The 103,384-nt window shown below is 52.1% G+C and overlaps 7 protein-coding genes, 1 long non-coding RNA gene and 1 pseudogene across 16 annotated transcripts; 6 read left to right on the forward strand and 3 right to left on the reverse strand.

Annotated features, from left to right (window-relative positions):
• The first annotated feature begins 724 nt into the window (after nt 1-724).
• TIMM50 (translocase of inner mitochondrial membrane 50) lies at nt 725-7,214 on the forward strand. The gene is made up of 11 exons (XM_045785479.2): nt 725-881; nt 1,745-1,901; nt 2,435-2,466; nt 2,671-2,692; nt 4,190-4,248; nt 4,341-4,460; nt 4,866-4,970; nt 5,069-5,167; nt 5,533-5,689; nt 6,024-6,130; nt 7,004-7,214. The coding sequence occupies exons 1-11, from the start codon at nt 774-776 to the stop codon at nt 7,103-7,105; spliced, it is 1,068 nt and encodes a 355-aa protein (XP_045641435.1). The 5' UTR covers nt 725-773; the 3' UTR covers nt 7,106-7,214.
• A 4,442-nt stretch (nt 7,215-11,656) lies between these two features.
• On the forward strand, nt 11,657-20,195 carry DLL3 (delta like canonical Notch ligand 3). The gene is made up of 9 exons (XM_045786521.2): nt 11,657-11,725; nt 11,854-12,135; nt 12,973-13,027; nt 14,109-14,351; nt 15,409-15,623; nt 16,310-16,532; nt 18,715-19,306; nt 19,547-19,631; nt 19,981-20,195. Exons 1-9 carry the CDS (start codon nt 11,657-11,659, stop codon nt 19,984-19,986), a joined length of 1,770 nt encoding a protein of 589 aa, XP_045642477.2. The 3' UTR covers nt 19,987-20,195.
• Nucleotides 20,196-23,371: 3,176 nt separating this feature from the next.
• Nucleotides 23,372-31,788, forward strand: SELENOV (selenoprotein V). Of its 3 annotated transcripts, none has more exons than XM_087853358.1 (6): nt 23,372-25,278; nt 27,397-27,421; nt 27,560-27,613; nt 27,703-27,777; nt 27,878-27,986; nt 31,715-31,788. In XM_087853358.1, the coding sequence occupies exons 1-5, from the start codon at nt 23,954-23,956 to the stop codon at nt 27,953-27,955; spliced, it is 1,557 nt and encodes a 518-aa protein (XP_087709484.1). In that variant the 5' UTR covers nt 23,372-23,953; the 3' UTR covers nt 27,956-27,986; nt 31,715-31,788. The 3 variants fall into 3 exon arrangements, with proteins under 3 accessions (XP_087709484.1, XP_045662850.2, XP_087709485.1); XM_045806894.2 differs by having other exon boundaries at nt 27,878-27,972; XM_087853359.1 differs by lacking the exons at nt 27,397-27,421; nt 27,560-27,613; nt 27,703-27,777; nt 31,715-31,788 and having other exon boundaries at nt 27,878-27,957.
• A 6,961-nt stretch (nt 31,789-38,749) lies between these two features.
• LOC123784973 (EP300-interacting inhibitor of differentiation 2-like) lies at nt 38,750-40,029 on the reverse strand. Its single transcript, XM_045786512.2, has one exon. The coding sequence runs from the start codon at nt 39,880-39,882 to the stop codon at nt 39,301-39,303; it is 582 nt and encodes a 193-aa protein (XP_045642468.1). The 5' UTR covers nt 39,883-40,029; the 3' UTR covers nt 38,750-39,300.
• Nucleotides 40,025-41,164, forward strand: LOC123798382 (ferritin light chain pseudogene; annotated as a pseudogene).
• Nucleotides 41,165-50,188: 9,024 nt separating this feature from the next.
• Nucleotides 50,189-54,667, forward strand: LEUTX (leucine twenty homeobox). Its single transcript, XM_045806698.1, has 3 exons — nt 50,189-50,195; nt 53,375-53,513; nt 54,487-54,667. Exons 1-3 carry the CDS (start codon nt 50,189-50,191, stop codon nt 54,665-54,667), a joined length of 327 nt encoding a protein of 108 aa, XP_045662654.1.
• A 3,193-nt stretch (nt 54,668-57,860) lies between these two features.
• LOC148108265 (uncharacterized) lies at nt 57,861-64,751 on the forward strand. Its single transcript, XR_015728109.1, has 3 exons — nt 57,861-58,070; nt 58,367-59,566; nt 64,628-64,751. It is a non-coding gene; the product is annotated as an uncharacterized LOC148108265 (long non-coding RNA).
• Nucleotides 64,752-80,197: 15,446 nt separating this feature from the next.
• On the reverse strand, nt 80,198-88,453 carry DYRK1B (dual specificity tyrosine phosphorylation regulated kinase 1B). 7 transcript variants are annotated; one of them, XM_087870786.1, is made up of 12 exons: nt 87,507-87,748; nt 87,211-87,259; nt 86,084-86,247; nt 84,962-85,081; nt 84,671-84,859; nt 84,377-84,524; nt 83,283-83,569; nt 82,403-82,549; nt 82,177-82,317; nt 81,564-81,879; nt 81,028-81,134; nt 80,198-80,932 (listed from the first exon to the last, which is right to left on the reverse strand). In XM_087870786.1, the coding sequence occupies exons 1-12, from the start codon at nt 87,594-87,596 to the stop codon at nt 80,561-80,563; spliced, it is 2,130 nt and encodes a 709-aa protein (XP_087726912.1). In that variant the 5' UTR covers nt 87,597-87,748; the 3' UTR covers nt 80,198-80,560. The 7 variants fall into 7 exon arrangements, with proteins under 7 accessions (XP_087726912.1, XP_087726909.1, XP_045641407.1 ...); XM_087870783.1 differs by lacking the exon at nt 87,211-87,259 and having other exon boundaries at nt 81,564-81,759; nt 81,844-81,879; nt 87,518-87,746; XM_045785451.2 differs by lacking the exons at nt 87,211-87,259; nt 87,507-87,748 and adding an exon at nt 88,295-88,453.
• A 361-nt stretch (nt 88,454-88,814) lies between these two features.
• Nucleotides 88,815-99,139, reverse strand: FBL (fibrillarin rRNA 2'-O-methyltransferase). Its single transcript, XM_045785463.2, has 9 exons — nt 98,987-99,139; nt 94,140-94,289; nt 93,933-94,034; nt 93,755-93,849; nt 92,565-92,735; nt 91,351-91,483; nt 90,198-90,310; nt 89,055-89,200; nt 88,815-88,945 (listed from the first exon to the last, which is right to left on the reverse strand). Exons 1-9 carry the CDS (start codon nt 98,994-98,996, stop codon nt 88,921-88,923), a joined length of 945 nt encoding a protein of 314 aa, XP_045641419.1. The 5' UTR covers nt 98,997-99,139; the 3' UTR covers nt 88,815-88,920.
• Nucleotides 99,140-103,384: the final 4,245 nt, after the last annotated feature.

The raw sequence follows: 103,384 nt of genomic DNA on the forward strand, positions 1-103,384 counted from the left end.
GACAGGACTCACTTTAAGCAGCAGCCCCAGTCCATTCCCCTCCAGAGGTGACCAGAAGACTAACCTTGGTATTTATCTCTAAATGTCACATGGTTGTTTTCCATGTTTTGAAAGTTTACATGAGCAGTATCAGGCTTTCTTTCCTCTTAAAGTAAGGAGGGAGATTGTTCGTGGCTACCTGTAGCCCCTTATTTATTGGTTTCCGTCTCGATAACGCCCGATCTCAGAGAGCCAGCCGCCGCTCCTTTGACTGAGCCCTCGACTGAAATGGCTGGCTTTCCAGACCCTTCCTTAGAAGCTCATGGGAGGAGGAGCAAGAGGGCTCTGAGGACAGGAGAGAAGGCTGATTCGGCCTCCAGGCTCCACGTGGGGGAAGAGTTTGGGAGGGCTGGCTTTCCAGTCCGCTTCCTGGACGGACCCCTTTGGGCGAGACCAACTAGCTCGCGGTATTTCTCTTTCAGGACACCATCCGCAGCCACAGGGTGCCCACGCGGCGGCCTCAGCCCTACCCCCGGGAACTGGGTGTGCCGCCCCGTGGGGCTGCAGGGGCGGGGGGGAGCCCCACAGCCCCAGCGAGGCGTGAGGCCGGCGCACTTTAACCAGCTAGGCGCACCGCCCGGGGCTAGCACGCCTGCCGTGCTCCGCCCGCAGCCCTTTGTCTCTCTCGGGCTCCCGTCCGCCCACCCCACCCCCGCGCCCCCATTGGCCAGGGCTCGGGCCCGGGCCCCGAGAGGAGGGAGCGAGTGGGCGGGGCCGCGTGGCGTCAGCGCAAGATGGCGGCCTCGGCGGCGCTGTTCCTCCGCTTGCGGAGCGAGCTCCGGCTAGGCGCGCGGGGGCTGTGCGCGAGACTGGCGACGCCGCCCCCCCGGACCCCGGACCAGGTGAGCCGGACGGGGGTGGCCCTGAGTGCGGGGGCCCCTTCCTGGAGTTCCGGGAGGGCCGCCGCCGCGCGGGGGTTCTGGGACGCAGCACCTCGGGGTGCTGAATGGAACGACGCCCGCGTTTCGGGGTGCTTCCCTGCCTCCCGGGGTGGGCAACGCTTGCGCCCCCGAGCTAGATGCTGGGGGCTGAAGTGCGTCCTCTGAACGCCACTTCCTCTGGACCCCACGTGGGTGCCGGGGCAAGGGAGGTCACCTGTGTCCCGTCTCAGTGACCTCTCAGGTAATACTTGAGGGGGAGGGCCCGGGATGCTGGGGTCCCATTCTGGCCTTGGGGGTACTTTCCCCGCGGTGGTGGCGGTGATGATGAGGTAGATGTCCGGGCTTTTGATTCAACCTGCCTCCACGTTGACAGCCATTCTGACCTCACTTCGTGCCCTTACTTCCCCAGACAAGCGATTGCTCTATCCAGGCTCCCATCCCTTCCCCTCTATACCCCACTACCGTGAGCCCCGGGCATCCGGATGCCTTACCTACCCGTCCAGTCCCTTTTTGTGCTCTCCATTGCCTTGCTCCCGGCATCCCAGTGTCCAGCCAGGTTCCCTGATTTCATTTCCCTGCCCTACAGGATCCTGGGTACCCGGCCTATCTACTCTTGAACCCCTGGGATCCTGTGTCCGGATAGTCTACTTCTTGACTATTCTGAGAGACCCAGTCTTCTGGTTGCCCCTCCAGAGACACAACACCCTAAGGCTATGTGGGTGTCTGCTTCCTGGCTCCCGACCTTGATTCTTCTGCCAGCATACCGGAATCATCCTGACCTTTCTTACTTCTCTTTCGGCTAACCTACCTCCTCTCAATTGCAGGCTACTGAAATTGGAAGCCGCACAGGCACCAAGGCCCAGGCTCAGGGGCCACAGCAGCAGCGGGGCACAGAGGGTCCCAGCTACGCCAAAAAAGTCGCACTCTGGCTTGCTGGGCTGCTCGGGGCTGGTGGGACTGTGAGCGTCGTCTATATCTTCGGTGAGAGACATATGCCTTTTTCCCAATTTTGTTCCCTTGGCCCTCTCTTCTGCAGAACCTGCCCCCTGTTCCCCCTAAGGGTTTGGCCCATCTTCATTGCTGGCTCCTCCCTCAGTAAGGCAGCCAACTAGAACATCTACCTTGGAACTGGGAGACCTTTCTTTTTCCTCTACCCACTTTGCTCAAGGTTCCACTCTTAGTTGGTTGTGCACTAGGATCCAGAGAGTCATTTGGAAGAGGGAAAGAATGGGACGGAGAGGCCTGGACCAGCCTCCTAAGTTGCCTCTTCCTGCAGCACCCAAAACTCCAACCCTCCCCCTCGTCCCTTCCTCCTTCAGAGACTGAGGAGACCCTGCCCCAGTCCCTCTTCTCTTGGAAACCCAGGATCCTGACTACCAGCTCCCTCCTCTCTTGATCTTAGGAGACCATCCCTTTTCCTGCTTCCCTCATCCCCAGGAATCCAGGCCCCCTGCCTTCTTCCTTCCTCAAGACCAGGCCCCAATTTCTCTCATTCTTCCCTGTCTCCCTTACAGGAAACAACTCTGTGGATGAAACTGGTGCCAAGGTGAGGGGGAGAGAGACCCAGAGGCTTTGCCAGGGGTCCCATCCTGTGGGTCCTTTCCCCTTTGGTCTGCTGAGGCTCATTTCTGGTCTTGGGTGAGCCTTTCCTTCCCAGGGACCTTTGCGCTCCTCGAAGATTCCTTTTTTGGGTTTAATGGGGTTCTGCCTCTGCCATCCCAAACCCTATATTTTTGTCTCCACCTTCCAGATTCCCGATGAATTCGACAATGGTGAGTAAAAACAAGCACAGATTCTGAGGTTCCCCAAACCTCCCTATTCTGCTATTTATAGGGATGTTGACCTTCCCATCTGGTACCCCTCCCCCTTTCCATTGGTGGGTAGGGGAGTCAGCACCTGGATGGCTTTGGGGGGAGGGGCGTTACAAAGCCCCAGTCCTCTTCAGCCCTCTTCTATGGCCCAGGAGCAGATGGTCAGGGACAGATGGGGGAGGGGAGTCCACAGTAGGAGTGCTTGGAGAGAGGGGGCTGTCTGTCACCGGACACATGGCTTCCTGTCCCTTAGATCTGAGCGGCTACAGCCCTTAATCCCCTCCTCTTTATGACAGCCTCTTGTTCCCCCCCAAGTCCCTCACCCCATCAGGCTCCTCATTTCCAAAACAATGGAATTTCCAAATTTCCGAACAATCTCTTTCCTCCCTCCCCCTTTTAGTTAATCAGCTTTTGGTGGAGAGTTTCTGACAAATTGGATAGTAGAGAGTAGTTGTCAGTCCTGTCACACTTGGCCCTTCCCAGGAGAAAAATAAAATTGTTAGGTCCAGAAAGCCACCTGTTCATGCCGGGAAAGTTTGCAAATGCACATGTTAATACATTGGTTACTTAAGTTGGGCAGGTGGGTAAGTATAATCTTTTAACCGGGTAATCTTTCTGGTTCAGATAAATCAACATACTGATTTTAAATGGGGCAGGTAAACACGCAGGTTTCAAAAGTGTGTGTTTGCTAGCATAACTCGTTTCAGTGTTTCGGTTGTGAAGAGGCAGGCCCATCATAGATCGTGGCTTAACTAGACTAAGAGTACTGTAGTGAACTAGGCAGTCAGGTAAACTTCCTGCTTTCAGCTGGCTTCAGTAGAATCATTTAAAGCAGGACTTTTCAGCCTTGGCCCCCTCAGTACTTTGGAGCAGGCGGTGCGTTGCTGTGGGGGACGCCCTGTGCCTTGAAGGGCATTGAGCAGCATCGTGGGCCTCGGTCCCCGGGATGCCAGTATCTTGACAACCGCATGTGTCTTCACCGCCCAAGTTTCTCGAGAGATGGCAGACCAGATTGCTCTGAGTTGAGAACCGCTAGTTTATAAAGTATTTAAGTGTATGTATATAGTTAGTGTGGTTTAAACAGACTCGGCACGTTAGCTTGACACAGACAGACCCGGCAGCCTGGTGGTTCAGAATGGACGGAACACGCTGGCGTCATGTCAGCAGACTTCCGTGTATGTTGGTTTTGAGTGGGCAGACATATCAATGCCCCGTTTTATATCGGGGGGTGGGTGGGTGTAAGTATTCACATTAAAATGGGGCGAGTGAATAAACGTATTTACTCCTGCCCGGCGGTCATGTCCTTGCCTTCTGCCTTTGGACTTAGAAATGAGCTCGTTCAAACCAGGTGGGTCTGTAGACTTGTTTGTGTCTGGTAGGTAAATAAAGCCCTGGTTCGTCCGGGAGGTTGAGCAGTGGCTCATCTCAGAATCCCTCTGTGCCCTGGTGTCCTCCTAGATCCAATTCTGGTACAGCAGTTGCGCCGGACATACAAATATTTCAAAGACTATAGACAGGTGAGCAGGAGCCCCGAGCCCCATCCCCATCCCTCCGGCCCCAGCCTGTGCCTCCTCGTCTGAGCGCTCCCCGCTCCATCCCTCTCCCACAGATGATCATCGAGCCCACCAGTCCCTGCCTCCTCCCAGACCCTCTGCGGGAGCCGTACTACCAGCCGCCCTACACGCTGGTCTTGGAGCTCACCGGCGTCCTCTTGCACCCTGAGTGGTCGGTGTGTCCTGGGGAAGGCAGCGGGTTGGGGACACTAGATAGACATGGGTGGCCGGGTCGAGGTGATAGGGTTAGGACCAGAGACTCAGGAGCCAGCTCCGCTGTGATGTTGGGGAGGAGGCGTCGCTCTCGTTGCTTTTCCCACCCGGGAGACCGGCCACCCCGTAGCTGTCTGGGAGCGTGCCTGGGCGCGCGGTCCGTGCTACCGAGGAGTCAGCTGTTAGTCTGGGACCCAGACCCCCCAGACTCTGAGACCCTCAGTCACGGCCGTGTACTCCTGAGCCCCTTCCGCCCCGGAGCTACAAAGATGGGGGAGAGCACTCTCGTTCCGGGGATCCTCCAGGCTGGGGCTTTGTTCTGGGGGTTTCTGGGTCTTGGTGTTTCACTGTCCTCCTTGCCTCCCCAGCTGGCCACTGGCTGGAGGTTTAAGAAGCGTCCAGGCATCGAAACCTTATTCCAGCAGCTTGCCCCTTTGTATGAAATTGTCATCTTTACGTCTGAGACTGGCATGGTAAGGCCCCAGGACAGTGGAGGGATGGTCAGTGTGGCCCAAGAGCGGGAGGGTCAGGGCTCAGCCTGACCCTGTTCTCCCTCCCATCCTACCCCCAGACTGCATTCCCGCTCATCGACAGCGTGGACCCCCATGGCTTCATCTCCTACCGCCTGTTCCGGGATGCCACAAGATACATGGATGGGCACCATGTTAAGGTGCCATGTAGGGGGCCATGGGTGGTCCTCTGGGACTTGGGGGGCTGGCACTTCCTGAGGGAAAGAGGCCCCAGCTCTGACCCCAGCCTCAACCCTGCTTCTGCCCCAGGTCTGATTCTGGCAGGACTTCAGCCTGCCCCCTGCATGGGCTGGGCTTCTAGGTTCTTCTTCCTTCCCTGGTATCTGGGGATGGGAGCCAGGGTGGGGGTTCGGGGGATGGAGTCTCTCGAAAGAAGACAGTTGGGGGTAACGGAAGGATATGAGGTTTGGAAACTGTCTGCTGTCTGTCTGGAACCCAGTGTCTCTCTGGGACTGTGTAATTGTGGTAGCTTGTATGAGACTCTCGGCCTTGTTTGCACTCCCAGGACATTTCGTGTCTGAATCGGGACCCTGCCCGCGTAGTTGTTGTGGACTGCAAGAAGGAAGCTTTCCGCCTACAGCCCTACAATGGCGTCGCCCTGCGGCCCTGGGACGGCAACTCCGATGACAGGGTCTTGTTGGACCTGTCTGCCTTCCTTAAGAGTGAGGCTGACCCCTGACCTGGCCTCTGACCTTGGAGCCCTTGACTCTCAAGGAATGATAGATGCTTAAATCAGACCCCCCCGCCATGTAAAATTGGGTCCTTGAGGTGTGGGAGGTTCACGAGCATCTTGCCATCTTTAGAAGCTTCTGAGAATGTTTGGGGTGCTTTGGAATATTTAGGGAATACTTGGGGGATGTCCAGGGGAGCCCTTTTAGAGCGTTAAGAAATGTTTCAGGTAGCTCTGACCAGCCCCAGTGGCTGACCATCACCCTTGTGGGCCCTGCTCTCCTGTGGCCTTCCTGCCCGGCTGACCCCTGGCTCCTGTGCCCACAGCCATTGCACTGAACCGTGTGGAGGATGTCAGGACTGTGCTGGAGCATTATGCCCTGGAGGATGACCCACTGGAGGCCTTCAAACAGCGGCAGAGCCGGCTAGAGCAGGTGGGCCCCCCAGTCTGCAGGGGGATGGGGGGCATCACATCAGTGTCCGAGGCTCCCGGGAGAGGGGCCCTAGAGCAGCCTGTGTCTGCTGTGGCTGCAAGACCTCGAGCGAGGCCCTTGTCTTCCATGCAGTCTGTCCTGTAGGGTTCTTGTCAAGGGGAGGGGGTGGTCAATTCCGCAGCCTGCCCTGAGAATAGGAGGCAGGGAATGCCAAGCATGGGGCTTGGATGGTTTCGAGCAGATCTGGGGGCCCCGGTTTTGTGTGGACAGGAGGTTTGGGTCAGGTCTGGGGAGAGGGATTCCTGAACACTTGGACCCATGGGACTGGACAAGGAGTTCGGGTGGTCTCGGTGTGATCCTGGTAATTTAGAAGTGGAGCTAAGAACATGGATAAGTCTGGGAATGAGATCCTCAGGGGTCAGTCTAGACTGAAGTTGACCAGATTCTGGGTTGGGTGCCTGGAAGGAGGGCTGGAGCTCCTGAGTGCCGAAAGGATGAGTCCTGGAGATTGGGGCCTGGGATCCCCCAGCATCCAGATGGGGGTCATACGGCTGAGGGTTGGGCACTAGGGCCCAGGGAGTGCAATAGTGCAGTCTGATGAAGGGCCACAGGTCTCACCAGCATCCAGATTAGGGTAAATAGGGTCTGGGATAGGTTCCCAGGGTTCAGGGGAGGCGCCTCCTGGGATCTGGGGAAGGGGGTCATGACAGTACTGGGACTTAAGTCTGGGCTCCTGTGTCTGGGCTGGTGTTCCAGGGTCTTGGGGAAGGGGTCTGAGCCAGGCAGAGGTTTAAGGAAGGTGGCCCCTTGGATGAGGGAGCCTAGGAGGAGAATACCCAGCCCCAGCTGACCTTCCTCTGCCTCTCACCCCAGGAAGAACAGCAGCGCCTGGCTGAGCTCTCCAAATCCAGCAAGCAGAACCTCTTCTTTGGCTCTCTCACCAACCGCTTATGGCCTCGCTCCAAACAGCCCTGACCTCTGAGCCTCTTCAGACTCACTGCCTGGGTCCTGGGCCCCAGGCCCCAGTGCTCCCAGACCGTGGCTTGGACAGCCATATCCAATAAAGTCCATCCCAGATGCCACACTCCTGTGTCCGGAGAGTCTCCAGCTGGGGGCATTGGGGTGAGGTCTGGGACTCTTGGGTCATCGTCCCACGGCAGCCGATCGGCTATCGGGCACGGAGTAGGTTCTTTGGTGGACCAGGATTGGGTTTGAACCCTGGCCTGGGAATCGCAAACCCAGGTCCCTCTGGCTGCATCTTCTCGTGTGCCATGTGATCTCAGAAAGTGTGTCTCACTTTTTAGCCCCAGATTCCTCATCTCTGGAAAAGGGAAGAGAGGGCGGCGATGGGGGTCTGAGGGCCAGGTCCCTGCCGGGCTGCTGTGTACACACACCACACGTGGCCTCAGGGGCCTCTGATGGACCAGAGCTCCTCCCGGCTCGAGAGGGCGGCGGCTGCTCCCTCTGCCGGCTGTGGCCCTGTGGGAAGGTGCACCTGGAGTTGCTTATCAGCTTTTTCCATAGAAGCCTGAACTTGGGATTTTCATATTAAGTCTCCCGATTGGGAGATGTTGGCTTCTAACTGGGACAGGCAGACGGCGTGGCAGCACTGCGTGCTGGAACTTTCTGTGATGTTTATGCCATGTCCCGTGTCTGCACTGTCCGGTCCAGCCACCATGGTCTGACGGAGCCATGGAGTACGTGCAGTGTCAGGAGGGTAACAGGACTGGAGCTTCTGTTCGTATCATTTTAAGTAACTAGTTTAAGCAGCCACTCGTGGCTTGTCGCTCCTGCAGGGGCTGCCGCAGTTGCGTGCCATTCCAGTCTGGGTCCTGGACTGGCCACGTTCAAATCCCAGCTTTGCCACTTCCCACCTCATGTGGTCTCAGGCAGGTTACTTCGCCTCTCATGCCTCAGTTTCCCCATCTGTGAAGGTAACCGTACCTAGCTTGGAGGCTAGGCTGGAGGGCTGAGGGAGGTGCTCCACAGAGGCCCTCAGATGGTGGCTGTGGACCTTGGGCCAGGCATCTCTCTGCCTCTGCTTCCTCAGCTCACAAAGGGGTAATGGTAGGACCTGTCTTCCAGCAGCTGTGAGTAACAGGACAGCCCGTGCTCGGCGGTATGTAGATTCCCTTGGGCCCTCTTACCTGGTTCCCATACTGGCTCTTCACAGACTGAAGTATCCTGGACCCCCACCCCTGGCTGTCCCAGCCTCTCCTCCAGCTAGCACTTAGTGCTAGTACCAGTTAAATATTTTAAAAAGACATTCCCTGGTGTTTGTTACAATAATTAAAATGTAACTGTGTGGGCCAGATTGAATTTCTGGACTCTATCAGTTTTTTTTAAAGGCTCACCCGCATGTCTATAAAGAAGTGTTAAAATTTGCATACCCGCCCAGCCCCAAGGTGTACTATCTATAACCTGGGCTAGGTCTCAAGGGTCATGGTTTACTCATTCATAAGAGATTCGTAATAGTACTTCCCTCGTTCATTGACTGACTCATCAATATTTCCTAAGTGCTGACTGCCCAGCCTTGTTCTAAGCACTAGGGTGCATCAGTGAGCAAATTAGATAAAAAGCTCTCCCTGTTAAATAAAAAGCTCTCCCCTCATGGAGGAGGCAATGGTCAGATCTTTCTCGAGGTAATAAATGCATAAAGAAAAACATGGTATGGTAAGTAGACAGTGGTTTGGGGACTTGAGGTACTGATTTGGATTGGATGGAACAGTCAAGAAAGGTTTCTTGGAAGGGTATATCTGATAGATCACAAGGAAATGAGGAAAGCCATGGATATCTCTGTGTCAGGCATGCTTACCTCAGGGCCTCTGCACTTGCTGTTCCCCCTCTGTCAGGAATATTTTCCCAGGGTACATACCACTTCCCCTTCTTCCTCTCACCCTAGGTCTTTACTCAGATGTCACATCAGCATGGCCTGTGGGCCTAAGATCGGCTTGTAAGGAAAAGTCCTAAATAGCCAAAGAGACTCATGAAAATCTTTTAAAGTATACCTCTCACCTGTCACACAGACGTGACAGAATTCACCTGAAACATTATCATGTCTGGCACAAACCTTTAATAAAGCCTGGCTGTTTTTACGATCTTTAAAATGTTTGAGATATTTCAGACCTGGAATTTGTTACCTTCCCAAGTTAGTATTTAGGGCAGGATTTTGCCTTCTCCCACAGCCTGTTCTAAAGACTGTCCAAATTCCATTGGAATGTCTCCTGTGATGGGAAGCTCACTCCACCTACCCCAGTACAGGGCCAAACTTGCCTCCCAGTAGTTGGTCCACGAGGTTTGGCCCTTTGCTTTGGGCTACAGGGCCAGTTTGAGTAGCGGGATATGGAGGGGGGCCTCAAATGTCAGCCTTAGAGTCTTGGGGTGTATTTTCTTTCTTTTTTTTTTTTCAAGTAGGCTCCACTCTGGGTTTGAACTCACGACCTGAGATCAAGGCCTGAGCTGAAATCAGGAGTCACTTAACCGCCTGAGCCACTGAGGAGCCCCTCGTAGTATATTTTGAAGGCACTGGGGAGCCATGCTCAAGTCTGCTGGAGAAGGACACAGTCAGATTTGTGCTTAGACCCCGTAGGCCAAGGTGGTTCTGGCTGGGAGAGAGGAATCAGGGCTGTGGGACTCAGAGGAGGTGCATGGCCACCTTGGTGAATGTTAGGGAAGTACAGGCAGGAGGCGCACCCTGCTGAGAACGGAATTCAATAGAGGAGGGAGTGGAGAGGACAGAGTAGAGGGGAGACCTGTGCGAAGGAGCCTGGGGTGTCCGCACAGTGGCCCTGGCCCTCCCGTGCTCAAAAGCCTTCCATGACTCCAGTCCTCAGGATTAAGTGGAAACTTTTTTTTTTTTAAGGTTTTATTTTTGGGGCGTCTGGGTGCGCAGTCGGTTGACCGATGACAGACCCTTGACTTCGGCTCAAGTCATGATCCCCGGGTCGTGGGGTGGAGCGCCACATCCGGCTCCAAGCTCAGTGGGGAGTCTGCTTCTCTCCCTCTCCCTCTGCTCCTCCCCGCTCTCGCGTTCTCTAAAATAAATAAACCTTGAAAAAAAAATCTTATTAAGTAACCTCTACACCCAATGTGGGGCTTGAACCCACAACGCCGAGATCAAGAGTCGCTCGCCCCACCGACGGAGCCAGCCGGCGCCCGTAAGAGGAAATCCTTTAACTGAACTCTCTCCATTAAAAATTGCTGCGCGCTGGTGTGTGCCCGGGTCTGCCGGGCTATGCTTTACGGATCATCCTATCTTCTCTAAATACAGCCAAGCTGTATTCCCCCTGTACTAATTAGCCTCTAAGTATGACAACGTTTGGGGGGGGGGCGCGGGGGGTTTACGTCACCTGCGTGAGGGCTTCACTCAGCACCTGGCCCCGAGCGACTGTGACCAGAGGCCGGAGCATCTGCTCCTCACCCGGCTTTCCTTGCTGTGGTCCGGGAATACTTAGGGGCTTCTGGACGGCCCGGGGGTGTCCCCTCCCCCCACCGTGAGGGAGCGGGGGGCCCCTGATCTGTGAAGACGGAATTTCCTGCCCATTTGCTCCTCACACCTTCCGGAGGCCAAACGGGCAGCCCAGCTGCGGCCCGAAGGGGGAGGGGTGCGGCCGTCCGGCAGATGGCGGCATTTACATACAGCTGGGGCCCTCGCAGGCGGGGGCGCCTCGGCCCGGCGGCTGTGCCTCCGCGACGCGGGGTCTGCAAGGGTGGCTTTGTCTTCGGGAGGAGAGCACACACGCTGCGCATGTACACACATACACACAGGTCCACAAAGAACCCCGGATCTTCATCGTACCCACACATGGCTGCACCCGTGGACTTCCCACACCTCATGTCTTTCACGCGCGGACGCTCGGTTATTCACAGCTGACACAGACCCTGCCACACACACGCACGGCCACCTAGAGCTACCTGCACGGACCACAAAGTGAGAGGTTCCTGTGACTCCACACCGTGGGCCAGGATCTCATATTTACTGCACGGAGAAGCATCCACAACGGCCGCGCACTCCCCCAAAGTCACACAGTCCTGAAGTCAAGTACACCTCTGTTCTTCTGTGCAGGTGCACACCCGTACACACACAACCACAGAATCTCAGAATTACTTACAACCTCACAAACAGTCTTAACCATACACAATTCGAGGCACACGTGGAGCCACACCGTCTCAGGCACACACTCACCAAGTCCCGCACAGCCTCCAGTCAGTAGCTCTTGCTCACACCACACGCACGCACAGAATCTTAAAATCATATGCAACCTCACACACTGGCTTAACCCCCTAACCCCACCCTGTCCTCGGTCACACACCAAGTCGTGCCCAAACCACACCCAGGACCGCACACCCACTACATTGCCGGTGCCCACACCCCAATTCACGGTTACTCCGGCAAGCTCCCCTTCCCCTGCGACCTCCCCCCAGGGTCTCCCGGAGCCGGGCGGCTGCCTGAAGGGGCGGAGCCGTCCCCTCGGATATAAGGCTCGGGAGCCCGCAGCTGCGGCTCCCAGCGCCCCCCGAAAGACCATGGTCAGCCCGCAGATGCCCCAGCTCCTGCCCCGGACGGTGATCCTGGCGCTCATTTTCCTTCCCCAGGTCAGAGCAGGAGTGGAAAGGGAGGAATGAGAAGGCGTACGACCCAGGGGGCTTGGGGAGGGGGCGCGGGGCGGACGGGACGCCTGGGCCCCCACGCCTCCTCACCCTGCGCCCCTTTCTGGCCCCAGGCACGGCCGGCAGGCGTCTTCGAGCTGCAGATCCACTCTTTCGGGCCAGGACCAGGCCCGGGGGCCCCGCGGTCCCCCTGCGGTGCGCAGGGCCCGTGCCGCCTCTTCTTTAGGGTCTGCCTGAGGCCAGGGGTCTCCGAGGAGGCCGCCGAGTCTCCGTGCGCCCTGGGCGCGGCGCTGAGCGCGCGCGGACCTGTCTACACCCAGCAGCCCGAAGCGCCAGCGCCTAACCTGCCGCTGCCGGAGGGCTTCATGCGCGTGCCCTTCCGGGAAGCCTGGCCGGTGAGAACCCCGTGCTGGGAGGCATTACCCAAACCTCTACGGCCTTCTGCCCTCCAACTTCCAAGACCCCAACCTTGCCCTCTGGGGACCCCAAATTCCCAGACCAGTAACTATCATCCAGAATCCCACATTCTTAGACGCTGTGGGCTACCCACAGGGTACTCCAAATTTCTGAATCCCACTTCTTCTTTAGGCATCCCAAATGTTCTGGCGCCCACCCTGCATGCTTGGGACCCCAAATTCCCGGAACCTCAAACTCACCCTCTGTAAATTCTAAATTCACAGAACCCTACCTCTGTTCCTTGGGGATCCCTAAACACTGGAATCTTTATCTTCAGATCTCCCTGCATTTAGGGACCTTCCCACACCCTGTCTTTGGAACCCCAGTCTCCTCTCACCTTATCCCTTCTCAGATCTTCCAGTTGGGGCCTGTATTCATGACTTTTACCTCCAAAATCCTATCTCCTATCCCATAACCCCAAAAGCAGACAGGCGAACAGACCTGTACTTGAATTCTAGACCCCTGTCCTTTTGTGCAAGGTGGCTTTTCCTGTTGCAGCCTCTGTTTCCCCATCTGTAAAATGGGGTCATCATGGTACCTCACAAGGGTCCCTCTTGAGGGATTCGACCAGGTATCTCCAGTCTAGTGTTCACCCACAGGAAGTGCTCAATAAAGAAGGCCCAAACTGTCATTCCTTCCCTGGTCCAGCCCCTCTGGGAATTGTCCCTTGTCTGCCTGGTCCCTGGAATGACACCACCCCTAAAGCCTGGCCTTCACCAAGTACCCACCCTGACCACTGTCTTCCATTCTTTCCTCTCCTTCCTCCACCGAACCAGGGCACCTTCTCTCTCATCATCGAAACCTGGAGAGAGGAGTTAGAACAGATTGGAGGTGAGTGTCTTCAATCAACAGACTAAAGTGCAAAGTGTGGGGGCCCCAGGGAGGTGGGGCCCCATGTAAGGTCCAGGAGAGTGACATGGGGCTGTCTGTAGGGTGGAGCGTTCACGGGGTCGCCTGCCCGTGATGTCCTCACAGCTCCTGGAGTGCAGTTCTGGGTGTTGTAGTCCCAGGGCTCTTGGCAGGTCGGTGTAGACTTGTCCTCATGCTGGGTGTAGGAGTCTATGGCCTGATACCAGCTGCAGTACGATCTTACTATCTTGGAATTGAAGCCACCAGAGCAGGAGGATATAGCCTCTCACAGTTCTGCACTACCACCATCGGAGTTTGAGAAGCTGGGGTTGTAGGAGTTACTTCCGGTTCTTCTAGTCAAAGCTCTGTCATGGCGTCCACATAGAGGTCCCAGGAGCCCTATGGGATGTCCCAGGTTCATCAGAGAGAATATTGAGCAAATTGAGGGAGATGGTGTGATTTATTCTTAATTGGAGGCGATTTTGGAGCCATGTAAGGCCCACAGTGTTAGGGGGTGGGGGTGGTTCTGTCACCACTTAGATATAGAAAGTTCCTGTGTCTCATTGTGGGGGTGTGACAGCTTTGCTGGGCAGAAAATGTCACTCTCTCTCTCTGTATCCTGAGGCTTCAGGCAATGAGGATAATTTATGGTCTAGTAATTGGGGTCTCTGTCACCATTTTTATATAGGAAGATCCTGAGGCACAGTTTCGGGGTGTTTTGACCTCATTTCGAAAGACCTGTGTTGCCCCTTGGCCGTATAGACATATCAAATGGCACAGGGTGTTAGAGGGTTCATTACTGCTCTAATATACAAAGATTCTGGGTCAAGATATGGGGGTATTTCGGCTTCTGTGGGCAGACTGTTATCATCGCGATGGTCATAGGATACAAATGGAACGGCGACATCATTATAGGAGTTTACAGCCTTGCTAAGGGGGTAACCGCTATTCTCAGGGCTCGAAAAGGGGTGTTTGGGCCTCGCTAAGAGCGGCAGGGAGAGCGCAAGCTCCATCTGTATCGCAGAGTGAGTCGCACCCCAGCACCGCTGCTTTCTCCCCGCAGGGCCCGCCTGGAGCCTGCTGGCGCGCGTGGCCGGCCGGCGCCGCCTGGCGGCCGGGGGCCCGTGGGCCCGGGATGTGCAGCGCGCAGGCGCCTGGGAACTGCGCTTCTCTTACCGCGCGCGCTGCGAGCCGCCCGCCGTCGGGGCCGCGTGCGCGCGCCTCTGCCGCTCGCGCAGCGCACCCTCGCGGTGCGGTTCGGGACTGCGTCCCTGCGCGCCGGCGGAGGACGAGTGCGAGGCAGCACGTGAGTCCTGCATTCCACCCCATCCCATCTCCGGCCCTTCCCCAGCTGCACTCACGCCCCCCAGGCCCCTTTCACAACCCGATTACCCTCTTCAGGGAACTGGGGACTCGAGAGCTCTTCCCGGGGGCCGCAGACACCCCTCTCCAGGAAACGAGGGAAGGCTGCTGACCGCTGGCCAAGTACCCCAGGCTCCGCTCCAGACTCCCTGAGGAGGTCCTCAGCCCCCTTCCATGATCCAGCTACCACCCGTGGGGAAACTGAGGACCCTGGACTTCTCTCCAGTTCTGTCTGGGGCACTCCAGCCCTCTTCCTTCTTCCTAGCACTTTTCTCTTCCCTAATAGGCACCCCATACCCTTTTCCCATGCTGGTATCACCCCCGCCTTCCTCCTCTAAAGCATGCGCACACCCCTTTCCAGAGGCTAGGACCCTCCAAACTCTTATAATGCTGGGGCTCTTCCTATCCCCGCCCAGGAGCTTTGAAAACTCCTCGCAGTTTCCCACAACCCCCCTCACCAAGCGATACTTTATCCTCCCTCCCTGCAACTGCAGGCCAGGTATCATTGCTTTCTAAATCTCGGATCCTGGACCTCCATTATGGGGACCCCCAGACTCCTCCCCAGACTTCTGAATCCCACTGAAGCCCCTAGGACTCCCAGGCTTATCCAGATTCTCCCAGACTCGCGCTAATCCAAGACCCTCCCTTTCCCCCCTGAAAGACCCGGGGCCCCTCCCCAAGCCCAGGCCCTTCTCTCATTCTGCTCTCTCCAAGCTCAGACGCTGGAGGCCCCACTCCATTCTCCTTCTAAGAGCACAGAGTCTGGAGCTCAATGGCCTGGGTTCACAACCTCGATCTGCCACTTCTTATGTGCCTCTGTGGGCCTCAGCTTCCCTATCCGGAAACTGAGGGTCACAATACCATCTGGCTCAGAGGGTTGTCCGTCACAAGGATCAAACAAGGTGGTGCATAGAAAGCGCTCAGAAATTTCTCTGCTTCCTCTCCTCCTGAGCCTGCCCTCATCAACATTATTCTTCCCTCTGCCTCGCCTTCCCCCATAGCGGCGTGTCTAGCGGGCTGCAGTCCTGACCACGGCTTCTGTGAGCAGCCCAATGAGTGTCGATGCCTAGAGGGCTGGACTGGGCCCCTCTGCACCATCCCTGTGTCCAGCAGCTGCCTCACCCCCAGGGGCCCATCCTCCGCCACCACTGGATGCCTTGTACCCAGGCCTGGGCCCTGCGACGGGAACCCGTGCGCCAACGGCGGCAGCTGCAGCGTCAGTATAGCTCCTCCTACCTCGTCCTGACGGAGTTCCCCGCGCCCCCTGTCGGCGGCTCCTTGAGATCACAACCTGGGGAGGGTGGGGAGGAGGGATTGGGTAGCCGTCAGGGGAGGGCTTCCCCGAGGTGCCCAGCCTTCATCTGGGGCTTTGAAGGAGGATTGGGGAAAGCGATTGGGAAGAGCCCATAGACCAGGTGAGCGGCCTGGGGTCAGCAAAGGAGTGGCGGTGGGAATGAGCCTGGTGTGTACCGGGATAAAGTGGAGCCCAGCGTGGGCCACCTGGACACTGCCACCAAGGGACATGAGAAACAGGGGTCAGGTGAGGGGGCGGGCCTCAGAAGGGGAGATCCAGAGGAGGCTTCATGGAGGAGGTGGGCTTAGGGCTAGGACCCAGAGGCAGGATTCGGCTACGTGGACAGAAGCGGGGAGGGCAGACCAGGCTGGCAGCCTGTGTAGGCAAAGGTGGAGAGGTGGGAATGGGGTCCCCCTGAGCCTCCAGAGCTTCCCCTGCAGAAACATGGAGTGCAGCGATGGGTTGTTTCAGGGGACGCCGCAGGTGCGGCCCCCGAAGACTGGGAGGTAGGCCCGGGCAAGCAGCAGCCCTCCAGGGTCAAGACAGGAGGGGAAAGGGGATTTTGCTCCCAGGAGACCCCATTCTGAAGTCCTCTTGCGGCCGCCCAGGAGACCCCGGGATCCTTCGAATGCGCCTGCCCCCGCGGGTTCTACGGATTGCGGTGTGAGGTGAGCGGGGTGACCTGTGCGGATGGACCCTGCTTCAATGGCGGCTTGTGTGTGGGAGGCGCAGACCCTGACTCTGCCTACGTCTGCCACTGCCCGCCCGGGTTTCAAGGCTCCAACTGTGAGAAGAGAGTGGACCGGTGCAGCCTGAAGCCGTGCCGGAACGGTGAGGGATGGGGGTGGGGTGCGGGGGTGCCTGCGTGGTCTGTGGGCAAAAGCGGGGCTTGCCTCAGACAGTCTGGGTGGGAATCCTGGCTGTCTCTACCCTCTGGCCTGGGAAAGTGACCCTCCCCCTCTGCCCAACGTGGTTTTTGTTTTTTTTATTTTTTTGGTTTTTTTAAAGATTTATTTATTTGAGAGAGGAAGGGAATAAAAGCAGGGAAGGGGGGAGAGGCAGAAAGAGAGGGAGAAGCAGACTCCCTGCTGAGCGGGGAGCCAGAGGTATGGCTGGATTCCCAGGACCCCGGGCTCATGACCTGAGCCAAAGGCCGACACCCAACTGACTGAGCCACCCAGGCACTCCTGCCCAGCCTGTTCTGGGCGAGGTGGTATTTCTATCTCAAAAATATTTGAGTAAGGGGTACCTGGCTGGCTTGGTTGCTAGAGCTTGGAACTCTTGATCTCGAGGGTGTAAGTTCGAGCCCCATGTTGGGTGTAGAGATTACTTTAAAAATCTATATTTGTGTATCTACAGTGTTCCAGGTCCTGTTCTAGGCACTAGGGATACAGCAGGGAATGAAATAGACAAAAAACCCTGCCCTCATAGAGCTGGCGGAGCAGATGGACAATAAACAAGATAAATAAGTAAATTATATGGAAAGTTAGATGGTGATAAAAACTAAGAAGAAAAGGCACCTAGGTGGCTCAATTGGTTGAGCGGAGGAGTCTTGGCTTCGGCTCAGATCGTGTCATGAGATCGAGGCCCGCGTGGAGCCCGCATCGAGGCCACATTGGGCTCCGTGCTGAGCGTGGGGTCTGCTTGTCCCTCTCCCTCTGGTCCTCACCCTGCTCACACTCCCTCTCTCAAATAAATAAACAAAATCTCAAAACAAAACAAAACAAAAACTAAAGAAAAATAAACCCAAAGGGGGATGGGGAGTGTGTACGGGGTAGAGGGTTGACATTTTAACCAAAGTGGTTAGGGAAAACCTGGCTGAAGTGTAGTGAAGGAGGGAGCCATATGGGGATATAGGGGGGAAAGTTATGTTCCAGGGAGCAGGACTAGCAGGTGCAAAGACCCTGAGGTCAGAATGTGCCTGCCCTGCTGAGGATCACAGGGAAACAGGTATGGATGGAGCAGAGTGAGTGCAGGGAGAGTGGTGAGAGATGAGGTCAGGGAGGTGACCGAGACAGATTGCATGGGCCTTCACGGGCTATGAGGAAGATTGTGGTTTTACCACAAGGGAGATGGAGCCACAGGAATGTTCTGAGTAGCAGAGAGATCTGACCTGACATAGTTGTTACAAGGTTAAATAAGACCATGAATGTAAAGGGCTCAGCACATTTTCCCCCAATATTTTATTTATTTGAGAGAGAGAGACTACTAGAGAGAGAGAGAGAGCAAGCATGAGTGAGGGTCAGAGGGAGAAGCAGGCTCCCCACTGAGCAGAGAGCCCAATGTAGGGCTAGATCCCAGGACCCTGGGATCATGCATGACCTGAGCTGAAGGCACACACTTAACCTACTGAGCCACCCAGATGCCCATGCGCATTCTTATAATAATACTAATTCTCTCCAAAACACTGAGTGTTCACTCTGGGCTGAGTGGTATTAGGGACACAGCAGTGACTAAGACAGCTCTGGGCCCCACCACCAGGGAGGGTACCAGCCGAGGGGGGAAGACACACTTGTCCTCGGAGCCCAGAGTTGTTAGGGTTGTGATGGGGGAGCGCAGGGTTGGGATGGAGAGAGTCAGGGAAGACTTCCTGGAGGAGGGAACATCTGAGCAGAGACCCGAAGGCTGAACTTGGGGAGCGACAAAGTGAAAAGAATGGGAGGAAAGGAGGAAGGGAAAAGGGAAGGGGCATCCCAGGCAGAAGGCACGGGCAAAGGCCAGCTGGTTCAAACATGTTATGGTACTACTAACTGAATGTGGTTGAAGCCGAGAGAAAAAAGGAGATACAGAGCGCCAAGGAGGTGAGGCTGACTCAAACCAAGACTTCAATGGGGAGGAAAAGAAGCGGGCCTGCTTTCCAGGCGAACTTCCCAGAGGCTGGCCCTAGGGTTAGATGGAGACAGCGGGGACCCAGAGGGAAGGGCGGGCAGGATTACAGAGCGGAGGAGCGGGCGCGCGGACAGGCTCGGGGACCCGCGGCCCGGGCCACGCCCCTGACGCCCCTTCCCCACAGGCGGGCTCTGCCTGGACCTGGGCCACGCCCTGCGCTGCCGCTGCCGCGCCGGCTTCGCGGGGCCGCGCTGCGAGCACGACCTGGATGACTGCACCGGCCGCGCCTGCGCCAACGGCGGCACTTGCCTGGAGGGCGGCGGCGCGCGCCGCTGCTCCTGCGCGCTGGGCTTCGGCGGCCGCGACTGCCGCGAGCGCGCCGACCCGTGCGCCGCGCGCCCCTGCGCCCACGGCGGCCGCTGCTACGCCCACTTCTCCGGCCTCGTCTGCGCCTGCGCGCCCGGCTACATGGGCGCGCGCTGCGAGTTTCCGGTGCACCCCGACGGCGCGGACCACGGCGCAGGTGCATTGCCTGCGGCGCTGCCGGGCCTGAGGCAGGGGGATCCTCAGCGCTTCCTTTTGCCTCCGGCTTTGGGACTGCTGGTGGCCGCGGGCTTGGCCGGCGCTGCGCTCTTGCTGGTCCACGTGCGGCGCCGTGGCCCTGGCCAGGATACCGGGTCTCGCCTGCTGGCGGGGACCCCGGAGCCTACGGTGCACGCGCTCCCAGATGCACTCAACAACAGGAGAGCGCAGGAGGGTTCGGAGGATGGGCCGAGGTGAGGAGCCGCAGACGTTTGCCCTGTCTCTCCTGGCTGCTTTCGTCCATCTCCATAGTGCGGTTGGCCTGATTCCCCGGTAGACATTCCTGATTGGTCCCTTTCTCTTATCTGCTCCCGGCCTTTTCTGATTGGGTCGTACCACAGCTCCCCTAGTTGGCTTTTGGTTCTCTCCATGGTGGGTGGGGAAAAAAATCTGATAATTGGAAGGGTCTGGATCTTCTTCTTTTCCTCCCGCAGCCAGCCAGTGGATTGGAATCACCCTGAAGATGGAGACTCTCGTGCGATTTACGTCATATCTGCTCCTTCCATCTATGCCCGAGAGGTAGCTACACCCCCTCCCTGCTCCGCACACATCGGGCACGCTGGGTGGAGGCAACCCCTGCATTTCCTGTAGCCTTCCTTTACTCTATCTGTAAAATGAGGAGGGTAGGGACTCCGGTCGGTCCTTAAGCCACCTTTCGATTATGGCTTCATTTAGTTCTGTCTTGCAGCCCTCTTTGCTGTCGTTTGGAGCTATTTGCCATCTTGTTTTTGGAAGGCCTAATGGCCTTCATGAGGTCACGTGGGGAGCCCGCCCCAGCCGGAGCTTCACTGTTTTCCACTCCCTGGGGAGAGGGAGAGGAGGCAGAGGGGCAGCCCTTTCTAATGCCTCCTACTCATTTCATTTCTAGGCTTGACCTACCCCTTCTCCATCAGCGCCTGGAGACAGAACCTGGATATTTTTATATTTGCTTGGTGGTCCCCAATCTCTGCCTCAGACACTTTGGAGCTGGAGGGGGTGGCTGCGAGAATTTTACCTTTGGGGGTTGTACATAATGGTTATTTAAATCCTATTTTTTTCTCTCCATCTCTCCAGAGACCTCTATAAAGACTCTTATTTGGATCAGCTTTGACTCATTGGGCTAAGTGCTTTGTACTTAGTGTTGGGACTGGGGGGAGAGTTGTTGTCTCCTGAGAAAAATAATAGGACTCTGCTGGAGGGATCAGAAACCACTCAAAGTGGCTTAAATAAGAAGGAGAATTTATTAGTTCATAAAAGTGAACACATCTTGTGGTGGGTGTAGCTTCAGCAGGGCTGATTCAGGGACCGGGTGCCTTCAATATCTTTTCACCCAGTTGTGTCTGGGAATGACTTCATTTGTAAGCGGGGCTTTCACTGGCTCCGACTTGTCACATGGTCTTGCCTGGCCCAGCCACCAGGAGGACTGGCTTATTCTGTCAGCCTGTCCAAATCAAGGGGAGCATGTGGGTAAAGCAGTGTTTCTGTCTACCCCAAATCTGGGTTTGTTCCTACACATGAATATTGTATCGGGCTGGCAAGCCAACCGTTACAGAACAGAAACTCAAGAAATTTGAAGAGTTAATTGGCTTTATTAAGCGATTCATGAATTGGGTAGCGTCCTGTCTGGTGAGTAGAGGGGAGCTCCTCAGAGTTCTACAAAACTGGAAGGTTTTTATAGGAAGGAGGGTGGGGCAAGAAAGTTAGCAAATGAAAAGAAAGCATTGTTCCAGGCAAGGGCACCTCCTAGTAGGGGAAGGGTAGGGAGTCTTATTGGGGAATTAGCCCATCTTCCTTTTGGGGGTGGGCAGGGTCCATGTTACAGATTACCTTACTGGTGCTGAGCAGAGAATTCCTGACTGGCCTGTTAAGACGTACATTTTCGGTCGAAGTTGAAACTGCAATTAAATTAGGTATTAAACCCCAGTTTGGTGACTTAGCCTAAGTGACGCCATTTTGAGCCTGTACTTTTTTTTTTTTGTTTGTTTTACCTATTTATTTGTGAGAGCGCGCATGCACAAGCAGGGGGAGAGGGAGAAGCAGACTCCCCCCTGAGCTGGGAACCTGACGTGGGGCTTGATCCCGGGACCTGGAGATCATGACCTGAGCCGAAGGCACTCAACCATCTGAGCCACCCAGGCGCCCCTAAAGATTTATTATTTTTTTTTTAAGATTTTATTTTTAAGTAATCTCTACACCCAACATGAGGCTGGAACTCACAGCCCGCAGAGCAAGAGTCTCACGCTCCACCGACTGAGCCGGCCAGGCAGCCTAAGCTGTGCTTTCTTTTTAACACAATAGAACCAGTCAGTGAGAGTGGAAAGGATCCATTGCACAGAAGAGAAAGTTGAGGCTCAGAGTGTTTGAAGTAACTGCTGCAAAGACAGCAAGTGAGTGTGGGGTTTGGGGTGCAGTCGTCCTGCACGATGCCTTCATGCTAAAGAGCTTGTAGGATTTTTGTGGACCTGTATTGTGCTTCCTTGTGTCTAAAAACCAAAATGCAGCTGTGCTGGCTGCCTGCAACACTCTGATGTTTTAAGGTATCACACAAAATAAAACATCAAGAGTCATTTAATAGAACTCCGAACGTGAAAAAATTCACATTCCCTTAAATCAGATGGTTTCGCGTCTAGGACTTTACCCTACACGTAAACTTTTCAGTCGTGCGCGAGGGTGTCTGTAGTTCAGTGGTTGTTGGTAACAGCCAAAGGCTGTGAACAATCTAAATGTCTGATGAGAGGCAACTGGTTACATTAATTAGGGGCCATTTAGAAATAAGATATTACACAGTTGTTAAAATGATGAGATATAGATGTGCTCATATGAAATTATCTCTGATATATTTTGTCCAAGGGGGAAAAATATAAGGTACAGAAAAACGGATAGGGTGTTACCATTTGTGTTTTAAAAATGGACTGTATGGCGTTCCGCTTCTGGCATGGCCAGATGCGGAGCTCAGTGCACCTGCCTGCCTGAAAACTGGTGCAAATCATAAAAACAAAACAACAGGGGCGCCTGGGTGGCTCAGTTGGTGAAGCATCTGCCTTCAGCTCAGGTCATGGTCCCAGGGTCCTGGAATCGAGCCCCGCATCGGGCTTCCTGCTCAGTGGGGAGCCTACTTCTCCCTCTGCCTCTGCCTGCTGCTCCCCCTGCTTGTGTTTGCTCGCTCTCTGTCAAATAAATAAAATTTTAAAACAAAACAAAATGACAGACCAACCATCTGAAGCTTCTGGGGATGATCCGGAGAGCACATAGCAAACAAGTAAAAAAATAAAATCCAAAAGTTTGATGAGAACAGGGAGAATCAACGATGGGTGAGCCAAGACCCTGCCCCCCACCCCCCTCCATTCCTGACTGGGCTCCCTCCCCGCCCCCAGCTCCCAGTTGGAGGCCTTTCCTCCCGGGGAGGGGCAGAGTGTCAGCCTTTCTCATCCTGCTCCCAGCTACCTGTTGCTGAGGCCAAGTTCTGCACAGCTGAAAGGGGGGGGCTCCCTTCCTTGGCCCAGCCCATACTTGGGGAGCTCTGTTAGATGTGGTGTGGCTGAGAAGACTGGGGCCCTGGCTGCCCCTTTCTGGCTTCTGGGGCAGGAGTTTCACATCAAGAGGGCAAGCTAGAAGATGGGCGGCTGCCGCCTCACCCCACTGAGGACTCCGCTCCCAAAGCGGGATCGCTCTGAGCGAAGCCGACCATTGTCCCCACCCTGGTATCAGAGCTATGGCTCAGAGATTTTGTCTGCAGGAGAAGCAGGCTGCAGAGCAGAGAGCTCCAGATCTTTCCTCGAAGGAACGGACTCTCTTCGGGACAGTGTGTGAAGTTCAGGGCTAACAGTGCCTCCGAAACAGCAGAGGTCGTCGTGTGAGGCAGATGGGAGGAGAGTGATAGATTCCGGCTGGTTTGCCAGAGAGCCAGGGAAAGAGACAGCTAGCAAGAGCCCTCCTTGGGTCCGAACTAAACTCAAACCGACTTGCGGGACTTGGGGAGTAACACTTCCAAGGATCCCTAATTTGACTGGATCAGTCTCTGAAAGAGTTTATGCCCCCAAAGTGTTGAAAACAATGCGAACAGTAGAGCAAGCAGCCGATGACTGGCGGAGCCCACCTGCCCAGCGGTCAGGGCAACACCGGGAGAGCCTGCCCAAACCCACCAGGATGACTGCGCGTGTCTAAGGCTCTGCTCCCTTCCCTGGCTCCACCCTAGCTGTGGCCGTGTGCGTAGCACCTCCCACTTAGTATAATTGTAAACTCGGTTGTTTTTGCTATTATGTTTCTCTTTCTCCAGATCACCCAGTTACCCCGTTCAGAGAGCCCTCTCTGCCCCAGGCTGGTTCTAGCATCTTTGGGGATCCTGCAGATTCCTGGGCCTCCTTCACCATATCTCTGAGCCCTCTGCCTGTGCCTCCCCACACTGGGCTGTGATTGTTTGGTGATGGGTATGTTTCCCCCATTGGACAGGGAACCTGATCCCTGGACCAGGACTTTCCTGATCAGGGCTCTGACCTCGGAATCCCTCAGGCCAGGAATGTGCACACAGCAGGCACTCGAGAAATACCTACTGAACGCAGGAATGTTAGCGACAGTGAGGAGAACACTGGAGCAATCTCTTGTGTTCCTCACCTTGGAGGTGGGGTTTAGGGATGGGAACTTTTAGGTGAGATCTGGAGGTCCCCTCCCGCCGGGTTCCGGCCGGGAGCAATAGAACCTGCGCACCGGGTGGAACACGGTGTCACAGTGCCCCCTTGTGGTCGTCTCCCATTTGAGAACGCTGGTGTGGGTGAGGCTCTCCCCGCCCAACGAAGGAGGACCGAGCGGGATCCCACCTGCCTCTCCGCCCCGCCCCCGTTACCCCGGGGCCCACTGCCCCCACCATGAACAACCAGGCGAGGGCCCCAACCCCCTCCCCGGCCCGGATCTTGACCTCGGTCCGGGCTTCAACCCCGGTCAGAACCTCTATTCCGGTCCGGACCCCAGCTCCTGCCTGGGCCTCGACTCCGGCCCGGACCCTGAATCCCGTCCAGATCCCTAACCCCTCCTGGACCCCGACTCCCGTCCGGACCCCGGCCTCGGCCTGGACCCCGACTCCCACCCAGACCCCGACCCGGGCCTGGACCCCGACTCCCGCCCAGACCCCGGCCTCGGCCTGGACCCCCACTCCCGTCCAGACGCCGGCCAGAACACCGATTCCCGTCCGGACCCTGACTCCTGCCCAAACCCCGGCCTCGGCCTGGACCCCCACTCCCGTCCAGATCCAGGCCTCGGCCTGGACCCCAAATCCTGTCCCGACCGTGGCCCGGACCCTGAATCCAGTCCAGATGCCGACCCCGGCCCGAAACCCAACTCCCGTCCCGACCCTGGCCCGGACCCTAAATCCGGTCCAGATGCCGACCCCGGCCCGAACCCCGACTCCCGTCCAGACCCGGACCCCGACTCCCGTCCAGACCCCGGCCTCGGCCTGGACCCCGAATCCTGTCCCGACCTCCGCCCGGCCCCCGAATCCAGTCCAGATGCCTACCCCGGTCCGAACCCCGACTCCCATTCCGACCCCGACCTCCGCCCGGACCCGGACTACCATTCCGACCCCGACCCCGACCCCCGCCCGGACCCCGACTCCCGTCCAGACCCCGACCCCGGTCTGGACCCGGACTCCGACCCGGATCCGGACCCCGACTCCCGTGCGGATGCCGACCCGGGTCCGGACCCCTATTCCGGCCGAGACGCCTACTCCAATCTGGACCCCGCCTCCGGCCCCGGCTCCAACCCCAATTTCATCCCGGGTCGGGGTCGAGATCACGCCCGCCGTCCCTGCCTCGGAATCCTTCCCGGACTCGGTCCTACCTTTGGATCCGCCCCCAGAACCCGCTTCGGAGCCGGCTTTACCGCTCGCCAAGGATGTTTCGTCCACGCCTAGTGTGAAGCACCTCCCATCCGTCGCCAGTGGACTTGGGTCCAAGCGAGAGTCCATTCTTATCCACACTCCATCGGCCACTGATTTCCTGGGGCTTACCCTTGTCTCCACCTCGAAAACAGACTCCTCCGCCACGAAGTTGACAGATTCCACTCCCGGGTCTGTTCCGGTGCCCATCCTGGGGCCCGGCCCGTTCGCCCCCACCATACCCGTGTCCACCAACACTTTCACCCCCACCGGCGAGAACTTCCCGATGGACAGCAAGATCGTGATTCGAGTGATTTACTGGTGAGTGGCGTCCCCGCCCACACCTGCCTTCCTCTCGGCGGGGAAAGGCTGGAGGGGGTGGGGCGCTGGGGCGCCGGGGCTTTGCTAGGAGGGGGAGGGGAGGGAGTCTGGATTCCGAGGTTGGAAACTTGGTTCCGCCTGTCACTTTCTCTGGGGCTAGAGATCTGTGGCTTCACATCCCTGCTCTGAGCTTCACCCGTTCACCCTCATTCATTTATTCATTTTGGAGTGTGCTTCCCCTCATTGGCCGGGCCTATGCCGGGAATGCAGCGCTGACCGGAGCCCCCTGCTTTTCTCCCCGGGCCGGGCCGGGCATTGCAGACGCAAAGCCGGGCCCGGGGAGGACTCAGGGTGGCGGAATTTCAGACCGGACGGTCGGGGATGGCCTTTCCCGCGTGATGAGAAGGTGTCCTCCAAGTGAAGAGCAGGGGTGTCGGGAGGGCATCTCGGTAGCAAGGGGAGGAGCAGCCCGGGTGCAAAGGCCAGAGCAAGTTGGTTTCCGTTCTCATTGGTGGTCCCGGGGCTGAGTCTCTGTGTCAGCGGCCCCAGTAACAGCAGTGAGGGCTTGGTCTTTCGCTCCAAACCCCACGCCTCTCTCCTGCTTTAGAACATTCTCTCTGCCTTGTTTCTCCCAGTCTCACTCTTCCCCCTCCCCCCCACCCGTTTCTATCCGCCCAGGTGGTCTCTCCCCCCAACTCAGTGTCTTTTCTTTTCCCCATGTTGTATGTCTTTCCTCCCCATGGTTCCTCATCTCCCCCCTCTCTCTTTCTCTGCCCTTCTCCCCCCCTTTTAAAAAAGATTTTATTTATTTATTTATTTATTTATTTATTTATTTATTTATTTATTTGACAGCGAGCACAAGCGGGGGGAGCGACAGGCAGAGGGAGAGGGAGAAACAGGCTCCCCACTGAGCAAGGAGCCCGCAGAGCTTTATCCCAGGACCCTGGAATCATGACCTGAGCTGAAGGCAGACACTTAAGCTACTGAGCCACCCAGGCACCCCTGCCCTTCTCCTTTCTAGCTCTTTCTCTGACTCCATGGATTCACTAAGTCATTCATTTAGCACCTACCTTGGGCCAGGCCCTGTCCTTGGCACTAGGGACACAGCAGTGAATGAGAGAGATCTTTGGGGCTCTTGGGTGGCTCAGTTGGTTAAGCATCTGCCTTCCGCTCAGGTCATGATCCCAGGGTCCTGGGATCAAGCCTCACATCGGCATGGGGCTCCCTGCTTGTCTGGGAGTCTGTTCCCTCTCCCTCTGCCCCTCCCCATGCTCCTGCTCTCTCTCTTGCTTGCTCTCTCTCTCAAATAAACACAATCTTTTTTTTTTTTTTTTTAAAGATTTCATTTATTTATTTGACAGAGAGACAGCCAGCGAGAGAGGGAACACAATCAGGGGGAGTGGGAGAGGAAGAAGCAGGCTCATAGCGGAGGAGCCTGACGTGGGGCTCGATCCCATAACGCCGGGATCACGCCCTGAGCAGAAGGCAGACGCTTAACGACTGAGCCACCCAGGTGCCCCATCAAATAAACAAAATCTTAAAAAAAGAAAAAGAAAAAAGACAGAGATCTTTGTCCTCGTGGCACTAACATCCTGGTGTGGAGGGGGCAGGACGAACATTAAATATGACACACTATCTAGCATCTTAGAAGGTGATCGGTGTTAATGGCAGAAGGCAAGGAGGGGGGTCATAATTTTAGCTGGGGTGGTCAGGAAGGCCTTCCTGAGAAGGTGATGTATGAGCAAAGACCTAAAGGAGGGGAGAGAAGGAGCCATTTAGATACCAGGGAAAGAGCATTCTGCAGAGGGAACAGACAGTGCGTAGGCCCTGAGGCAGGCATGCCTGGAGTATTGGAGGAGGACCTCCAAGGTCCCTGTGGCTGGAGCAAAGTGGGCCAGGGGGAGAGTGGAGATGAGGCAGAGAAGTGATGGGGCAGATCCAGTGGGGGCTTGTGGACCATGCAGAGGGCTGGATTTTGGCCCTGGGTGAGCTGGCATTATGGGAGGGTTCCCAGAAGGGGAGGGATGGGATCGGATTCAGGTGTTCCCGGGCTCCCTCTGGGCTTGAGGAGATGCTGATACAGTGTCTTCCCTCCATCTCTCTCTGCCCTCCCTCCAGCGGCCTCTGAAGCTATGGCCTTCGGGTAAGTCGTTTTCACTTTGGAGGTGGGGGGAGTGTAGGACGTGAAGTCTGGAAGGAGGTCCTGTTCCCCTCCCCCCAAGACCTGTGACCCCATGATCCTGTGATCCCGCGACCCCATGATCCCATCTCCTCTCTGCAGTTCATTCTACTGAGAAAGAGTCTGGAGCAGCAATTTCCAAACCGTCTCCTCTTTGTGAGTGGCCTGGGGGAGAGGTGTGGTCGGGGCTCCGATCTCGGAGCAGAGGTCTCACCTTCCCCCAACCCCCAACATCCCCTCTCCAGCAGGAGGAAAGAGCTGCCCAGGCTACAGGGGAGTTTGAAGTGTTTGTGGATGGAAAACTAGTCCATTCAAAGAAGGTGATTCTGAGCAAAGGTCCCAGGCAGGGAGGGACGGCAGTGCTGGGACCCCCCGGGGTGGGAGACTTACGTGTCCCCGCTCTTTCTCCTCTGTGCCCAGAAAGGTGATGGCTTTGTGGATGACGCCAGGCTGCAGAAAATTATGAGCATTATTGAGGAGGAGATCAGCAAAAGGTAGCAGGCAACTGGCTGGAGGTGAGGTGAAGGAGGTGAGGTCGGTGGTGGAGGGGGGGCTGAGGGTGGCTGGCTGGGCGGGGGGCGGGGCACTGTCTTGATGACGATGGCACTCTAGTCCCAGTCCTAACTCAGCCCGTCCTCCCTGTTCAGATCAGGACAGGTCAGCTACACCCTTTTCTGAACCTCAGTTTCGTCGTCTGTAAAATGGATTTGTTGAGATGCTTCCAGGGGTCGCCTCACATAACGTAATAAATTTACATGGCTCAGAGAAGGCTCCATGGATGTCAGCTACATTTTTAAAAAATTATTTTTATTTTTATTTTTTTATTTTTTTTTAAAAGATTTTATTTATTTATTTGACAGAGATAGAGACAGCCAGCAAGAGAGGGAACACAAGCAGGGGGAGTGGGAGAGGAAGACGCAGGCTCCCAGCGGAGGAGCCTGATGTGGGGCTCGATCCCACAACGCTGGGATCATGCCCTGAGCTGAAGGCAGACGCCCAACCGCTGTGCCACCCAGGCGCCCCTATTTTTATTTTTTAAAAATATTTTATTTATTTATTCGACAGAGATAGAGACAGCCAGCGAGAGAGGGAGCACAAGCAGGGGGAGTGGGAGAGGAAGAAGCAGGCTCACAGCAGAGGAGCCTAATGTGGGGCTCGATCCCATAATGCCGGGATCACGCCCTGAGCCGAAGGCAGAGGCTTAACCGCTGTGCCACCCAGGCGCCCCCATTTTTTTTTTTTTAAAGAGCTTTAGATTTTTTTTCTTAGCTTTTAGTTGTAAAGCTACACTATCCAATAACAGCCCACGCGGCTTTGCAGTTTGCAACTAATTAAAATGAAATACAATAAAAACTCCGTTATTAGTCACACTGGCCACATTTCAAGTGCTCTACAGCCACATGTGGCTACTGGACTGGACAGTGCAGATGCCGGACATGGAATCCGTCGTTGCAGAAAGTTCCATTGCCAACGTTGTTTGAAGGTATTAAAGCATATACACAATAATTTATTTGCCACCAATACTGGATTTTATTTATTTGCCACTGACACTGGATTTTTATTTTTTATTCATTTAAAAAATTAATTTACATAATCTCTACACCCAACATAGGGCTCGAACTCACAACCCCGAGATCAAGAGTCACATGGTCTTCTGACTGAGCCAGCCAGGTGCCCCATTTTCTAGACTTTTACATAAATGGAGGTTATAACGTTTTCAAACATTTTTGGTGAAAATTTTTAGACATATATACTAGTTGAAAGACTAGCATAATGAGCCCCATGTTCTCATCAACCAGGTCTACTATGACCAATTCCATCTATTTTCCTTCCTGCCATTTTTTTTTTTTTTTGGCACAGCAGTATTTGAAGGAATATTTTAGATCTCATGTTATTCCACCTGTGAGTACTTCAGTATGCATCTCTAATAAATAAGTTTTTAAAACAGAAGTACAAGTCTAGGGGCGCCTGGGTAGTACAGTCATTAAGCATCTGCCTTCGGCTCAGGGCATGATCCTGGCGTTCCGGGATCGAGTCCCACATCGGGCTCCTCTGCTGGGAGCCTGCTTCTTCCTCTCCCTCTCCCCTGCTGCGTTCCCTCTCTCGCTGGCTGTCTCTCTGTCACATAAATAAATAAAATCTTAAAAAAAAAAAAAAAAGAAGTACAAGTCTATTCTCACACCCAACAAAAATTTTATTTATTTATTTATTTTTAAGATTTTATTTATTTATTCGACAGAGATAGAGACAGCCAGCGAGAGAGGGAACACAAGCAGGGGGAGTGGGAGAGGAAGAAGCAGGCTCCCTGCAGAGGAGCCTGATGTGGGGCTCAATCCCAGAACGCCAGGATCACGCCCTGAGCCGAAGGCAGACGCTTAACGACTGAGCCACCCAGGCGCCCCTATTTTATTTATTTTGAAGTAGGCTCCACGCCCAACGTGGGGCTTGAACTCACAACTCTGAGATCAGGAGTCGCACGCTCTATCAACTGAATCAGCCAGCACCCTGCCCCCCCAACAAAAATTTTAAAATGTCTTCATGGCATCTAATACCCCTCAAGTGTCTCAAAAATATCTTTTTAGAGGTGGTTTGGGAATCAGGATCCAGACAATGTTCACATGGTATATTAGCTGTTTTTTAAAAAATTACAAACAGGATTTTTGGAATCCTTGCTATGTGCCAGGCTCTTAGTAGGTCTGTTTTCAAGCAGCCATGCAGGGGGTGGAGGCAGGGGTTAGAGGAGAGGTCTGTTTCTCACACCTCCCAATAAGCATAGTGGTTATGCATGCAGCTTCCAGGGTCACAGAGACTTAGGTTCAAACCCTGGACCCACCAGCCACACAAGGCTGAAGTGGATGATGGTAGGTGTTGTGAGTTAAAGGCCCGTGAAAACCCTTTTTCAGTAAGTGACAGCTGCTGTTTATCGGAGGAAGTCATGACTGTTCTTACTGCAACAGAGAACCCGGTTCAAATTGGCTTAAGAAAAAAATTGGCTCATGAGAGTAAAAGTCTAGAGGCTAATTAGCCTTGGTCATGGTTTGATCCAGGCACCAAAACGTTGTCATGGGGAATCTGACTCTCCCTTACTTGCTGTTCTGGTTTTTTCCTGGGCTAACTTTATTCTCGGACAGGCTCCCCCTCCTGGTGGCATAAATCCTGAAGAAAGTTCCCATTGGCCTGGATTAGGTCACGTGGTCACCCCTGAACCAATCACCGAGGCCCGAGGGAACACAGTGCTCTCACTGGCCAGTCTTGAGTCATGTGGCCATTCCCGCAGCTGGGGATGCAGTTGGTCCCCCTAAAGCACGTGGGGAGGGTGGATAACCCAGGAGAGCGTCGAGTGGACCAGAGTGACAGGCAACGGGGGATGGACAACGGTTAAGTCAGTGTTGTCTGGCTTCGAATCCCAGCTCTATTTACTGGCTGTGTGACTTAAGGCAAATACCTTCATCGCTCTCTGCCTCCGTTGCCTCCACTGTAAAGCAGAAACGATGAGCCTTTACCTCCGTGGATTTCATTTTACTCAACAGATATTTCTGAGTACCTCCTATGTGTTGGATATTGTTCTAGGTCCTGGAGATGATACGACAGTGAGCAGAACAGATAGGAACCCCTCCCCTGGCGAGGCTGATAGTCCAGTGTTGGGGACAGTGAGCAAGACACAAGGCAAACAGAAAATGAAAATAAGTGGTGAGAAGAGAATAAAGCAGGGAAGGAGTGGGGGAGTGCTGGGAGTTTTTTGCAACCCTGAACTGGGTGGTCGGAAAGACCTTATTGGGAAGATGGTATTTAAACACTTGAGGGGCGCCTGGGTGGTTGAGGGTCTGCCTTTGGCTCAGGTGGTGATAATGGGGTCCTGGGATCGAGCCCCATGTGGGCTCCCTGCTCAGCGGGGAGCCTGCTTCTCCCTCTCCCTCTGCCCCTACACCCCCCCGCCTCGGGATCTATCTTTCTCTTTATCAAAAAAAAAAAAAAAAATCTTCTAAAAATCTTAAACACTTGAAAGAAGTAAGGGATTGAACTATGTGGATATCTGGGGGAAAGTATTCTAGGCAGAGGGTGCTGCAAGTACAAATGGCCTGTGGTAGGTGTTTGGCGTGTTTGAGAAATGGCAAGGAGACTCCAGTGGGGAGAATTAGGATGGTGCCTGACACATAATAAACCCTAATATAAATGCTATTTTTTAAATGGAGTTATTATTTTAAATAACAGCTATTTATTGTATTTTAGGAAATGTTCTCTCTTTCTCTATTTCAGGAGCCTCAGCAGGATGCCGGGAAGGACTGAAATATTGCCAAGTCAGGTCCTTTTCTGATGGTGGCTGGGGCTGGGGTGGGTCAGGGAGGGGAACAGGGAAATACATACAGTCTGCCTCCCTGTGTTCTGGTCTGACGGCGTCTAATGTTGGCCCACCGTCTCCCGAGGTCTGTGGCAGTCACCTGCTCCTGGGCTCCCAGCATCGCCAAAGGTCTGGACTGGGAGATGGGGCTGTGGGGGAAGAGAGGGCAGCTTTAAGAGAAGCCTCGGCCCATTGCTCCCCAGATTTGCTCCTGGTCATCTAGCCTCCTGTCCTAGAATTCCAGTGTTGGGAGGGGTCTCAGGAACCTGGGGCATCTGTGGATTCATGGGACATCGACGGGCCCCCTGCTCTGCACCTGGGCATGAGCCAAGAGGTCACTGCAAGATGTGGGAGTCAGACCTTTACTACGTTGTTGCTGTGACCTCCAATAAGGGACACTCTGTCTGGGAGCCTCAATTTCTTCCTCTGTAAAATGGGTGTCATTAACACTGTTTAACCATGGAGTTCTCAAGGCCTGGCACGGAATAAGGAGGTTTCAGCTGGGGTGCTCTTCTCTAACAGCAAACCAGACCCCCAGTGGCTCACACAACAGGACAAGTAAATTGTTTTTCCTGTGAACTGGGAGGAGGGGGCTGGAGTTGGCTGGCTGCCCAATGGTGCCATCAGGGACCTAGAGTTCGTCTCTGTTTCTTTTCTGCCACAAAAAGAAGTGTTGGCTTTGGGGCTCCACGTCTGGGGCTTTGGGGCTCACACACGTTGTTTCATTGATGCGCCTCTACACGTTATGTCTGGATTCCTGACAGAAAAGGGTTGAGTAAGGAAGGACATGCCTGCTGGCTCACTCTTTTTTTATCAGGGAGGCAAACGTTTCCTGGGAGCCCCACCCAGTCTTCTGCTGCTGCCCCTCAGCCCTGCCTCTGCGCCCCCCCCCTCTCCCCCCTCCTCCAGCTTGCCGGTGGTCTGCTACCTTCCCCTGATCTCCTCATTGATAATGCTCGCAATTTTGTGCAGCCTGGCCTCATCCCCCAAACGTTTCTGGGCACAGAGGTGAAAGAGCGCGGACGTGTAGGGGTCCCCCCCATCCCAGCACCGCCCTCTCGCGATGTCAGAATCCCCTTCTTCGAATGGACCGGCTGTCCCTTCACAAACACTTCGCACTCCCCTGTAGGCTGGGCGGGGCCTGCGGAGGGCACGTTGGCGGCGGGGGAGGCTGAGAGCCCCGTGCGTCTCGAGCGAGCACCAGAGCGAGCGCCAGAGCGATGCGTGCAGCGCAGGCGCCTAACGGCAGCTGCCGCGGCACACAGGTGGCTACGCGCTGGCGGCTGGAGACACGGATCAGACAGGCCGCCGGGCCTTCCAGTGCCGCTCCGCACCTTCCCCGGGGGCTGGACTCTTCCTATCCCGACAGTGATTAGCAGGGGCAGGCCGTGGGGCCGACTGGAAGACCCCGAGCCTACTGGTTAAGAGCCCAGACCCGGGAGCCCAATCCCTGCCTGGATTCGAACCCCGGTTTTGCCACTTCCTAGCTCTGTCAAGTAACTTCACCTCCCTGTGCCTCAGTCGCTCCGACTGGAAAATGGGGAACGTCCTAGCACGGACGTCCTAGGGATGGTGAAAAGAGTCAGCAAGTTAAATACGTGAAAATCTCGGAAGAGCGCTTTCCCAGCACAGGAGCTCTGTGAATGTTAAATCTCTCCGGGTGTATCTGCTTGCAGCACAGAGTCCTGCCCCTGTACCCAGAGAATCCGGGGCAGTCTGTCTGCAGAGCCCCGCATTGCTCACAATACTGTGTGGCCCAGGCACGAGCCTGAGAGGAAGGCGAAGTTCAAGACTGGTGCTTCAGTAAATTCAGAAAATTCTCATGCCGTCCACAACCCCGCACCCAGACACGAGGTGGCAACCATGAGAGACACCCTCCCAGCCCTTGTCCATCAAACTTGTACATCTCCCCACCTTCACTTATCCCCACCTGCCTCTTCCTGCACCAGCGATGAGATATGAGCTCTTCCGAGGTGGTAAAAGCCCCTGGTCTTGGGTTACCGTACAAAGAGGTTCCCCTCCTCTCCCCCTTTGATTTATCCAGCACTTTCTGGTGACATCAGCACTCTGAGCTTGGTGTCTCCAGGCGCATAATGAAAACGAAGACTTGACCATCCCAGCTGTGGCAGAGACCGCTAGACGTCCCTCATTATCTATCCTCCCCGACTTCCTGATAGTCGCCAGCCGAAGACTACATTTCCCAGCCTCCTTTGCCACTAAGTGTGGCCATATGACTAAGTTTGGACAGTAGGATATGAGAAAAAGTGATGTGTGCAGTTTTGGTACTGTGCCCTTAAGGGAAGGGGTGCCATTCAACCTGCTGCCCGGAATGTGGAGTCAGATGGTGCGCCATCTTGATATGAGACAGGGAATGAGCCCAGGGGGCTTGGGTAGGGAGGATGGAGCAACAACAGGGAAGGGACCTGGCTCCTTTGTAGACCTGCCTGAAATGGGCAGTTACGGAGGGAAAAGTAAGCTTCCTTGTTTAGGATGCTGTTATTTTGGGTCTCTGTCACATGCCGTCAAACCTGAATCATAACAAATACCCCAGGACTGGGAGGATGTGAGGAGTGAGTGAGAGCCATGAGTGAGCCAGAGGGTTTAACTGTAGGGTTTGTTTTTTTTTTCCTGTGTCATAAGATAAATATGATAGGAAATCGTATTAAGGTACTAAATACTTTACTATTTATCTTTTATGGTAGGCAGAATTCTAAGGTGACCCCCAATGACTCACACCTTCATATAATCCCCCTTCCCTTGAGTGTGGGCGAGACATGTGAATATGACGGGCTAGCTCTCCCGTGGCTATGCCACATTAAATGACAAAAAGGATTCTGGCCTGACTGTGAATTAGTCAAACCGGAGAGTACCCCAAGCAGGCCTGACATCAGACATGTGGGTTTTATCTACACCAGTAACCAACTCTCTGGACACCACCTGGGTGTCCTACAATTCAGTTCAGCGTTGACACTATCTCCTGGAGTTAGTGTCAGATCCCACAAGTGAAGGGCTTGGTCCCACAAGACTGCTCCCACCTCAGATGCCACTGAGAAGTCCCAGGTTGTCGCTGGCACTTCTGGCCAACTGGCTATAAATTCAGGGGTTCTCACAGCCCTTCCTCAAGTTTGACAATTCACCAGAATGACTCATAGAACTCAGGAGCAACCAACTGGAGGAGACACAGGGCACAGTATGCTGGAAGGGGCACAGAGCTCCCATGCCCTCTCTGGGTGCCCCCTGCTCCCAGCATCTCAGTGTATTCACCCACTTGGAATCTCTCCAAACTCTGGTTTAGGGGTTTTTATGACGATTTCCTTATGTAGACATGACTGATCAAATCACTGGCCTTGGGTGATTAACTCAACCTCAGCCCCTCTCTCTTCCCCAGAGGCTGGGGGTGGGGCTGAAAGCTCTAAGCTTCTCATCAAGGCTTGGTCTTCTGGCAACAAGTTCTCATCCCAGAGCTATCTGTGGGGCCACCAAGAGTCACCTCATTAGAACAAAAATGCTCTGATCGCCCTTACCATTCAGGGAATCCCAGGTTTTGGGAGCTCTGTGCCAGGAACCGGGGACAAAGACCACATATCTTGTTATACCATAAGGGCTATTTCTACTTTGAGGTGGAAATGATTCTCACCTGGGTGCTTGCTCCTGTTGCTGCCCCGTGGCGGCCCTGGAGACATCTCTGGAGACATTTCCTTGCAGAAAACAATAGGCATGCGTAAGTCCTGGTGGCAGGAGGAAATAGAAACCACTTAGTCGTTTATACTAGCTGGCTGAGAATGACCTACTTTCCTTTTTCTGGGTCTTCTTCTCAGTCCCTGAAGAAAACAGAGCCTTACCCACGATCCTCGTTTCATCCAGTTTGGAGCTGGAAGTACCCGTGCCATTTTTATTGGACACCCTACCCATGATCAGACGATCTGCAGGGGAGAATTTCTCCAAACCAGCCGAGTCTGGGACTCTGCTTGGAGATCACATATGCAGATTTTCATAAAAGAAAACTTTTTTTTTTAAAGACTTTTTATTTATTTATTTGAGAGCATGAGCAGGGGGAGGGGCAGAGAGAGAGGGAGAGGGACAAGCAGACCAGACTCCTTGATGAGTGGGGAGCCCGATGCGGGGCTTGACCCCAGGACCCCGAGATCCTGACCTGAGCAGAGGTCAGATGCTTAACCAACTGAGCCACGGAGGAGCCCCTAAAAGAAAACAATTTGGTCACACGACAATATGTATTTACATATTCTAAGGATGTGTGTTGGTCTAGGAACTCTAGATTGCGTTCCCCTCCTCAGAAATTCCAAAAGCATATGCACTTAACCTCTATAAGATTTCATCACTCAAGGGGCGCCTGGGTGGCACAGCGGTTAAGCGTCTGCCTTTGGCTCAGGGCGTGATCCCGGCGTTGTGGGATCGAGCCCCACATCAGGCTTCTCCGCTATGAGCCTGCTTCTTCCTCTCCCACTCCCCCTGCTTGTGTTCCCTCTGTCACTGGCTGTCTCTATCTCTGTCGAATAAATAAATAAAATCTTAAAAAAAAAAGATTTCACCACTCATAAAGATTGTAGAAGGAATGGAGTGTGGGGTGCCTGGGTGGCTCAGTCGTTAAGCGTCTGCCTTTGGCTCAGGTCATGATCCCGGGGTCCTGGGATCGAGCCCTGCTTCGGGCTCCCTGCTCAGCGGGATGCCTGCTTCTCCCTCTCCCACTCCTCCTCTCTCGCTGTGTCTCTGTCTGTCCAATAAATAAATAAAATCTTAAAAAAAAAAAAAGAAGGAATGGAGTGGGACAAACTTAAAAGAGAAACAGAACATTGGGGGTCTCACAGATAAATGTCAAAATCAGAACGTGAACCCAAGTAGTCTGACACCCCAAGTGATGCTGTTAATATCCACCTTCCCCATTCCCCCCCCCACCCCCGGCCGCCCCGGTCCTGCTCCCTTGCCCTGCAGACAGGCTATCCCCACTTTTAGGTCAGTGCCCTTCAGTGGGAAGAACGCATGATCTCAGATGGACCTGGAGCCTTCTACGCCTCAGTGTTCTTTTCTGGGCAAATTAAGGGGGCCGAATGTGTGACTGAGTGGTTTAGAAGGCTACTGGTTGTCCTAACACCAGTTACTAACTAGTTCGTCTTTTCCCCGCCAACTTTAAGGAGGCCTCTTCATCATATACTAAACTGTGTTTTCGATTTTCTGACTACATAGTTCTAAATCTGGTAGTGCTTAGCCATCTGAAAAAGAAATTTCAATCCTTACCTCCTACTGTACATCAGGGTAAATTCCAAGTGGTTCAAAGACTCAAATCCATGCACACACCAAGAAAAATTTGAGATTCAAAATCTTACCAGTTGAAAAGAAAACAGCAAAACAAAACAACCAAAAAAAAAAAAAAAAAAAAGCAAAAAATCTCCATGCCAAGAGGCTTTCAGGAAAACCAAATGCAAATGGCCAACTGGGAAAAAATACCTATAACTCACATTACAAGCTATTATCATATCTCATATCACTATTACATAAACAGCCATTAGAATCAATACAGAAAGGACAAAATTCTTCAGGAGAGAAATGGATAAAAGATATGAACAGAGGGGCGCCTGGGTGGCACAGCGGTTGGGCGTCTGCCTTCGGCTCAGGGCGTGATCCCGGCGTTATGGGATCGAGCCCCACATCGGGCTCCTTCGCTATGAGCCTGCTTCTTCCTCTCCCACTCCCCCTGCTTGTGTTCCCTCTCTCGCTGGCTGTCTCTATCTCTGTCGAATAAATAAATAAAATCTTTAAAAAAAAAAAAAAGATATGAACAGAGAGTTCATGGAAAAGGGAATATATAGGACTCTCAGAAGAGATTTTTCACTCATAAGAGAAAAGCAAATTAAAACTGATACTGTCGGGGCGCCTGGGTGGCTCAGTCGGTGAAGCCTCGGACTCCTGGTTTCAGCTCAAGTCATGATCTCAGGGTCCTGGGATTGAGCCCCTGGGAGTCCGCTTGAGTCTCTCTCCCTCTCCCTTCACCTGCTAGGGTGCACGCTCGCTCTCTCAAAACAGAATGATATACTGTCTTTCAAGTCTATACGCTGGCAAAATCCAGACATCTGATGGCTTATGTGTTGGTGAGGCTGTAAGGAGTGTCCTTCAGGTACTGGCAGAGATGGCATGTGGTACCATGTATGGAGGGCGACTGTGCAGGATCTGTAACATTTCAAATGAGTACCTTTGGCCTAGAATTCTCAATTCTGTAAATTCACACTATGGATATTATATATCCATAGTGCTGATTATAAGACGCTGCTGATTATAAGATGCCTCATTGTTTTATAAAACTTAAGGAAAAATGCTGTATTATATCGTCAAGGGGCACCTGGGTGGCTCAGCCGGTTAAGAATCTGATTTCAGCTCAGGTCGTGATCTCAGGGTCCTCCCACCAAGTCCCCAGCAGGGATCTGCTTCTCCCTCTGCCCCTCCCCACCCTGCCTGTGCTCTCTCAAATAAATAAAATCTTAAAAAAAAAAAAAAAAAAAAAAACAAACCCTAGAGAAAAAGATGGGGAACGACCCAAATGCCCATCAGTACGTTCCTGGATAAGTAAATTACAACATCACCAATCACAGAATGAAACAAAATGCAGCTCCAAAAACGAATGAGGAAACGTAGTGCTTTCGAAGGATCTTCAAGATACGTTCTCACTGAAAAAGCAACTTATAAATCAGTAAATATACCAACTTTTGTGAAGAAATAAAAAAAAAACCCCACCCAAATTCGCATTTGCTTGTGTACATAAGGAACTGCAAGGACAGGAGAGGAACCTACAGATGTGGGTTGTGGTATGCACTGGATGGAGGGGACAGGGATGGAAGGCTTTTCAGCGTATACCTTACATTTTGGGGGTGTGTGAATACATTTACAAAAAAAAAAAAAGTAAAAAGTAAAAATGGAAGAAAAAAATCCAGAAACTTCAGAAATTCTTGAACACATAATTTATCACGTAATATATACAACAGTTACATTGTTTGCCACTTGAAATGCCTCAGAAAACACAAAATCGATTTAGACTAAAGCTGTGGAACCTGACGCGAGGAGAGCGCATTATTTTGACAATTTCAAGTTCTCTCCGTGGGCTTCCAAGTCTCTCGACAGGGTAACTAAGCTGTGACTCCTTATTCCTACCCTCAGATTCTGACAATTTCTCTCATCATCGCGGGCTCTAGTATGGGCAGTATCTCTTCATCACGTCTCAATGTCAGAAAACCTCTCCTTCCCGTTTTGGGGCAGCAATTTTTGCCAGACATTTCCACCACGCAGGGCAAAGAATCTATCAACCGCACACTCAACGTCAGAGGAGTCACGAGGCTTTGAATCTTTTCTCTCTTTCCTGACGCTTTTTCAGGATAAACTTCCTCCCCCCCGCCCCCCAGCTAGGCATGGCCTTATCTCAGATACAATGACTTTGTAAAATGCAGTGTGACGGGATCGGCGTGAGTCTCGCTCTCCTCGAAGCAGTTCCATCACCAGACTATTCCCGACTGATAAACTTGTCACAACCAAGTTCTTCTATCAGAGGATTGATAACCTCGGAGGCGGTGAGAGCTATAGTGAATGTCAAAATGTCAAAATCCATCCTCTGGGGATTCCGCTGATACTCGGCATCGAACGCGGCTTCCCGGGCTCTGCAGGCTTCCACAAACCTCCTGCGGCGTTCTTCCAGCTCCTGGATTCTGCCCGGAGCGATCGGGTAGTGTTCCAGATAGTGGCGGAGGAACTGCTGGTAATTAATTCCTAAAACACTAAGCGGATGACGGAGGCGGAGGTACGGCAACGCAGCCAGGCCCGGGCCGTTCGCGGGCCGGGACCGGGGTCTGGCCTGCGCGCCCTCTTCCTCCGCGGGCCCCGCCAGCTCGCGGGCGACCGCTGCCTCGGGGGCCTCCCTGGCCGCCGCCGCCGCCGGCGCCACCACCACCGGACCTTCTCCGGGCTCCGCAGGCCGCGCCGGGGCCGGCTCCTGCCTCCCGCCGCCTACCTCCGCCTGCCGGACGTCGCGGTGGCCATTCGCCGCGTCCGTCTGCCGGACGCTGCTGTCGGCGGGCAGCTCGGACATCTCGGACCGCGGGGTCAGCTCGGCCGCTCCCAGAAAAATTGCAATACCGGGACAGCTCGGTGATGGGCGTGCAGCTGAGTGCGCGTGCGCGAGCGCTGTGCGCGCCGGTAAACGCAGCTTGCGAGCCCGTGTGCGCGATCGTATGTCCTACGGATCTACCTAGGAGCACCGCGCACGCGTCATTCCCGGGGCCCGCGCGCTCCCCCAGGCGCCACCTAGCGGCCGGACGTGCCATCACAGCTGAAACTGCCCCTAGGTAACCGAACGTCTAAGGGCGGAGCCATATTTTCCATTTGGACCAGTTTAACGTTTACAAGGAGAGTCTTACAAGACTGCTTCTTGTTGGCTTTCCCAAGATCCCACCCACGATGCTTCACTCTAAGCTGCTTCTCCCATGATTATAATGCCCCATCAGCAGTGCGCCCGGCGGGCCCCTGGATCTGCCCCGTGTTTCAACAGAACTTGTACTGAACAGACCCAGGGACACCCCTTATTCCAGCCTCCGACCGCCCTCCAGCCGCTTGTACGGCCTCAACCCTCTGTACAGCCTCAACCCTCGGAACCATCTTCTCGGCTACCCTCTGCCTCCGGGGCGAACCAACACCGGTTTTTGGCGCCCTGTTGCCAATCAAGCACGAGCTGTCAGGTTCGTCAGAATTACTCCACCGAGGTGGAGGCCTCCGTCAACTGCCTGGTCAACATGCACCTGCGGGCCTCCAACACCTACCTCTCCCTGGGCTTCTATTTCGACTGCAGCGATGTGGCTCTGGAGGGCTTGGGCCACTTCTTCCACGAGTTAGCCCAGAAGAAGCTCGAGGGTGCCCAGGAGCTCTTGATGTTGCAAAAGCAGCGCAGCGGCAGCTCCCTCTTCCAGGACGTGCAGAAGCCGTCCCACGACAAGTGGGGTAAAGCCCTGGACGCCATGGAAACCGCTGTGGTCTTGGAGAAGAACTTGAACGAGGCCCTTTTGGATCTGCACGCCCTGGGTTCTACCCGTGCGGACGCCCATCTCTGTGACTTCCTGGAGAGCCACTTCCTGGGTGAGCAAGTGAAAGTCATCAAGAAGATGGGCGACCACCTGACTAACCTCCGCAGGCTGTCCTGCCCCCAGGCTGGGCTGGGCGAGTATCTCTTTGAAAGGCTCACCCTCAAGTATTGACTGGCAGCATCTGGAGCCCGGAGGCCTTTGTGTCGGGGCTCCTGTCTGGGTTTGTCCGAGCAGCCGAGCAGCCGCCAGGAAGCTTTTTAACAAACGCTGGAGCCCACTCCCAAGCTGTGCACCAAATGGAAACAATAAAGCATTTTGCAAGGGGGGAAAAATGCTGCCTGTAGTATATACCAAAATAGTCTAGATTCGTCGTTTTTTGTTGGGCGGGGGAGGGTGTTCCTTATTATTTTCCATTTGTTCATTTGTCTATCTTCCTCACAACAATCCTCTTAACTACTAAAGCTTTATATCACACTCCCTTCTTGTTATCTTTAAAATTTCTTTGGCCCCTCTTGGACCTTTTTTCCTAAATCTTATTTGTGCAGTATGACTTATGCAGAAAAGTATAGGAAATATACAGCTGAATGATTTATCAGAAAGCCAACATCCATGTAACTACCAATGGAAACTGATTTCCGGTATTCCCGAAGCTTCCCACTGCTCCACTGTCCTCTCCTTCCTGCCCGGAGGTAACCACTATCCTGGTATTTACGGTAACGGTTTCCTCTCTCTGCTTTTTGTTTTACTACTCGGGGTGCATTCCTGTATTTTAGTTTTGCTTACTGTTTTCAACTTTATATATTCTTGCATCTGGTTTCTTTCACACAACATTATTTTTATGAGATTCACCCATGTTTTTAATTGTTTCATTGGTTATAGATAGTTCATTTTCTGAAAAATTAAAAAAATTATTTTTAAGTAAACTCAGCCCAGTATGAGGCTCTAACTCAGGGACTAGGAGATCAAGAGTCACGTGCTTCACCCGCCCCGCCAGCCAGGCATCCTGCCGGTTCATTTTCTTGATAGTTACATAGTCATTACTATTCTTTTTTTTTTTTTAATATTTATTTTAGAGAGAGAACGTGCAAACGAGCTGGAGGGGGAGGGGCAGGGGGAGACAGAAAGAGAGAGAGAGAGAGAGAATCCTGGAGCAGACTCCATGCTCACCATGGAGCCAGTCCAGGGCTCCATCCAAGGACCCAGAGATCATGACCCCAGCCGAAACCAAGAGCTGGCGACGCAACCGCTGGAGCCACCCAGGGGCCCCTCCGCAAGCGATTTCTAATAAACTTCACCTGTTTTCTTTCTCTCGCGTTCACTGTTCATTTCCATGACACTGAGACTCAAGAACCTGGTCTGGGGGGTCTCGTAACACTCTCGTCAAAAAGTAGGGTTCTTTTTCTCCACCCCTGGAATCTGAGCTGACCTTACCATTTGCTCTGACCAATGCGATGGGGCAGAAAGGATGGTGTGTCGGTTTTGAGACCAGAACTCGCGAGGCATTTCATGCTTCTCCTGTCTCAGACTCGTGCTAGCACTGTGAGAACAACTCTGGACTGCTTGTTGGGGGGCAGAAGACAATATGGAGCTGGGGCAAGTGGCCTCAGACAAGGCACTCAAGATCAGTCCGTCTCCACGTGACTACCCGCCGACCCTTAGGCTCAGAGGCTAAATAAATGTTGTGTTCTGCCACAGTGTTTGCTGAAGCTTGTCATGCAACATTATTGCGGCCATAGGTAACTGCTCCAGAAATTGGTACCAGGAATACCAAAGAGTGACCTATGTGGAAAAAAGTAGTGAAGAAATTGTTATCAGAGCAGGAAAAATGGTGACTCGTGTTATGATATATTGAAGTGACTGGTTGCCTGTGGTTACTAGCAGATGGGAAATATTTATTTATTAAGATTGATTTATTTTAGAGAGAGAGCACACAAGCAAGGGGAGGGGCAAGAGAGGGAGAGAATCTCAAGCCGGCTCTGACTCCCTGCTAAGCGCACGGGACCTGATGTGGGGCTTGATCTCACAACCCCGAGATCATGACCTGAGCCTAAATCAAGAGTCGGACACTTAACTGACTGAGCCACCCAGGTGCCCCTATTACTTTTTTTCTAAATGCATGAAAAAATGGGATGGATTGAATAAAGAAAAAAGATAAAGTGTGTTACTTAGAAGTATCATATAGTTGGGTCTTGCCTTTTTTTTTTTTTTTTACCCAATATAACCTCTGCCTTTCAATTAGAGTTTATTTACTTATTTTTTTATTAAAGATTTTTTTAAAAAAGATTTTATTTATTTATCTGACAGAGAGAGACAGCGAGAGAGGGAACACAAGCAGGGGGAGTGGGAGAGGAGGAAGCAGACTCCCAGCGGAGGAGCCTGATGTGGGGCTCGATCCCATAACACCGGGATCACGCCCTGAGCTGAAGGCAGACGCTTAACGACTGAGCCACCCAGGCGCCCCCTTTATTAAAGATTTTATTTATTTATTTGACAGAGAGAGAGCACAGCAGGGGGAGCAGCAGGCAGAGGGAGAGGGAGAAGCAGGCTCTCTGCTGAGCCAAAGGCACATGCTTAACCGACTGAGTCACTCAGCCGTCCCTCAATTAGAGTTTAGACAATTTGTATTTAATGTGATTATTGAGATGGTTAAGTTAAGTCTATCATATGGCTATTTGTTGTTTATTTGTCCCATTTGTTCTTTATTCTCTTCTTTTTCTTCTTTTAGATTAATCAAGTACTTTTATGATTTCATTTTATCTTTGTTGGCTGATGAGATAAAAATCATTTGGGGGGATGCCTGGCTGGCTCAGTTGGTAGAGCATGCGATTCTTGATCTTGGGGTTGTAAGTTTGAGCCCCATGTTGGGTGTAGAGATTACTTAAAAATAGAATATTTAAAAAAAATCTTCATTTTGTTATTTTAGTGGTTGCTTTGGGGTTTTTAGTGTACATACTTAAGTTATTGCAGTCTACCTTCAGGTGATATACACTCCAGAAACAGCATAAAACTAAAAATTTTAGGGGTGCCTGGGTGGCTCAGTCGTTAAGTATCTGCCTTAGGCTCAGGGCGTGATCCCGGCGTTCTGGGATTGAGCCCCACGTCAGGCTCCTCCACTGGGAGCCTGCTTCTTCCTCTCCCACTCCCCCTGCTTGTGTTCCCTCTCTCGCTGTCTGTCTCTTTCTCTGTCAAATAAATAAATAAAATCTTAAAAAAAAAAGAAAAGAAAAAAGAAAAATACACTTTAGGGGCACCTGGCTGGCTCAGTTGGTAGAGCATGTGACTCTTGATCTTGGGATCGGGAGTTCAAGCCCCACGTTGGGGGCGTAGCCAATTTAAAAATAGAAAAAGGAACAGCACAGTGATAACCACCCCAGGCAAGATGCACTGATGGATGCCAAAATCAGGGGGAGGAACTTTGAGGAGAGACAGGACATTTGCACAGCCTTGAAGTACCTTCCCATATTCATTAGTTACTGTGGTGGTTTCATGTGTGAAGACAAAGACTTTGATGTTTTTCCCTCCAGGAATGGAAGATAGACAAGTATGCTGGGGACTCATGCAAAGCCAAATGCTATGGCCAAGGGTTTGATCTTTACCTGAGAGCAGTGGGAAACCACTGATGTGTGACAAGGGAGTGTGACATGCTTCGATATGCATCTGGAAGGCTACATCTTGCTACATCCTGGAGAATGGGGTGTGAGGGGCAGGGCACTGAGTCTTGGCGACCACAGCTGTGCGACTGGGAGATGTTGATGAGTGGGCCTAGGGTTTGACAGAAATGGGAAAGTGGCCATGCCCAAGGGATGTTTAGAAAGAAAACCTAACTTGGATGGATGGAAGGGGATTGGTTTTCTGACTTGTTTGCCCTGGATGGATAATGTCGCCAGTCACTAAGATGGGAAACACTGGAGGGTGTAAGTTTGGAAACAAGACATCAGGATTTTGATTTGGGAGATACGGTGATCCCTTGAGATAGTCAAGATGAGATCAGAAGTCAAGATAGACGAGCCTCCAGCTCAGGGGAGAGGCTGATAACAATTAATAATGTTGCGATTAAGACAGGAAATTTTGGACTGGAATTGGCTGGATTCAAAGCCTGATTCTAACACTTGATTAGCCCAGGGGTAGAAACCAGTTACTCAAAACGTCTGTCCTGCATCACAGGGTTTCCGTGAAGATTAAAGGAGATACTATACGAAAGCACCTTAGCACCGTGCTAAGCACAAAGTCAATGCCCAAGAATGTTAACTCTTGCCACAGAACTGCAGGCAAATCTAAAGCTTGAAACGGTGTTATCTTTGGAGTGGATTAACTTCTCCTGCAATGAGAATGGTGGGGGACACATTCCTTTAATTCAAACAGTGTCTGAGCTGATCTGATTCAGTCTCTGATTGCTTCGAGAGCTGAGTGGTGCACTTCTTCCCCTAGGGTGTATCCCTCTCGGGGATCCAACTTTAGCCGGAGGTGTTAACCGGATCCCCTCCCATTGGCAGGAGCTAAGCTCCCATCGCGGTACCTTCCACAGGACCCATAGCCGTTCTGCTCTGTCCCTGCTGAAGAATAAGTGACCAATATACAGCCCACATTTAAATCTCCCCAGTTGTCCAAAAACAGGTCTTCATAGCAGTTTTTTAAAAAATTTTATTTATTTATTTATTTATTTATTTATTTATTTATTTATTTATTTATCAGAGAGAGCGAGACACCAAGACAGCGAGAGAGCGAGGGTGGGGGTAGGGAGAGGGCAAGCACAAGCCAGGGAAGCAGCAGACAGAGGGAGAGGGAGAAGCAGTCTCCCCCGCTGAGCAAGGAGCCCGATGCGCGGCTCAGTCCCCGGACCCTGGGATCATGACCTGAGCCAAGGGCAGACGCTTAGCCTACTGAGCCACCCAGGCGCCCCAGTATGTCCTAAATTTAAAAGGCTCTTTAAAAGAAAACTACCATTAAAACTTAATGTTGGTAACATTTATAATAGATAGGGAGTTAGCCTAAAGCTTCACAGTTCATCCAAGAAGTCACCAAGAGGTCTCAGTCTCTATGAAAAGGTGACCCTGGGATTGCTAGGACAGTGGTTCTCAAAGTGCAGTCCCCAGACCAACAGCATCAGTACACTTGGGAACTTCCGAAAATGCTTATTTGTGAACCCCAGCCCATACCCACGGAATTAAACTCTGGAGGTGGGACCCAGCTGTGTTTTTACAAGCCCTCCCAGTGGTTCTCATGCACACTCAAGTTAAAGAACCGCTGGCTGTAAAAGATTTCTTCAGGGCACCTGGGTGGCTCTTTAGTTAAACATCTGCCTTCAGCTCAGGTCGTGGTCCTGGACTCCTGGGATCGAGCCCCACATCGGGCTCCCTGCTCATTGGGAGTCTGCTTCTCCCTCTGCCTCTGCCGCTCCCCCTGCTCGTGCTCTCTCTGTCTCTGTCAAATAAATAAATAAATAAAATCTTAAACAAAAGATCTTTCATTATCTGGGTTAAAAAAAAAAAAAAGAGGGGCGCCTGGGTGGTACAGCGGTTAAGCGTCTGCCTTCGGCTCAGGGCGTGGTCCTGGCGTTCTGGGATCGAGCCCCACATCAGGCTCTTCCGCTATGAGCCTGCTTCTTCCTCTCCCACTCCCCTGCTTGTGTTCCCTCTCTCGCTGGCTGTCTCTATCTCTGTCGAATAAATAAATAAAATCTTAAAAAAATAAAAAGAAACCTACAAAGTCTCAAGAGATGAGAAGACCAGCCACAGACTGGGAGAAAATGTTTGTAGCACACATATTTAATTTTGTTTTCTGAGGTTTTATTTATTTACTGGAGGGACAGTGAGAGGGAGAGAGCACAGAAGGAAAGGGAGAAGCAGACTTCCCGCTGAGCAGGGAGCCCGATGCGGGACTTAGTCCCAGGACCCTGAGATCATGACCTGAGCTGAAGGCAGATGTTCAACCGACTGAGCCACCCAGGCGCCCCCACAATTCACCAACTTAGAAACAAGCTCATAATACTGCAATAAGCACTAAAAAGAGTGGACCTTTGCACAACACAGGGGTTAGGGGTGTCGACCCCTGGCATGGTAAAAAATCTACATAGAGCTTTTGACTCTCAAAAAACGTAACTACTAATGGCCTACTGTTGACCAAAAGCCTTCTAGATAACCTAAAAAGTTGATTAACATGTTTTGTATGTTTTTTGTACTATATACCATATTTTTACAATAAAATAAGCTAGGGGCGCCTGGCTGGCTCAGTCCGTGGAGCGTGCAACTCTTGATCTCGGGGTTGTAGGTTTGAGTCCCACGTTGGGTGTGGAGATTAAAAATAAAATCTTAAAAAAAAATTTAAAAAAGTAAGCTAGTGAAAAGAGAGGGTGTTGAAGAAAGTCAAAAGGAAAATACTGTGCTATTAAAAAGAAGTGGACCCGTACAGTTCAAACCCGTGTAATTCAAGGGTCAGCTTTATTTTATTTTTTTTTAAAGATTTTATTTATTTATTCGACAGAGATAGAGACAGCCAGTGAGAGAGGGAACACAAGCAGGGGGAGTGGGAGAGGAAGAAGCAGGCTCATAGCAGAAGAGCCCGATGTGGGGCTCAATCCCAGAACGCCAGGATCACGCCCCGAGCTGAAGGCAGACGCCCAACCGCTGTGCCACCCAGGCGCCCCTCAAGGGTTAGCTTTAATCGAAAGTTCTAGTTATGTTCGAACTCTTGCAGTAGTAGCAGTCAACCACAGCCACACTTTTCTGCAGAAGGAGTCCAGAATTTTTCTCATGCTTCCTAAACCCTCAGAATGAGCAACTGCCATGGACCGGGTCCATGGAGGATCACTGGTGAGAGAAGGAGCCCTCCTTCTCAGGGAGAAGCATGATCAGAACCCATACAAATAAACCCAGGAAGGCAACAATAAAGGACAGGAATGCCGGCAGCATAAAGCAGAGGTCCTGACCAGGTTCGGGGGGTCAGAGAAGGGTTTTATGACAAGGTGGTGAACGGGGCCAGGAGACCCGATGCTCAAAGCAGGTAGAACAGAAAGAGGACATCCCGAGAGAGGGAAATAAACTCCGAACTCTCTCCAGTTCCAGCTGACCCTGGAGGTGAACGCCTGGCACCCCATGTAGCCCTCTCAAGTTGAAGTTACCTTGTCTCTCATTTCTCAACTACCGCATGGGAAAAGAGTGGAGTGGGTGTCTTCTTATCTCCGGAGGCCCCTTAAATGGTGTTCTATTTCACTCAGCATAAAGTCCAAGCTCCTTCATTGTGATCTGGCCTTGGTCTGTCTCTTCCTCGTCATCTCCTCCCACTGTCCCCCCCTTCCAGGCTACAGCGCCCTTCTGTCCGCCCCTCAGACGTCAAAACGTTTTTTTGTGTCTCTGAGCCTTTGAGTTTGCTTAGAACACTGTTCCTTATCTTTAGTAAAAAAGACACCTCAGAGCTGTCTTGCTTGGGTCACGAATCTCACGAGCTTCCTCTAACCAGTGCCGCCGTTGATGGCATTCATCATATCAGTACATATCATAATGAGAAACTATTTGGGGCGCCTGGGTGGCTCAGTCGTTAAGCGTCTGCCTTCGGCTCAGGGCGTGATCCCGGCGTTATGGGATCGAGCCCCACATCGGGCTCCTCCGCTGGGAGCCTGCTTCTTCCTCTCCCACTCCCCCTGCTTGTGTTCCCTCTCTCGCTGGCTGTCTCTATCTCTGTCAAATGAATAAATAAAATCTTAAAAAAAAATAATGAGAAACTATTTATTGGCTTGTTTGTTTATTTATTTTCTGCTTCCCTGCCTAGGGTGCCAGCACTTTCAAAAGGTGAGATGAGTTCTATTTTTCTAAATCTTGATTTCCCATTCACCAGAACGAGATGTTGGCAGAGTGATCACCCAAATTACCGTTAACTGAAAAAGTGAAGAGGGATTTTTTTTTAAAACATGAATACCTTCAAAATCCTCTGATATTTTGACATTCATACTTTTTTTTAAAAAAGATTTTATTTACTTGACAGAGAGAGAGACATACAGCGAGAGAGGGAACACAAGCAGGGGGAGCGGGAGAGGGAGAAGCAGGCTTCCCACTGAGCAGGGAGCCTGATGCGGGGCTCGATCCCAGGACCCTGGGATCATAACCTGAGCCGAAGACTCAGCCCAACAGACTGAGCCACCCAGGAGCCCCTTGATTCTAAAGTTTACATGGAAAATTCGAGGCCTGCTTTTACCCCTTTGAACAGATTTTTGGAGAGGTGTTTCTATTATCGATCACTTCAAAAGTTTCCCTGAATTTTCTTCTTGTATGAGACACAGAGAGGCACTTCAGTCGTTTTGGCCTTGGGCTACCAACAATGTTTCCAGAGCCAGTGTTCTTTGGGTCTTTTAAGACCTCTCCAAGGCAGGCGGATGAGCGTGCTGGGATGGGGGATGAGGGTGGAGTGGGAGGCAGGTAAGACGGGCCAAGGCCAGAGTCTCAGCTCCACTGCAGAGAAGCTGGGGCCACACTGGGTGTGGGACGTCCAAGGAGGATGACCCGGAACTAGAGCCAACTCGTCCACCCAGTGAGACCCCTCTTAGGAACAAGACTTGTCTCGGAGAAGATCACCATGGGGAGGAATAAATAAATGAGCAGATATGTCACCTGAGAGGTGGAGAAAATGCAGAACAGAGGGACAGGGAATGGGAAGCTGAGAGGCAAGAAGGAGGCATGATTAAAAAAAAAAGGCAATTTATATGTTGAGTTCCTTTGCTCAGAACTCTCCTTGGGTTTTCAACTGTCCCAAATGCAAACTCCTTAACAGAATTTACGAGGATGTCTATGATTTAGGCTCTGCCAAGACCATCCCTCTTGCTTGCTCCTGCCCCATTTGGGAACAGCCTGTTAGGGGGATGGGGAGGGGCTTTCCCATGCTCCCCGTCCCCTCTCCCCCTGCTCTGCAGGTCTCACCAGGAGCCCGTCCTTCGCCTTCTGGATTCACTCGTCTTACCAACTTACTCTTTCTCCCAGCACCCTGTTGTGTTTACTCTTTTGTCTTGAGTGAAAGTGTTGGACATTTTATCCATTTTCTGTTTGCTTGACTTCTGTTTGTTTTCCTCCACCATTTGAGGTCAGAGATGAAGCCTGGGTTCACCGCTTTATCCCAGGACCCAGCCAGTCCATGCAAAGGATAGGTTCTTAATGTGCACGTATTGAATGGATTATTAGAGGGTGTGACGTTAGGGAGGGATTGGGCAGGGACCTGATTGCATCAAAATTTTGCTTAAATGAGAGGCCCCTAAATCCAGCAGATACATAAACGAAATTCAGGAGCTCGGAAAACACAACAGCAGAAGGAGTCATTGCACTTCAAGAGGATAATATGGCAGGTAAGCCAGGGCAAAGGCAATGCATGCTTGTATGCTAGAGGGTGGCGAACAAGCAGAGGTAAGCGGGTGAAGCTTTGTTGGTACGCTCTTGCCAACACCAAGGGGCCAGTTGGGAAACCACTGGGTTATACCAACAGGGAGCACTGGAAAACACTTTGTAACTGGACTCCACCATTACTGTGAGATTTTGTTTTTCCAAGTCCTTTTTAACACTGGGTCCTGTCAGACTTTCAAATGTCAGCCATTTGGTGGTGTTAAATAAGGAAATTCAACTGAGTAAATTGTTAAGATCTTACTGGCTGTATTTGACGATTCGTGAATCGGGCAGCATCCAATCTAGCCCGTAGAAAGGACCTCTGGGGAACTGTACTAAAGGAAAGATTTTTCTGGGCAGAAGGGAGTGAGGAAAAAGGAAATTATACCAGACAAACAAGTGGATTGGTTATAGCAAGGCTGGTTTCCTGTGGGGGATGGCAGGGTCTATCAGGCAGTTCCCTAACTACTGGCGATCAAGCAATTCCTGATTGGTTTAATTTTCCACTCTTGGGAGAGCAGAAACCGTTAAGTCTCAGTATGGTGATGTGGGGATTAGCACGAGCCACTCCATTTTGGGCCCATTGTCTTGTCTCTAACGGTGAGTATAAAATAGTACTTGATGTTTGATCTATTTTCCATTTTTTAAAATTAGTTAGTGAAATTGAGACTCCTTGCACTATTTTTCTTTTCTTTTTTTTTTTTTTTGAGAGAGAGAGAGAGAGAGAGAGAGAGAGAATGCACTGGGAGGGGCAGAGGGAGGAGAGAGAGAATCCTAAGCAGGCTTCAGACTCAGCAGGAGCATAACTTGGGGCTTAATTCTACGACCAAGCCCGCAATCATGACCAAGCCAAATCAAGAATCAGATGCTCAACCGACTGAGCCACCCAGGCGCCCCTCCTTGCTCTACTTCAAAGTCCATTCTGCTTTTCTCTTGTGTGAATTCTCCACGCATCCTTTTCTATTTTCTAGTAATTTTTTCTTTAGGCTCAGGAGAACATTTTTGTTGTATTTTAGACACTAATAATTTCTCTTATTTGTTGCAAATATGTTCTCTCATCTGTGGTCTGTATTTTTCAATTTACTTATGACTTTTATTGTCAAAATAGTTTAAATATTGATGTTTGATATTTATCAATATTTTCCTTTTATTATTTATTTTGAAAGGCTAGTTTAGAAGTGTCTTTCTTTCTTTCTTCTTTCTTTTTTTTTTTTTTTTGATTTTCCTTATTTATTTGAGAGAGAGAGAGAGCGTGAGCGAGAGAGCACCCATGTGAACGAGGAGGGGCAGAGGGAGAGGGAGAAAGAATCCCAAGCAGACTCCACATTGAGCACGGAGTCTGACACAGGCTTCGATCTCACGACCCTGAGATCATGACCTGAGCCAAAACCAAGAGTTGGGTGCTCAACTGACTGGGCCACCCAGGTACCTCTTTAAGACTTTATTTTAATTTTATTTTTTTAAAAAATATTTTATTTACTTATTTGACAGAGACAGAGAGTACAAGCAGGGGGCACAGCAGAGGCAGAGGGAGAAGCAGACTCTCTGCCGAGCAGGGAGCCCAATGTGGGGCTCAATCTCAGGACCCTGGGATCATGACCTGAGCCAAAAGCAGAACCTTTTTTTTTTTTAAAGATTTTTTTATTTATTTCTTCGACAGAGATAGAGACAGCCAGCGAGAGAGGGAACACAAGCAGGGAGAGTGGGAGAGGAAGAAGCAGGCTTATAGCAGAGGAGCCCGATGTGGGGCTCGATCCCATAACGCCGGGATCACGCCCCGAGCCGAAGGCAGATGCTCAACCACTGTGCCACCCAGGCGCCCCCAAAAGCAGAACCTTAACCAACTGAGCCACCCAGGTGCCCTGACTTCTATTCCTTTTCTTAAGAAAAATGTTTCTGTTCGTTAATTTGCATCTCCTCCTCCTCCTCCGTCTTTTCTCTTGCTTTGTCTGTCTCTGTGACTCCCTTGTGTTTGAAGACTTCCTCCAAGGTCTTATAATTTCCCTCCCCTCTTTGTGTTCAAATAGAGGATGAAAAGCTGCGAGAAATCTCTGACTGACCTCTTGTCTTCACAGTGGGGTGGTTAGCAGCATGCCAGCTTTTTTGTGTGTCTGCCTTTGTATGAAGAATAAGGGCCTCCTCCATAAATAGAATGTCCCATAGAAAATGGATCAAATATTGCTAGATGACGTGGTTTTACATTTATATTTTAAACAATAGTAAAAAACTCCCACTCTGTACCTATTATGCACCAAGCCTGTAATTAACAGACTTGCTTTCTGGATACTCATATCTTCCCCAAAGCGAGTGAATTATATGGGACCATTTTACTGATAGAAAAAAGAGGGAAAGGGGCGCCTGGGTGGCTTGGTGGTTAAGCGTCTGCCTTCGGCTCAGGGCGTGATCCCAGAGTCCTGGGATCGAGCCCCGCATCGGGCTTCCTGCTCAGCAGGAAGCCTGTTTCTTCCTCTCCCACTCCCCCTGCTTGTGTTCCCTCTCTCGCTGGCTGTCTCTCTGTCAAATAAATAAATAAAACCTTAAAAAATAAAGAAAAGAAAAAAGAGGCAAAGAATATAAGTGTCACGGTATTCCCAGAGCGACAAAGCTAATAAACGGGATAATCAACATCCTTTCTCAGGTCACTAAGCTTCACGCCTGCTTCCCTAACTGGCCTCATTACTAAGTGGCCAAATCAATAGCGTCAGGATCTCACACACCGACCAGCGTAGAGAGCAGTGCGCCCGAGCCTATGGCTGATTACAGGGTCTCAAACACTCAAACACTCTCTGAATCGTATGCCTTCAAATGAATCCAATGTCGCTGTCATGTCACTATGTTATCCCAGTGAGGACAGATACCTTCTCTCCCACTAGTCTGGTTCATTTTTCTAGGCTATGAGTTTCCAGTATATACCTCTAGAACAAATGGACGGTTACTTGCCCTTCAACCAGGCTTAAACCATTTTCTAGTGGCGGAAACTGCATTTCAGGGCTGCAAAGCAACGCCGGCAGGATGGTGATGAGTGGGTTCCGTAAGTCATCTTTTTAGACCAAGCTCTTAGCTCCCAGGTCAGGCTCAGGTCAGAAGTTTACCTTGGAGTGTGTGTGTGTGTTTTACGAAAGCCTTTCGTCTCTTCCTTTTGCAGAAAATCCAAGGTATGCTCGCCGGGGCCGCACACACTTCAGTGAGGAACAGCTCCAGGCTCTGAAACGTGTGTTGGAAGAGACCATGTACCCAGATTGGGCGACCATGGAGGACCTTATCTCAATTACTCATCTGGATGAGTCAGTAATAAAGGTACATCCCAGGAGATGTCTCTAGACAGCACACCTAACCAGAGCGTCACGCACACTGGCAATTCACACAGCAGGCAATTCCCATTTATTGAGCGACTGCTGTGTGTCTGGATGGATGTTCTGTATTTTTATTCTTATGACCATCCATTTTACTGAGGAACGCTAAGGTTCGCAGAGACTCCTCCAAGGATCGTGAACATAAGAGCTAGAATTTGAACCCAGACCTTGCTGACTCCAGAACCACAATGCTACAGGGGACCTTTTGGGGATGGATCTCAGATAATCCCCTTGGGGTCTGTTCCCATGTATTTCTAGGTTCTCCTTAATCAGGACATTCACAGTCATTCAGATGCCTCGCAACTAAGTTCCCACAGAGCATTTGGGGGCATGAGGACCCCTGGAGGAATCCTGAATGCACCCAAGCTAGATTCCTACTCCATATGCTCAATCTTCAGAATTCTCTCTGAAAATGCCTAGCATCCATCAAGACAGAAGCAGCAAGACAGAAGCCTTACCGGCTTCTGATCTGGCATTTGAATGCTCTGTCCTATTCCACCCAATGCAAGCACGACCTTACCCTCCCTTTGCCTTCTAGAACTCAGGACAGCAGAGGACAGAAGGAACCTCCCTTGTTCAGATAACTGAAGGGATGCGAGACTAGCCTTCTCGTGCCCAAAGAGCCTAATTCCTGGGGAACATGAGGATTCTCCTTTAGACCCACCCCCCTTTATTAACCTTCTCACCTCCTCTCTCCCCAGACTTGGTTTAAGAACCAGCGCGTCAAAAGGAAGAAAGAGCAGCAATCAAAGCGATCAAATTCATCACAAGAATCACCAAACCCGACCATTCCCTCCTTGTGTGTAACTTCGACAAACACCCATTGCGCGAGTCCCAGCATTTCGGATGCCTCTGATCATGAACTCCCTCGGTCTTCCAAGAATGACCAACCTGGTCCCTCCAGATGGGGTTCACCTTGGGATTCTCAGCCTCCTGTTCTCCAAGAGATATGTCTGGGGGACTTTGACCCTCCTTGGGCCTCCAGTCCCTATGACATGGGTCAGTTGATACAACTATATGCCTTACCTGGGGATGATGACCCCAGCAGTCTAGATCAATACCTCTCCCCCACGTGCCGCAGCTGAAGTGGTATGGCTGACACGCCCACTTATTTATTGATTGAACAACTGGTATGTGCCAGGACAGATGTTCTGTGATCCAAATCTTGACCAACTTAAGAGGTCTTTCCAAACGCGTTTAATGGGTCAACTTGAGTCTAAATGGATTAAAGCCCAGCAATTCATCTAATTCTGTGAGAAGAAAGAAATCTCTCTACCCGGGGCACCTGGGTGGCTCAAGTTGGTTAAGCAGCTGCCTTCAGCTCGGGTCATGATCTCAGGGTCCTGGGATCGAGTCCTGCATCGGACTCCCTGCTCAGTGGGGAGTCTGCTTTTCCCTCTCTCTCTCCCCCGCTCATGCTCTGTCTCAAATAAATAAAATCTTAGAAAAAAAAGATAAATAAAATCTTAAAAAAAAAAAGAAGTCTCTTTACCTTTCACCATTGTCTGTAATTTCTATCCTCTGAGTAGTACCCTCTCAACCAAATTTCAGTGTCAAGGACAGTCACAGGGGCCTTTAGAATGGTAGCAGAGGGGCGCCTGGGTGGCTCAGTCATTAAGCATTTGCCTTCGGCTCAGGGTGTGATCCCAGGGTCCTGGGATCGAGCCCTGCATCGGGGTCCCTGCTCCACTGGGAGCGCTGGGAGCCTGCTTCTTCCTCTCCCACTCCCCCTGCTTGTGTTCCCTCTCTCGCTGGCTGTCTCTCTCTGTCAAATAAATCTTAAAAAAAAAAAAAAAAAGGAATGATAGCAGAAACCAGCTAGTTTTCCTTGGGTGCCAGCTTGTCCCAGTTGAGCTAGCTCCCTGAAAGCACCCCGACTACAGTCAGTACCACGTGGACCAAGCTCCCCTGCATCTCTACCCCATGGACCATTTTCCACTCTTAAAAAAAGTTAGAGTGACATCAGCAAGATGGTGGACTAAGAGGTCCCAGCACTTGTATCTCCACAAAAACAATGATTTAACAACTACTTACTGGTGAAAACAGCTCAGAGAAGAGTTCTGGAGTACAAGAAGCCGCAGCAACCCAGGGGAGCATGAAACCCAAGGCCTCGTAGAAAAGCATAGGAGGCATTTTACCTGTGTCACCTCATCCCCCAGTGCTACAGAGTTTGCTGCCAAGAGGGATCCGCTGGGCTGTGATGCACCCCTCCCCACCCCCACTTGAGGAGAAAAGGAGACTCCAGCAGCTTTCACCATGAGGACCCAAGTGGGATACCTACAATTTTTGCCACTGAGGACTCACCCAGCGCTTGCCTACGCTAATCCCAGCCGATGGAGCAGCCTGGAGTCCATGCCACTGAGCCGAGCTCCTGCTGGAGGAGGTCACAGAAAGGATGTGACGGCTGGTCAACCCATGAGCGGGACCGCAATCAGAGGCTCCTCAGCTCCTCCCTTGTCCCTGGAACGTGCATTCCACTTGCCTTTCCCCAATCCTAATGTGAATTCGCTCGTTTATTAAACCTTTCACTTACCAAGCTGGAGTAGTCTGCCTCTTTCGTCTCTCCTTGCCCTTTCTGTGCGGTGGCCAGTTTTAAATTATACCTGGCAAACTCCCGAGGAGCTTGCAAGCCAACAACCCCTGGAAGAGGAGCTGACACTTCCACGCCATCCCCACCGGCCCTGGTCCATGACATGAACACCCGCACCCTTGCAGGCTAGGTGGTTATTAAGAAATGGGATGAGGGGCGCCTGGATGGCTCAGTCGGTTAAGCGTCTGACTTTGGCTCAGGTCGTGATCCCAGGGTCCTGGGATTGAGCCCCACATGGGGTTCCTTGCTCAGTGGGGAGTCTGCTTCTTCCTCTCCCTCTGCTGCTCCCCCTGCTTGTGCTCTGTCTCTCAAATAAATAAAATCTTAAAAAAAGAAAAAAGAAAGGGGATGAATAAAAGGAACATTGATGGGCCTCAAAGGTTTTTAATAGAGTACTACCAAAGTTTGGGCAGGCCAAAAGAACCCCCCTACCGGCCTCCCGACATTAAAGAGCCCAAACAAGTGTGTTCTATTTACCTTCATTTGGAGAACTTTTAAAAGCCTAGAGCCAAAAATTATAATGAGAAACCTGCCTTGCAATTGCCGCAGACAATGATTAGGCAGACAGATCAAGACGAAACCTGACAAAAGGTCTCTTGGCTCAACCCCTCCCTGGAAACCCGAAGTCTTTTTACAAAGAGCAGGTAAAATCGTTAGGGGGTGTGGCAGAGGTGTCCTTGGACGAACTGGAAGCTGCGTCTTACACCGCGGCCAAGCAGGGGTCCTGATGGTGGGACCCTGACTGGGTGGTGTTACCCTGAAGGGCACCAAACAATGTCCTGAGAGTTTGGGACCATGGGTGTACCCAAGACCTAGGCGCCTCCCGGGCGGTCGCCTCATTGCCTAACTCCAGGGGCACCACCCAGATTTGAGCTCTAGGGGGCACCATTCGCACATCACACGCAAGATGGTGCTCCGTGATGGTGCGGTCCTCTACTCCTTCTCCTGCGGGTGGGCAGCACTTCTCCCCCGGGGCACAGGGACCGCTGCTTCCCGAGTCCACGAACTGGTCGGTCAACACTAGTGGACGTGAGTGGAGCCACCGCAACCCGCTTTGCCTGAGGACGTTCCATCAGAGTTTCCTGCGGCGTTTCCAGCAGTGTCACTCAGGGCCTAAGACCCACCCCCTACCCTTGATGTCCAATCAGGATCGAGGGCTGGACCTTCGGGGCATCAACCGAGCAGAAGGTATTTTATACAAAAAAAAAAAAAAAAAAAAAAAGTAAACAAACACAAATAAATAAAATGAAAATGGGGTTTCTCCGTGGAAGTATTCATGACGATAACTGGCCTATGAAAAAGTGGAAAATCTGGATACACCAATAATCAAAGAAGTAACAACGCAAGTAAAAGGTCTACACTCTAAAAATGACATTTAGATGATTTATAGCCAATTCGGCCACATAGTCAAACAAAGAACTCCCAGGCTGTGGGAAGTGGTCCAGAAAATAGGAAAAGAAAGGACAGTCCCAACATCTTTTGAATGGTTGGCACAATTCCCGTAACAAACCTGGAAAAATAGGATTAAAACAAAAAACAAAACGCTGGGCAAATGGCACTCATAAAACAGAAGGTGATTTTCCAAATAAAATAATAACCTACTGAACTCAGCAATGTTTTAAGACAATGATTCACAACAAATGACAGGGATGATTTCAGAAGTACAGAAATACCTCCACGTCACAGAACGTGCCAGCGCCTTCCGGCTCATTCACAGGTGAAAGATGAAATCCTATGGGATCGTCTCAGGAGGCCGAGAAATGTTGCAAATTAGCGAGAGGCCCACCGCTCGGGCGCCTCCTGCGTCTGCCTTTCCCGCGGCTGGAGGGGCAGGAAGCTGGGGGCCAAACCGGCCACCCTTGCGGCTCCCACGAGCAAGAGCGGGCACGGCCAGCTGGGTCAGAACTCGGAACCCCCTTGCGGGCAGCCGGCAAAACAGGCAGAGAGGGGGGACGAGGGAGAGACACAAAGAAGGAGGTGGAGAAGCGGGGCGGGGGGACCCTGGGAAGGTGACTGAGGCACAGAGGGAAACGTAGAGACAGCGGGGGAGACGGAGGGGCAGAGATCCTGAGAGACACTTCCTCATCTGAAAACCATCACAGTGACATTCACCAACCACACGGTCAGGGCTCAATCACAGGTGTCTACACGCGTTTATGAATTCTGAGCTACTCTGTTTTCTCGACTTTTCCAGAGCTCTAGGAATCCGACGGAATCCCGTCACGGAGGACATCTCACAGTCCGCGGCTCTCCACTGGACGGCAGCCCCGATGCGGTCATCCTGGCTCGGTGATCGCTGCTGGTGACGCGCGATCCTCTGGCGTTTCGGCACGCATCGCTTAAAAATCCTTGGAGGACGGAATGAGTTCTGGTTGTTGTCCGGAAACCCTGCCCTTGACACAGCGGGAAGAAAGCGGAGCGGGGAAGCAAATCCAGAGACAACAGTCGAGCACTTTCCTAAGAAATGCTCCATGGAGAATGCTCTTGATGGCACAAGGACGATGTTTATGGGAAGCACAAACGTGAAGAACTCTAAGAACATGAGAAAATGAGTCAAAATGTCTGCACTGATGGATGGATAGACAGATAGCTGGGTAGAAAGCAGGTGTAAAAAAATATATATGTATATTAATGGGAAACCAGGTGGATAGATTTATGTTCCCTCTAAAATTCTTTCAAGTTCAACAATTTTCACAATAAAATTTTTTTGGAGAAATGATGCAGAAAGCAGATTCTGAGCATGAGGAAGTTGTAGAAGTATCTTAACCAATTCATTATGCGTGTCCTTTCCATTGTAGATATCAGAGTGATCTGTTACAGAAATCTTGTTTCCAGGGTGCCTGGCTGGCTCGGTTGGTGGAGTGTGGGACTCTTGATCTTAGGGTTGTGAGTTCGAGCCCCATATTGGGTGTAGAGATTACTTAAAAAAATTGTAAAAAAATATTTTTCTACATAAATCTAAAAGTGCTCTTTTAGTAAATATATGCTAAATATTATAAGTTATAACAAAGCATTGTGTCAGTACAACTGGGAGCAGTTTTTCTTTCCTAGCGGTAAATAGAGCAATGCTGTGTTTTATAATATGAGGCATCTTAACTTTGATTAGATATGGCATATGATTTTGTAAAATCAAAACAAATGTCAAACCCAGTAACAACAAGCACACCTAATGCTCAGGTCTGGAAATGAAGTTAGAAAAATTTGGTTTTGTTTTTCATTTTTATGTTCTTCAGTACCTTAAAATTTTTGTCATTTTTATGTTCCACTTTATTGAAAAAGATTATATCCTGCCTATTTCTGTTCCTGGATGGTGGAACTATCTAGCTCTCTTGGAACCAAACTTCTGTGTTCTGGAAAAGTCACTAGAGTGACTCTTTAGTCCCACAAATGTAAGGTGAGTATTTTCCCCTCATTAGTGATTTTCACTTTTTGCTTTCTATGTGTCCCATGCCTTTTTGCCTCCTCTATTCTTCCTTGACTGCTTTCTCTTACATTGTGTGAATATTTTCTAATGGAGCATTTGAATTTCTTTACTGGTTGTTTTCGTTCATTTTCTGAGTTACTTCCTTAGTGGTTGCTCAGGGCTTACCCTATACATCGTAACTAATCAGGATGACCCTGATTCACATGAGCTTTATTCCAGTGAGATACATAAGCAGCGTTCCTATATAGCTCTATTGTATTGTATCGTGTTGTATTATTGTGTTATTGCTAGCCAAATCACATCTACCGGTGTTAGAATTATTACTCTATATGATACTATAGTGCACTGTTATAATTATTACTTTATATGATGTTACGTCTTTTAAAGAGGCTGAGAGGAGAGCAAGTATATATTTGTAGCTTTTGTTATATATACTTTTTTTAAAGCTTTTGTTATATTAACCTTTTGGGCTGTTATCGGAAATTATATCACAATTCTACATGTTATAGGTCCAACAATATTATATTTAAATGTTCGTGTGTATATGTATGTGTATTATGACTATATTTTTTAGAATAATTCTTAGAATAATTTTTCTGTGCCTTACTCTCCTCTCCTCTTGGCACTCCCATTATGTGTATATTGTTTGGCTTAATGGTGTCCTGCATTTCCCTGGGGCTCTGTTCATTTTTCTACACTTTTCTCTCCGTTCTTTGGATTGCATAATAGCTATCTTCAATTTGCTAATTCTTTCTTCTGTCAGTTCAGATCTACTGGTGAGTCCCTCTAGTGAGTTTTTCGTTTCAGTTATTACACGTTTCTGTTCCAGATTTCCATTTGGTACTATATTATAATGCCCAACTCTTAATCAGTTTTTTTCAATTTGGTGAGTCCTTATCATGATACCTTCCTTTTACTTTTATTTTATTTTTAAGATTTTATTTATTTATTTGACAGAGAGAGAGACACACACACAGTAAGAGAGGGAACACAAGCAGGGGGAGCAGGAGAGGAGGAACCAGGCTTCCCGCTGAGCAGGGAGCCCGATACAGGGCTCGATCCCAGGACCCTGAGATCACTACCTGAGCCGAAGGCAGACGCTTAACAGCTGAGGCACCCAGGGGCCGCTTCCTTTTACTTTTAAAATCATGATTCCTCTTGGTTATCTGAACATACTTACAATAGCTACTTTGAAGGTTGCCTGCTTTTTAGGGGTCATACTCTCCTGTTTTACAGAACCCTTACCATGCCTCCTTCCTAACCAGCACTGTCCCATAGAACATTCTGCAGGAATAGACATGTTCTCTTATCTGCACCATCCAATATGATAGACACTCACCTAATGCGGCCACTGAGCCCTTAAAATGTGGCTAGTGTTACCGAGGAACTGAATTTTGTTTTATTTCATTTTTATTAATTTAAATTTAAATAGCCTTATGTGACTAGTGGCTATCTTCTTGGGCAGTGCAGTTCTCGACCATGCTCAGAGTACTCAATTCTCTAGAATCCTACCCAAGTGTTCCGGAACCTGCTTCCAGCCTCTGTGTGCCCCTCTTCCCGGCCCACCTTGAACCCTATACCCAGGCCAGGTCATGCCGGTGCACACACCTCTACAGCCAAGGGGTGGGCAAGAGGTGATCTGGGAGATGGACCAAGCTCTCACATGGAGACGAGGGTGTCTGGATAAATGCATGGATGACGGGCCCCTCGAGGGTTCAGGACGCAGACAGAAATGGGAAGAGAAAAGTGTGAGTTGCAGGCAGGGAATCTCCATTTGTACTTTTGGTCCGGGATCCACAAATGTCAGGGATGATTTGGACTGGCCCTGTCCCATTTACCTGTGTAGTGGTTTACATGTGCGCTCATTGTGTCATTTTTTAATACGTATAATATATATAAACGTGCAAAGGTGGTGTATGTCCACATAGAGATAGATGATCTTTCACAACTTAAACAATGATTTACAAATTTTACCACTATTTGGCTAGAGTCCAAGCTCTTCTCATGACATAAAGCCTTGTACAATCTGTCTTCTGCCTCTCTCTGACCTAATCTGCCACCCTCCCCTCCCCTCTCAGCTCCAGCCACACTGACCTCACTCCAGCCAGCAGGCCACATCCCAGAGGAGTTTGTTGGAGGGGGCTTATTTGGCCCTGTCTTTATTTTTTAAATTTTTAATTCTGACACACAATGTGACAGTTTCAAGTGTCTGGCCCTGCCTTTAAAGCCCTTCGTGTCAGCAAAGCAAAGACATGCCTCTGATGGGGGTCGGACGAGTGAGAGTGGTGGCGGCTGGAGCGGACAGCCACTGTCAGGAGGGATATGGCCCCCTCCCCGGCGTTAGGAGGAAAGCTGTCTGCTTATATAAGAAAGCTGGAGACAGTTCTGAAGCCTGCCCCAAAAGGCACAGTTGTGGTGGAAGGAACCATCAATCAGGTGCCCTGAACAGGTGGAGGCTGGGGCTACTCTCAGCGGAAAGCTGGGCTCAGAGCTCCAATTACCAGCACAGAGAATCCACTATAGAAACTGATGCCAGAGGGGGGTGGGGAGGAGGAGACAGAGGCCTGAGTCAGCGGAAAGAGCCATTCCAGAGCACCTGAGGTGACGGCAGAACCACCAGAAAGGGAACTGGAGACCAGTAACAGTGACCCCCAGCTCAGAGGTTCTCAAATAGGGTGCCCTCGACCACCAGCATCAGCTGGACCCGAGAACTCGTTCACAATGCAAATCCCCAGGCTCCCCTTAGAGTCAGAAACTCTGAGGGAAGGGAAGGCCCCACTATCAGTGTTTCGACAAGCCCCCCAACGGGATTCTGATGTGCCACCAAGTCTGAGAACCCCTGATCTCACTGTAACGAGCGTGGACTGGGTGCCAGGCACTCTTCCGAGAGATTTACCGCTAGTCACGCACTGGTCCGCACGATCGGAGGTGCGCCGTTTTGCAGGTGGGAAATGCGAGGCGGGGCGATCCGTAACTCATCTAAGCTCAGTCAGGGGTAAAGGTGCAGCTGGAACCTCAAGCAGTGTCCTCCCTGCACCACCATGCTCCCCGGAGAGCTGCTCCTGCTGCAACACTCAGCCCCTGCAGGGCTGCCTAAAATGCGCAGCGGCCCAGTCCTCAGTTCGTGAGGCACTGAAGGCGGCTGGAAGATGCTGCATTTCTCACTGGGCCCTGGCTGATGGTGATGCTCCGGGTCCGGGTTCCACACTCGGAGAGGCGCGGTACTGATATCCTGCCCCCGCCCCGTGCGGGTGGAGTCCAGCAAATGGAGATGCTGCCCGGGGCTCTGTGAGAAAATCCACGTGCACAGCCACCCACTGGGCCTCTTGGCCACAAATGACACGAAGCCAAATTCAAACTGGCTTACGTAGGCCCACGTACCTGCAACAGGTTAAGTTTGAGGTTAGGCACGGGTGGCCCCAGGGCCAAGGAGGTAGTGTGGATTCTTTCTCTCCATCTCTCGCTCTGCCTTCCTTTCTGTGTTGTCTTCATTTGCAGGCAAGCTTGCCTCTCACAGTGGCCCCAGCAGCTTAATGCTCCTTAGATGCCCAAGCTGGGAACCACATCGCAACAGGAGCTCCCCTTCCTTCCTAGCTCAGCCCACCCGGGCTCTCACTGGCCAGGCTAGGGCCATTGGCCCATTTCTGAACAATCACTGTGGGCAGGGAGATGGAAGATTCTCATTAGCCAGGCCTGGGTTATGGGCTCACCCCTAGAGAGCCAGCAGGTGGACTCAGCTGCATCCAAAACGTAGACCGTGTGTGTGTATGTGTGTGTTTGTGTGTATGGTGTGGTGGGGGGGATTCGCGGTAACCAGAAAAGGGAATGGATGTTGGACAGAGGCCAATATAACCAACGTCTACTACACCACCATTTGGCACCGGGAAGGCAAAATGTGTATCTATTCCTTAAAACGCTCTTAAGATGGGCCCACGGAAGAGACCATGGTAAAAGAGAAGACCCAGAAGTTGATATATTTTATTATTTCATTTATATAAAGAATCAGGCAAAAATAACCTATGGTGTTAGAAATCAGCAGGGTGGTTACCCGTGTGGGGGAGTCTATCTGTGATCTACTGCTGTGTAGCAAACCTCCCTAAACTTAGTGACACGAAACAATGATCGTTGATTACTATTATTACGCATGCTGCTGGAAGTTGGCTGAGCCCAGCCAGGTGGTTTTCGCTTGGGGTCTCTCGTGTGGTTGTGGTCAGATGGTGGCCGGAGGTGGCGTCATCTTGAAGGCTCCCGCATTCACAAGTTTGGCAGTTGATGCTGGCTATTGGCCAGAATGCTCCCACATGAACCTTTTGGGTGGCCTGGTCTTCCTCACATGCCGGCTGGGTTCCAAAGGGAAGCACTCCGAGAGAGAGAGAGAGAGAGAGAGAGAGAGAGAGAGAGAAAGAGAGAGAACCAGCCAGAATGTCTGCCCAGGATCAAGAGAAATGGTTACAGACTCCACCTAAGTGGTGCATTGTATGAGGAGCATGTGGAACACATGGTTATAAATAGTTTCAGAAACTATAGTACGCCACAGGGAGGGGAGGCAGGGAGGGGGCATGAGGCGGGCTTCTGGGGGCCTCGCTATGCTCCTTAATCTAGACGCTGTTTACAACCAGTTGCATATTTTTCGCTGCACTGCCATGTCATTTCCTGAGTCTCTGCACAGGCAGTTCCAGACTTTTCTCATCCTCCCTATCTTAGCTTTACTATCTTCTCCTCCAGAAAACCACCAACGACATCCCACACCCCCTCCCCGTCATTAGTCTTCTCAACGCTACCGGGCCTAGTGAGGCCTTGATTATAGTACACACCACCTTACCTTCGGCTGTCCCCCCAACTCTAGACCAGAAGTCCTCTAACCTTTTTGACCACACAGCCCACAAAAGTCTCCCATACGCATCTCCACTATACATGTGTAAGCAACAAGTTGCACTGTATGAATATGTACAATGTAAAACACGTAAATAGAAATGCTTCAAAGGATGAGATAAAAGTGGTTCTGAATAGGCTATGTTTTCCAACACCTAGGTTTGCCTCGAAAACCCCCAGAGAACCAGAACCCTCTTCAAAGACCCATAACTGTGACCGTGAGTTTCACAAGGGCCGGTGATGATCTTTCTTGCTCAGCTCTAATCCCTGGCCATGGAGCTGGATGTGGAAACTTACTCACCTATACACTAAACTCAGGATCCGTGTGCTTGACAGTATGTACATTATACTCAAGTGAAAACAAATGTACTTAACAACAGAAAGGTAAAATTTTCAAAGCTGAAGGACATCAGAGAAAGTCAGATAGAGTGAAACCTTGAGCCACCTCTGGCCCCCCCACCCCCAAGAAGCCTTGATGCCAGATGCAGCTTCTGGCCGGGAGCCCTGGACGTAGTGGCACCACGGAGAGAGGGGGAAGCGAGAAAAAATGGGGCTTGATGCTAGGCCGTTCTTGGTGATGAGTCATAAGTTGACTGTAAAATGCCAATGTAAGCAGACACCTGGAGTGGCTTCTCCCATCAAGAGATCCTTGAATCCGGGCTGTGCTTACTGAACAGAATAGAGAGGAAGTGGCCTTCTGAGGCGAGAGCGTAAGAAGCCTTCCAGCTTCTGATTAGCTCTTTTGGAAAGTGCACTTTTGGAATGCTGCCTCTTGGAACCCAGCCACCATTTTGAAGAGCCCAAGACACGCAGAGAGCCATGTATGGGCACTCCAGCCACAGCCCATGGTCACAGTCAGTATCAACTAACTGCCCGCCGTGTGAGTGAGCCATCTTGACATCCAGCACCTCCAGGTGACTGCAGACCTAGCTGATGGCCAACTGCAATGCTACGAGTGTCCTTAAGCTGCCCAGTGGAGCCCAGTCAACCCATAGGACCATGAAGCATAATAATGAGATGTTGTTTTAAGCCACTAAGACTTGGGGCGGTTTGTGTGTAAGCAGTAAGTAACTGGAACCATTGGAATGCCTCCAGTGGCTCCTGTGAAGTGAATATAGAAAACTTACCCCTGATCTTAAATATGGGATCGCAATGTAGGAATTCCTTGGAGGTGATGGGTGGACACAGCAGTGTGTCCGCAACCAGGAGGCATCCGATGGATGGCAAGACCAAGCATGTCAATCTGCAGTCTCAGGGCTCCCTCAGTTAAATGGAGGACCTGAAACCAACCTCAGAGGGGTGTTGGGAAGATTCCAAGAAATCATGTGGGTAAAGCCCTCAACACAGGGCGTGACACACAGCAGGGGCCCCCCAAAATGTTAGCGGTAACTCACTCACCATGCGGGTCGCCTGTTACGATGCATTTGATTGCAAGTAAGAGGACCCACGAATCAACAGGGCTTGAATCAGAAGGAAATGTGATTTCACAGCAAGAAATCCAGAGGTAGGCTGCCCCAGGGTTGTTAAATTCAAACATTTAAGAAAAAGTTAATGAAATTGTACTTCAATAAAAATTTTACTTAAAAATACACGTTAGTTGAATGCCAATGAATTGCCAGGCACAGTTCTGGGAGCTGGTGATAGAGAAAACACAGTCCCTTGGCGGAGGGTGCTCAGGGACATTATCAACAACTCAGGTCCTTCTTCTTTTCCGCCCTATCCTCAGCCTGACGGCAGAGTCACCAGACAGGGGCGCCTACCCCTAGCATCACCTCTTGACACGTATCTGGAGGCAGAACAAGGAATTTGTTCGAGCCCATCTCTCTCTCTCTCTCTCTCTCTCTCTCTCTTTTTAAAGATTTTATTTGAAAGGGAGAGAGAGCACAAGTGGGAGGGGCAGAGGGAGACGGGGAGAGAGTCTCAAGCAGACTCCATGCTGAGAAGGGAGCCTGACATGGGGCTCGATCCCAGGACCCCAAGATAATCCAAAATCAAGAGTCAGATGTTTAACTGATTGTGACACCCAGGCACCCCCAGGGCCCAGCTCTTCCAAATTCAACTTTATGGAGGCATAATTTACAGCCACAAAACATACCCATTTTACATGTGTAATTCAATGAATCCCAAAAGGTTCTCTCTTGCCCCTTGCTGTTTTAAGATATAGTTTTGTCCCGTATTTTTGTACGTCTAAACAATGTCTCCTTGTGCCTGGATTTGAGCTTTATAAAAATGTCATCCTAGGGAGCCTGGATGGCTGAGTTGGTTAAGTGGCTGCCTTTGGGTCAGGTCGTGACCTCAGGGTCCTGGGATTGAGCCCCGTGTCGGACTCCCTGCTTAGCGGGGAGTGTGCTTCTCTCTCTCCCTCTGCCCTTCCCCACCGCTCATTCTCTCTCTCAAATAAATAAATACAATCTTTTTGAAACAAATGTCATCCTCTATGGAGTTTCCTGAGTTTTGCTCTATTCCCTCAACATTATCTTTTTTGTGCATCTGTAGCCCTTCCTTCTCACGGCTGTATAACACTCCTCTGTGTGAGTGTACCACAACCTACCCATTCTCCTTTCAGTGGACGTCAGGTTTGTTTCCAATTTTCTGCGGTCGAACAGCATCCCCACAAACGTTGCTGGACACCTGACCTAGTGCGCACGCTCCGGTTTCTTCCAGGGACGTGCCTGGGAATGGAGATGCTGAGGATGGGGGACTCCAGGCTTCTCCCCGGCTGCATTTTCAAAGTAAGACCAAACTATTCTCCAGAGGGCCGTAGTCACTTGCTCTCCCACCCGAAGCGCATGCGATGCCCTGCTAATCTCCGTCCTCACCTGCAGGCCTCCTAAGTTTTGTCAATTTGAAGACATAAAATAGACCCTCAGTGTGGCCCCGGGCGGGCTTTGGTCAGATGGGTGGGATCCAGATGGAGGAGGAAGGGAACGTAGGGATTGTAATTTTGAGTCTGTGATGGGTTGGGCCACCGGCAGGGCTGCGATGAAAGAGGAGGGATGTGAGCTATGTGGGTGGGGTGGGGTGGGGCGGCGGGGACGGGGCTCAAGGCCACGGCCGTGCTGACAGAGGGGGAGGCTGGGACAACAGGAAGATGATCTCAGCGCGGCTTCACTGGCTCTCCCCTGATTACGGACGAGGTGGAGCAGCTCTTCGGATCAAATTCATTACAAAACTACTGAAGCAACAGTAGGATCTCAAGGGAGAAGACCAACAAACTATTTCTTAATGACTACTTTTTAAAAGCAGTGTTCCTAAAGAAAAAGAAAATCTCAGACTGGGGGAAAATCTTTATCAAAATCTGTGTCGTACCAACGACCGCGGATATGTATTAATCCAAGAACGCCCCCATTCAGAACGGAGCCGTCCGCAGAGGACACACGCCGAGAGAGGAGCCCCGGGTAGCTCGGGGGCAGAGGCAGAACAGTTCTATCACGAGACCAGTGAGACCCAGGACGCGGCTACTGCACGCCCAGTGAGACGGGTACAGCGGTGACAATGCTGTGCTGGTGTCGGGGCCCATCAGAACAAGACCTCGACAGCCGGCTCCTCCGTACAGCTCCAGCCTTGGGAAATGTGCACAGCCCACATCTGACTTGTCATTTCTTCATTCAGTTAACAAATATTTAGTAGTTCTGTGCCAGGTTCTGGAGATAAGGTGGTAGCCAGAACAGACTCTGTCACTATCCTCATGGATTTATCTGTCTAAAGAGGGAGGGAGACAGGAGATCACAGATGGTCAGGGCTGAGACTAGGGAAATCCAGACTTGTAGAAGCCTGGGGAGGGGGTGTCAAGGTAGGCTTCCTGGAGGAGGAGACATCTTAATTGAGGCCTGAAAGATGTATGGAGTTAGTTGTGAGGAGGAGGCTGGGAGAAAGGGGGGGTGCTCCAAAAAGAGGAAAAAGCATGTACAAATGCTTAGAGGTGACAGGGGTCTGGAGTGTTCTAGATCAGTACCATCCAAAAGAAACATAATGAGAACCCCACACGTGAGTTATGACATCATTAAAAATTTTTTAGTAGCCAGGTTAAAAAAAAACCCAGTTGAAATTAATTTTAATGATATACTTTATTTAACCTGATATAGCCAAAATATTACCGTATTAACATGTGATTGATATAAAAATTATTAATGAGATATTTTACATTCTCTTTTTTGTACGAAGTCTTTGAAATCTGGTGGGTATCTTACGCCTCCAGTGTCTCTCAATTCACACTAGCCACATTTCGGGTGCTCGACAGCCACAGGTGCGGCAGGACCCTTGCTACTCGAAGCGCTAGGGTACTTGGAAGCTTGCTAGAAACGCAGAATCTCAGGCCCCTCCCTAGCCCCACTAACTCAGAGTCTGTATTTTAACAAGATCCCAGGGGATTTACAGGCGCATGAGTTTGAGAAAAATTTACAGGCGCATGAGTTCTGCCTCAAACACTTCTGTGGCTTCCTACCGGCCTCATGATAAATGGCCAGCTACAACCTTGGCAATCGCTCACTCCTTCATTCGTTCACCACTATTGAGCGCCAACTGAGTCCCAGGCCCTGTGCTGGGTGATGCCGGGGACACGGCACGGATTAAGACAGACTTGATTCCTGCCCTCATGGAGCCCCCGGGTCATTAACCGAGAAGTCCCCAAGTCCCTGTTTCATTCTGACTACGGTCAGAACGGTGTGCTTGAAGTGAAGTTGCAGAGCGCAAGCTCAGGGGGCCTGACCTGCTTGGAGCGGAGGGGGCATCCAGAAAATAACCCAAATAAGGGAAGAGGCCACAATCGTGGCAAAACGCCACGAGCAGATTAAATGTCCCACTGTAGAGGGCGGGCCAGCCAGTCCACAGTCACTAAGAGGGATCATTTTCAGGTTTCAGAGCGACGAGGAGAAAGGCCTGGGGGATATAGGGTTACAGGAGTCGAAACAGGGACAGAGCCTGCTGATAGTACCACCCCGCGCACAGATCTGTCTGCATTTGGAAAACGAGGGGAAATGGAACAGAGAATCAGGAAGGTGTCAATATGCCAGCAGGGGGAGGACTGGGGGCCAGGAACTGCAGGCGATCTTTTCTTTAAAAAAGGTCTTTTAATAAAACATACCTGGATTTGCTCTAAAGTAATGGAGCAGGGGAGCCAATGTACAGGATGCGGACGGAGCCAGAGTGGCCACAGGGCTGAAGCCGGGAGATGGGGACACCAGCATTCCCTTAGACTTTTCGCTCTGCTTTTGTGTTTGTTTGAAATTTTCCCTAAAAGCAAAAAAAGCTAAGCATTGTTCTTTCCAGATAATGGGGGCTGTTGAAAAAGATTTTAGCAGATGGAGAAGAAAGTAATTTAAGCCCTTCCTTGGAAAAGAAGAAAGTGCATTATCAGAAGTGTGGACGCCTCCTTTAAGAACGGCATCCAGGAGGAAGGGGGTCAAAGGCAGACAATGCGCGAGCGGCCAGACTCGGGTTCAAATCCTGATGCTGCCACTGGCCAGCTAGGGAACTCAAAGCAACCAACGTAAACTAAATGTCCCACTGAAGTCCGCGGGTGACAACGGCAGCTGCCCAAGGGCTGTGCGGATTAGTGAGCTCGTGCGTGCACAGGGCTGAGGACGGCGCTCATGTGAAGAAACCGCCGTGTAAAGGGGGCCGTTGTTATTATACAGCGCGTGCCAGCCAGACTCAAACCACAGGATGTCTCCAAGCCCGTGCATTCCTGCTTCCTTTACACGGAGCTCACTGTCCCAACGGTCACCGGTATCAAGCACCAGCAAAGACGAGAACTGTCCCCACGCTGACACACTACAGTAGCTGTCCTTCCCACACAGAAAACCCTGTTACGGAGGCTGCTGTCCCAGATGTGTGGGACACACCTTAGATACATTACATGGGTTGTGTTTACAGTCACCGTGAAAATCAACAGCAGAAAATCCCCTTGGTGGATGGGATTCACACGAAAGCTTACAAGCACCCCTTACAAGTTCATTCCGGCCTGACGACTGCTCGAGCGCACAGAGAGACAGACCTGTTCTGGTCCCGCCGCTGCAGGATGTTTAAAGTAATAAAATGACTCCTGAAGGTTTTCTTCCTCTTAAACACGAGGGGATTTTCCCCCCTCCTTGTTAGCTTTTCCTCCCACAAGAACTACTGGTGTTATTTTAGTGTTCAATAAAAACAGTCACTGCAAACATTTCTTAGAAGTAAAGGCCCTCACCCCCATCCAACACTCAGAAATAACCACTGGTTACATTTTATTCATCATCCTTACAGATGATGTCCAGAATCCTTTCAAAATAATCTGAGTGGGGAGAAAGTGGGTGGAGTGTGGGTTGGGCGGGACTGGCTGGACTAAGGGTGGCTGGGGCTGCAGAAGGGTCCGAGCAGAGACCTGGGTGACGGTGCCAGTCACGTTCAAGGGAACAGAAGTTCAGTGTGTCTGGAGCTTAGGCAGTTGGGGAGACGGTGGGGTGAGGGTCAGGGGCCAGATCACACCAGGCCCTCAGGATCAGTTAGAACCTTGTCCTTAGGACACTGGAGAAACGTGGAAAGGCTTCAGGCAGGAAGACATGATCAGATTTGTGTTTCGCAAAACTCCCTCTAACTGCCAAGGGGAGGTGGGTTAGAGTGAGAGGTAGGAGGCCAGGAAAGAGGGTGGGCCGAGACACGGTGGGAAAGGCGGGGTTGGACCAAGGCAGGGCTATGAAAGAGGAGAAGAGGGCAAGCAAGAGAGACATCCAGGAAGCTCAGTGGACCAGCCATGCAGGTTGATGGGTCTGGCTGGGGGGAGGAGGGGTTGGGGAGGGAAGCATCAAGGATGAGGCCCAAGGTTCCTTATGGAAACTTGGTGTATGGAGGGGCCACCCTGGAGGAGGAGCAGGTTTAGAATTTGGGACTCGGTGAGTGTTAGGGCCCAGGGATCACTCAGGGCTGAGGGCAAGGCTTCAGGAACCCTCAGGATGCCCAGGTGTGGGGCTCACAGCAGAGGTCAGGGCTAAGGATGGGCAGTGGGTGTCACTAGCACAGAGACAGGAAACAGACCTTAAAAGCAGGTAAGACAGCCCAGGGGGTGGGAGGAGCGAAGAGCCCCCAACATGTAAGGGACTGGTGAAATCAAAGGAACTTCTTGCAAAGAAACAAGACAGAGGAGAAAAACCAGGCGACAGCAGCACCACAGAAACCGAGGGCAGAGTGCCCTTCGAGAAGGGAGGAATGGCCAACACTGCCGATTTGTGCCAAGATGGCCAATAAGATGAGCACTAGAAGGTGCCCACTGAGCCAGGTTCTCGTTGTCAGAGAAAGGAGCTATAAAGAAAGCAAGGAGGGGAGGCAGGAGCGAACCCTCCGGGGCTAGATCAGAGTCAGAGCTGGCAGGGTGGACTCGTCAGCATGGACAGACACCTATCTACACACACACACTCAGAAATGCAGACGTGTGTGTCCACACCGCTTTGGACACAGACATATTTCCGAGCTCTGTCGGCTGAGAGGGACTAGAAGCAGGGACCCCCCGGCGATGAGCACGCACAGGGCGCAGACCTTGGTTTCCACTACCATTCTCCAGTAAAAGGAACCAGGGCTCTCTGGGGAAACGGCCGACTCTAGGGCTGGGGCTGCTTACGGTGCCAGGGAGTAAGGAGATGCTGGAGGGGAAAGAAAGGAGTCAAGAACACAGCAGCCAACCTGACAGGGCCTCTATGGCCAAGCCTGTAACAACTTGAGTGAAAACATTAATTATGATAATATTGGGTTATATGGAAAGAATACGATACATATCCACGAATCCGTACTGATATAAATTAATGACTGTACAAATACAAGAAATGGGGTAGGAGGGACAAATCTTCATATAGGAGAATTCCAAATGAAAAAAAAAACAGAACTGAAGAAAAGAGAAAAGCATCACTAGAACACCACAACGGGGGTGCCTCACTGGCTCAGCTGGTAGAGCATGCGACTCTTGATTTCGGGATCGGGAGTTCAAGCCCCATGTTGGGTGCAGAGCCAATTAAAAAAAAAAAAAAAGAAGAAGAAGAAGAAGAAGACCACAGTAATAACCGTCTCAGGCAAGATCCACTGATGGGTGCCAAAATTAGGGGGAGGAACTTTGAGGAGAGACAGGACATGTGCACAGCCTCAAAGTACCTTCCCATATTCGTTAGTTACTCTGGTGGTTTTCATATATGAAGACAAAGTCATTGACATTTTTCCCTCCAGGAACCGAAATTGAATTCTCCTCCCTCCGAGTGTGGGCTGAATACCGTGACTTGCCCCTGACACACACAGTAAGGAAAGGGCACAACCCTGGTGCGTGCCACCCTCAAGAAACGAGCTCCCCCGCGTCTAAGCGGGCTTCTTCCCCGAGCCTGTGATCCCGGTCTAACTGAGAGAACCACCAGTAGACAAATCCAGACTGAGGGGCACGCTACAAAATACCTGACCAGGACTCCTCAAAACTGCCAAGGTCATGAAAGACAAGGAAAGACTGAGAAACTGTCACAGATTGGAGGAGACCAAGGAGACAGGACGGACAAATGCAACAGGGTGTCCTGGATTGGATCCTGGAACAGAAAAAGAACATTAGTGGGAAAACGGGTGGGCTAGGAATAAAGTCCGGAGTTTTGTTAATACGACACTAACCAACGTTCCCCTCTTGGTTTTGACGAACGTATGATTGCTGTTCTGTAAGATGTTAACATGAGGGCGAGCTCGGTGTAGGCTATATGGGAAGCCTCTACTATCTCAGCAGTTTTTATGTAAATCCAAAATTATGAAATACAACAATTTTAAAGTATCTGCTCTGCTGACTTGGTGCTAAGTGGCCACAGTGGAGTCCCTAGCTCCCTTCATCTGGCTCATCAGATCTCACCTCATATGTTCTCTGCTCCGGGAAGTCCTTCCTGACGCCTCAGACTGGGTCACGTGCTTCCTCTGGGCTCCCGCCGCCCTGTGCCTCCCATGGCTGCCACGGCCGTGTGTCTTTCTCCAGGAGGAGTGATGAGTGTCTCCCTGACTGCTCTGGGAACGCAGACGGTGGCCAAAGTTGCACCGGATCCCCATCACTTCTCCCAACCAGACCCTGTCCCTTCTGAGTCCTGAGCCTGCCAGGTCCCACCTTCCTGGTCTCCCAGGCCCCATTCACCCACGGCGGGGTGCACCTGAGGCTATACAGATGGTCCGTCCCCCCCACCTAGCCAGCAGGCCAAATCATTCCCTCTGCCCACACGCCTGACCTCCATACACCAACTGTCAGGAACGCTTTGTAACTGTGAATAGTGCAGGGTCCACGGCCCCTCCCGGCAGACACACATCACTGTGGGAACCCTCCAGCTGCAGCAGGCTGAGCGGGGTTGGACGCTGGACCCCAATCCACTTCTCGTCCGTGGAATTTGGAATGGGGACAGGGGGACAGAGGGACTGTAGGGACCACAGGGCCTGGGGAAGGACGACAGCAGAGTCCCTACTCCATGTTCTGACTCTATCCTGCTCTCACGTGGCTCCAGTCCGTTTCTTTCCATCATCACCCATGACCAATCTACTGTTGCTGTCTTCAAAATGTATCCAGCGCACTGCTCAGTCCTGCTCCTGCCCTGGAGCAGGCCACCGTGGTCTCTCACCCAGATTCCTGCACAACTCCCTGTGAACCCCCGCTCTGGCTCTCAGACCCTGTCTCCATCTCCACTCTCCCTTAGTAACCTCATTCTGGGCCTTGACGCCACAAAGATGGCAGTGACTCCCCCACGTTTGTATCTCTAGCCCAGACCTGGCCCCCGAATGCCAGACTTGTATATCCCCCATACTCAGGGAGTCCATGGGGACGCTGAACAGACCCACAGCCGCTCTGAGTCTTCCCCACACAGTTTCTGGCACTCCCTCCTCCCTCTGCACAGGCTAAAAACCTTAGAGTTGTTGACTCCTCTTCCTCGCCCCACACCTGTACCCAAATCCTGCCCACTCTTCTTTCAAATTATATCCTAAATTTGACCCCACCTCTGGCCAAGCCACCACCATCTCTCGGCTTCCATCCTGGTGCGCACAGGGAGGCAGAGGAATCCTATGAAGAAATTAGATCACCTTGCTCTTGCGCCCAAAAAGCTCTGACTGCCTGCCCCCCTCACTGCGGATCAAATTCAAGTCTGCCCATCAAGCCCGCATGCCCTGGGGCCTCATCCCCTTCCCGGCCACTGGTTCACTCTGGTCGGGTTCATTCCTTCCTGCTCCTCCAACACACCCCACATGCCTTGGAGCCTCTGAACTTGCTCTTTTGTTTTACTTGGAAAATCCTTCCTACTAGCAAAACGTATGCACAGCTGGCTTCCTCCCTTCTGGAGAGGTCTCCCCTCCCGTTAACGTTTAGTCAGAGAGCTTGTCACTCTCTACCCCTCCTCTCCTCAACCCCTCCCATCACCAACCTCCCTAGCTCTTATCACCAACACCGATTTCCTTACCGTCCACCAGCCCCACGACAATGGAAGTTCCAACAAAGACGGGGCTTTCGAGGATTTTGTTGACTATTCTAATACCGGCACCTGAAATGGTGCTTGGAATGCAGTAAGTGTTCAGTATCTGATGAATCAACAAATGAATAAAAACCTAAAATCACGGGACGCCTGGGTGGCTCAGTCACTAAGCGTCTGCCTTCAGCTCAGGCCATGATCCCAGCGTCCTGGGATTGAGCCCCGCATGGGGCTCCCTGCCCTGCTGGGAGCCTGCTTCTTCCTCTCCCACTCCCCTTGCTTGTATTCCCTCTCTCGCTGGCTGTTTCTCTCTGTCAAATACATAAATAAAACCTTAAAAAAACCAAAACAAAACCTAGAATCAGTTAGGATGTTGATTCCAAGCAATAGAAAGCCCAATGCAACTTGGCGTAAATGACAGAGAGCCTTACTGGTTTCCCTAATGAGAAAGTCCAGAACTCACTCACTCCGCTCACTCCGGATGAGGCCTGACCCATCACCAAGGACCTGTCTGTCTCCCCACTAGAACTTCCAAGAAATCGGCTTCACCCCTGTGGTCCTTGGGTCGCTGTCTACGGGAATCCCAGCTGCGTGCTTCATAGTAATTATCATCCCTGCATCTGTCAGGCGCCTGCTCTGGACGACCCTGAGACGAATATTATTCGACTCTCATTCTACAACAACACGGAGCCTTAGGGAGGTGAAGTCACTCGTCTAAAATCACGGCACTAGGAAGTGGGTTAATGATGCCCGTATTCATCTCACTGCCCCTACTTTACTGATTACGGGCATTTTCATGCTGAGGAATAATAGCTGTCACACACTCGGTACTTACTCCGTGCCGGGTAGCTTGCTAGAACTCTGTTAACTTCTCCGTGCCCTCGTTTCCTCCTCTGTGTGACAGGAATAACCGTATTCCCACATGGGGCGACTGTGGGGCTTAAATGAGCGAATATGTGAAATGGTAAGGATCTCCGAGAGCTTGCTTCAGGAAGCTACTGCTGAGTAACAAATCATCCCAAATCACAGCAGCTTAAAAGAGCAACAACCATTTATTCACTTGTGATTCTGTACTTTGAGCAAAGCGGAGAGGGCAGGGTGAGTCTATTCTATGGGGTGTCAGCTGGGAGCCGGGCGAAAATATTCAAGATGGCATCACTCATGTCTGGCCTGTCAGCTAACACAGTGGAGCCACTGGGGGCTGGCTGGGCTTCTCTCTGTCCACATCTGTATCCACGTCTCTCTCCAGCGGAGTAGCTGGACTTCTCTGTACAGTAGCCCAGGGCCCCAGGAGAGGGAAAGCAGAAGCTGCCGGCCTCCTGAGACCCCCAACCAGCACAGCATCACTTCCACGGCACTCTACTGGTCAAAACAAATTACAGGCCAGTCTAGGTTAAAGACAGGGAAGACACTGCACCTCCTGATGGAAGAGCAAAGAATGTGTGGCCTTCTGTGGGGGCAGCTTTTAAGATCACAGGACAGCAGCCTTGTCACTGGTCTTGCTACTTCAATATTTAGCCCCCTATCGTCAGTTCCCCCACACGACAGCCAGAAGGATCATCTGACATACAAAACTGACTGCGCCTCCTCTCACTGCTTAAAGTCCTTCTGTGACTGCCCACTACACATGGGGTAAGGACCCAAACTCCTTTCAGGGGCTACAGGACCTGGCCTCTTGCTCCCCACCAGCCTCTAGGTTCCAACCACCACACACACACAAACACACACACACACACACACACACACACACACACACACACACACTCTTACCTCTTTTTAAAAGATTTTACTTATTTATGAGAGAGAGAGTACGGGGGGAGGAGCAAAGGGAGAGGGACAAGCAGACTCCATGCTGAGTGAACAGTCTGATGCAGGGCTCAATCTCAGGACCCCGAGACCATGACCTGAGCTGGACACTTGACTGACTGAGCTACCCAGGAGCCCCCACACTCTTACTTCTTAACGGAGCACCATAATGCCTAAACCTTCATCACTTCAACCCCACTTCCTAGGGTCCAGATTAGATTTCTGGCCAAGTGCTCTTATGGCACTCTCTACCTTTCTTTGTAATTTCATACCTGTGTGATTAGCTGAGGATGTGAATCCTCACTCCTGAGACTGTGAACTCTCTGGGGGACAGGGAAACTGTTTTGTTCTCTGCTGTGTTCTCTGCTGTGTTCCCGATGCTGAGCACGGAGCAGAGGCAAGATGAAAACTTGTTGAATGTCTGAGCCCTCAGAAAACTTTACGGCAGTCCTCTAAAGTTCTGTGGAAAGGGGACTGGCAGAGTCCCTAGGATGCTGGATCAGGATCTATGTCCTGAAAGCCACCACTGACCCATCCTTTCAGTTAACAGTTACTGAGCCCTGACTATGCGCCAGGAGCCCTTCTAGATCCTAAAGATAAAGCATGAAGTAGACAAAAGCCCCTAGCCTCATGAAGCTTACGGTCTGCTGTGGGTGCAGAGGAGAGACAGACAATGAACATGATAAATAACCTACACAGGGAGTTAAATAGTGATATGATTAATGTTAAGGAAGAATTAAAGGGAAGTTAGTATACAAATGTTAGTATATAATTCTAGAACAGTGGCCAGGGAAGTTCTCAAGGAGAAGATGATATCTGAGTAAAGACCTAAAGGACATGAAGGTGAGCCTTTACTATCTGGAGAAGTGTTCCAGTTAAAGAGAGTTAAGTGCAAAGGCCCTGAGGTGAGTGTGGTTGGAGCAGTGAGCAGGGTGAAAGGGGCAGGTGGAGAGGTAACAGAGATGGATCATGCACGGCCTTGCAGGGTTTATGGGCCTTGCAAAGGCCACAGAAAGAACACTGGCGACTACTGTGTGAGACAGAGCCAAAGGAGGGTACTGGGCAGGAGAGAAATATGACCTGATACAGGTATTCCGTGTCCCCCTCGCTGCGTATGAGAAACAGACTGTGGGGAGCACAAAGACCACTGATGAGGCTGCGTGATGGTGTATGCAGGCCATAAGAGCGGACAGGACCAGGGTGACAGGAGTGGAGGTGGGAAGAAATGGTCAGGTTCTGAATATACTTTGCTGATCGACCAGACATGAGTGTAAGACAATGAAGGAGGCGGCACTTACTGAGAATGTGGGAAGAACAGGTTTTGGGGAAAAGACTGGAGTCCAATTTGGTCAAGATAGGTCTCTGGATGACTACAGATATCTTGAGAAAAGACACATCATGTGGACAGTCAGCAGGTAAGGGAGAGGTTCCAGGCTGGAAACAGAAATGTGGGACATACATTTCCATGCTTATCCTAAATTCCTTAGGGGGCCTCCACGATTTGGATCCTGCTGATGTCTCAAAGCTCAACTTGCACCTTGCTAAGTTAATGGTTCTTTCTCTCCCTCCCTCCCTTCCTCTCTCTCTCTCTCTCTCTCTCTCTCTCACACACACACACACACACACACACACACACACACACAATCCTGGGCCTTCCACTTGCTAGCTATGAGATCTTGGGTAAGTTACCGAACTTTATCTGTCCTCGGTATCGTCGTTTACAAAAGGGAGATCATAATAGCATCTGCCTGCTAGGGCTGTTCATTAAAAAAAAAAAAAAAACAAACAACTTATTTTAATTAATTAATTAATTTTTAAATTAAGCTTCTACAATATGCCAGGCACTGTTCTACCTGCTGGAGATACCCTTTTCCCTGCCCCTCTCCGCCTCCCCTTTCCACACAGTCTGGAAGCCATACATCCTGTCAACTCAGCCTTCTGGACGACTCTCCTATCCACACCCTTTCTTTTGTCCCAACCGAGACTCCTGCCCTGGTTCATTCCCAACACCTCTTGCCCAGGATCGTGCCACAAACACCACCCTGGACTCCCAGCCACTAGTCTCTTTCCCATCAATCTATTCCTCGAAGGCAGCAAATTGGGCCATGCCCCTTCCCTTCTAGAAACCCTCTCCTGGCTCCTCAATGTCCTTCGGACAAAGTCCAAGCTCCCTAAATGGCCAAGAAAATCTTCCACGATCGATTCATACAGAACTCTCAACTACATCTCCCACACCACGTCTCCCGCAGTTCACATTCCCACAACAGGCTGTTTCTCATCGCTGCGTGTGCGCAAACCACCGCACCACGGCTACCGCAAACATCCTGTCTCCAGGTCTCAGCTCCGACAGCTCCTGCTCCTCCCGGAATGTTTTCCGACCCATGCCTCGCCTGCCTTCCCCTCCACATTCCACTCTGCCCGCCTTCCCGAACATCCGCAAGTCCGTCAAACGGCGCCCTCGCCTGTCTCTCCTACCGACCGGGGCTTCCTGCGAGCTGAGCCAGACACCGCGTCTAGTGATGGTCCGCGCGATACGGCCGCTTCGGGCCTCAGCGCCTACCTCTTGCTCTGTGACCACAGATGCCTATACTGCGGTCTCGGGGACGAGCACAGCGGCCCAGCGGCCGCACGCCTGAGAGAACTCAACCCCGCTCACAGCCTTGCCGACGTCACCCAATCACGGCCTTCTCCTCCGCCACAGCCCGCCTCAAGCATCCGGGCCCCCGCGCCTCTCTGACTGCCTATTGGCTGCCCGGGAGCCCGTCCCCAACTCGTGGGCGAAAAGACTCCTGGTCTTTGTAGTCCCCTGATGAAAAAATTGGAAAAGGGACATAGAACTCCATTTCCCAGGAAGCGCCGCGCCCCAGTGGCGGGAGACGGTTAGGTACCCTTGAGTCAGGAGGCTCTTGTTTGGCCAGTTGGGAGACAAAAGTTTCCAAATTGCTATGGAAACAGACCCACTTACCTGGAACCCCGGGAATATCTTTCTGCCCGAGAATCTCAAAATGCTTTGCTCCGTCATGGCTCCACAGGGTGAGACCAGACGTGGGGGGTGTGGGGGTAAAGTCTGTACCCACCGCCTGCCTCCCATCCCCCAGATGGCACCAGTAAGGCCTGCTACATGCATCCAGCACCTACTAGATGCCTGCCTGGCATAAGGAGCCACTCCTGTGCAGACACCGTGGAAGCCCTGGCTTATTAGGGCAGATCCTGATGTTTTCCAGAGACAGGCCAGAGCTGGGCCTTTACTCTTTCAGGGTCTCTGTTTACCATGGAAAAGACAAACGTGGGCTAGGATCCTATCCAGTATCTCTGTCTAGGATTCCGTAGCCCCAGACCTCCTGCAGCCCCATGTCTGCGCCAATAGCCATAACTTCCCCAGGGATGCATTCCACATGACAAAGCGCTTCTGGTTACACCCTCCCCAAACACCATTCCCCACCGCGCCTCTGAGGGCCATGTGAGGGGAGCCGAGGCCCTGCAAACGCTCAGGCAGGCATGTGAGAAAGCTCTTTACTGGGGGGTACAGCAAGGAGGAGCAAGGCCATCTCCCCCTACCTGCCCCCACCCCCTCCTAGGGCCCTAGGGTGAAGGGGGTCTCCCCCAACACCGGACCACCACTGTCTTTGGTACAATAAATAGAAAACAAGGGGGGGAGAGGGGGCCAAGGGTCCAGTCCTTACAGGGAGGGTGCGCCTAGACCCTTCTCCTTGACCCCCTGCCCCAGGCCCCAATCAGTGCAGGCCTCACCCACCCCAGCTGGGTAGCAGCAATTCCAGTCAAGGGGAGAGATGAGGATGGGAGCCCAGGGCCCCCAGATGGGGGGTATGGCTTCAGGATGGGCCCCAGGGAGGGGACTGGGTCATGAGCTGGCTGCCGTGCTCTGGGGTACACCACGGAGGCCCAAGCGAGGCCCCAGAGTGGCAGGGTTATCAGGGGGTGGGAGGGGTGGACGACCTCCTGTCATCCGAGTCCGGAGGGCTGAGGCAGCCGGGTGCTGGGGGGCAGGCGCTGGGTGAGGTGGGGAGCAGTCTGGAGGGCCGCCCACCAGGCTCACATCCATCAGCTCCGGGGGTGGTGGTGAGGTTGGTGATGGGGGACGGCCAAGGCATCGGGGTTGGGGGGGTAACTGGGCCCCGGCCCCTGGCAGTGACGAGGCGGAAGCAGGGGCCTGATGTGTCTTGTGGGGCACATCACCCCCTGCCCAGGGGCGCAGCGGCTGGGAGGGTGGGACCTAAAGGAGCAAAGGAACAGTGGGTGATGGAGACCCAGGTCCTGAAGTCCCAGATACCCCACTAACCCCCTCCCAAGTCCCCGAGGCCCCAGTACCTGGGGGCTGTTCATCTCACAGTCAGTGATGGGGGGCCCAGGGCCCCCACAATATCGGTTGCTGTATCGGTAGGTCCGGTTGTCACTGGAGGAGCCGCTGGAGCCTCCTGGAAGTGCCAGGGGAGGGAATGAGGAGAAGCCTTAAGTGAGGAGAGGTGGCAGCTGAGTTTCTGGGTGGTTGAGTCTGGTTCGTGACCCAGGCCCAGGCCTGGGATTTGGGACCAGAGCCTATTTGAAGGATGGGGCCCAATTTTGAGATTACCGGTCAGAGCTCAGTTTTGAGTATGAGCAGTTCTAGAGGTGTGAGGTCTAGAGTATGAGAGTCAGAAGCAGTTCTAAAGGTATGAGCTCAAGTTCCATTTCAGAGATCAGGTCACCGCCAGTCAGAGCTCTCTTTGCCCCACCCATTCTGGAGTTCAGGATGGCATAGCTTCAAAGCTCTAGGTGAAGGCCCAGTGGGGCAAGGTCCCCCAGGTCAGGCTAAACCAGAGCTGTCCCCCCTCCCTGTCTGACCCCACCTGGCACTGGGCACCCACCAGAGCTGGAGATGGAGCTGGCGGTGCTGGAGGAGGGACAGGTGTCAAGGGGTGCGGGCGAGGTGGAGGCACTGCTGCCTGCCGGGCCCGTGTTGGTGGCCTCATCAGCCGTGCGGCGGAAAAAGCCGTGCTGCAGAGCCCCCAGTGGGCTGATGCGGGCGGCGGGCTCATACTCCAGCATGCGCAGCACCAGGTCCTGGAAGCGGAGGTAGTCGGCGGGGCTGTGGCCCGGCTCCCCCGCCCGCCGGCCCCCGGGCCCGCCCGTCTGCACGCCCAGCACCTCCTGCAGCCGCCGTGTCCCGGGGCCCTGGTAATCCTGGCAGGGAGGGGGTGGGAGGGGGGGCAAGAGAGTGGCCGTCAGTGGGCAGGAGGGGCAGGGAGACACACACGGGGAAACAGAGGCACGAGAGAGAAAGTGGAAGGAGAGAAGCTAAGAAGAGTTGTGGGGTGGGTAGGAGAGATGGGGTGGGCCAGGACGAAGGAAAGGACAGACAAGGGGGAGAGGAGGAAGGGAAAGACACAAGGGAGAGGAAGCAGGGAGAAAGGAAGCCCCAAGTGTGAGAGAGTGAGGGGCCACCAGGGTGGGAGGAGCGGCATGGGGCAGGGGCCGCACCTTCCTGAGTTCCTTTGTCCTTCGTAGGGTCCAGCCACCCCCAGGCAGCCGTTCAAAGTACTTGCGAGCCTTGGGTGCCTGGTCCAGCATGGGGGCTGGTGGGATGCCCAGCACCTCCACAATCCGGTTCATCTGGTCCACCTGTGAGCAGGTGGGCAGTCAGGGTCAGCAGGCCAGCCAGGCCCCCCGCCCCCCACTCCAGCACATCCCTTCCCCAGGAGCACACCTCATTGGAGCCACTGAAGAGGGGCTCTCCGGTGTGCATCTCCACCAGGATGCAGCCCAGGGACCACATGTCAATGGCCAGGTCGTAGGGTGTGCCCAGGAGCACCTCAGGTGACCGGTAGAAGCGGCTCTGGATGTACTGATAGATCTGGGGACGGAGCAGGGAAGAGGGCAACAGTCAGAGGTCCCAGCCTCCCTGAGTGGTGCCACCGACATACCCAAAGCTAAGAGAAACTTCCTTCCACAAAAATGGATGATGGGGTTCCAAACCTTGAGGTTATCAAGCACCTACTTTCCAGGAGCCCCTACCGTCATTTTATTCATCAGCCTCAGAAGTCTCTGCTGGCCTAGTCTGACCCTGATCTCCATCCAGAAGCCTGACCCTGGACCTCTCGGTCATCAGAGGCTGGCAGTCTGTGACCCCAGGCCCTTGCCACTCACCCAATCCAGACCCTTTTCAAGTCATCTCAAATGTCTGCTCACACGAAGCTGCAAAACACCTGCCCGCCACTCCCTCCCCAGCTTTAAGAGCAGAGGGTAAGCAAAACTTAGCCAAGTGCCACTCCTTGGAGTGAAGCCAATCCGACTTCACCCTGCCCACCTCTGACAGCCTCAAAACTGGCCCTGCCTCTTCAGGCTTCACTCTTCCTTTCCTACTGGGCACTGTACCCTGCGGCCCTCTCCTTTACCTCCCCCCTGCACCAGCCTTACAACTCTGTGCCGCCAACACCCCCTGCCAATGCTACCCTTCAGGCACCAGCCACCTCAGGCGGCACCCTACAATCCCAGCCCCGCCCCGCCCCTCGGGCGCCAGTCACTAGCTGGCCCCGCCCCGCCCCCCCACACCAGGAGCCCCGCCCCCGGGCCGCGCCGCGCCGCACCCGCTGGCCAAGCTGGCAGGAGCTGCCAAAATCCACGATCTTAATGGCGCTGCGCTTGGGGTTGCAGAGCAGGATGTTCTCGGGCTTGAGGTCGCAGTGAATGATGCTGAGCTCGGGCGTGGCCAGGAAGAGCAGCGCTGTGCAGAGCTGCTGCGCCAGCTTCCGCGTCAGGTTCAGCGAGACGCCGCGGAAGTGCGTGTTGCGCAGGAGGTCGTACAGGTTGTAGGAGAGCAGCTCGAATACCAGGCACAGGTGGTTCCGGAACATGAAGTGCCGCTTCAGGTGCACTGCGGGGAAGGGGATGGAAAGGGGCCGACGGAGAAGTTGAGGCTCAGAGATGGCCAGTGGCGGCCTAGGGTACACAGTAACGAGAGGCCGGAAGGCGATCGGGGACTCTGCTTCTTGAGTGCTGGCCAAACTGTGGGGTGCCCACGGGAAGCGGCTGCTAGTCAGGGTGTTTTTATATGGTCTAGGACTTGATTCACATCAAGAGAATGATTTCCTTGGTTAAGAGAAGTTCATTCTCTTCACGTCTCTGTCACACTTTCTGATAAACCAAAGAGAACGTTTCCCTTTGGTGCCGATGGGTCTCTAATGCCCTTCTACATTTCCTCATTTAATTTTGTTAACATTGCTTTAGTCTCAGTTCTGTTTATTTTTCTGGCAGCAGACACTCGCTTTCCATTTAGGATAAAGATGTGTATTTAAAGAAACACACTCAATCCTAAGAGGAATTAGTATGGGAAAGAGGCAAAAGACTAAGAGTACAGGCGCTGGAGCCCACTGCCTAGTGAGATTATAGCCCCACCGAGTACAAACGCAGTGGCCTTATGATAGCACCCGAACGCCTCTCTTCTTCTCCAAGCTGTGGGCCAAGATGCCCCTTCCCCCCAGGGCTGTGGTCAGACTGAAACCAGTTAATTTACATAAGATGCTCGCAACAGGGCCTGACCCTTAGCGAGCACCCAATAAACTCCACCAGCACCATCATGGGAACAGGGCAAAAGTCATGAAGGCCACAGGAGAATCACTGATGTCAGGGAATTACAGCCCAGCCCGTCCTCTGCCGGGTGTGCGGCTGCCCCAGGCCTCACCTATGTAGTACTTCATCTCTGTGTCGTGCTGGTTCATCAGCTCCAGCAGCCGCAGCTCAATCTGGGCCTGGTTCAGGAAGGCCTTTTTGTTCTTGATGATCTTGATGGCCACCAGCTCCTGGGTCTGATGATCATAGGCTTTTACCACCTGACGGGGTGGGGCATGTCACAGAGTGAGGAAATGGGGGCAAGGGGACGTGGGACAGAGCAGGGCACCATTCTTTTGTGGATCAACATCAGTGGGTGCCCGTGCCCCCCGATCCTGGGGTCAGGGTGGAGGGGGGCGTCCCACACCTGGCCAAAGGAGCCTTTGCCGATGAGTGAGTCAATCTCGTAGCGCTCCAGCCAGCGCTCACCACTGCGCACAATGTAGTCGTGGTTGTCATCGTCGTAACCATGGTTCAGGACCTTCTTCTCCTTCTTGGTGCTCGAGTCCTGAGGTGGCGCCTGCTGGGCCCGCCGCTTCTTCTTCGCATAGTATACCTGCCCGGCCAGCCAGCCAGAAGATAAGGACGGCTGAGTGACCTGTGCCAGCAGCCAGGACCCCTCAGCCCCCAGCTGGGTCCCCGGGGGGCCCCTGCCCACCTCATTGATGTGCTTGTAGGTCTTGATGAGGTCCACGGAGAGCTTGCGCAGTGGGGCTGAGGTCGCGTCCCGGAAGGCCAGGGGCAGCCTCCGTGGCAACAGCCGCACATCAGGCAATACCTGCGGGGCGGGGTGTGGGGTGGGTGCTGAGGACAGGCCTTCACCTGGACCACCGGAGGGAGAACCCTCTGGGTGGCTGGGTCATCGTTAGCACACACAGATTTACTTGGTCACTGTGTGACAACCCCACCAGGATAGAAATTCCCCAAGGGCAGAGACTGTCTTGTTCTTGCTGTATCTGCCGTGCCTGGAGCAGGGCCTGGCACATAGTGGGTGGTCATCAGAGATTTGCTGAGTGTAAGAATGGTCAACTATTTACCCCTGACCTTTCATCCCACACCTTCACTCCTTTCTGAACCTCTGTGGGATGGATGAGATAGAAAACGTGGGCTGTCCTTCCCAGTTCTTTGCCTGAGACCATCCATTCTGGATGTCCCATCTTGAGGGCTGCCATCATGCTTTACCTTCATCCCGTGGGGTCTTCCCATCCCTCACCCCCAACTCAGCACATTTTTTGACCAGTCTTTTGGGATCCAGCACCCTGGACCTTCTACTCCATCCTGCTTCAAGCCCTATAGTTCAGAGCCTTGAGAGTCTCTACCCCTGAATATCTTTACTCTGTACCCTAAGATGCTGCTGGCCCCAAGATCCTTTGGGCTCAAGCTTGAGCCCCTTTCACCCCGCCCGCCCATCTTTCACTCTGGACCTTTTTTCCTTCGTGAACATTTATTGAGTGTTTCCTAGGTGCCACGCATTGTTCTCAGCATTTTACACGCATCTCATTAACTTGTTTAACCTCACAGCAACCCTGTCGAGGTAGGTATCATTCTTGGTTCCGTTTTACAGAACAGAAAACTAAAGGGCAAACCTAAGTCATTTCACCACCGTCTCAGGATTTGAACCCAGGCTCTCCCAGCAACAACTCTATTATCTTCCACTCCAGATGGGCCCTTCATGCCCCCAGAGACCGCTCTGGGCAACCAAACTATCTTTCACCCTCAAGAGCCTTCTATCCCCAGCACCCCCCCCCCCCGGCAGGTGAAGAGCCAGCTGAACGCATACCTGCGTGTGCTCCTGGGGCCCCGGGAAGCCAGAGAAGGGACCATGGCCTGGTGGGACGGCCATGGTGGGCTCAGAGGGCCGCAGGGGAGCGAGGCCTGGAGCGGGAGCCCGGCCGGGGGGCGCCTTCTCGCATCCTGCACCTCGGCTGCCACCGCCGCTGAGACCTGAGAGCAGGCGGGAGGCAGGGGAACAACATGGAACAAGATGTGTGGGACACGGCCAGGCGGGAAAGAGGTGGACATCAGAGAGAAGGCAAGGCACAGGGGGAGGAGAAAAAGGACAACAGGTGGCAATGAAGAAAGAGGACAGAGAGAAGTGGTGGGGTGGGGGTGGCACAGTGGAGTCCCTCAACAAATGATAACCAAATAAATGAAGTAGGTGGCACAAAGGGGAACATACGAAAGGGGATGATTGGAAGCCAGGCAGGGATATAGGCCATGACAGCAAAGGACAGAAAGACACCAATAATTGGGGGGAGGAAGAGAAGAAAAAGAAACCACAGACAGTATAGGGAGTAGGGTTCACTCTTTGCTTCCCATTTCTGCTTGTGGCCCTCCCCAGCACCCCCTCACACAAGATCCTGCCCTCCTGCAGTCTTCCCTGATTGTCATGATCTCCTCTCTCATCACAGCAAGGTCCCTGCACTTCAAGATCTACCCTTCCCAGTAGATCCCTCAATCTGGAGAACTCTAGGATCCCCCCAAACCACATGAGAGCGCTCTGGGCCCCTCCGGACCCATAGCAGAATCCTCTGCAGGCCCCTAAAACCACATCAGGGTCCTGGGGACCACGCCAAGGTTATCCTGTTATACAGGGTTGTTCCTATATAAAAGAGTCCTACCCCTATGACAATCTCATCCATCAGGGCAACCCCTTCCCAGGGGACACTCCCCATATCATGCCAAGACCTCATCCCTATACCATTTCCTCCCTTATCAGGGGACACCCCCCCCCCCCGCAGGTACTTTCTCTGTGCCACATCAGGGATCTTCCCCATATTAGTCCATGGTCCCCCTCCCAATCAAGGCTCACTTTTCCTGATGGGAGCAAGGAGGAGGTGTCTCTTCCCTCACCCTTCTCTCCCCTACACTGGATCTTCCCCTCCTCCCCCCATCCAATATTCCTACCAGGGCCCTTTCTCCGGTTACTCCTCTCTACATCAGGGTCAATCCACAACTGTGCCCATTCCTAGAAGGCCCCCAGAACGAAATTACCCAAATAATCCAGAGTTCTCCCTTCCCAGAGTACCTGCCACACCAAAATCCTCTCCCCACAGGCCTTCTCCCATGTCAATCTCTTTCTCCTATGCCAAGCCTTGCCACTCACTCCACGATCCCTCCTCTCTCTTGGAGCTCCCCCGCCCCTCACCCGAAACAACCTCTTCCCTGGGGCCCTCCCACAGCAGGACCGTCTCTCCCAGCACCCACCCCCTACCCGGGTCAGGGCTGGCGCGGGGCCCACGGGGGGCTGGGGCGCGGTGGGGCCCCCAGTGGGGTGGGCGAGCGGCCAGCATGGCGGCGGTGGCGGCAGAGAGGAGACGGCCGCCTGTCCCGGCCCGGCCGGCCCGGCAAGCCCCGCGGCGAGGAGGGCAAGCGGGACAGGCGGCCCGGTGGGTGACAACAGCAGCCGCCGCCGCCGGGGGCGGGGAGAGGAGGGAACGAGGGTCAGCCCGGGGCACGCGGGGGAAGGGGAAAGCAGGTGGACGGGGGAGGGGCGGGTTAACCCTCGCCCCGCCGGCCCCGCCCCGCGCCGCCACCCGCCCCTGGGGACCCAGGTGTCCCGCCCCCCACCCTGGAGGCCCGCCCCGGTCGGCGGAGCCCGGGCGGGCGGGGCCGGACTGAGTTTGGCAGTCCGCACCTGCCATGGCAACAACCGTGCCATTGGTCGCTGCTGCCAAGAGCTCAGCCAATCGCAGTTCAGAACAGCTGTTGCTAGGCGACGACGATGCAGCCGGAGGAGCCGAGCCCAAACAAAGGGCGGGAGCGGGGCCCCGCTACCCCCTTCCAGCCGCCCTCCCAAGACTGCTCCCTCGGGCTCGGCCCCTTCCAAGAATCCGACTATGAATAGCCAGGCACTGCCTGCACCTGCCCGCCGCCCCCCTGCTCTCCTCCCTCGGCCTCGTGCTAAGTCTGGCGGCGACGCGGGCAGGGCGGGTCTGTACTGCCCCCTCCCCGCGAGCTCGTGCCGCCCCACCTGTAGCCGCGTTGTTACCTGAGGGCGCGGGCAAGGGGACTCAAGCTGCTCGGGAAGCCCGAGCTCAGACCTGCCCACTGGCTGAAGATATCCGACGGACGCGGCGAGCCAGGGCCCCGATTACCCAGTAATGCAACCAGCAAAATGGCGACCACAACAAACCGGCCCCCCCCACCCGGGCTCCGCCCCCACCCCCCCTTCGCTTCCCCCACGTGACCCAGGGTACCACGTCGCGCCTGCGCGCCGAAGAGCTTACCGGCAGACCTGCACAGTAAGCTATCAACTCCGCCCAGGCGCCAGAATCCGGGTTACGGCTGCGCAAAAGGCAGCAAGAAAGGAGCATGCGCACGAGTGACCGGATGAGCTTGCCCACCCCCACCACCGCGCCAGTTGATGAACGGCGCATGCGCCCCGTGGAATGGAGGTCGCTGAGCAACCAGCCCAGAGGAGCGATGGATGAATTTTTTGTTTTTTAGTAGGCCGGCGTGAACTCACGACCCTGAGATCAAGACCTGCGCTGAGATCAAGAGGTCCACGCTTAAGCGACTGGGCCACCCAGGTGCCCCTGCATGAGTCTTTTAATAGAAAAACACACGTGGAACAGTAGCAACACAATCTCTTGGCAATCCAGATGACACGGGGTTTCAGTTCTTCACCTTGGGAGGTGGCCTGTGAGAGCAAGGAGAGAGGGGATTCAGAGCTTGTGGCCATTTAAGGCACTCCTACCAACTGCTGACCGGCAGGGCTCCGTCTGGGTGGGTGGCCGGCCCCTGCTCACCTGTACACACCCACCACCACAGCGTGATCTCTTTCATACGGCTCTAAGGTCAACTGCTCCTGGGGCTTCATGTTCTCCTGCTGCATCTTCTTCACTTCGGAGGCAAACACAGCCTCAGCAGAGGCCGTGGAGTCAATGCAGTTGGCCTGCAGAAGAGAGAATGTGAAGTCTGCAGCAAGCCTTCGGGCTGTTCTCCCTTTTTTGTGCTCTTTAAACCACAGGTATTTTCATTGGAAACTCAGTGAAACTCAGGTTTTAGAAATGTAGGGAAAGACTCTGTTAGAGAAATTTTCAGTTTGGTTTGGATTTGGAACAGGAAGACTTTAACAGAGACCTATTTATCTTAAAGCCAGTGTTTCAATTTTACACCCAGGTTTCCAACCCTCCCCCCCACTTCCTCTTCTTTAACAATAGCAATAATGCTGAGGATACTAAAACAAATGTAGCAAAAGGCTAATAATGCTCAATCTGGCTGAAAATCCTTATTCAAAGTAAAACGTTTTTTTGAAATACATCTAACATTCATCTAAAATTTATTTTAGGGGCTCCTGGGTGCGTCAGTTGGTTAAGTGGCTGGCTTCGGCTCAGGCCATGATCTCAGGGTCCTGGGATAGAGCCCCGCATTGGGCTCCCTGCTCAGTATGGAGCCTGCTTCTCTCTCTCCCACTCTCCCTACTCGTGCTTTCTCTCTGTCTCAAATAAATAAATAAATCTTTTTAAAAAATACATAAAATTTCTTTTATACCAGGCTCTAAACACTACATATATATTGATAAATTTAATCCTTATATCAACACTAAAAGAGATACAACTAATATCTCTACTTGACAAGTGAAGAAACAGGCACACAGGTTAGGGAACTTGCTCAGAGTCACAGTGCAAGCTGGAATTCAAACTCAAATGCTCAACTTAGCAATCATGCACTCGACCATTACTGACCATTCTATCGCCTATTTAAACCCACAGCCTTTCAGTTTTGTAGACATTTTTCATTATGTGCTATTTGGGGGTGGGGGGGCAGGGATAGAGGCTGGAAATAGATTGCCTGGATTAGGACAATGGAGGCTCCTTGTTTTGACTAGCTGCTTGGCAGTTACAAAATAGATATTACCACCCCATCTTAGACTCCTCCGAGCCCCGCACCTTAATGGAAATCACAAAGTGTCCTCCGTTGCGAAGGAAAGTGTGGGCATTCAGGGCTACGATCCGGGTCTGGTCTGGCTGGGCCACATCAGCAAAGATCACATCCACCATCGCTAGGGAGAAAGAAGTGGCAGTTACAAGCTGAGTCCACCCTATCTTCCCAGCTCCTCCCATGAGGCCTGCGCCCCATCACCAGCAGGTTTCTGGCAGTCTTCCCTGCTTCCAGTCTCCCTTCCCCCCACTGATCCCCACCCCTCCAGAGTGTCCCCAGGATGGGGGTCCAAAACCCAATCACACCATCCATTCATTGCTCTTGTAAACCATGATTGCCACCTACTCTGTGGCCAGCCCTGGGCCGGGTGTGGGGGACACAGAGACGAGTCAGACCCGGACCCTGCCCTCGAGACGCTCCCGGGTCTGGGGGGGAGACAGACACGTCATCAAAAAGGCAAGTAAAGGTGAGCACTTATACAGGCAAGAGCGTCTGTGGGATTGTCAAAGGAAGACAAGCTGCAGGACAAAGGGTATGGTATGAAGGCATGGGGGGAAAAACCAACTCAAAACCCGCGAATGCGAAGTATTATTTTAAAGCCAGTATGATTAAACAAAACAAAACAAAAACATGGTATAATGAAAACTGACTTTTTTAAAATCGAGAAAAGCAGACATGAAATTGCTTGTGTTAGTTTCCTCTGAGAGTGGTTTATAAGGAATGCCAGTTTTATATTATACTTCCAAACTTTTTTCTTTTTTAAAACACAGTATTCACATTGGGGCCCTCTGCGCCAGACCACATTCAGTTTGTCCTTTCTGGGTTATGATCACCCCAGATGAGGAGGAGGACCTCTGAAGGGGGCTATTATACATAAGCCAGCGGCAGCATAAAAAGTACCCTGTTTTAGAGGGAGGCAGGAGGTATGGGGGTGCCCAGGGAGAGGGGCAGGAGAGAACAAAGGAGGTCGGCCTTCTAGGGGTGCCAGCCATCCAAGCTCCACAACTTCACCCGGCTCCCCTCACCCTCTTGATTCCTACAGACTCAGGGGGCCTCTGCTCATCCACTCGGACTCTGTTCCAATCAGGGCTCCGGCCACCTCCTCCAGGAAACCCGGAGTGGCCGGGCCCGCACAGCCGGAGCCAACGCCCAGACCCTCACCGATGAGCATGCGGTACTTGTGTGGGTGCCGGGCGTCTTCAATAACAGGGATAATGTTGGTCCTCTTCTTGGCCAAGTTAATGAGGTCGCGGCCGGAGCGATGGGAGAACTCAACTGCGTAGACTAGACCGTCCTAAAATAAACCAAATAATAAAAACGCTGATACCAGTTCTGAGATGGAACACCTACTTTGGGCCCGAACACTGCATGCAGCATCTCTTCAAATCCCCGAATCGAAACCCTACCACGTGACAACCGCTGCTGCCAGGGGCTACGCAGTCCCGCTTTACTTGATCTGAGAGACCAGGCCCCCAGCATGGAAGCCAGGGCACAGAGAAGAAGTCCTAACAGCTAAGAATACTTACAATGGGCCAGGCACTGCTCTATTTGACAGGAATTCACTCATTTAATCTTCACAGCAACCTGATTTTCAAGAGGGGTAAACTGAGGCTCAGAGAGTTTAAGTAACTTGCCGAAAGCCACCTCACTGTAAAATGCCCACATCAGAGCCTGGGGTTTTTAACCACTAAATCACACAGCCTACAGTCATGCGGAGGAGCTGGGGGTCCTGAAGTGACATGTGTGGGGGCCGTCTAACCAGGGAGCCTGAGTAGTGACACAGAAATGCAGGCTCAGACACTGACATCTGTCCTTTTTTTCTTTTTCTTTTTTTTAAAGATTTTATTTATTTATTAGACAGAGAGAGACAGCCAGCAAGAGAGGGAACACAAGCAGGGGAAGTGGGAGAGGAAGAAGCAGGCTTCCAGCAGAGGAGCCTGATGTGGGGCTCGATCCCAGAACGCCGGGATCACGCCCTGAGCCGAAGGCAGACGCTTAAAGAATGAGCCACCCAGGCGCCCCTGACATCCGTTCTTTTAAGAGAAACCAGAAGACTAGATTTGGGGGCATACATTTTTAAGGAAGGCAACCAAATCCAACAGTCTCCACCTTGGGCCCCTCTAACTGCACTTACCCCAACACCCATGTCCCTTCCCTCCAGACCAAGAATGCAGGAGTGAGACTAAATGAGGCTCTGGAGACCAGGTGCGTGCAGGGGCTCCCTTCAGCACAGGCACTCTGACGGAAGGGCCTAGCCCCCAGCCACATGGTGCAGGGAAGCAGCCAGGGCCACTGACTCCAGGCTGGCAGAGGCAGCCTCTCCCTCCCACCTCACCACCTTTACTCGCCCCTCCCTACCCCCTCCATCCACTCACCGGGCCTACGATGTCGGAGACGTGGGAGACAGTGGTGCCTGATGCAGCCCCAAGGTACAGCACCTTGGCCCCTGGCTTGATATGGATCTGGTCCACACCGCCCAGGATTGCTGCTGCCAGCTTGGAGCGGAAGGGGTTCCAGGCACGGTACTCGATTTTGTCATCTCCCTCCTGGGCCAAGAGAGATGGGGATGGAAGTCAGTGGCAGGCTTTTCTTTTCTTTTTTTTTTAGTGCCAGGCTTTTCTGCTAGACTCCACTGCCTTTAGCCCTAGGGCCCTGGGTGCTCGTTCATTGTTCAAGAAATGAATACAGGTGCACATCAGTGACCGTGACAGATGCAGGGCCTGCCCTCTCATGGAGGTTACTGACTCAGGTAGAAGGGGCAGGGACGGACAATAAACACAGAGATAAAAGATCATATCCGTTAACAGCAAGACTTATGCATTCATTCACCAAACATTCGCTGGGCCACACATACTGTGGGCCAGACCCTATGCCAGGCACTACGGATGCACAGTGACCAAGACCACTGTCTTCAAGGAGTAAGTATACACTGAACTAACACATACGGGACAGTAGCCAGTGACAGCTGCTAAGGCGAAGATCAAGTCAGGAAGAGGACATGACGTAGGGGGAGTGGGCAGAGGAACAGGGGAAAATGAGACAGTGGAAGGGAAGAGCCCAGAAGGAGGTGGGGGCCAAGCAAGTTATCTGGGGAAGCACACTCGAGGCGGCAGGAAAGGCAGCAGAAAGCCCTAAGCAGGAGAGTGCCTGGCCATAAAGAAAAAACGACATGGGATAGCAGAGCACAGCGTGGGCAGGGAAGGCTGCTTCTGACAGACTGGGTGGTACGAGGTGGCCTAGTGAGAAACACAAGGTGACATCCGACCAGAGACACTGGCGATGAAGGGAACCAGCCACACACACAGCTGGGAGAGCCGTATTCAAGGCAGACGGAAGAGCAAGGAGGTCCGTATGGCTGGAAGACACGAGGTCAGGGGGTGAGGAGGGGGAGCTGGAATGTGCAAGGTCTTCTGGGCCACAGTCAGGACCTGGGACTTGAACCTGAAGGGAATGGGGGATCTGACTTATGTATTAAGATGACCCCCCGGCTGGCATGTGTAGGACACGTTGGGGGGCAGGGAGACCAGACTGCTGTCTACCCTGCCAGCTGGGGCCCTGGTCTCACCGCAATCGAGACTCTCTTCTCTCCATAAACAGATTCTCCAGGGACCAGATTCTTGGTGACAAGCGCATCTTCCTTTCCTCGGCAAATGAAGACACCTAAGCGAGGAGACCAGCACTGGGTGAAGACTCTGGGCTGCACCGCACCCCACCCCCAGCAGCCCCCAGCCCCCCTCACTCACCCTCATGCCGATGAGGTTCCACCATCACATTCTTCCCCGACTGGTTTCCTCTTTTCCCTCCCCGACCACGACCCCGGTTGCCGCCAGACTGGAACCCTCCACCTACCAGGCAGAGAGGCAGTGAGAGAGGAAGATCCTATGATCTCTTCCCTCCCTGAGCCCCAAGCCCTCCTGATTGTATCCACCGCAGCCCCCAGTGTCACTCACCACCTCGTCCGCCTCCTCCTCCTCGACCTCGGCCCCTAAAGCCTCCACCACGACCTCTGCCCCCACCAAAGCCTCCTCGGCCTCCACCACGACCACCACGGTCACCAAAGCCCCCTCGGCCACCGAAGCCGCCCCCACGGGGGCTGAAACCTGTAACGGCAGCAGAAAGGGGAATCAGAGCAATGAGGTCTGAGAAGTTATGTCTCCTAATTCCACTGGGAGGTGTCCACAATATCCACAGAGCAGAAAAATCAGGACCGACCCAGGTGTCCATTGGCAGGACGGGCAGATAAAAGGGAGGGGCTACTGACCACCAACAAGGACACGGATCTGCAGTCACACCAGGGACACACATCTTCGAGTCCTCGTGTTAAGTGAAAAGGCAAGTTGAAGAAAACCACATCTGACATAGTATCTTTTATAGAAGTTCAGCAACGACTAAAATTAAACACTGTCATGCTGTAACCCACGTGCCACGCACCCCCCTGCCCAAGAGGCAAGGGGGTGGTGATCCAGAACTCACAACGCGGGGGATTCGGGTAGGGGCGGAATGCCTGGTCGACGCAGGTCACTGTCAGCGTTCTGCTTTGTGCTCAGATAGTAGGTCTGCAGGATCCACTCTATTCTCAGTGTTAGAGCGAAGAAGGGTAAACACCGAGTGTTGGGCCCTAGGGTCCCCGAGATCCTGGAAACATTTCCACGCCCTCCCACTCCTGAACTTGGGTCAAGAAGAAAAGGGCCAACCCCCAGAGGGGAGGTGGGCACGATGTCTTTCCTGCTACCCGATCTCCCTCCTCGCCAACTTGCAGAAGTCTCTCCCAGCTCAGGGAGAAAAAAACAAGACAAAAATCGAACTGTCCTTTACGGGTGAGCAACAGTGCCCAAGCAATTTAGGGCTTGTCCAAGGGACTGAAAGTTGAGGGGAAGAAAAAAAAAAGATCCAGGGAGACTTGATTTTCGTCACCGCAGAGCAAACCCGGCCACTTGACGGAGCACAGAACACGGGCGGAAGCAGAGGGCGTGCCGGCGCTAACATTCCGTATCTGACTTTTCTGTGTATCTGACTTTTCTGTGCCGGCGTCCCAGGCTCCGCCGTACTTTCGGCAAATCACGTGAGTTACAAAACAACAGAGCGAAAATTAGTGATGCTTTAAAATGATCTCACTTGATGTCAACTATTCGACAGTAAACTTGCCAGAGTGTTTGTAAAGGTGATTATATTGACGCGCTACGCAAGCTTCACGCATCGTAACGGCGTTAAAGATGAGAACGTAGGGCCCCTGGGCGGCTCAGTCGGTTAAGCGGCTGTCTTCACCTTCCCAAGTCCTGGGATCAGCCCCGCATCGGGCTCCCTGCTCAGAAGGGGAGAAGGGGCGTCTGCTTCTTCCTTTGCCCTTAGCACCCCGCCCCTCCTCCCGTGCACTCTCTCTCAAACAAAATCTTTAAAAAACTTTTTTAAAAGATGAAAAGGTAGAACTTTTCATTGTTATTACTAATTTAAGTGTTAAAAATTAACAGTTTCAGAACTCCTGAAGAGTTGCCTACCTCTACTCCCTTACTCCCTCTATGGTCTCCTGTCCACAGGGCAGCAAGTGGTGGACCTTTTGCAACCCACAAAATCGAATCTCTTCATCCCCCTGCCTAAATCCCTTCAATGGTTTTCCACATTACTGAAAATGCAACCAAAATTTCTTTCTCTGGCTTCCAAAGACCGAACTCAGTGACTCTCACCTTTGGCTAATCCCTGGAACCTAGAAATCCTGTTTAGGTGTCTGGTGTAGGGGCCCGAGCATAGGGCTTTTTAAAGTTTCCCAGGCGATTCTAAATGTGCAGCGTGAACTAAGAACCTCCATCACGCGGCTCTGGCTTCCGCTGACTTCCGTGACCTCACTCTTTCTATGCCCGGCATCCCGCTCTTCCTCCTCAAACTCCCTCTCCAGCTTCTAAACCCTTTTACACCTGCTGTTCCCACTGCCTCGCTCCTGGAGACATTTGCTGGGCTCACCCACTTCCTCCCTTGCACTCAGGTGTCTGATGAAACGCTCCTTCCTCAGAAGGGCCTCTGGGCTCCCTCCTTTACCCGGCTTTCTTGTTCTTCCTATTAATCATCACACACAGCACTTTTTATTTTATTACTGCCTGACTCCCGCACCAGAATCAAGGCCCCAAGGGACCAGGATGTGTTCATGGTTTTGGTCACTCTGCATCCCCAGCACCATGCACAACACTTGGCACAAAGTGTGGGCTCAATAAATATTAAGTGAGTTGTCTGCTGATGACTCTTGAACCCCTGGGTTCTGCCTCGGAGGGGAAAACACACCCTCTCTGTTCGTTCAGGAAGCAGTTGATGACACGGTGACCAGAGCCCTGGTCCCCTCCCCTCAAGCTGTTCAAGTGTCCCATACAGGGCGATGGAGATGCCACTTCTGACCCTAGAGAGTAGGGGAGGTTCATGGGAATCTTGCAAAACTTCATCTGTAAGACAGAGATAGGGTGATAACACAGTGCCCAGCCCAGAGCACTTCCCTCAACACACTGCCTGGCACACAGTTTGAATGAGTATTCAAATAAGAGGGACAGCCCCCCTGTCTTCCCACTTAGGAAAGACACCACTAGGCCCAAGAGACTCTCAACCCAGGCCCGATGCAATCAGAGACCCGAGAAGTGTGGTGATGGCAGGGGGCACCGGGGGCATGAGTGTCAACTTTCAGGCCCAGATACTCAAAACGTATCTTAATTCATTTTAGGTCCCGGGGAGCTTACAAAAATGTACTGAAAGTACCCACTCCTCAAGGAAACTACACGCTCGCAAATTTTCCACAAGTTTTGGGAGGAGGTTCCATGGACCCCCTGGTTTAAACCCTGCTCTCCTCCCACAACCTTCCCCATCTCAAAAACGGACACTCCATCCTTCCAGTTACAGGTGCCCAAACCCTGAGGGATCCTTGACCCCTCTTATACCCACATACAAGCTGCTGGGTCTATCTTCAAAATACGGTTTTCCAAACCGTGGCAATGTGTCAGGTGGGTCCGCGGCTACCACCCTGGTCCGAGCCACATCACCTCCCCCTAGATCACAGCAACGAGCTTCCCACTGATGCGCCTGCTTCCACTTCTGCTCCCCTGAAGTCCTTTCCACACACAAGCCAGGAGGATCCTTTTAAACGTATCCATCAGACAGCGTCGTGTCCCTGCTCAAAATCTCCCCAAGGCTTCTTCTCTCAATCAGACTCAAATCCTTAGGGAAGAGCTGACTCTTACCTTCTGAAACGTCATATCCTAACACAATGAGGGAAGGGTGGGGAGGAAGGTGTATCCTCCATTCCTGGGGGAATCAGACTATAGGGTGCCTGCAGGCATGCCGGGGTCTGATGGAGATACACAGTCCAGCACCCCCTCGATCCCACCCACCCACCCACCCACCATTTCATCAGATCTCCAAACCTGAAGAGAAAGGGAGTTTCGGAGGGGATACGTGCATCCACAAACCCAGCCTCCCCCTTCACCAGATGACCCAATCTCTCCACACATGGAGGGCAAAGAAAAAGGAAGAAAAACGAAGACCTGCACTAGGAAACACAGCTTCTGGGTCACAGTGGGAAGATTTCCCCAAACTCTAGCAGAGCAAGTTGGGGGGAAGGGCACGACCTGATTTAGGAAGACCTGAGACACCAGGGGGAAAGACCCTAATTTTGTTCCTCTTGAGAAGGATAAAGTTAACAATTAGAGACAATACTACTACGTCAAGCCCTGTGCTATTTCCCCCCCAACTTTATTAAGATATAACTGACATATAACATCATGTAAATCTACTGCGAACAACCTGATTTGCACACTTAAATATTGCAAAAAGATTACCACGATATGCTATTTTGTCCTAACGTGATCTTGCTAATTATAACCGGGAGCCATTTTACTGACGAGAAAACTGAGACTCAAGAGAGGTAAAGCCACTTGCCCAAGGTCACACAGGAGCTTAAGAAGCAAAGCTAACACTGAAACTTTGAACTAAGGCCTTTCTGCTGTCAAAGCCAGGACTCTCATCAATCTGCCGCGAGGGAGGTGGGGTGGGTTCATCAGAATCTCGGGGAAAATCAAATTAATAAAACCACTAATGTCCTGTGACTATCTCCCTCTCCCACCCCATGCTAAGCCTGTCTCGGGCTTGTGATGGTTCATCTCACCGGGAGTTGAGAATCACGATCACTCAAACTACAGAGCCCCGCCTCTCGGGAGAGTAGAGAGCGGGAAAGTGGGACAGAGAAGGCCACACACTCTCAAACCGGGAGTCCTCATTCACTTCGGCCCTCTCTGAGAAGCTGGTCTGGGAGCTAAAGGGACGGTCATTGCGGCGGTTATACGGAAGGCAAACGGGGGTTCTCTCCGACCCAAAACTGGGACTTTCCACCTGTGAACCAAGACATTATCCCCAAGTCCCACGGCCCGAGAACCAAGCCCCCAGATGCCTGGATCCAGACTCTGGGTCAGTACTCCCGACTGCCACCCCCAGCCCAATAACCAAGATCCCTAATAACGGCCATTCAATGAGATGAATCCTAATTCGGGAACCAACCCCCCCCCCATTCCAGGCCCAAGACCCTCGACTCACGACCGTAAACTCTGAAGCCGGTCACAGACTCCAGACCAGGCATCCGAACCCCGGGCTCAGCGTCCATCACAAGGCGGAACCAAGACTCCCTAGCCACAGGAGCCCGGAACCAGGACCCTGACCCAAGAGACCGGATCCCCTGCCCCTAGGCCAAGGCCCCACCCCTCCGACTCAGGTCTGGCACCACGATCCCCGTCGGCCCCAGTCTCTGACCCCGGACCCCAACCCCTGCCTGTACCTGGCTTCATGGCGAGAGCTCAGCTCCCCGGGCCAGGACCCTGCGGCGTCCCAGACAGACTACACGAGTCTGGCGCTTTCGCACGTGGAAAGAAGCGCACGCGCGGCGGCGTACGGCGCGTGACGCAACTTCGCAACCCCGCCCCTCGGAGCCCCGGCCGCGGCCGCAGCCTGGCGCGCGCGCTATGGGCGGGGCTTAGCAAGCCTCTCAGGGCACCGCCCCACTCGGCGGCTTTAGGCGCTGCTCGCGCAGAGATCCTGCGGTGAACGCGCTTCCTGCTTCCTCTTCACCGGTGCGAGCCTCCTGGTAATCAGGGTTCGTCACCAGGCCTTTGTACGCCCTGTGCACTCTGCCCCTTTCTTTCTTTTTTTTCCTTCCTTCCTTCCTTCCTTCCTTCCTTCCTTCCTTCCTTCCTTCCTTCCTTCCTTCCTCCTTTCCTTCCTTCCTTCCTTCCTTCCTTCCTTCCTTCCTCCTTTCCTTCCTTCCTTCCTTCCTTCCTTCCTTCCTTCCTCCTTCCTCTCTTTCTTTCTCTCTCTCTTTCTTTCTTTTCTTATAAATGTTTTATTTATTTACTTGACAGAGAGAGAGAGAACAAGCAGGGGGAGCGGCAGAGGGTGAGGGAGAAGCAGGCTCCCCGCTGAGCAGGGAGCCCAATGTGGAGCTTGGTCCCAGGACCCCGGGATCATGACCTGAGCCACCCAAGCACTCCATCTCTTCTGTTTTAATTAACTCCCTAAGGTCCCCTCTACACCTGAAGGCTTTCCCTGACCCTTTACACCCCACCCACCCCCCGAACAGGGAAGTCTCTGGGCTCGCATTCATGCACTTGATAAACATTTCTGCACCGGGCACTGTTCCATGCTCTGAGAATACAGCAATGAACAGCACATACAAATCCCCACCCTTCTGGAGTTCATCTTCTAGTGGGAGAAACAGATACCAACCAAGATGTTAGAAGGCAATAAAAGTGTTTTGGAGAAAATAACAGCAAGGAAGGAAGATAGGACTGTTGGAGGGAGGGGTGACATTTCTTTATCAGTGGTCAAGGAATGCATCAGGTGACTTGACCAAAGAGCTAAAAGAGGTGAGGAGGGAGGCATGCACCTATCTGGGGGAAGGGAGTTCTAGGTAGCAAGGATTGTAGGTGCAAAGGGCCTGGGGCAGGGAAGATATGGTCAGAGAAGCAGTGAGGGTGTGGTTGGGGCAGAGTTAGCAGGCAGAGTGGAAGGAGATGAGAGCAGGGAGGTAACAACGGAAATTGTGTGGGGCCTTGTGTGCCATGGGGAGGACTTTCGCTTTTACTCTGAGCTGGAGCTATGGAAGGTTCTTGAACAGAGAAGGGCTGTGATCTGACATGGGTGCACTCTGTCTGCAGGTGGGAAACAGTGTGGGAGTCGCAGTGACAGCAGGAAGACCAAGGAAGAGGCTGCTGCAGTGGGTCAGGTGGCAGACAGGGACGGACAAGATCAGGGTGCAGGCAGAGCAAGGAGGGAGGAGTGAGCAGATTCCACATAAGTATTGGGAATTTTGTGCCTTGTAATTTTATAATATTAATGTTCATCTTCATATTCATTTCACAAAGCAAAACAAGTGCTACTATGAGAAATTACTGAAAACCTCGAGGAGAATGCCCTGGTCTGTTCCATTCATCGCTGTATCACCCAGTACCTGGAACAAAGCCTGGCCCAGAGGGACTGCTTCATTTGGTTGTTCTCTCTCTCTCTCTCTCTCTCACACACACACACACAGGCCAAGAATTTTCAGACATTATGACTTTATTCATTTTAAAACTTTTTTTGGAGTACAACATGCTTACAGAAAAGTGCATGCAACAGTACAGGTTTGTGAATTATCACAAAGGGAAGAACCCATACCACCACCACCCAAGTCCACGAATAGAACAATACCAGTACTCTAAAAGCCCCCTTGTGGCCCTCCTCTTAGGTCTCTTTCACTATGTACCCTGTTCATACCTTGCTTTCTTCACATCATAACATATCCTGGAGATCAGTACAGTGTATACAAATGTGCCTTATTTTACCCTCATCTGCAGAGTTGTCCGTCATGTAGATCAACCAGTCCCCTACTGATGGACGTCTGAATTTCTTTTTTTTAAATTGCACCGTTGTTGTGAAGCTCAGAAATACTATATATGAATAACCGGACATATTGAATCAGTCAACATATGTAGATATCTTTTTCTGTCAATTTCCTGTGTATATCCTCCACTCATTTTTTTTTTCTAATTGGACCGTTGTCTTTTTCTTATTGATTTGAGGGAGCTCTTTACATATTGTGGATATAATCCTTAATTAGGTATGTTGCAGATCTTTCCTCCAGGTTAATCATTGGCCATTTATTCATTCAATAAGTATGTACTGAGCATCTACTATGTGCTAGGTGCTGGGAATAAAGTGGCGAATGAGTCAGATGTAGTCTCTGTTTTTGAGTTACTTCTAACTGGCCAGAAAGGCAAATAAAAGTAATTTTATTTTATTTATTTTATTATTTTAAAGATTTTATTTATTTATTTGACAGAGAAATAGCCAGCGAGAGGGGGAACACAAGCAGGGGGAGTGGGAGAGGAAGAAGCAGGCTCCCAGAGGATGAGCCTGACGTGGGGCTCGATCCCAGAACGCTGGGATCATGCCCTGAGCCGAAGGCAGACGCTTAACGACTGAGCCACCCAGGCGCCCCAAATAAAAGTAATTTTAAAGTGTAGTAAATGCTAGGAAGGAAAGAAGCAAGCAGGCAAGCATCTGAGACAGAGGGAATCCACTTTAAGTGAGGTGGCCGTGGAAGGCCTCTCTAAGGTAGTAACATGTAAGCTGACATTTGAAGGATAAGAAGCAGCTAGTCATATGGTAAGTGGAAAGAACAGCATATGGCGAAGAAGGGAAATGGGAAAACTTGGCTTGTTCAGTACATCGAAAGATCAGGTTCCCAAATCATAATTGGCAAGGAAAGCTATTAGAGATGAGTCAGAACAGGTGGACAGGGGCCTTATAGAACAAGGTGAAGAATTTGATTTTATTATAAGAGAAATTTATAGCCAATGGTCCCCCTTATATGTTAAGAAGAGTCGAGCAGCGGTGAGAATGGGTTACAAAAGGGGAAGAGCCGACAGGAGGCTGTTGGCAGCGTGAATGTTTGTACCAGGTGGGCATAAGAAAGGCAGATTTCAGGTATGCTTTGATACAACCCAACAGGATTTGTTGATGAACTGAGTGGGGGGCAAAGGGGAGGGAAGAATCAAGAACGACCCCTCTTTTCTGACCACTACAGTGAGTATTGGCAGTGCTATTCACTGAGGTGGGGAAGGCCATCATGGGAAGGGTGGGAGACAGGGTTGGAAAGGAAGAGAGATTTCAAATTTTGATTTGTGGGTTGGATGGACACATTGCTTCCTCACTCCAATTCTATGAGGCAGGTACTCTTATGAACTCTGCTCTAAATATGATGCTGTTGGGGCCCCTGCGTGGCTCAGTTGGTTAAGCATCCAACTCTTGGTTTTGGCTCAGGCCATGATCTCAGGGTCTTGAGATTGAGTCCCGCATCAGGTTCCATGCTCAACGGGGAGTCTGCTTGAGATTTTCTCCTTCTCCCTTTCTCTCTCCCTTTGCCCCTTCCCCTGCTCACATGCTCTTTCTTAAATAAATAAATAAATAAATAAACAAACAAATAAATAAATAAATATTGTGTTGAGTGACTGTTTGAGCCTTCAGAATTCTTATATTGGAACCTAATCCCCAATGTGATAGTATTTGGAGGTGGGGCCTTTGAGAGGTGATTCGGTCATGAGGGTGGAGCCCCCATGAATGAGATTTGTGTCCTTATAAAAGAGGCCCCAGAGGGTCCCCTTGCAGCTCTGCTATGTGAGGACACGTGAGAAGACAGCCAACTGTGAACCGGGGAGAGGGCTCTCGTCGGACACCGAGTCCGCTGGTGCGTTGGTCTTGGACTTCCCCGCCTCCAGAACTGTAAATTTTCGCTGTTTGTAAGCCATCCATTCGATGGAATTTTGTTATAGGAGCTGCACAGACTTAAGGCATGTGAGGAAACTGAGTGACAGAGAAATGAACTTGTTGGATTGTAAATGATAAAGCTAGAATCTACTCGTCCCTCTTTCCATTTTTGATTCCTTCCCTCCATCCAATTGTTCATCTTCTCTTCATCTACTCTTTTAATTATTCATGTCCCTATCTTCCCATTTCTCTACCCCCATCCACCCATCCATGTCCCCCTCCTCTCTCTCTCTCTTTCCCCTCCCTTCCACCCACCCATAATCCATCCACCCACCCACCCACCCATAATCCATCCATCCACCCATCCACCCACCCATCTTTTCACCCATCAATAAATATTCCTCATGTGCCAGATGCCCTGGACATCTGACAG

This window comes from Ursus americanus, chromosome 21 (genome assembly GCF_024610735.1).
Source record: "Ursus americanus isolate L20-20 chromosome 21, mUrsAme1.1.p, whole genome shotgun sequence".
Taxonomy (NCBI): Eukaryota; Metazoa; Chordata; class Mammalia; order Carnivora; family Ursidae; genus Ursus; species Ursus americanus.

What these genes read in the sequence shown, in the direction of transcription:
- SELENOV (XM_087853359.1), top strand. Translation starts at nt 23,954, where the DNA reads ATGAACAACCAGGCGAGGGCCCCAACCCCCTCCCCGGCCCGGATCTTG.
- TIMM50 (XM_045785479.2), top strand. Translation starts at nt 774, where the DNA reads ATGGCGGCCTCGGCGGCGCTGTTCCTCCGCTTGCGGAGCGAGCTCCGG. An exon ending in GAGCGTCGTCTATATCTTCG is followed by an intron (nt 1,902 to 2,434) that starts GTGAGAGACATA and finishes TCTCCCTTACAG; the next exon opens with GAAACAACTCTGTGGATGAA. An exon ending in TGGATGGGCACCATGTTAAG is followed by an intron (nt 5,168 to 5,532) that starts GTGCCATGTAGG and finishes TTGCACTCCCAG; the next exon opens with GACATTTCGTGTCTGAATCG.
- FBL (XM_045785463.2), bottom strand. An exon ending in GGAACCTCATCGGCATGAGG is followed by an intron (nt 93,850 to 93,932) that starts GTGAGTGAGGGG and finishes CTCCTCGCTTAG; the next exon opens with GTGTCTTCATTTGCCGAGGA. An exon ending in AGAAGAGAGTCTCGATTGCG is followed by an intron (nt 92,736 to 93,754) that starts GTGAGACCAGGG and finishes CTCTTGGCCCAG; the next exon opens with GAGGGAGATGACAAAATCGA.
- DYRK1B (XM_087870786.1), bottom strand. Translation starts at nt 87,596, where the DNA reads ATGCTGGCCGCTCGCCCACCCCACTGGGGGCCCCACCGCGCCCCAGCC. An exon ending in GGCCCCAGGAGCACACGCAG is followed by an intron (nt 85,082 to 86,083) that starts GTATGCGTTCAG and finishes CCCGCCCCGCAG; the next exon opens with GTATTGCCTGATGTGCGGCT. An exon ending in AGAGATGAAGTACTACATAG is followed by an intron (nt 83,570 to 84,376) that starts GTGAGGCCTGGG and finishes CCTTCCCCGCAG; the next exon opens with TGCACCTGAAGCGGCACTTC.
- LOC123784973 (XM_045786512.2), bottom strand. Translation starts at nt 39,882, where the DNA reads ATGTCCGAGCTGCCCGCCGACAGCAGCGTCCGGCAGACGGACGCGGCG.
- DLL3 (XM_045786521.2), top strand. Translation starts at nt 11,657, where the DNA reads ATGGTCAGCCCGCAGATGCCCCAGCTCCTGCCCCGGACGGTGATCCTG. An exon ending in CCTTCCGGGAAGCCTGGCCG is followed by an intron (nt 12,136 to 12,972) that starts GTGAGAACCCCG and finishes CCACCGAACCAG; the next exon opens with GGCACCTTCTCTCTCATCAT. An exon ending in GGACGAGTGCGAGGCAGCAC is followed by an intron (nt 14,352 to 15,408) that starts GTGAGTCCTGCA and finishes CTTCCCCCATAG; the next exon opens with CGGCGTGTCTAGCGGGCTGC.
- LEUTX (XM_045806698.1), top strand. An exon ending in TCAATTACTCATCTGGATGA is followed by an intron (nt 53,514 to 54,486) that starts GTCAGTAATAAA and finishes TGGTCCCTCCAG; the next exon opens with ATGGGGTTCACCTTGGGATT.